The sequence below is a fragment of the Canis aureus genome, chromosome X (assembly GCF_053574225.1).
Source record: "Canis aureus isolate CA01 chromosome X, VMU_Caureus_v.1.0, whole genome shotgun sequence".
Taxonomy (NCBI): Eukaryota; Metazoa; Chordata; class Mammalia; order Carnivora; family Canidae; genus Canis; species Canis aureus.
Window position 1 is genome coordinate 4247286 of NC_135649.1, and position 115676 is coordinate 4362961.

General features: G+C 42.6%; 1 protein-coding gene, 1 non-coding gene and 1 pseudogene across 7 annotated transcripts; 1 reads left to right on the forward strand and 2 right to left on the reverse strand.

Annotated features, from left to right (window-relative positions):
- Window positions 1-18897: 18897 nt before the first annotated feature.
- PASD1 (PAS domain containing repressor 1) lies at window positions 18898-113459 on the reverse strand. 6 transcript variants are annotated; one of them, XM_077887572.1, is made up of 17 exons: window positions 113312-113459; window positions 78176-78231; window positions 77046-77200; window positions 73189-73277; window positions 70808-70897; window positions 62677-62776; window positions 62134-62247; window positions 59617-59747; window positions 56903-56988; window positions 33036-33111; window positions 28933-29059; window positions 26761-27047; window positions 24056-24238; window positions 23501-23698; window positions 22843-23123; window positions 21339-21588; window positions 18898-19606 (listed from the first exon to the last, which is right to left on the reverse strand). In XM_077887572.1, exons 2-17 carry the CDS (start codon window positions 78205-78207, stop codon window positions 19442-19444), a joined length of 2364 nt encoding a protein of 787 aa, XP_077743698.1. In that variant the 5' UTR covers window positions 78208-78231; window positions 113312-113459; the 3' UTR covers window positions 18898-19441. The 6 variants fall into 6 exon arrangements, with proteins under 6 accessions (XP_077743698.1, XP_077743693.1, XP_077743696.1 ...); XM_077887567.1 differs by having other exon boundaries at window positions 18898-19609; XM_077887570.1 differs by lacking the exon at window positions 113312-113459 and adding an exon at window positions 113114-113248 and having other exon boundaries at window positions 18898-19609.
- Window positions 38316-46644, reverse strand: LOC144308207 (mitogen-activated protein kinase kinase kinase kinase 4 pseudogene; annotated as a pseudogene).
- LOC144309288 (U6 spliceosomal RNA) lies at window positions 100126-100230 on the forward strand. The gene has a single exon (XR_013375340.1). It is a non-coding gene; the product is annotated as a U6 spliceosomal RNA (small nuclear RNA).
- Window positions 113460-115676: the final 2217 nt, after the last annotated feature.

Here is a 115676-nt window from a genome sequence, read left to right on the forward strand (position 1 = left end):
TACTTGTTACCAAGCGGTGCTGGTGACAACAACCACACCTTGGCACACATCAAAATCACATAGGTAGGGCACTAAGGATTGTGGGAGGAACTACCTCCAAAAAGTGTACAGTACAGTTGCTAATAATAATAAAAGATGGCAAAAGGCAGACCATGTTTCAATAAAAATCTCCAGCACATTGAAGAGAAAAGACTGTTTTTACCCAACCTTATCCTAACTTCTAACCTATCTCCATTCCTGATCCATATCCTATTGGGCAGGACCAGCTTTATGGCTGTGTACCCTACACTTGGTTTAAGACTCTGCTGTCTCCGTCTTGAAATTCTCAGTTCTTAATGCTTTTTGAACAAGAGACCTGTATTTGCATTTTGCACCAGGCCCCAGAAAGTATGCAGGCAATCTCACCCACTGGTGACATTCTCAACATCCTCAAACCTACTCCAGCTTCTCAACCACCCCACTGCTCCTCTGATTCCTCCCCTCATCCCCTCTGCAAGCCTTGGCCAGTCTCTCCTTTCCTCACCTCTCAACTGCACTGATTCCATTATCTTCTGTCACATGGCCTCTCCCTAACACCACCCTTGTGTCGCATCCTTTGGCTGAGACAAGTACCCTCTTCTGGCCTCATTCACTCTTGGCACCTCAATCCCTATCCGACTGTCATCCATCCCAGAATTGAATCCTTCTATGAACTCTACTGCCCCCCTTCCCTTTATAGCCTCACCAAGACTCATCCTGTCCCTGAGCCTAAACCCTGATCTTTACCCCATAAAAGCCTCAATTCATCTTTGCACATGGATTAACCAATTAATCAAGTATCATGGGCTGAACTGTGCCTCCCCACACAATCTACATGTTGAAGTTCTAATCCCTTTACTTCAGAATGTGACTGTATTTGGAAACAGGGTCTTTACAGTGGTCATTAAGTTAAAATGAGGTTATTAAGGTGGGACCCACTCCAATCTGTCTGCTGCTCATATGAGAAGAGGAGATCAGGGCACAGGCACACAGGAAAAAGCATGTGAAGACACAGGTAGAAGGAGAGAGATCTCTGAATAAACCAATTCTGATGACACTTTGATCCCACACTTCAGGCCTCCAGAATCGTGAGAAAATAGATTTCTGTTGCTTAAGCCGGGCTGTGGTACTTTGTCAGGGCAGGCTGAGCAAACTAAGACACCAAGTATTTACTCAGTGCTATTGTGTGCGGGGTAGTATTCTAGGACCTGGGATTACAGAAGCCAATAAAACAAACAAAATCTCCTACCCTCATGAAGTTCAGACAAAAAAGACAAAGAAGTCAAAGATACAGGATGTTGGGTGATGACTAGTGCTGTGGAGAAGAATGAAACAGAGAAGCGACTTTGAGTGTGGGGTCTTTAGATACAGTAGTCAGGGAAGACTGCACTGAGGAGATGGCATTTGAGCCAAGATCCAAAGGATTTAAGGGGCCATACTGTTCCACGCTGTGGGATCCACACATGCCAGAGCCCTGGAATCAGGTGCACGCCTAACACACCCTGGGGGCACCCAGCAGGCTGGTGTGTTGCAGTGGAGGGACTGAGAGAGGAGGACGGTGGGGATGAGGCCAGAGAGGCCACAAGAGAGGGTGGTGAGAGATCATGCGAGGCCTTGCAGCCCATCGCGAGGACTTTGGCTATGAAAGTGATGTGGAGAGACATTGAGGGGTACTGTGATCTGACATCTATTCTCATCCAAGCGATCAATTGGGCTGCCCCCGAGAACATATTAAACAGAGAAAAGACTGGAAGCAGGGATACTATTTTGGGGTTCTTGAAATAATCCAGGTGAGAGACACTGGTGGTTTACACCTGGTGATGTGGCAAAGGCAGTGAGAAGTAGGCAGATTCTGGGTAGTTTCTGATGACAGATTCGTATTGAGCTACAGCAGAAAGACACAAGTCCAGGACAGAATGAGCAGCGAGGTGCAAGGAAAGAGGATCAAGAAGGAGGGATTGGCCACTTCTTCAAATCCTACCAACTGGATGACTAAGAGGACAAAGAAGTGACCACTGTGTTTAGCTGTTTAGCAATGGAGGGCTCACTGGTAGCCTTCCTGAGCAGTTTCCACGGAGACGCGGGGGCCTACAGGTGGATCAGAGTGCTTCCCGTCAAGAGTCAGAAAAGAGAAATTGGAAAGTGGTGGTTAGTAGGAACACGAGGGAACAAGATAAAAGTATTGTTTTAATGTGGGAGAAATTACAGCACAGGAACAACATGTTTGTGCGCCAATAAGCCAGTTAGGAAGGAAAAAGTTGACGATGCAGGAGACAGATGCACAGGTGCAGGGAGATAGGAGAGGTCACGGCGGAGCTTGGAGCACTTGTCTTCTGGTGCTTTGTCTTTTCTCAGCGAAACAAGAAGCCAGGCCACTAGCTGGGAGTGAGGGTGGGAGAGAAGTATCAGTGCTTTCAGGAGAAAAGGAAGAGTTTCTGGGAGATGCGAAGGCTGGACGCTCTGTGGAAATGCAGCAGGACCGCTAGGCTGTATCAAGGGCCCACTTGAGGTTGAGTGGCCGTCAATTTAAAGTGAAAATACTTACATGCCTCCAAGGTTTTCGCCAGGCACATTCAATCTCAGGGGTGCAGACCCCAAGTCGGTGGAAGGTTGGGTTATATCACGGTTGAGTCTCCCTACATGAGTACAAAGAAATGGCAGAGGGACACAGGAGCTTTGCATGGTTCTAGGAAGCAGTGATGATGACTGGTCATGGATTAATGGGTAAGGAGGGAAGTAAGGATAGAGTCGGAATTTGGTGTAGGGCAGTGGAAAAAAAATGGTAGGATTGTTGGTTGAAGGGTCCCGGTGGCAGGCCACCCCACCACTGAGCCGGCACCCTAGCAAGCGCCACACCCTCTGTCCCCATCCCCCATATCTCCCCTGAGCCTTGCTCCTGAACATTTAATTGAGCACCTACTATATGTCGGGCGCTATGCCTGGTGCTCATGACATAAAGGTGAATCAAACAGACCAATGTCTACCCTGCTTCCCTTCTGGTTGGTGAAGAGAGACAATAAGCTAGAAAACACAGAGGATACCTAGGAAGGCAGTTGGTAGAGGTACAATGGAGGAAACCAAAGCTGCGAAGGGGGCTGGGGGGACCAGGTCATCCTTATTCTGACCCATGCCTGGAGCCTCCCAGTCTGTGGGCTGCTCAGCCTAGGCCAGCTCATGGTGACAATGTGTAGCTTCATCCATGCCCTTGCAGTCTCCCTACGCCAACCCTCCCCTCCCCTCCTCCTTGGGCATGGCCTCCGGATCAGCCCCCAGTGACGTTCCTGATCCTCAAGTGTTCCTCAGCCCTCAACTGAGCTGTATCATCAAACTTCATCTGCTCCCTAAGCTTCATGTTGCCCAGAGGCTTCCTTCCTCCATAAAGCTCCCCCAGCCCTGCCCGTCTCTCCTAACAGATTCTCTCCCCACTTCATCCCTACCCAGACCCCGACTCCATCTGTTCCTAGGTCTACCCTCGAGCCCCAATGCCTCCTCTCTTACTCCCCTCCCAGCTCCTGCTCTGGCTCTGACTATGTCTGAGCAGCTTCTGCCTTCCTGGCTGGTGTCGGACGGCCTTTCAGCATCCCCCTTCTTGCGGCTCAGCATGTTCCTTGGGGACACAGGGTCTGAGGTTTCAGGATCCCAGGAGTTTGAGGACAGCTGAGGAAACGCCCAAGATTGGAGGCTAATCTTTCCCTAAAGAGGAAGAAAAAGTTCCCTCAGTGGCTTAAAGGTCCCTGGCACCTCTGCCCTGGCAGTGGGATCCTCTCCTTTTCCCTGGGCAGTCATCGTCTCTTTGGCCATCTGCCTCTAGACCGGAATTTCTCAAAGATTTTGCTGTACAGAACTGTGAATCCAAAGACGGGTCTGAGCAGCCATGAGGTGGCCCATCACAGCCCCACATCCCTTCTGTCCCAATGTACACACACGCACACCCTACTCCCCTACTCTGGGAAAAGATGCTTAAGCAGACAAGCAACCTCAGCCCCGGTGCATTTCATTTTTCCTACTGCCACCTCCTGGACACAGTGGACACTGTAGCCACCACCCTGACCCCATGCCCCCCACCCACCAGGTGCATTCCTTTCCTGTGCCAGGCCTCTCCAGATCCCATTATTACACCATCAACCATGCTTGAGGGCTCCTCACTGAAGTCCAAATACATCCCTTCTCCTTGGCCCTAATGTTTGGGGGGTGGGGAGCCGGAACCATGCCAGTTTTCAGAAGAGAACTGAGCCTCCTGGAGCTACCCCCTGACAGGAATGTTCACCAAGCAGCAGAGAGGTACCAGCCACCAGCCTCTGGTCTCTGGGAGCACTTAAGGGAGAGAGGATACAGGTGAAAGCTGTGAGAGATCTGATGACAACTGTGCTGGGCAGAGGCACAGAGCTTCTTCTATCAGCCCGCTCCAGCCACAGTGCCCCCCCTTGCTACTCCGGGAGCACCACACACACGTTCCCCACCTCGGGATGTTTGCACTTGTTGTTCACTCTGCCTGGGATCCTGTCTGTTCAAAGTGCATCACAAATACTCATTGAGCACTCACTCTGCACGGGTATGTTCTAGAGGCCGGGGGTCCCAGCAGCAAACCGAGTCAACCGAAGGCCTGGTCGGCCTGGACGGTGCAGCGAGGGAAGACAGACGACACATTAATAACTAAGCCTGATGTAAATCACGTTTCATCAACTCTAAGATGGCATCAATTGCATGACCTCGCAATTAAGCCATGCTTCCAATTAAGCCATGATACAACACTTCCCTATCACATATAATTTTTATTTTGTCCTTATTGAAAGAGCTCTTTTAGACTTCCTCGGACATTGATTTTTTTTTTTCGGACATTGATTTTTATCCTAGATCTCACTGGTGCTTGCCTAAAAAGGAAACCACAAAGCAAAGTAAATTGGTGGAAGTAAATGAGGCCAGTCCTCCCGAATCATTTTTTGACCAAGCTTTGTAGATGGCAGCAGCATCCTCTGTGCCACCAGGAGTGTTGGGGAGGACGCCTTTCTTTAAAGAATTTTCTTTAAGCCTGCAGGTCCTAAATCAGGGTTTGGAATTCCCGGAGGCTTGCCCACTTCACACTCCCGCTTAGGGAATGTAGCTGATCACATTCGATTTACCACCTCGGCGCCACCCTCCACCCTGTGTCCGTGGCCGTTGGTTCCTAGAAGTTCAAGAAGAGATTCCCTATCGTCTCCGGGATTTCTTCTCGAATGCTGACACTCCCGCTGCAAGTTTTGATGTTGACACTTTGGATTGGTGCTGGCCTGGCCTGCACTGTAAATGAGAGTCATCTTGATTTTGGAGGCTGAAATGTGAACCAAATGGAAACCAAAAGGCTCCTCTTAGCGTGTCAGATGACAAGCCTAGGGAGAAAAATAAAGCAGAAGGTGGGGTGAGGGGAAGGGCTGGGGGATGGCGGATTGCAGTTTTCAATTGGCTGGTTAAGAGAGAACTCACTAAGAATTAAGATTTGAGCAGCACTTGAAGCAGGTAATAGAGATAGCTGACCAGGTAGGAGGGTATTCTGGAATCCAGGAACAGCACATGCAAAGGCCCTGAGGCAGGCGTGTGTTTGGCCCGTCTGAGGGACAGGGAGTGCCAGGGAAGGGCTCAGCCAAGGCATTCCAGTGACTGCACGTCTCCACATAGGCCAGGTAGGCAAGGCTCAACGGCAGCCTGACTCAAGTCTCGGTCGAATGCCCTGTGACCCCCCCAGGACCATTGAAAGATGGGCAGTCCCGTGAGGAGCCATCACTAGACCCTTCCTCATCTGCCTTTGTGTCTGGTGCCAACAAGGAGGCAGTTTCTCAGCCACTTCCCTCGTTCCAGGGACGGAGGGAACTTTCCACCATGCTCCCCACCCACCTTTTGGGGACAGTGTCAACTATACCAGGGCCTTGCTGAAGAGCACCATGGTCATGTGTTGCCTGGCCCCTGACCCTTGTGTAACTTGGCCCCTGAGGAGGGGACCCCGGGGTGGAGGAGCTGCAGAAGAGATCAGAAGAGACCAGTCCACCCTGCTCCCCACTTCCAGTCACTTCCCAGCCGTGGGGTGCTTTCCTTCAGAGCACCTTCTCCCCATCTTTCTGATTCATTCAGGTTCCCTTGCAGCCTGCCCGCCTCCTCCACCTGATTGCACTCTGGACTCCTTCCTCCTTTTCTAATCTCCTTTCCCACCACACAGCTCAGGAATTGTACTTTTTTTTTCCCTCCCGATTCTGTTCATAAAAGAGTAATATGCTCCCGTTGTGGTGGCAATTTTAGACATCCCACCAGCCAGGAAAGTCACGATTACAATCTGTATATATTGCCTTCCTGTTTCTCACTCCACAAATCCGATTTCACATCATTTACTTCAGACGATGTAAAGACTTTTTTATTCCCCTTTTCTCTGCGCATTATTAAAATGTCAAGACAAAACACACATACATAAAAAGGAAAGTTAAAATCACCCCCGATCCTACTACCTGGTGAGAATCACATTAGTATTTGGGGCCTAGCCCTCTGATATTTTGTCTCACACACACACAAAGGAATTTTGAGCTTTTCCCCCCTCCATGAGGTCTGTGATTTCTCCAGCTGGTGTCCCTGTCACAGCAACACACAGACGTGTGAACCAACACCTCCTCATTTCCGAATTCTCTCCTGCTTCCTGTTTCCCACTGTACACCATGCTGTCCCGGCCTTGCCGGTGCCCACCCTTGTGCCATTGCACCATTTTCTCCATCCCCAGCATTTAAAACATTTATGGTTTTCACTGTGTGTTTTGATGTTTTTGTTAGTTAACATAGAAGTGTTTTTAAGGATTTTATTGATTTATTTGAGAGAGAGTGCATGAGCATGGGGAGAGGGAGAAGCAGACTCCCCGAGGAGCCCAATGTGGGGATTTGATCCCTGGACCCTGAGGGTCATGATCTAAGCTGAAGGCAGACCCTTTAGCGCCTGAGGCCCTCAGGCGAGCCAGCAGGTACATGTATAATCTGTCCACAATGGAATTTGGCTTAAGATTTAAACTAAGGATTAGCTGTATTTTTTGGTTTAATATCTGCGGAACACTGTCATTTCTGTAGCAGCGTGGGAGAGAAGGCCAGACTCAGAAAGTAGGGTCTCTATGGGATCCATTAACTGTCCCCCATCCTGCACTTGTTTCATATGAACTATTTCCCGAGCCTTTGAGAGTCCTCCCCCCAGTGCTCCTCCCCCCACCTCACCGAACATTCATGTCTTAAAGCAAGTCCGGAGCCGAAGACAACACCAATCCAACCATGTCTGTCTTCTGTATCCTTGGCTCTGTTTCCAGTCTAGTCCATTCAACGTCTTAAGCCAGGGTAGCTCGAATGTTCTGGCAACATGTGGCGGGTCAGGCACCCTCTCCTCCCTTGCCTGCCCCCATCACTTCTATTTCTTTTCCCCCTCAATTCCATTCTTGCTTATTTACTCCGCTCTCTAAACTGTAGAATCATTGCATAAAGTTACAAATGAAAAATAATGCCATCACCATCTTGCTTGTAATTGCCTTACATTTATGGATTGAATTTGGGGGAAAACTGATTTCTTTACAGTACAAAGAATTTTTCAGTCAAGCTCTTGATTTGTCAGGGCCCCTGGCTGGCTCAGTCGGTAGAGCCTGTGACTCTTGGTCTCAGGGTCAGGAGCTCAAGCCTCTGGGTGGAGAGCTTACTGAAAAACAGACAGACAAATAAAAAACCCCAAGGTCTTGATATTTCTCTTTATTTACCTAAATCTTGCGTGATGTCCCTCAGAAAGGTCTACTTTTTTTTTTAGGTTCTGCATATTTTTAAACATTTTATGTACAATATATATATACATATATATATATAACATATATAATACATAATGTTATATATAATGTTATATAAGTATTCTATTATACTTGGCATATATTATATATTAACATATATTACATAACATACATATATTCCTTGTAGTTGTGAGTGGAATCGTTTTTTCTGTTGGGCTATTGTTGGCTTATGAGAAAGGTGCTGAGTTTTGTAAAATCATCTTGTATTCATCTGCCTTGCTAAAAATGTTTCTGAGTTTCTTAGTTTTAAAACGAGGCGATCATAGAATTTGCAAATAATGATAAATGTGTCTTCTCTTTTTCTAATATGCATGCCATTTGTTCCTTGTTCTGCTACTACTGCAATGTCCTGTCCTTGGCTTGCATGGCAATGCCTCCAGCCATTCAGGATGCATACCAATGCTTCGTCTACCATTGTCTCAGATACAGTTAATGTACTTGTTGAGGAAGAACTTCTTTGTTCCTAGTTCACTACTTTTTTTTAAAAAAAATATTTTATTTATTCATTCATGAGAGACAGAGAGAGAGGGGGGCAGAGACACAGGCAGAGGGAGAAGCAGGCTCCATGCAGGAAGCCTGATGTGGGGCTTGATCCCAGGACTCCAGGATCACACCCTGGGCCAAAGGCAGGCGCTAAACCGCTGAGCCACCCAGGGATCCCTCTTTTTGTTATTTTAATCAGGAATAGAGTTGAGTGTGATCAAACAATTTTTGTTTATTTGCAGTATTTTTTTTAACGCATATAGTTTCATTGCATGGAGGTTTCAAAATATACCCGACAATTGCTCAGGTAATGGGAGGCTTAGGTCATTGCTATTTTTCGCCTTTGTAAATGATGCTGTGAATGAAAAAATAATTAATAATTGTGCTTCTTCTACTTCCTCTTCTTCTCAACATAAACAGGAAGGCCAGCAAGTGACCAAGATTACCGAGCAGCAGTTATGTGTTTGGGATTGGGGCTGGGGTTTCTGGTTCACCTGTGCTTGAATTAGTTGGGGGAGGCATCTCTAGTAGCTACGTTTGGGTGAAGCTTTGAGTGAGTAGGAAGCAGCTAATATGGAGTAATCTTGTCCTTTTAGACGTCTATTCATTTTTCAGCTTAATTCAATTCAATAAATAACCACTTATTCTTCCTGTAAATCAAGGGCGATATGGATTACAGACAGATTCTACTCAGCCTCTGCTTTCACCATGTCCTCATGTGCATGAGAACTTCTTAAAAGCAGAATTGTGAAAAAAAATAAAAAATAAAATAAAAAATAAAAAAAGTAGAATTCTGGTTCCCTAGCAATAAAATTCCTTGTTAAAGAATATGAACCTTGAAAGGGGTTGACTCTGAAGACCTGAAGTGTACAAAATTGTCACAAATTGCAGTGCACAAAGGTGTTCATTTCAGCTCGCCCTTTGCAGCAAGAAGCATTACAAGCAAATTTTTTGTAGAAAAAAAAATTTTTTTTGGTAGAAATTATTCATATATTTGGTCCTTTTGGATTATATTTTATCATATTTATTTTTTCACACACTCAGTCACTATTTTCCTTCTCTGTGAATTGTCTATGCTCTTATTTCTCTGCTGCAATCTTAGGGGATTTCTTATTGATTCACATATGCTCTGTGCACACTAGGTACACTGATGTATGGCACATATTTAAGCTCTTGCTTGCCTTTTACTGTCTCTCATATTCTTGGCAAACAAACATCTATTATTTTAGTGTAGATAAATCTGTTATTTTGTTTCTCCTTTGCAATTCTTTCCACGTTTTTTAACATAGAAATCTCCATCCACTCATGGATCACAAAGATATCTCATACATTTCTTTATTTTTTTTAATGGCTTCGTAGTTAGAGCAAAACATAAATCTAGAAGCCTCAAAGGGGTGGAAGCTCATGGAATGAGGTGGGGTTATGCCGCTTTCACGTAATGTCCACCCTAGCCCTATCCGCAACCTTCTGCAACTGGTGACATCCATTGGGAGCTGAGAGCCAGTAGAAGCCTGGGCTGACATTCCTCAACAAACCACTGCTTGCTTCCCTTACAGCATCTCCATTTCTTTCTTCTTGCTCTCAACATGCATCTAACAATTGCCCACCCTCCGCCCTGGACTCCGGAGAGAGTGGGGAATCAATCTCTGCCCCCACTTTGCAATAGAGTTCAGAGGTGGGCAGAACCTATATTGTTGGCATTCCATATGGGTAAGTCTATTTACTTACTTATTTCTTCAACAAAATTGGATATGAGAAGTTGAGATGATTTGTATTGTTATGAGAGTTTATAACAAGGGAGGGGATTTTAGGTAAAACAACATACTAAGATTAGGACAAGAAACAAGGGGCATACATATTGGAAAACACACACTGAAAAATGTATCATTATTTGCAAATTCTGTAACTGGCTGCTTAGAAAGCAAAAGTGTTACATAGTGTGGGAGATGATGGTGGAAACTTCCGGGGCCAAGAGCAGTGGATGGATTCCAGATCAGTTTTGGACGTAGAGCCAACGAGATAGGCATGTTGGGTGGATGCAAACGGTTTAGGAGAAAGAAGTAGTCCAGAGTGAGCCCGAGTGCATTGGTTGGCCCCATTGTTGTCACAAACCTGGCGGCTGTATCAGTCCACTGGGGCTGCCCTAAGAAAATAGCGCAGAGTGGAGCCGGGCTTCAACAACAGACATCCATTTTCTTGCAGCCCTAGAAGCTACCAGTCCCAGCTCAAGTGCTTCAGATGTGCTTCTTGGCAAGGGCCTTCCTCCTGACTTGCAGATGGCTGCCTTTTCACTGTGTCCTCACGTGGCCGTTCCTCTGTGTGTGCACAGCAAGAGAGGAGTCTCTGGTGTTCCTCTTCTAATAAAGACACCAGTCCTATTGGACTAAGTCCCCACCCTTCTGGCTTCATTTAATCTTAACTGCTTCCTCAAAAGCAAATACAGTCACATTGGGGTTTAGGCCTCCAACACACAAATTTTGGGGCGATATAATTCAGTCCACAACAGTGGCTTATACAAGAGAAATGTATTGTCTCAATTCTGGAAGCTCGAAGTATGAGATCAAGATGTTGACATGATTGTTTTCTTCTGAGGCTGCGAGAGAGAATTTTCTCCCCCATCTTCTATAGTAGTTTGCTGAAAAATATTTGGCATGCCTTGAAGTATAGAAGCATCACCCCAACCTCTGCCTTTATGTTCACACGGGACTATCCTCGTGTGTAGACCTGTGTTCAAATTTCCATTTTTCCAAGGATACCAGTTTTCCTGGGTCAGGGGCTTTCCTTATTCCAGTATGGCCTCATCATGGCTAATAACATGTGCAATGACCCTATATCCAAATAAGTTTACATTCTGAAGTACTGGGGGTTAGGGTTTCACCATACAAATCTTTGGGGGATACAATTCAATCCATACTCCATATTTCTGGCTTGAAGAGTTAGAAGAATGAGGGTCCCATGTACTGAAAGAGGAAAGACTATGAGGCAGGCTTTGGGGTCTCAAAGGTTTTGTTTGGGGCATATTGAATTTCAAATGCCAATAAGGTATCTAAGTTTTGAGGTATAAAGTGGGCAGTTGCTTATGAGTCTGGTTCAGTAAAGGAAGGTGGTGTGTGTGTGTGTGTGACTTAAAGCTATGGGCTGGATGTGATCACCTAGGGCATGGAAGGAGATAGAGTAAAATCCAAGATCCAAATTCTGTGTCCTCCGGAGTTTAGAAGTCAGGAGGAAAAGCCAGCAAAGGAGAGTGAGAAGGAGCTACCAGTGGGGTAGGAGATGGAGGCCATGGAAGAGAGGTGCCATAGCATCGTAGAGAAGGGAGTGTTACCAGACAGAAGGGGTTGTCCAGGGATCAGTACTGCCAAAGGCAGAGAAGTACAGAGTGATCTTGACAACACGGAGCTCATAGGCAACCCTGGTAAGAGCTATTTCAGGGGCAGGAGCTGACGCTGGATCTGAGCATACTGATGACTACATGAGGGAGAGAGAGGAAGTGGAGACAGTACCTGCAGACAAGTGCTTGGAAAAGGAGGAAGGAAATGTGATACTTGCTGGGAAGGGGTGTGGGGAGTCCAGGGATGAGTTTTTTTCAAGACAGGAAATATTACAGCATGTCTGCAAGGTGATGAAACTGGTCAAGTAGAGAGGAGGAACCCGGTGATGCTAGGGAGAGGGGCCTGTGGGAAGGAATGGCATTCAGAATGCAGAGAAGGCATCGACCATAGAAAGGAGAAGAGATGCTTCCACCATTTCAGCTTGATGAAAGGAGGACAGTTGAGTATAGAGGCAGAGAGGCTAAGAGGCTTGGTGATGGGATGATGAGGGAATTTCCATTCCATGTCTTCCAATTTCTAAATCAAACACAGATGAGGCAAGTAGGAGCAAAGCGGGAAGACATGAGGACTTTGAGAGAGAGCAAGTCACCGTTCTGAGAATGGGACTGGCAAACACAAAACATGAAAGTCCTTCTGAGCCCTGAGGTGTGCCTGGATGAAGCCGGAGATCATAAATCTACAGTAGTGCACGATCTGCCAGCTTGGTGACTCTCCCTAGCAGCACAGAGACACTTAAGTGCAGGCACACAGAGGACAAATAGCTGGGTTCACACAAAGCTGGGGATTTGCCGACTATTGTGGCCAAAGGAAGAAGGGCCAAGAGTAACAACATGATGGATGGTGACTCTGAAGGCCTGTGGAGAGGATAGAAGTGAGAGATACCAGGGAGCTGACCAAGGACTGGACCAAGGTCTTGAGAATAGAATTTTGCCGGGCTTAGGGTCTGGCCTGGAGTAGGTGCTCAAGAAATGTTAGTTGATTAGGCCACAAGGGAGGCCACGGGACGGCTGCAATACTGCGACCGTACGCCAGGGGGCAAGAGACGACAAGAAATGAGTCCGACGGAGCCCCGCCTAAGGTTTGGGGGCCTGTGGTCAGAGCTCCAGGGACCCTTCAGCCGGCTCTAGGCTTCCCTAAGGCATGGGCGTGAGTGGTGCTGCCTATCAAGCTGAAGCCTACTGTTGGTACCACCAGATGGCTGGTGGGGGTGTGTAAGGCAGGAGCAGATGAAACCATGAGCCCCAAGACACAGATAAGGGAAACGTCCTTCATTTGTGCGAGTCCTGTGCTCCTGGCCCATGTCCGGGCTCTGTCCAATGCCTCAGCCTTGAGAAACCAGAAGAACACACTCTAAGTGTTCTTGGGCACCCTAAGCCTATGTCCTGGCCCTGAAGAGCCATCAAAACTCTTTCTTGAGGCTGGTACCATGACATAGACCTCACAGGCTGGCCCCAACCTAGAGGGCCCCCAGAGCTAAGTGTCCCAAGCCTGGAGGGGGGTGTGTGCCATGTAGACCATCTAGCCATCTGTTTATTCATTCACTCCCTCATTCATTCACAGTTCCTCTGCCCTTACTGTGTGTCAGTGGAGGGAACAATTATGCCCAAGAGGAGAGACTGGGGAAGGGCAGTAGTCAAGGCCAATGTCTGACCACTAGCTTGGGTGATCGAGGGGATGCAGGTAGGTGCCAGTCCCTGAGAGGGGTCAGTGAAGAGCCTGTTTTTTGCTGTGTAGACTTGAGGTGCCTGAAGGACACCCATGGGGAGATGTCCAGTGTGCGGTGGGGGCCAAGGGGCTGAGGAAGGGGAAAGTAAAGCCATTAAAGGAGGAAGTGGGGCTGAAGGGGGCCCAGAGGGGACACTGTCCTGGGCATGCTTGTGAGTGGAGCAGAAAGGACCAGGACCCGAGTGGACCAAGAGGAGCGGGGCTGTGAGTGTAGGAAGCATCCGCAGTATGTGGATCCTCTCAGGGACCAGGCACCCCTCTGTGTCTTCATTAGCACTGACGACCAGGCCGGGTGTGTTGGGGGAGCCAGACTGGCATTTGTTTGCTCCTTCATTCATTCGTTCCCTGGCTCTAGTCTCTGCTCTGGAGCAGGCCTGTCATCTTTGCCCCAGATGTTCCAGAGTCAGCACACGCGCAGGGGGTTCGAGTGATTTGCCCAAAGTTCCAGAACAGGTGGCAGACAGCAGGTAGAAATGTCAGCTGAGAGTTCCATGTCTTGCTGTCCTCAGCACCACATCCCACATGGAAACTGGTGGGCATGGCCCGCAGCCCCCTGAGGGGAAAGAACACAGGAGCAGCACTAAAGTGGGTGGCCCCCCACTCCTGCCTGGGTCCCCCTCCTCCCGGTGCTCAGCTGAAGTCACACGCCATCTCAGCCCAACTTTCAGCAGCCCCTCTCCCACCGACCTTCCCCACAAGCTGCTGGGCTAGAACCCTAAATAGATTACACAAACACTTGAATGCACGGTTCTAAATACTGCAATTTGTCTGTCCTGTCTGTTGACCTTTGCCTCCGTGCCTTTGACATGTTTTGATTCCGCAGGGTTGTGGGTTTTGTTTCATCCACAAGGTGACCGTGTGGTTAATTACCCTTTGACCTCCAGGGTCAAGGCCTCCATCTGGGCAGGAAACATCCATGGCTCTGGAAGTTTCGGGCCTCTTGGCATTTAGTCGTTCCTGCCAACTCCCCCGGCTCTCCTCCCACCCCCATCTCCCTGCAGGGCCCCTGCCTTTTGCGTGCCACAAAGCCACTGGCAGGAGGTTCATTGGGGCCACCACCGGGGACACTTGCCAAGTCAACCTACACTAAGCACCTTCCTTTCCCCTCACTTCGGTTCAATAGGAAAGTGGCAAGGCAGGGCACAGGACTGTACCTCCTCTGCAGGGCACTTGGCGGGTTCTGTGCAGCCTCATCTGAGCCCCGCCCTAAGAAGCCGGAGGAAGGGCTACAAGTTTACTGGTTCACACTGAGAAGCTTACAGGCATATTCACCTGAGCTAAATGTTAGGTGAACAGAGAAGGAAGGCTCTGCTAGGACCCCGGGTCCGGGGGAATGGGCCACTCTTGGCCCTGGGGACCGCCTGGCCCCTCCCAGCTCTGGGAAGGCGACCAAGGAGAGGTGACTTCCTGCCTGATGGCCTTCCGCAAGGAGCTGGGGTGTTTTAATGCAACTTTTCAGGTGACTGCTAAGGACTTCAGGTACAAAGATGTTCATTGGGACATTTGTAGAGGAAAGGCTCGGTGTGCAAGACATGGTATTCTGGGGGCATCCAGGACCTGCCCTGTAGCTCGGTCTCCAAGGGGCAATGCCACACGTGCAGCGGGAGCTGAACAGAGACACAGATGCTCTGAGTGAGGCACAGGCAGGGCCGGAGGGGGGCATGGAACACACCAGAGCTTCCCGGCTGAGCTCTGCATCATGGGCAAGGGTTGGAAACGCAGAGATGGGAGGGAAGGACGTGCCAGGTGTACGGAAGAGCGACAGAGACCGGGGCTTGTGACAAACCCAATGGCTTAGCACGGGAGGAGGGACACGCAGCTGTGGAGGAGGAGTGGGTCCATACCCTGCCAAGCTGAGAACTTGGATTTGATTTGATGGGCAATGGAGAACCACTCACCAGCGTCTGGCTTACCCAGGAAAGCTACACTATCCCCTGTGAAACATGAAATTGGGTCCCAGCTACAAAGCAGAGGGTTTTCACTGGAGCTGTGGTCGCCCAGTGGACAGCTGGGGCTGGGATTGTGGGCTCTGTCCTGAAGCTGGAGACAAGTTCGGGCCTCACCCTGGTGAGAGAAGCTGCAAGGCGAAGCTCCCATGCCCACCCTGCCCTCGTCCCCTCTGCACGGTCTTTCTCTCTCACCCTTCCCTTCCTAGTGATTTTGGCAGAGCCGAGCAATAGTCATACCCCAGAACGTTCTTTCACTCTCATCGTCTTCAAAATCCTCGGGACACTGGAGATGCTGCGGAGGACATCAGCTGGGGCCGTGCTGTCCGTGGGAATGCTCTTCCTCTTCATCGGGGGCGTTCAGGAGCAGGGACAGTTACAGATCTGTGATCCTGCAGGAGACACATGATAGTGAGCTGCTGAGTCTGTAAGTGGAGTATTGCGTTACTGTCCACACTGCGTGTTGCTCAGTGAGAGGCTGTGCTGCCCACCGGGAAAGGAGTTGGTGTGGCGGTCGTGGCAGCTGTGTCCGGAAGCTCGGCCATCTGTGGGCCCCTGAGGCCCCTCAGTCATGTTTTTCCAGCCCCCAGAACCCCCCCCCCCGCCGCCACCAACCCACAGAGAAACACAAGCAAACATGGCTTGATGTTAGAAAGGTCAACAAATCCACACTGAGCCCCCGTTGAGTCTTGCGGGGTCGTGGTAAGGTGACGATGGTCTCAGCCAGGGCCCGCCTTCCTGACAGCTTTGCTGGGGCGGCCCACTTTGGATCTTGGGACCGCTGGTGGCTGTGTGGTGGGAAGGACCACCAGGGCCTGGGGCCACTGGATCTCCTGTGCAGGCAGCCGGGCTGAGGGAGGAGGCCACAGCTGTCCCAGGACAGGTGCAGGCAAGGCCGGGAAATCTGGAAACAGGCAGCCCTTGTAGGCCAGCCAGTGAGGAAAGTGTGGCCAGGGGCCGAAGCACAGAGCCACTGCCTCTTGGGGGCCACCCAGGCAGCTGAGCCTGGGGTGTGGGGGTGTGGGGGGATATCCTGGGAGCAAGACCTGCTTTGCCTTTGGAGTCCACCTTCCACTGGATCTGCGGACCCTTGGGCTGCTGGGGAAACAGCTCAAACTCCCCAGAGCCTCCTGGACCAGTTTAGTTGAGCACAGAGCACGAGGACGGCCGTCGGTCTTTCCAGTTTGAGGCCTGGCCATAGAAGCTCCTTCTGGGACCTGTGTTCTTGACTCAAGTCTTGCCCGAACTTCTGTCTGCCTGAGGCCTCACCCCTCAGTTCATGCCTGCTTCTGATTCCATTGTTGCTGAAGGAACACCAGCCACCCCTCGCCCTCGGGCTGTCCTGCCCTCCTCCCCGCGGGCCAGCCCTGCCCCCTGCAAAGCCTGCGAGCACACAGCTTTCTCCCTGGCTGCGATCAGCAGGACACCCTCTGGAGCTAGGGCAATTAGCTCTCACGCCCGGGAAAACGAGCCAAAAGGTAAGTACCAGCCGGCCCCACTTAGAGCCCAAGCCCAAGGCCTCGGCCAGGGGAAGCAGGAACGCCTTGGAGCAGGGACAGCCCGCAACTGCCAGAGGGGCTGCACAGGAATCCCTCACCACGGTTTGCCTTCAGTAATACACAGAACACACTGACAGCCGACCGTTCTGCATGTGAGCGCTGGTTCTGGGATTTGGGGCCCCCGTTCCACCCTAAAATGGGATGTCCTTATAACTCTTCCTGTGGGGGTGTCTGGGCAAGAGCAGACCCAGGCAGCCTGCCCCTCTGACCCTCAGGCCACCTCATCCTGGGGCTGAGCCAAGAGCTAAGGAGTTGACTGAAGCACAGCCTAAGGTAACCGCAGACCTTCCCAGTTCAGGGTCCTTGTCTGAAATCCAGGGGGTGGTGAAGGCTGAGTAAGGTGGGCGGGCTCAGACCAGTCCTGGCCCCGCCAGGCACACTCGAGACCTGAATCCAACCAGTAAGCCCAACCAAGTGCCTCCAGCGTCATCAGCTTTTATGGTGTCTTTCCCGAAGTCTCTTCCAGCCCCTGTTTTTCAGATGGAGAAACTGAGGCTCAAAGAGCTTAAGTGACTTGTCCAGGGCAGAACAGGGCGTCAGCTGGGTCTCGCGGGAGTGTGCCATTCTTAGGGCCTGCCTGGACGTGTACAGGCAGAAACGAGGCAGGACAAAATCCTTTTCCTGTTGGAAACAGCAGGTGCAGCTCTGGGAGCTCCACAGTAAGCCCGAGCCTGCCCCGTGCTCAGCTGACTCGGTAGCCTGAGGGGGCCTGCAGCGCCAAGTGTCACCCGCTACCCATTCACGCTCCACCAGACAGCTCCCGGCCTCTGAGCCCGGGCCAATCTGCACGCCAGCGCAGCCTCTCGCTCCCTCGCAGCCTCTCCACCACAGCGTGGTGTGGACATGTGGGGTCCTTCCTGCACTATCTGGCAGGAGGGGGAAGGCGGCCTCCTGAACAAAAGAGGCAGCTGCCAGTGCAGGAGGCCACGGGGTTCCTGCCAACATCCCCAGGATGCCCGTCTCCACTTCCAATTCTGATTCTTGATTCTCCAGAGTCAAGGTGGGTGTCAAGACTGGCCCTGGCCTCTCTGTTTCCGTCTCTGTGGGGCAGCCCACGAAAGCTGGTTCTTGCAAACGTTGTGCCCCTGCTCAACACCGTGGGCCCAGGAGGGACTCTTGCAAGTGAGCCTTCAGCTGCTCCTTCCCAAGGCACATGCCAAGAAGCCAACAGCCCCTGTGTCTTGGTCAGCTCAGGCTGCCATCACAAAGTGCCACAGATGGGGGGCTCCAACCAAAGGCCTTTCTTTGTTTCTCACAGTTCTGGAGGATGGAAGTCCCACATGAAGATTCCAGCGATCTAAGTTTTATTCTGATATGTCTTCTCTTGGCTTGTAGGTAGCCACCATATTCCTTTGGGCTGATAGCACCTCTAGGTGCACACAAGGCGAGAGGGGGAGCAAGCTCTCTGTGGCTCCTCTTACGAGGGCACTGATTCTATTGTGAGAGTCCCACCCTCATGACCTCACCTACACCCAAGCACCTGCCAAGGGCCCCACCTTCGAATACCATCACATTGTGGGGTCGGGCTACAATATCGGAATGCGAGAGGGACACATTCAGTCCATACCACCCTGATAGAGATCAGGTTTCCCGAGGAGTGCCAAAATCTTCCCGTGGGCCTGGGGCCTCATGTGCCCCCTTTCACTTGTCATTGGAGACTCGGAGGGGGGGTTCCTTTGCCTGATTCCAGCAATGACTCACTCTTATGATGGACGTTAAAGGCTCAGGAAGACTTCTGATAGGGTTATCCAAGTGCCCCCTCCCCCCTCCTTGTCCCCTGTGAAGATAGCTGGGACAATGCTCTATTTGGCGTTTGGCCAGAGAACAAATCACTTCTCCTCCAGGAAGTCCACCCTGGAGGAAAAGCTATAGGCAGGAGAGAAGGAACAGGCAAGCAAAGCATCCAGGCTCACCTTGGAGGTGATACATGAGGCAGAGCACGGTCTGCATGGAGTGGGTAGCCTCTATCATTTCTGGGTCCCAGAAGTCAATCACAAGTTCACAGAGAGTTGCAATGAAAGACGATTTTTATTAAGCACTGGAGCTGTGATTATTTCAGTACAAAGCACCTATGTTCATCTGATTTTAGCTTCCCACCACTGGATTGCTGTTCCCTGTGGTTTCCCCAACACGACTGTGAAGGAGATGCAGGGCTTGGCCATCAAGACCAAGGCTTTGGACCTTCTGGGGCTTTAGTACAGGACAGCTTCCTATTAGATGGCAACCCATGCTGGAGAATGTTTCTTGGCAGAAAAAAAGGTATTTGAACTTAAGCAGATTTGGCAGCCTGCCGGCCCGTGGAGAAACACACATGTGCCAGGCCAGGAAGGGTGGGGGCTGTAGCGGGGCTGTTGTCACACATTAGCACACTGGGGCCACAGGCTGCCTCTGTGACACAACTTTCAAGAAACAGGCTGTGCTCAAACAATTGCAAACAGAACTTATAAGGAAAGAAAAGAAAATCCCCCCACCCCCCAATCCCTGCTCAGGGGACTCTGAACCTTGGAATCCCCTGGCCATGCAGGCCTCATTGGCCTGTCTGCCCCTCTTCTCTCAAGGTTCGGTACGATAGTACCGCTGGTGCTGGTGCTGGTGCTGGTGCTGGCGCTGGCGCTGGTCCAAGGAGGACTGTTCCATGGACATGAAATAGCTCATTTGGCCTGGTGTATATCTGGCAGGGTCCTGGAAAGCCTCTGAACCTGCCTCAAGAGCTGCCACCTGCTGAGAAAAAGGGGGACAGAGTGAGACACTCCCTCTAGTCATAGTCAGCAAGCTGCTGAGCCACAGCTCTTTGGAGCACAGCCTTACACGGTGCTGGGAGAAGGCATAGCTGGGGACCCTGGCGTTCCTCTCCTCTCCACTCTGTCTTCCAACAGCATCTTGCCTTAAAGAACAGCAAGAGTAGCCACGGGCTCCCCCACAGTTATCTTCATGCCTTTGGGTTCCATGTCTGGCCCTCCCCAGCCCAGATTCCCTGCCAGCCGGGGCTCACCGAGGGCTCGGAAGGTCTCTCCCTGCTCCTACCCTTGGACCTTGCTCTTACTCTGCTCAACCTAGTAACTTCCACACTGAGCCTACTCAGCAGCTGTCTGGCTTACTTGAAGAATGTGCTGGGAAAGGTAACAAACACTCACTCTGAGCTGTACAGTGGGGAGCAGGGGCAGACACAAAGGTGGTATTACGAAGAGTAAGCCCAGGGAGTCTTTTCCATTTGAATAGGAAGGACTCCTTTGGCTGGGTTCAACAAGTGGAACCCAGGGGGTGGAAAAGAAGACAGAGGAACAGAAGGAGCAGATGTGTCTGGGGCCCCAGGGAGTGGGAGGGCCCAGGGAACAGTGGAAACGAGTCAGGGCAGAGTGTGGGGAGCCACTGAAGTCTTGTGGACAAAGAAGCTCTCACACGGTCCCACCCGTGGCTGCTCCACTGCACTCTTGCAACCACCTTCCAGGGGTCCCCCCTTCTCCACTCCCTTGGGATATCTGCCCAGCTTAGTCTTGGCTCTGCTTCTAAGGGCTCATCCAGATGAAGGGCTTCACCAGAGTCTGCCTTGGGAACTGAACCATAGGTCCACTGAGCATCTGGTCTCTTCGTGTGGGCAGGCCCTGTGGTGGATCAACTTTCTGGAGGACTGGCAGTCCAGCTGGTCAAGGTGTGTATGTGAAAATAATCACACCTTTAGCCATTTAAAATATCCAAACTCCCTCAATCTGCCTTAGCCTCCTGGGGTTTTGTTTTTCTCATTGTTGTTAGTTTTAAAAATCAGAGGTTAGGCTCCATTAAGATCTCTAAAGCCAGAATCAAAACACCCTTTCTAAGTGTTATAGTCAGATGGAGAGTCTATGGTCCCAAGGGGGGCTTGCTGGGGGTGTATCTGGGAGCAAAAGCCAGTATGTGACTGCCATCTGGACCAGCTGCCAACCTGAAACATGACCATTGCAGATGGTCCCCGAGGTGGGGTCCGCCCTGTGATACATGGAGCACCCTGTGAATGAATACCAAGCACATTCCATACAAGAACCGTTGGTTTATTTTTCAGCACAAGGAAACACACCCACTCTAGGCCCTGGATTTTGTAGAACTAACGATCCACAAGTTCAGAAAGGGGCCTGGGCTCGGGCAATGAGCGCAGTATACGGCATGACCCACTCTGCCCAGGTAACACATGCTTGAGGAGTGTTTACAGCAGATTGCATTTAACATTCATGAGGACAGCTCGCTTTTTCATGGAAACTTAAAGGGAATCTTTTTACTCAACGGTGTGTGTGCCGCCATCATACGAGCAACCACCCTCAAATTTACTGAGCTTTGAAATCTGGATTTCACACACAGAGCGGACTCCTGTGGTGTGTGCCTTTCGGGGAAGGGGCCCATGCTGGTCAGGTGACAGGACATTCTCCGTGCAGAATGCCTTGACCTGGGCTGGGGGGCAGAGGAGAAAGGAATGGAATACCTGGGGCCAGGTGGCTTGGTCCTGCATGGTGGTCTGCTCCCTGGAAGGCCAAGTATTCACTTGCAGGTAGAGGTGATGCTGTGAATCTGGTGGCTGTTGCCAAAGTTGGATGTAATCCTGCGGGGTCTCCAAGGTGATTAAGGTGGACTCAGGATTTACGGGAGACCGACGAAAGCTGGTTATACAGCTTGGGTTGTACACCATTGGCTGCGGATCCCTGGACACACCCTGCTGCTCCATAGGAAGGAAACTAAAAGAAACACGTTACAGTGACATGGATCTGGGAACACTGACCCGGGATCCACAGCCTCGCCCGTCAATAGGTGCTGAGGGCACATTTGATTTCGGTGGCTAAATCAGGATTCGCTGGTTTGTACTCTCACTTTGCCCGAATTAAGATCCCACTTGCCAGAGTCAAGTGCTTGGCAAGATTGAGATAAATTAGTCTTTGTCTCAAGTGGTTTTATTGGTTTTACCTGGACGGTCCTGATTCTGCCACAAAGGTGAGCTCTGGGGCCTTGTGCAAGTCACTTCACCCACCCAAAGTCAGTGACTTGCCCTTTGTTGCTGAAGGCGCTAAGAGCTGAAAGGGGCTGCTGGGCCAGTTCCTGCCTGCAAACCCAGGGCTCTCTCTACAACCCTATGCCTGAGGCTCTTGGAATAAATCAGGACTTCTGAATCCGTACTTTCCACAGGCTCCTCCAGTGGATTCTGATGATCAGGCCAGCGGGAAACGTGGCACCGACCCACCCACCAGACGGATTAGGGTCACTGATCCTATAGGGAGGCCCCGAAGGACCTTTGGAAAGTTCTGGAAGGCCCACTCAGACAGCTGGCATTCATTCAAAAACATTTACTGGGCCCCAAGCATGTGGCATACAACCCCTTCATTGTTGAGCAGAGCCTTCTCTTTCGGGTATTTGGGACCACAGACTTTTATCATTGAGCAGAAAATGTGTTCGGGTCCTCAAACTTAGTCCTTCTGTGATCTTAGTGTTTTGGAATCCAACAGCCATCTAGCAACTGTTTCACACCCACTTCCCTCATAGATTGTCAACGCTATAGAGACCCCTTCGTCTGGTCTGTTGTGATCACTAGGCCACAGTGAAGCAGGAGATGAAAACTGGGAGCCCAGGAGTCGTTCAGCGACAGGCATTTGAGACTTTGCTATACGCACCCTGTGTCATGAGACAGGGCTTGGGAGGACGGAGCTAAGCCATTTTAACATCTGTGTGCCGATTCCCTAGCCTGGGAGCATCCTTATCTCAGCCTCCTATATTCACAGAGACTCCTGTGTTCCACCAGCGCGTGTTTGGCCATGCACTGTGCACGTGGAGATGGCGGCCGGTAGCCCCAGAGCAAGGCGGGTGGAAATGCCCAGCCTCTGATGGGGACGGGCATCTGACGCCCTGTGGGCAAGTCACTTATGGTCTCAGGCACAGCGTCCAGACATGAGAGGAAAGCAGGGACCAGAGCCCTTATCACCGTCCCACACCCTCCTTACCTATGACTGTTACCTTCGGTGCCCCTCAGGGTTTCATTTTGATAGTAGCCAGAGGGCTGCTGTCCAGCTACGAGCTGGACGGGAAGGACGGTGGGCTGGGTCTGCATGAATGTCATCGGCTCCTCGTAGAGGGGCATTGCCACGTTGGCCTGGCCCTGCAAGTGGACCTGCAGCGTGTGGTTTCCCAGCAGCGTATGATGCTGCTGGGGCTGCTGTGTATGCCGCTCGTGCACCTGCTGGAACTGTTGCTGCACGTATGGGTCCTGCGCCTGCAGTGATGCCTTCAGAAAGACAGATGGAAGGACCTCAGTGCCCGCAAGGGCCCTCCAGAAACCGACCGAACCCTCCCGCCTCTGTGTGCCCAGAGTGGAAGACGACAGCGACCCCGGACCTCCAAGTGAGGTCAGGGTGACATCTACGCATCCGTGTGGCCACGAGTTGCAGCCACACTCCCAGCTGCCGGACACTACTATCTGGAGCACAGGTACGCATACCTGGGCATGCATGTCAGGGTCTCGTTCACCAAGATTTTTATCTCAGGAAAGCAAATTACAGCCAACTGAGCAGCCACTACCCCCTCAGGAGAACCAGGTGAGCCCCAGTGTGTATGAAAATGAAATCTCCTTTCAGCCCCACACTTGAAACAGACTGTCCATACCTGGTTCAGGGTGTTGCAAGGCTCCTGAAGCTCCTGAGGGCATTTGAAAGAGCGGGAAGAACATGAACCAGACGAAAGTTTGAACTCCTTGAGATCTGAGAAAGGCCCCTTCATCCACTCAGTGCGTTGTTTCTTGGGCACTGGCCCCAGAGACTGGGACTCAGGAGTGGCAAGGTGGTGTGAGGTGGTTGGCTGCATCTGGAAGGACATACAGCACCATGAAGGTCTCATGTGGAGGCCACACCTGTTGTCAGGTCACAGGACATGCTGGGCACAGAGTGGGACTGCCCTGGGACAGGTCCCCGGGGAGCGGTGGCTACACAGGAGCCCCATCTGCCACCACCAGGGCCTAGCTGGGCCCACCTCAGTCCTTACAGCCAAGAGACAAAGAGCACAGCTGTATGTCCCTGCAGAAGATCTTGCAAACATCCTGTGCTGCCCCGGTGCAGCTGCTGTCAGTGCGAGCAGAGCCTGATAACTCACTGCTTGAAAACTGTCAAGGCCCCCTCTCTCCTCTACCTTTGGCCCCTCACTTATGTGGAACTGGCCTCTGACCTGAAAGCCAGAACTCTGCATCCTCTGAAGCTGCTCCTTCACCATTTCCAGTGCATCCTGCTGGCTCTTGATGTTGCCCTGCAGCATCTGTGTCTTCTCTTCTAGCTGTTCCCTAAACTTCTTCATCAGCTCCAGCTCCCGCTTTTTGATGTATGATGTGATTGCTGATGGTGGCTGTGACAGCTATGGGGAGGAATCGCCTGGGGTTCAGGGAGAGGAACACCAAGTTCTCCAAATCCTCCCATGCTGTTTCACTGCCACATTTGGAAGGACCAAGGATGAGAACGCCGGCACCCTACTCCCTGAGGCACTCATCACTAGAGAGTCTGAAGAGAAGGTTAGAGAACCCAGGAAGTCGAGATCAGAAATGGATCAGTGGGGATCACTTAGTCTGAGTTTTTCCGCAGGACATAAAGCTGTGGCATTGGCCCCAAAGCGTGAGGCCCAAAGTCCTCAGTGGAAGAGTCAGAGCGCAGTGGGTCATATCACAGACGAGACATATGGGAAACATCTACCAGATGCCCCCATCAGCAGGCGGGAAGAAGACGGTTCAAAGGGCACTTCTTTTGTTCCAGACACTCTTCTAAGCACTGCAAGGCAATTCACGGATCTGACCTGCCCAGTGTCCTCTAAAGTGAGTACTACCCACACACAGTTATGGTAGAGGGAACAGGGGCCTCAAACAGAAAAGGAAGGAGACAGAGAAAGAAAGGGACACATTTGAGAGAAATTAAGAGAGTGGACACAGCTTCTCAAACTGACCGGCTGAAAGCGGAGGAAAGAGGCAGGTTTCTTGGGAAAGAACAATCTGTAAAAGCTATTATTTGCCGTGATCTGGGCTAGGCACTGTGTGTATGAACAAGATGAGGGAGCCACCATCCCAATATTAGTGATGAGGAGAAGGTCATAGACACGTGACTGCTAGAGGACAAAAACAAGACTCTATTCTACCATACTGTGGCCTTCAACCCTGTATGACTAATGGAAGCACACAGCTGAGTTATTAAAAAGACACAGAGGAAAAAAACATGCAAGCAGTTTTTCGCACTTGAAATACAAATTATACATGTATGTTTAAGCCACTGAAAATTGTCCAATTGTCTTTCTTTGGCTATAAAGTATATAGATTTTCACATAAGAAAGTGGGCATTTGTCAAGCCAAAGAAACAAAACAAACAAAGAAAACCACTAAACTTAGGACAGGAAGCGACAAACCTTCCAGGTTATCACATCCACCTCCCCATCCTCCAAGCAGGAGTGTTTTCTCTGCTGTCCCTGGCAGATGAGCTCCCAAGCCTGTCTCAGACCGGCCCATTAAAGGAGAGAAAGCTCACCACCCGGGGGAAGTGACCTAATCCATCTGAGAAAGGCTTTCTTGAGGGGCATGGGAAGCTGCCTACCCTGAGGTGCTAGATCTCCACCCTGGTTGGATCCACTGGAGACTCGTCTTCCACTTCAGGAGCGTGACAGCCACGTAGCTACTTGGATCAGGCCATCCTGTCCCCTGCCAGTCTCCCTCCTCCAGAACCTTCCACTGTGACTACCATCCCATCACTGACAACATGACATTTCCTAGCCTCTTTCCATCCTGGTCTCCATCTTCTGGATACATGACAGTCCATCAATCCATGGCACCCCAAAATAAGCCCAATACGCTACCATGGGCAGAGTTGTACTACCCACACTCATTGCTGGTTATGCTATTTTAAACAAAGGTTATATTTAAAGTGTAGTTATGAATTCATTCAAAGCAGAAGAGAAACTTGCCAATGGTGAAAGGGGAACCACACCTTTTTTGGGATAATAAAGACGTAAATCAGGACACAATGGGTTTCTACAGAAAATTTTTTTAAATTGTTCAAAAAATTTTCATAGCAGTCCTAACATCCCTGCAAGGCAAGCTGACCATTTCAAGATGGAGAAACAGCCTTAGGGGATGTGCCAAGGTCACTGCTGGGGCCAAACTCAAACAACTTTCTTCTAGCCCTCAGTTCTTCTCATTTATAGAAGAGGGAGTGACTCATTTAGGCCTCTTAATTAATGCACACGATTCCACGTAACAGACCATAAACTCATTATCTTGCCTGCCAATCCTGATTTTAATAATCCTGCTATTATAAAAGATGATTGCCCAAATCTGTAATAATGTACACAAATTTGAGGATAGAAGAGCAACAGAGTAGTTAATCCAACTGCATTGATTTGGCCTCGGACCATACATTGGTGCTGACATTGGAAGGTCGGATACACCTAACATTCTGAAACATGCTTCTACCTTAATAACAATTCCATCAGAGAAACCTAGCACGTGGTGGGGAGGCATTGGTATGGCAGGCAGGAAAGTCATCTGCCCCTGAGATGATCAGCAGCCCCTCACAGGTGATAAGGAACACAGCTCTTAAAAATACTGCCTTTTCTTAGTGGGTAAGCTTCCTATTTGGCCTAAACTTCCTCTCAAACCCAAAGTGTCTTTGCATATTTCACATTAATAGGAGAACAGAGATTTTTGTCTTAAAGAACCTCCAACCTCCCTGTTTCCGAGGGTCCACTGGACTCTCAGCTGCGACTGAAAATCCAGTATGATAGAAATAGTGATAAAAATGGGATGCTCTCAGCAAAGTGGACCTGAGCACAAGACTGGAAATTCAGGGCTTTGCAGAGTTAGTGGTCCAGACAAACATATGGAGCAACATTTCCAGAAGTACCTGGTCAGTGGTGTTAGCAGCCACAGTGGAGGGTGAGAGGGCTTGCTGCTCCAGCTGCTCGTCCTGCTTCATCTCGTCCAGCTGCTCTTCCTTCTTCACCTGGTCCAGCTGGTCATCCTTCTCCATCCGGTCCACCTGGCTCTTCTGCTCCACTTTTTTCTCCACCATCCATTCCACCTCTTCCTCTTCATCTACTTGTTCCATCTTTTCCATCTGGTCCGCATCATCCATATCATGTATCTGTTCCAACGACGATTCCAATTCAAAGCTCTGCAAAGATGATGTAGCTGAAGAAGAAAGCACAGTAGAATGCATGACCAAGAGACCAGAAGTACCAACATTCTCCAAGAGATTTACAGATTTCTCTTTATTTTCTTTTCAAGTCATAAAAACAGGAGAGTTCAGGTTTATTGCATGTTAAGGATTATAGGTGCTGGGTACCAAGAATAATTCAGAACATTCCTTAAAAATCTGTTCACATTTGAAAAGAAAGGAAAAGGAGGCAGTGTCTGACTTTACCTCTACCCACCCAAGCACAAGTGGGCAGGTACCCAAACCATTCGTGCTGAGTGTCTTCTCATTATAAAATTCTTCTGGCCATGCTTCTGGAAATTTGGTAGCTTCCAACTGGTAACACCAAATCAAACCTAATCACAAATCACTTCCAAAAAGTAGGTTCCTCAGATGTGGTGATCTCAGTAGTGCTTGGAATGCTGATGGAGGTATTGAGAAATTACTCTCCCTCAACAACCCCCAAAGCAAGGTAAAGAACATTATTTGAAAAATGCACAAGGGCAAAGTCATTTTGGAAAAGATTCTGGCAGTTTCTTTCACACATGCTTCATATGACCCAGTTGTCCCACTCCCAGGAATTTAACCAAGTCAATTAAACATTTGTATTCACACAAAAAAAACCTCTCTGCAAATGGCTGTAGTAGCTCTATATATAATCATTGAAAAACATGAAAACGACCCAGATGTCCTTCTGCAGATGAATGGATTTTTAAAACTGCATAAGATGCAGTACTGAGTACTCCTAAGCAAGGAGAGAGGAATGAACCATTCATTCATCCATGAATTAAGACTCATGGATGAATCTTAAATGCATTCTGTTAACAAAGCCAAACCAAAAAGTAAGATACTGCATGATGCCATTTACACGACATTCTGGAAAAAGAAAACCAGAGATGGAATACAGACCAATGGCTGCCAGTGGATGAGAGACAGGGTTGAAGTTCAAAGAGACAACACAGGGGAATCTGGGCATGACAGCACTGTTCTGTTCGGTACTGTGGTGGCAGGTGCAGGACTCTCTACCTTTGTCAAACCCACAGAAGTGTACATCCCAAAGAGTGAAGTTTACTGTGTGCAAATTTATTTATTTTTTATTTTTTGTTTATTTTTTTTGTGTGTGTGCAAATTTAAAACTAAATTTGCTCTTACATGTTTGGGAAATCACAACCACGGGTTCACAGATATCCCCCTCCACAAATCAACTGTTTTGAAAGGAATTTTTTTAGGCAAAGTTTGAAATGGATAGCAATAACATAAGAGTTGTTAATTTGGATATTTAAAGCTAGAGGTATTAATTCTATATATGAAAATTCCACAATACAAAGACTCTATGCTAAGGTCAGGAATCCAAGGACATGATCTGCATTATGCATCCAGCACTGCTTCAAGTTTGGTATTATTTATACAATTATATTTATGAAATGTCTTTAATATTGAAACTTACATAATAAATATCACCGTTTCTGAGAGACCATCATTTTTGGCCTTTTGTAAAAATTCTTCTTATACTACAGTTTTTTAAGACAACAGGTTTCTTTGGACTGCAACCACTATGGCACAGCAGTGAAGACTGCATGAGTACAAAGAGATAAGATGCTACTCCCCCAAGGACTGAGCTCCAGCACCAATCTTTAGAAGATTAAATTTTAATGGGACAGAGTAATACCACTCCCAAGCACTCGAACCTTTGATGAGACATTCACTTTCATTGCTCTCAAATCATCATCTCAAAAAGCTTACAGAAGATGAAGAAAGCTCACTCTTGTGAATTCACACCATTATGAACAGAACATTCTCTTCCTCTGAAAAACCAGACCTACCCTGTGGGCCACAATTTTTCTTCTGATAATCCCTATCCGAGTGTCCAAATGTACCTACCTGGAGATATTGCTGTGCTTTCCAGGGAAGATATGCTGGAGTTGTAAGATGTATCAGACTGTATCTTGATTATCTGAACAGACTCCTGTAGTCCATACTGCTTGACCGTGACAATACTGGCCTGATCCTGAGAATTTCCCAAAGAGGAGAAGAGAACATGTCATTTTGGAGACAGATATATAAACAACAGGAAACTCGGGCAGAACACAAACTTGGACGCATTTCACATCACAATTTCCAACACTGCTCCTACCAAGTGAACACCTAAACAAAACCATCATGAAACATGTCCTTGAAAAATATTATTAGAAGGTAATAACAAGCAGGGATTATGGGTGCCACATGCTATACGCTGGCAAAACTGAGAAAATAAACAGAGTACAAATGTGCTGAAAGCACAAGCAGAAGAAAACGGTGTTCCATTTGAAGGCCGTGGCATGCGCACGTGGGCACACACACACACACACATATTCCTTTCACAGGTGTTGGTAGGATGCTGACCAGGCCGCGGGAGAAGGGCACGGCCACCAGTGGGGCTTTTTCTCCACCGCTTCTGCACGGGCAGCCCGCGCTGAGAGCAAGGAAAGGTCAGATGCAAGCTGCTTAACGACTAACTCCATGTCTTCAATCCAGGTCAAAGTTGGAAGTATTACTACCCAAGACATCTTTACCATAGGGATGCTGAGATGGAAATGGCCCTGGAGAGCAACCTCCCCCTTTGACGGTGTCAGAGAGGACAAGGTCACACAGTAAGGCAGGAGCAGAGTGAAAGGGTCCAATGACTTCAAACCCAGAACTCTCTTCCCTAGCCAGGCTTCCTCCATTTAAGCCGTCTGCTCCTTTCAATTGTACACATCCTATTCCTAGCCCACTGATCCACTTCTACTTCCTTCACACCTGGATCCTTTTGAGCAGTCTGCAGCTCACTGCTCACATAAGTACCTGGTTTAGCGATGGAATCTTTTACATCTCTGCTGAAAATTTTAGCGCTTGGGCTTTGATTTGTTTTGTTTCCAGACTGGATTAAGACATGGATCCATGCCGATTTTTCTACAGGGAACCTGTTTGTGGGAACACACTGGCCAAGATCAAATCCCAAGATTTCAACAGCAGGACATTGCGCAAGCTCCCTGTTCAAGTGCACTGTGTTTTATACTCCTTAAAATAAGCAACGTGTAGCTGGAGACGGGACAGTCTTTTCATTATTGAGAAAGATATGCTGGTGGGGCAGTATTCAATGAGATGGGATATTACCTTTCTTTCCCTGTCCTCCTCCTCCTGCTTTTTATCATAGTCACATATCAATTAACTCACTAGTCCTTGCTTCGTGGATGAGTTTCAGTAGAAATGTGCATACTCAGATGTTGACTAAGATGTCCATTTTTGTGTGTTCAGATGTTTTATTTAGCCTAACATAAATTCACTAAGCCATTATGGGTTTCTTTAAAAAAATACCTTTCCATGTTATAATTACTTAGGTTTTAAAAGTTTATAAAGTGAGGTATTTAAAGCCCAGCTTTCCTCAAGACATATTACACTGAAGGACTCTGAACTGCTCACACATTATACATTACAGACCCAAGGTGAATATTTGTTGTCTGACTGATGAATTAACGTTGTCAGCAGCATAGATGCTAGACGGATGGCCAGAGGTCTGTGGATGTGCTGGCCTCTTTTCCTGGCCTAACTGCAATTAGTTTGTATATAAACAGAACACTGCTCTGCTGAAAATAGCCTTTTTCTACCTCATTTCGTCGACTTCATACTTCTTTGAACAGTGTTAGGTTAAGCAGAGGTACTGTCTTCAGAAAGTTTCATCTACATACAAGTGGCTTGTTATCTACAAGGTTCTCCTGACTGCTCTAAGAATGAAACTTCCATCAGAGAGACTAACAGGAGAAAATCAAACATGGCATCCCTCCTGCATACATGGGAGAGACCCAGGCATACTGGGTGAGTGCTCAGGGTGGCTAAAGCCGTCAGCTTAGACACCATCTCCAGGTAAAAAGACAAAAGACGACGCTGGGAGGTAACTAGGAGAACCAAAGTAATAGGGTAAGATTGTCATGTAGATCTGAGTCATTTAATCTCCACTGATGAGTTCCTAGTGATTTAGAGGTCTTTCTACTCTTCCTGGTACAGAGAGGGAGTCACACTTAACAAAAGAAGGATTTCCCTTGTAAGGGAGATTTGTAAATGTAAAGGTCTCTTACAAAACGTTAACTTTTACTCAGTCTTCTGAGCTTCTCCTGTGTTTGCACTTTGTTAAAAATATTCAGCCTAAAAGAATCCCGATGCCAGAGACATATTTTGGGATGGTAAGTTCTGCTGTCCTACAATGAGCAATAGCTGGAAAATGCAGTTACAAAATCAGCACTTTGTATTTAAAATGTGTGCTCACGGGATCTCCTATGTTACAGAAGAGCTTAAATAGTAAAAACACCTGCTGTCTGCACAGTCCCAGAGACACAGAAATCCTTTGAGACAAAATCACATGCAGGCCTGAAAGCCAAAGTGAGAATCCACCCACCCACCTCTCTATACTGCTCTTGGAATACCTTTATCTTACATTTGAAGAGGGCTATAAAAATAACACAGTGCTGTAACATACAATATTCACTGTGCATCTAATATTTATGAGCACCTCTTATGTGTGGCAAACCTTGTTCAAGAGATCTGGGGCTAGGCTGATGAACGACACAGCCCCTGCTCTCACAGAAGCTTCACTCTATTGCAGGAATACAGAAAATACACTGATAAGGGAGGTTACGTTCAGGTGAGACAGCCTAGCAGATGATCACTTCCCTTTTACTGATAGGGAAACAGAGACTCTCCCCAGGCAAATAACTTTCCCCAGGTCACAAAAATGGTAAATGGCAGAATCAAGAACTGACCCTTATCTTCTGACGTCTAGGCCATCTTTCTCTCTGCAGCACCACCAGCGCAGCAACTGGGTCACAGGGACCCAGGGTGGAAGGTAAGGTGGAAGACTGTCCATAGGGAAGGCTTTCTGAGAGGCTTTTTCTGCTCTATGCCCTTTTTCTTGCACTTTAATCTTCTCTCCCAGACTAGAGTTTCAGATCACTGAGTGCAAATCCAGGTTCCATATTTCTATTAATGTCCATCCCTATAAGATTCTCTCTAGTGACATCTGGTGAATGGGTAAATGGATGATCCATTCTGTGGCTTAGGAAAAGAATGAGGACAATGTAGGCTAATGAGAGGCTGGGTTCTGCCCATGAAGGGATGATGCCGTGCCATGAGTCTACTCACATTAGCCTACTGCAGCAGGCACGTCAGGAAATGTATTTGCACGTCAAAAAGATCATGAATGATGGCACAGACCCGAGCTTAATTTTTAAAAATGTATGACGGGGACATTCCAAGTGTTGGGAGACCAGGGCAGGATGACCCAAGATGGGCCACTTTGCATGAAGATTATTTTGAATTAAAAAAGCAATCAAAACCCAGCATATTCAGGAAAAGCTCTTTCCCTGCCTGACAACTGCCTAAAAGAATTTAGGCAGAGGCCCTGCTCCAGGAAGAGAGCTCTCACCATGTACCATTATACCTACGAACTAGGGAGGGTGACGTAACAAGGCCTGTCTGATCAAAGGCCTCTCTGTGCCCCACTGTTTGTGTACCATTTACTCTTTTTCATTCTTCCTGAGGATCGCATTCCTTCCCTTTGAAGTCCCAGACCCCTATCTCCTTTTCCTTAGTTCAGAATGACATACAGATCTCCTTCTGCTTGACTTCTTTGAAATTTCCATTGTCTGTGTGGGTTTCCTCTATGTATGCTATTAAATTTAATTTTCTTCCATTAAACTGTCTCATGTCAATTTGATTCTTAGTCTGGCTAGAAGGGCCTTGAAGGGGACAAGGCGTTCTTGCTCCCTAACACAAGCATGACAGGTTACTGGCTCCCAGTTAAGAAATGGCTACAAAATGGCAGCCTAAGACCACCACTCAGGTGCTCTGCCCATATGGGCTACCTCTTTAAATTAAAACCCTTTTACATTGGCAACACACATTAACTAAAAAATTAACATTACAGGGAGAAGGATCCATCCATTCACCCTATGGCTCTCTTAAGTACATACGCCTGAAACACCAGTAGCAACAGACTCAGCAGCACGCAGCGATTCCATTCTAGAGCTTCTTCTTTGGCCTTGGATTCTATAAAGAGATGAAAAGAGAAATGCTAAGCACATCTTGCTTGCCATTTAAATCTAAATTTTCTATTATACAGTAAAAATAAGGTTCAAATAAGAACAAATATTTATTTTTCTTAATACATCACATCTTTGTCTTTGAGGTGCTGCTATTCCTACAGAGAAAGTTGTTCTGTGCCGTATCTATAAAATGAATCATCTGGACCCTCATGAGAATGAAGTTTGCCACAGGTCTCAATGCCTCTGGTTAACAGTGGTGAGCAAAGCAAGCTTAAAAAAAAAAAAAAAAGCCAAGGCGTATGAGTGAATCTTCTTAATTTTTAAACCAACTACAATTACAAAAAAATGCCTTCAGGCCAAATTTAATTTTGTTTCTGTTTCCTGTAATTAGAGAAACTCTCTACTCTTTGGCTCATTAACAATTCATTTCTATAAAAATTAGAATTTTGATGCCCAAGGTAAGAATGCAGCTTCCTGGCACTGGAGTCTAAGTACTAGCTTATTTTTCACCAAGTGAGTGGAAGGTGAGAGAGAAGTAGGGGGAGATTGAGGGATGGTGTGGGGAGGAGAGAGTAGAGTGAATGAGAATATTGGTTTTAATACTGAAATTACTTTTTAAGCCTTAAAAATGTCCTGGAGATCTGTTATGGAAATGTAATTTGTTTTCTAGAGTTTTTCTTTTGCAGGCCAAGGCCAAAGAGTAAAAAGCTCCATCACTCCACAAAATTGAGAAACTGGAGTCTGGTAACAGATATGATAAAAAACAAGTCCTTAAGGTGGCAACACAGTGACAAAACGGTATGTGAAACCGTCCCAATTCATTCACAAAACACGAGATTAATAAAATAACTGGATTATTCTGCAAGGTTTCAGAAAGTCAATCCTGATCCAAAGGTGAGAACTTTTCCATTCGATATTTCACGGGACACAGCCAAAAAAAGTCAATTTTATTTACATCATTTTTAAAGACATCTATTTATTTGAGAGAGAGATTGAGAGAGAGAGCTTGGGAGGGGCAGAGAGAGGAGGAAAGAATCTCAAGCAGACTCCCTGCTGACCACAGAGCCTGATGCAGGGCTCAATCTCAGGACCCTGAGATCATGTCCCGAGATAAAACCATGAGTCAGATGCTCAACAGACTGAGCCACCCAGGTGCCTCTTACATCATTTATTTTTTAATGGTAGAAAACTAAGAAGAGCTTGGGAAAAATATATTTTAAATATCAAAATATACAACATTTAGGAAGGAGTGATTTAAATGGTATAAAACAACTATTTAATGAGTGAATTCAGTCATTTGTGTATATGATGGGGCTATAAAATGTCTACTATGTATTTCTTAATGGTTTGACTTTCAGCATCAAGTAACATCAACAGAGTTACTTAGAAATTTATCCTGACATCATTTAAAAGTAAAGTTCCTAAAAGAATATCTATAACTTTATTTTTTTTCGGTCTTTGACTCAATTTATAAGCAGCTAAGTCTAATAGAATGTTTTCTTACTTTGGAAGTGTTGGTACTTCTTTCAGAATGTTCTTCACTTTCTGTTTTTTCTTTATATTATCTTCTTGCAGACTCCATTTTGTTTCTTGGCTTCAACTAAGGGCAACTCTAATAACTCTATCTCAAGACCTCTCCCTGAGGTATAGACCCAAATATCCAACTGCCTTCAGGATGTGCAGTCTGGATGTCTAACATTAGACACCTTAACTCCAGGTGGTCCAATGAGACCCCTTCTCCTCTTCCTCATCTTCCTCATCTTCTTCCTTCTCCTCCAGTGTCTCCTCTATTGGTGACAAATGCCACTCTTCACCCAGTCTCCCAAGACTAAATCGTCTAAGTCATCATTGACTCTTCACTCTTTCTTTACTCTGTTTTGTATGAAAGTTTACTTTTTGTCCACCTTTTCTACTTAATGAATTTCTTGAAGGTAATGCACATGCACTGAACCTCTTGTATCCCCAGCACCTAGCACAATGCAGAGCACTTACCAAGTGCTCGTGAATATTTGCTGAGTGAACAAAGGAATAAACAATTTGACCAGCCAACTCAATTGAAATATTTGCACATTTCTCACCCCAGGGCTTCTTGGCATGACACAATTATTTTCAGGAACAAACGGAGGCTTCTATCTGTTCCTTAAAAGTAATTAAATGTCACTATATTGGCCTCTAAACAGCGAATATCTTTATACCTCAGATAAACAGCCTGTGAATGAATATACTGCTGAACTGCCTAATATGGTAGCCATGCACCACATGTAGCTAAATTAAAAGCAGAATTAAAGAAAATTTAAAATTGATTTCTTTGGTGTGGCAGCCACATTTCAAGTGTGCAGTAGCTACATGTGGCTAGTGGCCATGGTATTAGAGAGCAGATTAAAGAGCATCTCTGTCATCACAAAAGGTTCTATTGGACAGTGCTGTATCAAAGGATGCAGTGAGTTTTACTGAACAAGACACCGAATTTGACAACGAAACACTGTGAGGTGATTACGATTTGCTTTAAATCCACTGCTTGGATATCAAGAATGTAACAGTTTTCCAAATTCTTCCATGAATTCATATTTCATGCTTCTCTGTCAATATAGATGGCAAATTTCTGAGTTGTAATCAGAATGTAAAAGTAACAAAATAAACACATACATTGCTTTAAAAAAAAGCATTAAAGAGTACTTCATACCTAACTAATCTATACATATAAATAATGAATTCAGACTCAGGACAGGAGGTGTAACAGAGAGTTTGCAACCATAAAACATTGCTGGCCTTTGGTCAGGAACAGATATAAACAGAACTTTCCTTTTCTAAATCACATCAGTTAATCTTCAAAAAGAAAGAAAATGATCAAAGAACACTTTGCTAGCTGTATTTACATGAGACGAACACTTTCTGATTTAATGAAGAAAAGTACTTCTCTCTCTCATTATGTAAAACCTCAAAATGTGACTCTTATATTGAGCCCTTAATGTTTCTTACTCTCTCTCTCTCTTTTAAATTTTTACCAAGGTTTGATATTCATTGGTAAAGCACTCAACACTGCTGAATTACTATGATGGAGGACGGTTCTTGGCTCAAATAAACTCATCTATTTCTACTTGCTATATAAATGAAATATGTAATATGTCGTAAATATGAAAAGATGTCCAATGAATACTGTCCTTTCATACATCAATGCAGAATAAACTAAAGTGTTCTGAACAGTTGTGGCAGAGTCAGGAAACTAGTGACAGTAAAATAGAATCTTAACTGTCGCTCCTTGTTTAACTTAACAGCTGAGATTATCTCATCTGAAGTGACGGCAGAAAGAGTCAGGTTTCCCTTCTGAGTCGCAGGTTGTAAGCAAAGTGTAAGAAGCTACTTTTCAAGAGTTCTCTAACCAGAGCTAGTCTGTAGGCTCATGGAAGCACCCCACCACCACTCCCTGTCAGAAATGGGACCTCTCAGGTCAAGGTGCAGGCAGCCGCTTTTCCTCCAGGCCCAGCTGTATCTCAGCCATCCTTGACAACTGCATTGGTACTAGCATCTCCAAAGCCCACCTTCCCCCCAAGTCATTATTCTCTTCAGTGCTCCCCTAGGGATGACGCCTGAAACAGCCTATTTCTCCCAATCCCCTATTCCCACCATTGTGTCCAGCATTCCAGAGCTGCCAAAGGAAGATGGACAGAATCTGAGGTTGCCCAGCCTAGGGCTCACACCTCAGCCCTGACACTTCCTAGCTGTGAACCTTAGAGCAAGTCTTTTAGCTTCCCTGAGCCCCAGCTTCTGAATGTTTAAAGTAAAACTCATAATATGTACCTTGCAGTGTTCTTGTAAAGATGAAATAATGCTGGGACAAAGTGCTTTGTAATCTGTACAGGCTAACGTGATCATCTCATCTCAAATGCCCTCATTAGTCATTCTCCCTTTGATTGCTCCATTCCTTTAAGTTCTTCTCCACTTAAATATATGATTTGGGATATATAAGACTGTAATTTGCTCTAAAATGGTTCTTTTGTGATTTTAATTCTCTCTCCTAGAAAATGTGTTCCACAAAGATGAGTTCTGCATATGCTATCATTGTTCTATTCCTTCAGAGCCAACAAGCAGACTCTCCAGTGTTTTAAGATAAGCAGACTGGGGAGCAAAAGGTGCTATTGCTAAAGGTCACCCAGATGGTTATTCCTTTGGGCAAGGGTTGGGGGGTGGGTGGAGACGGGTGTTGTATGGTGATGTGGATGTGCATATGATGCACACTTGTAAAGAGCTCCTGAATGAATGTACAAACTGATCCCTACTAATAGATAATAATTACCCTGCCTTTTAAATATTTCTTCTCTTTCACTATAATACCTTTTAATAAATAAATTATTGGAGAATGTTACCTTAATAGACTTACATTATTTGAAGATGTAATTAGTTTATTTGGGGAAACTTACCTAAAGGCAGAAGGTGAAGGGGATGATTCTGATCAGTTCAGGAAATCAGTAATTTGAAGTGAGTGCCCCATCTCCACCTTCAGTTCTAAGGCAACTGCTCACTAATCTTTCTCCTTACCCACCACCAATCTCACCTCTGACTGGCAGGGGAGACACTATTATTTACTGTGTTCCTACCACGTAGTGGGTATCTTACACATATTATCTCTGTATCCTAAAATAATTCAATGGCATGTGTTCTATTATCATCCCACCTTTACAGATGGGGGAGATAAGGCTCCACAAGGTGAATAATATATAAGGTCATAATAAATGACAAAGTCTGAATATAAACCCAGTCTGACAACTCCTTGTACCAGTGAGGGCAATAGTTACGTCACCCCCACCAGGGTGAAAAGGAATAATTTGCAATCCCAAAATATGCCTTTTGTCACAACGATTTATCTTGAGCTGGTTATTCTTTTTTTTTTTTTTTTAAAGAATGTGAACAGCACCAGCTGTATTGCAGCCTTGATTTATTTTTGAGTAGGGAAAAAAAGAGAAGGGGGATAAGCTGGTAAGAGGTGCATAAAGGAAGTGAGAAAAAAAACAAACTAAACACCCCATATATGGTGCCTGCACACCCGCACACACACACACACAAACACACACACACACACACACAGCACACAGCTGTCCTAGCAGCTCTGAGCCCCATGATGCAAGGAATTCCAAGTTCTCAGGATCTTGAAAACTCTGGGGGCCAGCAATCCTCATTACACCATTTCTACAAGCTCAGAAAAGCCCTGCCTCATATCATGAAATAAACCCTGTGGCTGCCTCCAGATGGAACGGAGGCAAAGAAGACCTTGTCCTTGCATTCACATAAGAATTTTAGTCTTTGAGCCCTTTTGTGCGTACACATACCATCCGAGTGACCAGTTTCCACAGAAAGGAGCTCTATGGCCTTTTCTCCCCAGCCTAATGTCTGACAGGATTGAATATATGCTACAGATGTTGGCATCTCTCCCCACTTCAGAACCACATCCTTGGGGATTTTTCCATGGGTATTCACATAAACCCTTTCATCTTATAGCATACCAGAAGCTCCATGCCATCTGTGTTGGGGAGTATGATGATTGCATAGGGTTTGAGGCTACACTGGATCAGAGTCTGGGTTCTTTCTTATGTGTGTTGGTTGATAAATATCATAGACCTCTCCTGAATCCACATCAGTGGCATGTCCAGCCAAGGATCCACAGATCACTTTCAACCGCTGGCCTTCCCCCAACAGTGAGATCCACCAGTAATGGTTTAGGTACCAATTCTCCAAATGACTCAAAGGCTATAAATCTGTGATATGGCTTGTGTGTCCATGCATAGACCTTCACAGAACTCTGCAAATTACCAGAAATTTGTTCTTTCGTATTTTACAACTTCATAGTATACACGTCCTTCCAAATCCCCCACAGTTGTCCATCCTTGCTTTTTCTCAATTTCTGGATCATTGTGGAGTAATTCACAGCATCAGGCCACTTTCTATGCCTACTAAAAAATTCACTCCCCATAAGACAGCACACAGAATCTCAGGATTAAAGCTCTTCTTATATTTATGAATCTCTGGAGTGCCACTCTGTGGTCTAGTGTTCATGGCATTCACACTGACCACTGAGCCCTTCCAGGTAGGATCTTGCTTATGGTTTCCGGTCTTAGTCCATCACAGGAAAATCCCACCACAGAAGTCACTGCTGTCCCACCAGATGGAGAAATCTGTAGCAATCCGGTGTCTACAAAAAGTGTAAAGAAGGAAGAAGACTTGTGTTTCTGGAATGTGTTACCAGTGGACTGAGTCTAGTGGATGATAGGAGTGCCCTCCTTGGATGGGGCCATGACTCGTTCACTTTCTACAGCATCATATAGACAATCACAGTTTTCATGGATTCTGTTTCACCATTGCTCAAATTCAAAGATGCTGCTCTGGTGTCCTCAGTCCAGAGGTGGGTTCCTCAGCCCCTTCTTATTCTACATCATCGTCTTCCTCATCTATTGTCCCTGACCCCTCACTGGATGAGTAGTCATGTGTCACTTGGTGTGAAGGTCACACATCTTCCACTGCTTGAAGTTCTTTGGCCAATGCAGTCTAATCAGCAGGCTTGAGAGGTCTAAAAACTTCTAATCTTCACATTTTTTCACTGCATTTTCAAGGCACTGAGATGAAGAGCCTTCAGATTTGGATGATGAACTCACTCTGAAGTGCTCCCCTGAGACACTCTGGAGACCCCGGATGGGACACAGGCTGGGATCCTGAGTTGCTGGACCCCAAGGAACTGCCACTACCAGACCTGGGCACCAGCTTCTCCACTCTCTCCCATAGCAGCCTGGGCTCAATACTGCTGGTGGAGTTTCTCTGACATGCTTGGCTATTTTGCTATCCACTGCCTTGCAGTGAAGAATCTCAAAGGAACAGAAGAGGAGAATAAGACATTGTCCTCACAAGAACCTGTGGCTCAGCTGGGTCTCTAAGGGGCAGGATGCATAGACTCAGAGCTGCTACTGGAAAAAGATTGATCTGGAAGGCACTAGTACTCTGCCTGTCTGCTTAGACTAGGGTTCAGGGGAGCTGTGGTTAATTTTCCTAAATCAATCTTCCACCTCTCAAGCTCTATTAGTGGTGAACTGGTTGGTTATTCTTAAGAGACACAGGTCAAGCTCTGAGAACTGAGTAGAAGTTACCTTTTTGTTAGACACATTTACATTTATATGGGAAATCTCTATTTATAAGTGTTATCTCCCTCTCTAGAAACTCTTAACAATGGAGAAGGCAAGGACTTAAATCCACACAGCCACCATACCCTTGTTTACTGTGCTTTTCCTGATAGCCTCCATAACTGTCCTCTTCGCACCCAACATCTTTTGTCTTTAGCTATGGATGACTTTTAAGGTAGTGGCTTGGGCTATTTCAGGGAGTTACTCAGTTTTCCTGGGTCTCTCCCATGTGCATATACAGGAGCTATATATGCTATTAAATTTCTATTTCTCGGGGATCCCTGGGTGGCGCAGCGATTTAGCGCCTGCCTTTGGCCCAGGGCGCGATCCTGGAGACCCGGGATCGAATCCCACATTGGGCTCCCGGTGCATGGAGCCTGTTTCTCCCTCTGCCTGTGTCTCTGCCTCTCTCGCTCTCTCTGTGTGACTATCATAAATAAATAAAAATTTTAAAAAAAGAAAAAAAAGAAAAAAAAATTCTATTTCTCTCCTGTCAATCTGTCTTTTATAACAAGGCATCTCAACCAAGAACCTGGAAAGAGAGGAAAGCTTACTCTTCCTCCTCTACAAGGAAGTAGTAGAAATTAGATAATCTTTAGTTTTGCTCAACTCAAGCTGGAAATGTCTTGATTTTGCCATGCCACATGTACAGTATGACTTTGTTTTTATTAATTATAACATGTTTGTCTCATAAATTAAGAGACCACATGTTAAAATCAGTTCCATTCCTTAATAAGTCACACCACAAACTAACCTATGAACATCCTCCACAGAATGAACCACAAATGAGTATGTGCTCTTACCAACTCTGCCAAATAGTCTGTACACGCTACTATGCTCTCCATTCTTTCCAGAAAGGATAGAAACTTGCCCCACTTCTGGCTTCACTTTCAGAAAGCCTCTGCTTTCTAGGATGGAAGCGGAATGATTCACAAAGTCGATTTATTAACATCAAATTTGCCAAAAGCCAACTTGCCAATGGACCATTTGGCTAAATGGCCAAAGGATCTATTTGCCAAACTGGCTAAATATAATGATTTACCAAAAACATGTTTCTTAAAACTATTCATAATATTTATAGTGCAATGGATTGGCAGAGCTCAAGACTGTAGTAGTACGGATTTCAGAGTTCTGGGACCTTCAGGCAGCAACTTGGCTCCTGATCTCCTTCTCTCATGGACACAACAAGTTCCCTCTCAACCCAACATGAGGCTGTGCTGGATTCTTGGCTCTTCTTCATTTCTTTTTCCCAATACAAATTTTTCCTCTCTTGTTGCCTGCTCTATCCAGTTGCAGCAGTAGGAAACTGGGGTACAGAAATATGGAACTGTCCTTAAAATGCTGATTAAAAAAACTGGGGATCCCTGGGTGGCGCAGCGGTTTGGCGCCTGCCTTTGGCCCAGGGCGCGATCCTGGAGACCTGGGATCGAATCCCACGTCGGGCTCCCGGTGCATGGAGCCTGCTTCTCCCTCTGCTATGTCTCTGCCCCTCTCTCTCTCTCTCTCTCTCTCTCTCTCTCTCTCTGTGACTATCATAAATAAATAAAAATTTTTTAAAAAATGACCATGGAAAATATTCCAGGTATCTTCAAAAACTGTTGAAACCTTTCAATCTACTCTAAATCACTGAACTTTGACATTTAAAAGGTATACATTTTGGGAAAATTGGTAAACTTGGCAAATGAGTCAGTGGTGATAAAATCTGAAAACATGCTAGATCATTAAAAAAATAGAAAATGAATTTTTGACAGGATTAATACTACACTAAAATAACCTAAAACTTTTTCGTATGAAATCCTAGAATAATTACTGCTGCTTATTCATAAGAATGGTACTCTTTCTGTGATTTTTAACTTCTAACAAATGGAATACTCCTTAAAATGCTGATTACAAGAATATATCCATTGACTATATTTAAGAATGTAGCCACTGGGGATCCCTGGGTGGCGTAGCGGTTTGGCGCCTGCCTTTGGCCCAGGGCGCGATCCTGGAGACCCGGGATCGAATCCCACATCAGGCTCCCGGTGCATGGAGCCTGCTTCTCCCTCTGCCTGTGTCTCTGCCTCTCTCTCTCTTTGTGTGACTATCATAAATAAATAAAAATTAAAAAAAAAAAAGGAAAAAAAAAAAAAGAATGTAGCCACTGCATATACTCAAGAATAATATATTCATATGAAAAGATAATTAATTAAATATATAAGTGGTCCATGGGGCATTTGGCTGGCTCTGTTGGTAGAACTCACAACTCTTGATTTTGGGGGTTGTGAGTTTGAGCCCGACAGTGAGTGTGGATATTACTGTCAAACGACAGCCCATGAGGTAAAATTGGAAGCTGCCCATTTTTGTATGAGGTAGGGATGATTTTTGCTTTTTTGAAAAAGTTGTAAAACAAGCAAAGAATATTCTATAGAGACCTTATATAGCCTGTAAAGTTTAAAATATTTGCTATGTGGTCTTTTTCAGAAAACTGTTTATCAACCCTTAGAATATATTCAAAAAGCTTAAGCTTTTTGATGAATCAATACATTCGCATAAATTTTGTCAACTGGACATTTGATGGATTGGTTTTGAATAAATTGATTTTTGGCAATTTGGCCACTGGACAAATTGATCATTTGGCAGAAAGTTTTCCAAGAATTGTTTTTGGTGAATACACCTGGAGCTTCTCAGGAATTCTCTCAAATGAAAGACTATGGAATTTTAATATATCAAACTTTTGAAAAAATAAGTGAAGGATTTCTTTTCTCTCAATGACTTTGGAAGCCAATGGAAAACCTGAGTCCCACCAGAGAAGCCCAATCTATTCTCACTTGGGAAGGACTTTGATGGATTCAACCCCCTTTTAAAAAATATTTTACCATTTGAGTATGAAACACTTTTTAGTAACTGCTTCCAAAATTGTTTTTTGGGTTAAATGATCATTTTTATTCTCAAAAGTTTTTACTTTTGGGGATCCCTGGGTGGCTCAGCGGTTTAGTACCTGCCTTTGGCCTAGGGTGTGATCCTGGAGTTCCGGGATCAAGTCCTGCAACGGGTTCCCTGCATGGAGCCTGCTTCTCCCTCTGCCTGTGTCTCTGCCTCTCTCTCTCTTTCTCTCTCTCTCTCTCTCTCTCTCCCTTCCTCCCTCCCTCCCTCCCTTCCTCTGCCTGTGTCTCTGCCCACCCCCCCCGCCCGTGTCTCTCATGAATAAATAAATAAAATATTTTTTTAAAGTTTTTACTTTCTTTTTTTATGGGAGGAGCAAAGTATAATATTACAGATACTCTGAATGAAGCAGTGTGCTATTTGAATATCCAGTCTTCTCCAGTAGAGTAACTTATATTACTGACTATCCTATACTGAAGATCCTGGCAGTTTTTAAGTGCAAATTCTGGAAAAAAAAAAAAAGAGTATATATTTCCTGGCCAAAAAGGATAGAGCAGGGAAATGTTTGTGTGTGTGTGTGTTTGTAGGTGAGTGTATGTGAAGGTTGGGAGACAGGCAGAAAGTGAACTACGATGGCTTGGGAAATACTTGGTTCTTCTCCTCTCAGATTCCCTACTGCACTGCACTCGTCACTGCTCCTTGGCCAAAATGTCAAGAGAACTGGTACTCATGAGAGGGTAACTAAGCAAATGTACCAATGGCATCTTCCTTTTTTCCTGCTGAAGCCATGGACATAAATTCTTGTGGCTTTTAAAATCATATTCTTTGTGCGGGCTGATATGTATTTGATGTATAACTGATATATCTGAAGCTAATATAACTAAAATGCTATGTTACCAAACCTATATTATACAGGAAGTTCAGGTGATTTTACACATTACAATATGAAGACCTAAAAAAAACTGTGGAGTTTCAAATGTTGAAAATATGGAGTCCCTTTTAAAATGATTTGGGAGGTTATTACTCTTATCACATAGCTAAGAAAACTCAATTCTTGTTTTAGTGATATGTTAACAGACTTGTTTTTTTTAACATTTTATTTATTTATTTATTTATTTATTTATTTATTTATTTTAGAGATTTTATTTATTTATTCGTGAGAAACACAGAGAGGCAGAGACACAGGCAGAGGGAGAAGCAGGCTCCATGCAGGGAGCCCGACGTGGGACTCGATCCCAGGACCCCAGGATTGCGACCTGAGCCAAAGGCAGATGCTCAACCACTGAGCCACCCAGGTGCCCCAACAGACTTATTTCCAATCACTGCTGATACACAACTGAAAAGCAACAAAGTTTAAATGCTCTGACCCTCATATATTTCAGTGTTTTACAAAGGGTGGCATCCAAGTGGGAAAATTTCCACCAAAGGCTTACTCCATCCATTTCATAGAAAACACCACTCTCTAAAGGGCCAGTGTGAACTTCTCTAATGTGCTTTCTTGGTTACACCAGCTTTCCACAAACATTTCCAAAGAGGAAAGACATCTAACAGCACTCAGTGGTATTTCCTCACCAGAAGAGAAAAACAAGAAATGCACACTTCAAAAGTACATACCATCAACATGGTAAAAGCCATAGCCTGATGTCCTCCATACCTTGAAGGGCAGGTAACTCATAATAAGCAATGCCCTGCTGTCCAAGAATGGAAAGCAAGCAAACACCAAGTCAACAAAAACTTTATGGCTATGAAAATATGGTCAGTCATCAATAATCAAAAGAAAAGTTTTCCAGTAGTGACAGAGATTATAAGAGAAAGGAGGGGAACTGAGTGGGAAAAAATAGAGAGAGAGACAAACCATGAGAGACCCCTTCCTAACTCTGGGAAACAAACAAAGGGTTTCAGAAAGGGAGGTGGGTGAAGGGCTGGGGTGACTGGGTGACGGGCACTGAGGAGGACACCTGATGGGACAAGCACTGGGTGTTATACTATATGTTGGCAAATTGAATTTAAATTTTTAAAATGTTAAAAAAATAAAGAAAAAAATTCCAAGGTTTTATCATCTTGAACAGAATATTGCTGTTATTGGCCTCTTCTGACCAGCATGGAAATATTAAGTAAACAAGAAGGGACCTTTTAGCATCTGATTAGTGTTCCGCGGTCTGCCCCTTTTTCAAACAGAAAAGGCGACATATCGTGTTGGTTGGTGAGTCACTGGAACACGCCTGGGCCTTAGCCTCGGTGCCAGAGGCTAACACTGCTAACATTCACAGGCAGACTGAATGTCAAAGCTACACAGTTCTCCATCATATATTTGTGGAAAATTCATTCCAGGAGAAATTCATAAATCAGACAAGAGACCAGCACTGTGTGGGAAGACAGTTTGCTCTGTTCCCACTAACTAATAAGCCTTTTATACCAAGTCTTGAAGCACAGCACAGGGTTCTATAAGGACGTATCTCCTACTCCAAGAGAAGAGAGTCTTTGAAGGACTGGAACTGACAGCTGAGATCTGTGTTTATAATTTATCTGCTAGTGTATTTACTTGCAAACTTCACTATTTTTGTATTTAGATCTATTATCGAATATTTCTTCCAGTTTGCAATGGTTTGAAAACTGTTGTATGAGTTAAAGCTCAACATTGTTTAGTTAAAATCATTCCCCTGACACAGCACTTCAAAAAAAAGGAAATGCGCACAATATTTTTACATGGAAAAAAAAGCTGGACCAACTTCTTTTTTAATACAGCCAGTGGATTCAGAGGTCCTGGTCTGGGTACATACGTTCATGGTAGGTTTTACCGAACAGCCCACATTTTATTTGGCACCTCAGACTTCCTACCTTACAATCCACTCTCTCAATCATTTCTCAAAGGTGACATTCTATGTGTTTCTTCTGTCACTTTCATGGGACTATTACTGAGCCAGTTGGGGAAATAAAGGAGATCAAATTCCAGCATACGTTAAAAGAAAGACTTTCTTTTTTGGACATGTCTTCACTCTGTATTAAAGCACAGATAACCTAAGTGTTGGCTGTGTAGATAGGAGATAGAACTTTAAATTTGGCCTTCTTTTTTCGTGTTCATTCTACATGTCAGCTCTATTAATTTTTACTGGCAAAGTGACACATGGCTACTCAGAGGCTCGTATCCTAGAAATCAGAAAGCAAGTTAATTTAAGAAGACAAAGTATTCTCTGAAAAGGGGGAGGCACAAGGTGAATGCAGTTTGGATACTTCCCTCTCGGAGCTTTTGATTCTCTAGAAGAAGAGTTAAGACAGTCTGTGTAATCTCAATGCCAAGTGGAGAGTGTCAATGGGAAAGCAGAGAGGGGAGAGCCCTGCCAGCCCAGGCAGCAGGAAGGACTTCAGAGAGCAAGTTCTAGAGTGGTGAGGATGATCTGGATATCCAAAATATGCAGGACAAGAAAACAGGGCCAAAGGTACAGTGAAAGAACTTAGACACATTTCCATGGTATGGTGACATTATTATAGTTTCTTGCTTACTTGTCCATCTCCACATTAGGCAGTAAGTTTTATGAAAGCAAGGACAGTGCAGGGCACTGAGAACACAGTCTCACAGAGTTTACAATTTCATGTGGCATTAAATGAACTAAACAGTCCCAAGATAACTATACATTTATGAACTGTTAAAAGCATGACCTAGGAAAAAGAGCAAGGTGCCACGGGAGAGAACCAAAGTGGATCTAGAGGACCAGTAGGAGCCAACCATGGGACAATACAGTGGAAGAATAGTTCAGATTGAGGACATAAGCATGTGCAAAGTTCTGTGTTGGAAAAGAGCTGTGAGAGTTCACAGTGCGGATGGAGTAGGATAGGGAGTGTGCCACAAAATGAGGTTTGGGGAACAGGTAAGCATGAGAGTGGTGTGCCTTACAGATCATATAAAAGGCTATCTGATTTCGTTCTTTTTTTTTCTTTTAATATTTTATTCATAAGAGACACACACACAGAGAGAGAGAGAGAGAGAGAGAGAGAGAGAGAGAGGGGCAGAGGGAGAAGCAGGCTCCATTCAGGGAGCCCAATGCGGAACTCGATCCCAGGACTCTGGGGTCACACCCGGAGCCAAAGGCAGACACTTAACCACTGAGCCACCCAGGCATCCCTGAATTCATTCTAAGAACAAAGGTAAACCACTAAGAGCTTTTGTGCAGGAGAGGGACAAGATCGTATTTTAACAAATGGTTTTAGAGCAACTGGACATGCATATGCCAAAAAATATGGACCTCAATGTAAGCCTCACACTTTATAAAAGTATTAACTCAAAATGGATCATAGATACAAACCTTAAATCCAGAACTATAAAACTTTCAGAGAAAAAAAAACAGAAAACCTGTGAGTGGTTTGGTGATAAATTCTTAGATAAGGCAAGAAAGCACAATCCATTAATTAAAAAAATGGTAACACTATCCTTTCAAATTAAAAACTTTTGTTCTGCAAAAGACACTGTTAAGAGAATGAAAAAAGAAGCTATAAAAGCTAGAGAAAGTACTTACATATCAAATATCTGACAAAGGACTTGTAGGTAGAATATACAAATATTTTCAAAACTCAATAGTAAAAAGTAAGCAACATTGTTTTAAAAATAGGCAAAACATCTGAATATTCAAATGATAAAAAAATGCTTGACACCTTCAGTCATTAGGGGAATGTGAATTAATGCCATAAATTCAAGACCCTAGGGAAATGAAATGAAAGCTTATGTCCACCAAAAATTTGTATACAAATGTTTCTAGCACCTTTACTAATAATTAACCCCCAAGAGGGCAACAACCCAGTCGTCCTGTTTCAACAGGTGAATGAATAAGCCATGGTACATCCATACAGTGAAATGCAACTCAGCAATAAAAAGTTATTGATGAAAAAAAGGTTATTGATGCTTGCAACAACAAAGGAATTATGCTGAGGGGGAAAAACAATCTCTAAAGATTGTATACTATATGACTATTTCCAGAACACTCTCAAAATGACAAAACTCTCAGGATGCAGAATAAATCAGTAGGTTGACAGAGGTTGAGAGTGAGGTGAAGTAGGGGTGATTATAAATGGACAGCGCAAGGAAGTTTTTTGGGTGGTGATGGAAGTGTTCTTTATCTTGACTGTGGTCATGATTACATGAATCTATGCCTGTTAAACCCCCCCCCCCAAATATTCATCTTACTATATAATTTAATGAATTTTTAACACTTTAAAATGAAAATATATGTCCACAAAAAGACTTCTAAAAGAATGTTCACTGCAGGTCTATTTGTAGTAACTAAAAATTAGAAATAAATGGTCATCAAAGGAAACTGCCTTACAAATTGTGCTATATCCATAGACTAGGATACTCCTCGACAACAAAAAGGAATGAACCACTGATACATATGACAAGATGAATACGTGTGTGTGTGTGTGTGTGTGTGTGTGTGTGTGTCTATTCTCTTAAGAGAGCAGACTCAACAGAGTATGTATTATATGGCTTCATTTTTATGAAGTTCTAGTAAACCAAGAAAAATCTATAGTGAAAACCATCAGAATAGTGGTTGCCTCTAGGTAGGAGCAGAAGAGGGAAAGTGCACAAAAAAAGCTTTCCAGTGTGTTGAAAATATCATATGTCCTGATAGGAATATGGGGCACATGTGTTTATGCATTTGTTACATCTCAAAGAATAACAGAATTAAGATCTGTACATTTTATTATATGTAAATCTTACCTTAAAAATGTAAACAATACGAACTCAAAGAGGAAGTTTGCTTTTTGCAATGACGTGAGTTGGCAACCCCCAAACTACTATTTGTGTATTGCAGACTTGAGCTAATAAGTCAGTATACTGAGGATGATGGGGCCAAGCCTCGATGACTATTGGGTAAGACTATTGCAAAAATGGAAACAGGAAGACCAAAATGAACCCCCTGTGGTGCTGGGGTAGAATTGGAGGCACCCATATGAATTCATGGGTGGTATTATTTTCTAAACACATGTATACCACAGTACACATACATAGAGATGGGCAGACAAGGAGATAAATATAGATATAGGTCTTTATGCCTCTGTGTGTGTGTGTGCGTGTGGATGTGTTACCTAGCTCTGAAAGCACTAGAAGTAGTCACAAGCTAGTAACAAGGAGCACAGCGAGTGCCTAGAATTTGGCTTCTAAACAACTACACTTAAAAAGCCAGGGTCCCTTTGACTAAGGCTTAAAGAACCAACTGATTTCATGGCTGAGGCAGAGAAAGAACAAAATGAACCTAGAACATCATTAGTGCCAGAAAGTGAGGAATGCTCCAAGAATGGTGAGAAGTGTGCAAAAGACACAAAATCCAGGTTAAAGGGGCCACGATTGGTCGAGTGTGGGACAGTCTGAGTATTGAAATAAATGATAATAGCAAAATATTATAACCTGGTGAATAAACAAAAAAACAAATACAAAAGAGTGCAGTAAAGGAGAGGGAGATAAAGAATAATGATAAACCTTACTCAGCTATTAGAAATAACAAATACCCACCATTTGCTTCAACGTGGATGGAACTGGAGGGTATTATGCTGAGTGAAGTAAGTCAGTCGGAGAAGGACAAACATTATATGTTCTCATTCATTTGGGGAATATAAATAATAGTGAAAGGGAATATAAGGGAAGGGAGAAGAAATGTGTGGGAAATATCAGAAAGGGAGACAGAACGTAAAGACTGCTAACTCTGGGAAATGAACTAGGGGTGGTAGAAGGGGAGGAGGGCGGGGGGTGGGAGTGAATGGGTGATGGGCACTGGGTGTTATTCTGTATGTTAGTAAATTGAACACCAATAAAAAATATATTAAAAAAAAAAGAATAATGATAAACCAAACATGGTCAAATGCCCACAGTTGTGAGTACAAGTAGAGGAGGATACACACAGTAGATCCTGCCAATATTCAAATTAAAGTTTAAAAGTTAACAAAAAAGTTTGACAGAGCAAAAGCAAAAGAGTATCCTAGGATACAAAAAGGTAGAGAAAAAAGCAAGTTTAAAGAGAGCCAGATCCTGTCTCACTTCCTTAGATCCTAATACCCAGCCTGACATCTTCATGACAGGATGATGAATGAACACCATGAGGAGAAAAAATATATATATTACATTATCTGAGTGGAACAAGCAGCTGCCAGTTTATTTACCCAAAACTACTTTTCATAAAATAGGCTAATACTCAGATCATTTGTTCCCAGTTTTTCTAAACTTTGATATTTATTAGACTTCTTTTCATTAGTATCTAAGCCCTCAGTGATTTCAGAGTTGCTTCAATGAATTTCAAGTACAAACCCTTACTTTGAGCTTTTCAAAAAAAATATTAACAATGAAACTGTTCTTATCAATTGCAAATCTAATAAGACAGTTAATGACTTTATGCTTTGAGGTGATCGGAATAATTTGTCATGCAGCTAAATATGGCATATGGATGGGCTACGGGTCACATAAACACAATGAAACATTAAAAACCACAATGAGATACCACCTCACACCAGTGAGAATGGGGAAAATTAACAAGGCAGGAAACCACAAATGTTGGAGAGGATGCGGAGAAAAGGGAACCCTCTTACACTGTTGGTGGGAATGTGAACTGGTGCAGCCACTCTGGAAAACTGTGTGGAGGTTCCTCAAACAGTTAAAAATAGACCTGCCCTACGACCCAGCAATTGCACTGTTGGGGATTTACCCCAAAGATTCAGATGCAATGAAACGCCGGGACACCTGCACCCCGATGTTTCTAGCAGCAATGTCCACAATAGCCAAACTGTGGAAGGAGCCTCGGTGTCCATCGAAAGATGAATGGATAAAGAAGATGTGGTTTATGCATACAATGGAATATTCCTCAGCCATTAGAAATGACAAATACCCACCATTTGCTTCAAAGTGGATGGAACTGGAGGGTATTATGCTGAGTGAAGTAAGTCAATCGGAGAAGGACAAACATTGTATGTTCTCATTCATTTGGGGAATATAAATAATAGTGAAAGGGAATATAGGGGAAGGGAGAAGAAATGTGTGGGAAATATCAGAAAGGGAGACAGAACATAAAGACTCCTAACTCTGGGAAACGAACTGGTGGTGGTGGAAGGGGAGGAGGGTGGGGGGTGGGGGTGAGTGGGTGACGGGCACTGAGGGGGACACTTGACGGTATGAGCACTGGGTGTTATTCTGTATGTTGGTAAATTGAACACCAATAAAAATTATATTATTAAAAACAAAAACAAAAACAAAAACAAAAAAACAGAATCCTGGGCAGCCCCGGTGGCTCAGCGGTTTAGCGCCACCTTCAGCCCAGGGCCTGATCCTGGAGTCCTGGGATCAAGTCCCACTTCAGGCGCCCTGCATGGAGCCTGCTTCTCCCTCTGCCTGTGTCTCTGCCTCTCTCTCTCTGTCTGTCATGAATAAGTAAATAAAATCTTAAAAAAAAAAAAAACACAGAATCCTATGCCTGCTCTCCCTTCTCCTCTCTTCTTCTTCATTTAAAAAAATTTTTTTTATGGCTTCCCTGCTCAAGAACCAGGTCCTATACATATGTATCAACAGGAGAAGTTAAATGGAACCCAAGAGGCTGGCTCCCATGCAACAACTACAGCTGCATGGGAATGGGTCCCAACTTTCTTTATCTGTTAGCACCAGATATTATCATGCAAGTGTCCCTCAGGTGGGTGTGAGAGCATGGAGTTATGGACTAGATGTGGCCTCCAAGCTAGGAATTCTATCATGTTCAGACTTGGCCATAAACACTCCCCCCCACACACACACATACACACAACAAGCAAGATGGACACTTTGCAGAGAATAATTTGTGTTAATGGATATAGAACCATGTCTTAAGAATAGAGGCTTAAAACGTGCTGGCTTTATTTTATTTAACTTTTTAAACCGTATTTATTTATTTATTCATTGTTAGCACGTGATGTAAGGAGCACTGGGTATTATATACGATGGATAAATCACTGACCTCTACCTCTGAAACCAATAATGCATTATATGTTAATTGGATTTAAATAAAAATTAAAAATAAATAAAAAATACATGTGCTGACTTTAAACAGAAAAAGAGAACCTTAAATTATTAGAAAAATAAGAGTATTGAAGAAATCACGATACAGACTTTAGACCATGACCATAAGCCAAGTTTACATGTAACCCTTTGCACTTAATAACACCATTATAGCTTAGTTAAGGATTTAGTATAGATTTAAATTATAATTAGTCTATCTTTGGAAATACTTAATTGATAATAACTTGACTTTGTATAGTATTTCACAAAGCATATAAATCTCATGTACTTATCAAAGCAGATAGATCTAGTTCCTTATCTTCTAAGATTGTGATGAACATTCTGCAGTTATTATCCTCACCGTTTATAGATAAAGAACCTGAGACTCAAGGAGTCTTTTCCAAGATCACACAACTTGTAAATGGTCAAGGTGAAGAATAAAACCCAAATACTGTAGTTGTTTAAAAATCCTGATTCTATGTTTCTTTTTTTTTTAGTAGTACTATACCACAAGACCTCCACCCTATTTGCCAAAGGTGACAGATGGTAGTGTGGAGTAGAATTAGCCAAGTAACTTGCTCAGAGAGAGAAAGGAGATTTGATTGAGTCTTCAATAGGCTGTGAAAAGGTCTCTTGTGGAGAGCGGAGCTGGCCACCCTAATATGTGACACCACTAGGAACTGCCAACATTGCACCATCTTTTAACTGATAAGAATGTCAACTACATATGGCAAAACCTAAATCAAATTTAACCTCCCCCGAGAACCTTCCCTAATCATCCTCATTGCTTACTGTTTTTCCTTTGGCCCTCCTCACCATGTAACCTACTCTGTTCTATTGCTGTATGTATGATCTTTCTCTTCCACTAGAATGTAAGCTCTAGGAAGTTAAGGATTTTGTTCACTGCCGTGTCCTCAGAGCCTAGGACAGAACTTCCCTCAGAGTAGGTGCTAAGTATTTACTGTATGCATAAGTTTCACTGGGATTAGAACCATAAGACTGGCAAACTAGCTCCTGAGTGGCAGAGAAACCCAACACAACAGCCTGCGATCCAATGATGCGCAGGGCCCTTCTCCTGCCCAAGATAGGGTGGACATGAGGAATGAAGTCAGTATAGAATAGTACCAAGGCTCCATACAACAAAACTGTGCTAACTAGAATCATCATACATCTTTATAAAATGCCCTTCCCCACTTTGAACAACATAACTCTTCACTGACACAAGCTGAAAGGGGAATTAAGCAGGAACATTCTTCTCGGTGCAGCTGCTGACAGGTTGGAGTCTCCCCAGGGACCAATTCCAGCACTCTAGCAGTTTCTGAAGATCGCAAACAAATATAAGAGCTACTTGGAAATGCTTGCCATTTGATTTTCCAGTGTTCTTTACCCGAGGGTGAGAAGATGCTGTCCTCATCAGCAGTGTTAGGGTTAATCGTTGTGGTCTCCTCCCTATGAATTGTTCTCTCCTCTACATTTAAGGTGAAATTAAAGGGAATAAAGATTTTTCTCTCAGTAACATCCTCCATCAAGGACTTCCTAAAGACTTCTTGAGTTTTCTCCTTGGAATCTCATACTAGCCACAGCTCCTGAAACTGATGTCCTGATGGGAAGGAGCCCAGGAAAATCTGGGTCCCAGTTCCACCTCTACTGCGGCACCAACTCTGAGTTTGGGCAAATCGCATATCCTCTATGACTATATTCCAACAGGTCTAAAACCTACCTTATAGATTTGTTTATAACTCAGTTAATAAACATGCATTCCTACCGTGAAGGATAAAGTACAGATTGCATTTGTACTGAGATGATGCTATGAGGGGAATCCAGGCCTTACCTCTACATACCACTGGCCAAACTGAAAGAGTAGTTGGGTACTTCCCTCTGACTTTAGCAGGACACAGATAGGAGAGGGTCACACAGTATTCCAGTTTTTGTCTGCCCTTCACTGACTTCTGAGTACCCCTTACTTCTTTCTATCTTCAGTGGTCCAAGCAAACAAGACCTTCCACTCCAGTGCATTTATAGCTTTAATGGAAAATAACCTAACCACTGAGTTCCTCTTCTGAAACGAAAGGTTCTTTAGCCTCAAATCTGAAACAGCAGGGACAACATATCCTCCATGGAAATAGATCCTTTCTTCCAAACATCTCAAATTTCCCTCTTTGTGTTTCTTTCATGAGCATAGATAAAGCTTTCAAGCCTCTTAGTGAAAATGCTTCTTACCTTTCAAAGAACATGTAAAATTACCAAGAGAAATTCCAGAAGTACTTTGGGAGCTGCAGGTCCCTATGACTTCTGTGCCTGATTACTTTTCTAGTCATCCCTCTCAGTCTATAAAATGGGAGCCAGATTAACAATGACTGATCTGGGTGCCTGCAGACCATGACCCTGACAATCTCTTCTCCTTATTATTTAAAAATAACCTGAGGACAAGGAATGAGTCTATGACAAAAATAAGGCAATACTAGTCTGCACTGATTTATAAATACTGCATTATGTTTGAGAGGCCTCACGGCATGGAATGGATTACCATTTTGATGGAATTGATCAATCAGTGGGTCCCTGAGTAGATGTTTGTTTTATGCTTACTCAATGTGAGGCTCTGTGCCAGACAGGGTCCTCCTTTACAGGCCTCAAGATAGTAGATGAGCCAGGTCCACCAACAATCCATCATTGAGACATTGTTGAGAGCTGAGGTGGCTGAGAGCAGAGCAGTGACCATGGTGTTGGAGGAGAGGGGAGGGATATGAAAGGGACAGGAGGGCTGGAATTAAATAGAATTTCTTCATTGGATCCATCAGCTCTGTCCTAAGTGTCCTTATTCCATCTTACTGTCTACATGATAATCCACTGCGTAATTTTTGAAGGAACTTTAATAGTATTTTATGGAAGTACAGAACACATGAAACTATAGTGCATTCATCCACACTGGAGTAATAATTTCTTACAATGAGAAGCAGCTCTAAGCCTTACGAAAACACTTATTTTACATTCTATGTAGATCAGTGGCATAAATGTAGTAGCTGGCTCATTTTTGCATCAGAATATTTTTCATCCAATTAAACTCCACTTAAAAGTAAAACACGGGTTTCCTTACTCTCTGAACTCTCATATGTGAATATCTGCTACAATGATCTGCTGATAGATACAAAATTCATTACCCACGGGGCTTGCCGCTTTTGTATCTCAGATATTCTCCTGATAGGAGAGTGTCTTGAGTTCACATTGTTTAAACATGTTATGTTTTATAGCTATCCTATTGCCCACATTAATCAGTAAAAGGTCTTCTGATAATTTAGAGAAACTAACGAAGGAAATTGTCAAGCCTAAAAAGCATAAATAGCCATACGCAATACAAGAATAACCGGTAGTGATAACGCACATTGAAAGTTGAAGGACTATGAGCCTTTAAGCCTGGCCATGCACTCGTCCTATCCCCAACACCTACAAACCACAAATACAATGCTGAATATTTACAAAATATTTGAGATTCCACAAAAGAGATTTTTCTTTTTTTTTTTTTTTTGCTGGTGCAAGTGAGTGTGATCCTGGCATGAGCAGACTTGTCACTTTCACACAATTACAAATGCAGTCTCACGTTAGCGAGAGCTGTAGGACACCAAGCACATGGAATGCAAACAGACTGCCACCGGGAGCTCTGCTTTCCATCCCATTGCTCTGTGTGTAGCTTTAGACAATGGTTCACAGCCAAACACCTCTGAACTCTCCTGCCAGGAAGGGAAGATTCTCGCCCCCCCTCCCCATTGCTTAGATCCAGACACAGATGAACGTCAGACATTTCCTGTTTAACTCACTTCTTCACCAGCTCTTTCTTCCTTACCACCCCCACCACCAAATAGCAACAGTGACCACAGTCTCCAGCTCCCTCTCCTTACCACCAGACCTCACACAAGCATGTCTTTAATCATAAGAAACCTCTTGAAAAATTATCTTGTTTATTTTATTTTTAAGTATTATTGGCATGTGGTGCACATCTTTAATAGATTATTTTGCTATTTATTTACATGTACATATATACTATCATGCAGAAGGAAAGATGCAATCCACTCTCGATACTCTACCCAGCACAGTGTCTAGTATTATGGCTTTCTACATACAGACATACCTACTAATGAGTTTATCAAGTATTAAATAACTAGATAGTATCACAAACAATTTCGATTTTGTAAAAATCTTTGGTGGATTGTTAAAAAGGTAAAAGAATGGATTTACTAGTGATACCTGTTCAACTGGCATTTTCCCATGAATTAGGAATGTAGTTTTATTTTTCTCACTCAAAATCATGGAATACTGCCTCTGTTCTTTGAAACTTGATTAATAAATGTTAAAAAAACACATAATATTCACAAAAAGAGGGACACCTGTCTAATAGCAGTGACCACAATGTGTACTCGCTGTACACATTTAAAAGTATTTCAAGAAGAAGTAATAATCAAGTATCATTCTTAAAGGCATTGTCTTAATTTGAAAGTCATTAAATGTCTGTGTCAGTTAAGTGTGCTCTATTGCTTTCTTAAAAAAATAAAAAGCCAATGGCTTGTATTTATATTCAGCTGGAGAGGTTAGAATCATATTATCTGGGCAAAGGAATTCAGACTAGTAGGTTGCTCTACTGGATTCGATTGTTTGTTTTTTCATTTTAATGGGAAAATATTTGTAGATATTATTTCTCTCATTTCAGTGTTGTTTAAAGTGTGTCCTTTCATTAAAGTATGTCTCCATCACTTACATCAGCATCAGCCTCTCACCTGTACTCTGGATATACATGTTCTTCATTTGAGTCTTCTTGTATCAGCATAACCTCATCCTCAGCTTTATTGACAGCACAAAGTTCCTGCAGAAAAACTGGCATTTCAGATACTTAAAATGTACTTGTATAGTAAAGCTACCCAACACTTTTGTATATAGCATGTAGCCAATTTGGAAGCAATCTCATATCCAGTATCACAGCTAATCTGCATATCAATGTGAGAAAGACGCTTGATTTTGCAGATGTGAACACTAAGGATTGTAGAGATGTAATGATCTGGCCCGAGAGGCACAGCTAGTAGACCCAAGATCAGAGCCGATCCATTAAACAGATGTACTGAGTTCACTGCTCTGTCCACTGTGCTACATAGTCACACCGTGAAAAAAAAAAAAAACCTTCAAAAGCCCTCCATTCTCACAAGATTTGTCCTCCAAAGTGATCACTAATATGGAACAAATATTCTAGAAACCCAGAGAAAAACTTCAATAGATCACAAATAGGGATCCCGGTGCCATGATGGTAGTGTGCCAAATGAGATCTTTTTTTGCTCGGAGGGAGGAGACTTGGAAGTGACCCCAAAATGGGATGTCTGCCTTCTCGACGCAAATATGAGAGCTCAAATCCCAGAGAGCTGCCAGAGAGGCGTAATGATTGGGGCAATCAGATCAAGCAATTTCCTTCAACTGCTTTTCTGTCACTTTTGTCACGATTTTAAATCTGAAAAAATGATGACATACATTACTGCTCTACAACTGAATATAAAGGGATCCTTCACAGTTTCTGAAATGCGGTCAAAGTCCACATTCTAAACCAGAGAGGAAAAGTAAAGCATGTCTTTTGCTCTCTCTGGATTCTAATGATCACAATACTAATGATAATGATGATTATGATGACTGTAATAGCTTGCACTTCCCAAGTGCTTACCACACATAAGGTGCCATCTTATTCACCCTTCACAACAACCCTAAAAGGAGGTTCCATTCTCGCCATTTACAGAAAAAGAAACTGAAGCTACAAGACGTAAGTGACTCGGATGAAGTTCCACAGCCGGTCTGGACCCAGAGGCTTCTCCCGCAAGGCACCTGGATGTATTGTATGTCACAATGTCATCATAATGTTAACGTGGCTCTTGATTTGCCCCCCACTCCCACACTGCCCAATCCACAACATCCCTGTCTTGCTCAAGTCAGCTGGTGGCACTTCCATTCACTGAGCAGCTGGGGCCTAGAAGCTAGGAGTCGTTTCTCTCTCTTCTCCCACCCACTCTCGCCACATCAGCAAAGACTCTGCATCCCGTCTGCCAGTGACAACCCCAACCCGCGTACTTCTATCTCCATTACTCCAATCCCAGCCCATTCCATCACCCCTCACACCACTCCTCTCGCCTCTGCTCTTGGTTCCCCCAGAGTCCATTTCCCACCCAGGAGCCAGCCTCATCTTTTAAAAACAAAAGCAATGATATCAGATCACATCATCCTGCTTTCCACTCCACTTGAGTAAAATTCAAACTCATGCTTCCAGTCCTCCAAGTTCTCCATAACCCGGCCTCTGTCTACCTCTTGTATCTAATTTTCTACTACTCCTTCCCTCTTTCGTCTTCTTCTAGTCCCATAATGGTATTTGTTCCTTGGTATCCTACAAGCTAGTTACTACCTTGGCACTTTTATAGCTGCTGAACCCTCGACCTGGGTTGCCTTCCTTTCTTTGCTGGGTCGCCATCATCATTGCAGGTCTCAGTTCAAAAAACAGGTCATCAAAGAAAGACCTTCCGTGACCACTCTGCCCGAACTCCCTATTGCCAGCAGCCATCAGCATATGATTGTTTTTTAAAGATTTTTTATTTATTCATGATAGACATAGAGAGAGAGAGAGAGGCATAGACACAGGCAGAGGGAGAAGCAGGCTCGATGCAGGGAGCCTGATGCGGAACTCGATCCCGGGTCTCCAGGATCACACTCTGGGCCAAAGGCAGGTGCTAAACCTCTGAGCCACCCAAGGATCCCCGAGCATATGATTGTTTTATCATCCCTGTGGCACCTTTCAATAATACTTGTGTATTGTCTCTTTCCTCTTCTATTTCCCCAGAACCTAGCATAGTGCCATGGACATCATAGATGCTTACTAAATATTTAGTGGATAAATTCACTGAACCTGAATCTATCCAATGAATTCTAAAGGCTGATTTTTCTTTTTTGAGGCAGAATCTGTGAGTGCTATGTTAGTAGAACACTAAGCAAGCCATAGTGGTGGACGTGGGGGAGAATGGCCTCAAAACTCAGCTGGTGACAGAAATCTTCCTTTATCCTCCTGCCAAAATGGTCACTTATCTTAATATGTCCCAGCCCCCAGTCCCCATATACCTCTTTCATATCACATCAAAATCACTTGTGAATGATTGTGCATCCCTTTTGGATGTGCTGACGGACACGTTCACCTTCTGAAATGCAGGAGCTGATCTTTCCTCATTCACATATCCTACTTAGCGCAACTCCCTGGACACGTTGGGTTCCTTACCAATGCTGTCTGGTAGTGGAAGGACCAAAGAGGCCATGGCCTTTCAAAGGAAGCCCACACACTGAGGTGGGCACTTGACGGGATGAGCACTGGGTGTTATTCTCTATGTTGGCACCAATAAAAAATAAATTTATAAAAATAATAAAAGGAAGCCCACGATGCCACAGTAGGAAAGGCACACACACACAACATACTCACCTGTAGGGTCTGAGGCTTGAAGAGACAAATGGACCCCACCATATAAAACCGATCCTCCAAAGGAAGATATGTAGGAAACGATTCAGCATAGGTGTGGCTGGGGAAGAAGCTACTGAAGAGCACCAAAGGCTCTAAGGGAGACAGAGACACACATGTGACAACCAAATAGGAAGGCAGCCTGGCTACACAAGATGAACACCTGCCACCTCAGTGGGATGTTTGACCCTTAGTCTCCAAGACACATGACAAACATAGGAGACAACCATTCTGTAAGCTAATTGTCATTGTTTATTTACTCATTCATTCATTCATTTGTTATATTTTCAGACCTCAGTGACGAAGAACTGAGTTACTTACACTCTTAGTTCATGGCATGTAATGAACACAGTCTCCACTCTTGTTTTTCTTTCTGCCCCTTATCCACCCACAGGCACCCATTGCCATCTACCACCTTTGATATATACACTTTAAACTATGTAGTCTGGTTTTATGTGTATGTGTTTACCATTTAGAAAGGTGGCATTGTGCTGTGGACCTCATTCTGTTTCTTACTTTTTTTTTCAATGAACAATATGGTTTTAAGATTTAACCATGTTGTAACATGTATATCTAGAGATCATTGCTTTCAAAGTTTTCCACATGGTATGTCTACCACATTTTACTTATCCATTTCCCTAAAGATGCTCACGTAAGTCTGACTCTAACTCCCTCCTACCACAAACAACACTGACATACGTAGTACGTGTCCCTTTATATACAGATCTCTCTGCAAGTTCGCCTCTGGTATATTTCCACGCAGTGATGGGATTGCTGAGTCACAGGATAATTAACATAACTTAAGTTCACCCTGTTTTTCAGGAATGCTTCATGAGTTTACATTCCTCTCAACACTGTATTAATGCTTTAATTCTCACCTCTTCACCAATATTTGCTTATTATTCACACTTTCTGAATGCTGTCATTCTTATGGGTGTACAGTGCTATCTCACTGGTTTTTAAATTTTTCATTCTTTGCACACCAGTTAGTTTAAGCATCTTTTCACATATTTGTTGTGCCATTTACCTCTGCTTCAAGCCCTAGATGTTTTAATGGCCCCAAATCAGTGTTTATGTTAATTTCTCAGCCTACAGTTCCTGAAACCTTAAAAACTATAAATCTGGACCCCGTATCCACACAACACAGATTTGAGTTTTGATTTCTTGTAAAGAACACATTTTTTTTCCCATTCAAATTCTGAGGGAGATGGCATACTTATTCTTCCTCTAGGCCAGTGGACAGAATTTTACCAATCATTTGAAGTCTCTAGGCTTTATGTGTTGGTCCTTGAATGAATATTAGAACTCCAGACACCAGCCAAAGGAGCCCATGTATGATTTATAGCCCACTTAGGCCACCACCTAGGCCTCCTGTTACCATGACAATCTTGTACTTTTTCCTTTAATTTCTGGCATCCATGGACTTTCCTTTCCTTTAAGCTTGGCTATGCATCAAACTTCTTTTATGTTTTAAGAATTGTTTCCCTGTTTTTATAGAAGGAAAGAGTCATTCTTATTAGCTCAGTCCATCATGTTACCATGTGGCCCTACCTTGTAAATTTCACTATACTTTTAAAGTGAGTATTTAATATACTTTTTAAGAATAGAAGGATTGCAACAAGGACGAGAGTTTTATAATATATGTGAGATATTTCTGTAAAAGGAATTCCATTTTTCAAAGAAGTTTCCCTTATTTCCCTGTCTTTTCTACTTTCCACAGAGCAATAAACAGTAATTACAACTCTCATAAGTAAGCTGCTCCATCGTACTGGACAGTAATCATATCTTTATGTTTCAAGTCCTCATCATCTCCAAAAGCTCCTTTCCTTTCACTGCGCAGTTTCACTGCACTCTTTCACAATAACATTGCACTCTGCTCAAATTCAAAGAGCCTGAACAAAAAAGCTAGAGGCCCAAGGATTTTTGGGTACTGATTTAGTAGCAGTGTCTACTGGCACAAACCTTCTATTTATTCATAACTGCCGTAATAGAAATGAAAGCTACTTTAATGAACAAGGAACTGAAGAATGAGATCATTAAATATAATGAAACATTTTAAATATAATATCATGTGTTTTCCGATTAGTGTCAGGTAAGTATCTAAGCTATCTATCCTGAATTCTGGTCACAGAGAAAAAGGTCAGAGACAATTACAAGCAAGGTGCTTCGTATTAGCAGGTCCATTTTTAAAACAATGAGATCCTCTGGAACAATTACTTTACTCTTTCTTTGTATCAGAGGTTTCCTTTGGTCCTTTTGTTTTAATCCATTTATGTCTGTGCCTTTATTGTCTACTTTGCCTTTTTTAAATCATAGGATTCTTTTTTAAAAGTCTGAATAATGTCTATAGCCAAAACCTGTGGTCATAGGGATATCACAGGATGTGAGAGTACCACCAGCAGAACGGCATTTATGTCAGCAATGAAGGGCTAGGTAACACATTAACTTCATCTAGATCAGATTAAAAACTGAATTGCTTACCACTTGAAATATCTTTGACTGTGATGATGAACTTCACGTATTCATAAGTAGGGCTGCTACTATGTTCAACATCTCCTCTCTTAAAATGACAGCAAAAATCAATATGTTTTCCCACTAAGAAAAAAGAACAGATACAAGTTTACAATTGTACATTACCATATTCTGCAAGATTATTTCATAGGACTATCATCTTACTTAGAACAGATTTTACAAAAACATTATTTTCTTTCCAGGAACATTAGCACTGCATAAATATCTATGCTGTATCTGTAGAGTGGAGTACCAGCTAGAACATTATTTATAGAACACTAATGCAATTATATGAAAACTGAAATAATCACAGTTCATGATAAAGAACAAGGTTTAATGGAGGAGAAATTTTTTAATACTAGAAATATAATTTGTGAAATTACATTAAGTTAATACATAATCAGCATCTATATTGTCCCTAATGTTTTTATTTTTATTACTTCTCTGAGTGACTGCTACTTGTCTCTAAAAGAAAAATCTAAGAACTTACAATTGAGAAAAAATGATCTGTACCTGAGCTTGACAAAGGAAGTTTGAGAGCAATCTTTCGATAGACTTCGTTTTTCTCATTATCAGGCAGAAGACTTAATAACTTTTTGCCTATGAGATCATTCTTGAGAAAGAGAGGATACATTTTGTTATATCTGCTACTACTGTGTACTTTCTTCACCTCCTTACCTCCAGTAAGCTTATCATCATCTGCTCCCCCTCAGCCACCTCATGGTCATATGTATGTATTATGCCTCTCTACAAGTCCCAGTTCACATTATCCCACTCTACGCCCAGTACCCCCTACCTTTCGCAGTGCACTCACGCAAGTACTCTACCTCTCCCACAATAATTCCACACATTGAGACCTCCAGTCCATTCCCATCACATTTCCACTGGGCGTTATCTCCTGCAAATTGTCACATCCCTCCTTACTCAGCTCAGATCCCTTGGTGGATCACTATAATCATTATAATCACTCCCATGTTCTCTTTCTGTCTATCTGCCTGGGAAAATTTCAAATCTTGATCTACCTTCTACCTTCACCCAAGCAACTGCTTGTCTATGGCAAAAAAAAACCACAACCATGTTATATATCATTTTATATGGGCACTCAGATCTCTTTAAAATCATTCTACATTTCCCTAGACAAAGCACTCTGCTACTCTTCGGTGTGACTATTTTTGCCTTTTTCTCCTTCTTTAAATCTCCAACCCTCCCTCATTCCCCCTCATATTCAGCTGGGGATCTCATTTCTTATTGTGATTACAAACAAAGAGTAAAAGAAATGTCAATATCTTCCTGCCATCAAATATACCATACCAACCTATCTGTTCCTGTGGCTAGAGACCTACTTTTTCTCCTATTCCAATGAATAAGTTTCCTCAACTAGTCAAAGATATCATTCCAGAAATTTCCCCGTCCCCCACATCATCAAGCTTTCCCTCTCTACCAGGACTTTCCCATAGCATGCAAATCCTTTATAAGAGACGCTACTGTATCAGTCATCTTAAAAACAAAAACAAAAACAAAAACAAAAACAAACAGAAAATTCCAAAAATCCAAAACCTTCCTTGACCCTACACTCTCTCCTCCAGTTCTTCTCTGCTCTACTTTAGAACAAAAATATTTGAAAGAACTATATTTGCTGCCTCTCTTTTCTTCAGCTCTCACTATCCCTTGAAACTACACTAATTAGATTTTTACCCTAACCACTCCACTTCTGTCAAGGCCACCAATGTCCTCCACACTGCCAAATCCAATAGTCCATTCTCAACCCTCATCTTACCTGACATTGTAGAATTTGATACAACAAATCCTTCCTTCTTCTTGAAACACTTTGTTCACTTGGCTTTCAGGATACCATACAAATATGGATTACCTTCTGCTTCAAAGGCCATTCCTTCACAGTTTTCTTTGCTGGAGTTTTCTTGGCATTGGAGTGCCTAGTCATTGGACTGCTTTCACTGTACTGTCTCCCTGGGTGTTCTCTTCCAGTTCTATCTCATTAAATACCATCTATCTTCCTACCTCTGGTCCAGACTTCTTTCTGGAATCTTCTAGACAACTCAACTTAGATGTCTAACAGGATTTCAATTTTAAGATATTCAAAACACTGTACCTGGATCTTTTCCCTCACAAAACATGCTCCTCCCACATTTCAGTAAAAGGCACCACTGTTTACCCACATGCTTGTCCTTGACTTGTCTTTTTCCTCTTACACACCAAACCCAGCCCATCAGCAAACTCTTGGTAAAACAGTCAAAAGACAGGCAGAATTGGTCCACTTTTCACCACATGGGCTAAGCCACTATCTCTAGATTGGATTACCACAAACAGCTTTAACTGATCTCCCTGCATCTATTTTTGCCACACCCCGGTTCTCAGTCCATTCTTCACAGAGCAGTTACAGTGCTCCATTTAAGACATAAGTCAAGGGATGCCTGGCTGGCTCAGTGGTTAAAATGTCTGCCTTTGGCTCAGGGTGTGATCCTTGAGTCCTGAGATCAAGTCCCACATTGGGCTTCCTGCATTAAGCCTGCTTCTTCCTCTGCCTGTGTCTCTGTGTCTTTCATGAATAAATATATAACATCTTTTTAAAAAAAATAAAACATAAGTCAGGTCAAGTTATTCCTCTACCTAACATTTTGCACCAGCTACCCGAATTATTCAAAGGAAAAGCCAAAGTACTGTCAATGGCTTATACAGCTTTCTGTTCTGGTTCCTTGCTATCCATTGACCTTAGTCCCTCCCACTTTCATTCTTTCTCACTGCATTCCAGGTACACTAAACTCTTTATTTCCAAATACACCAAGCAAACAAGACACCTTGGCGCCCTTAAACTTGCTCTTCATTCAGTGTGAAACATTTTCTCCCAGATATTTATGATACTCTCCCTTATTTCATCCAACTCTTTACTCAAAAGTATTTGAAAAAGCACCAATTTCCTGACTTTCTCTTCCTGCTTTTTTTTCACAGCACACTCATCACTATCCAATATTATAGTCCCATGTACATTTTTACCTTCATCACTATCCAATATTATAGTTCCATGTATATTTTTACCTGTTTATTATCCATCTCCCTCAGTAAAATGTAAATTGCATTAGAACAGAGACCTTGGTTGTCTTATTCACTGTTACATCCTCAACACTTAGAGCACAGCTTGGCACAAGTGAGCATTCAATAAATGTTGGTTAAATGAATGAATAATGCTGTACCATGTAGCTGAAATATGGTGACATATGGATAAATTGAATATCAGACATTAAGTAATGAGTTTTTAATGTGATAGGAACAAAGTAATAAACTATTCTTTGTAGCTAAATAATGGTTTTGGGTGATGAACCACAAAATCAAATAATTTTTAACTGATTAATATTAATAATATACAGTCAAAATTCAGAAATATATTTTTATGGCCTATTTGTAGAAGCCAGCATAGCCTATGAGTTAGCCCATGCTCAAATTAGCAGATGGATCCTGTCTCAATCAAGAAAAAGCATGGTTCAATTCAGGGCAGAAATATTACCTTAATTTAGCAAATAAAACATTATGAAATTAAGGCGACATATTTTGACAATGAAAGTCACTCAATAAGAAATTTACTTCCCAAAAGAAATCTAGATATTTTTCATTAAACTTAACTTTTCCAATAAAAATTCTTTTATTGGTTTAGTTATAAAATAAACTTTAGGTACCAAACCAAGTTACCTCTGGTCAGTGGAGCCCACTCGTCCATTCATTTGTCTAACCCATGATTAACAACTGCTCTATGCCAGACACTGTGCTAGGTGTATTCATATAAACTAGCTTACATAATACCCTAAGAGAGGAAGAATTATCCCATGTTTTGTTCATGAGGAAATTAAGGCTTGTCCAATTATTGAGAGGTCAGAAGTTCAGAGATAAGATTCACACCCAAGTCCATCCAACTAACTCTATGTCCAGTATTCCCTCCAATACACCATGGCTGCCTCAAAGCCCAATTTGTATCAGGAGCAGATGACTTGCTATTGGGTCAGTTTCTGCACTGTGGACATTCTACATGAAGCAATTTATCAAGTTATTTTTCTGAGTACTTATAAGGGTTAAAAATGATCCTCTCATGAATTCTAATTTTAATGAATACATAGTTCAGTAAAGCAGATGAGACAGGCACAAAATTATGATGCAAAGTATACAATAAGACCATAATAAGAGGTACAAAGTGCCATGCCTCACCAGTTCTTTCTTTAGTAGAAGAATAAAGGATAGCATTGTTACATAAAAGAATTAAAAGTGAGCAGTCTTAAAAAAAAATAAAAATAAAAATAAAATAAAATAAAAGTGAGCAGTCTTTTGATAGTGTACATTCCCTTGGATGGAAATACTGGCAATTAGTTTCTTATTAATTAACTACATTCTTTAAGGAACATAATAGTGACAATGAATGCCCTGGAATTGACCACCAACTAAAAAAAGTGAATGTAACGATCATTCCAGTGATCCTGCTCCATAGTTCGATAAGGGCAGAGATCTGAAAACATTATCAACATCATATTATTTTTGTAAATCTTTGGCATTTGCTCTTCTTATTACACAAGGCAGAAAGATCAAGGCACTCAAAGCTTAATGAAGCAAGGATTAAATACCAGTGAAAAGTTAAGGAGGTTTTTCAAGAGCCAAGTTTGCAAATACCTATCAGTTGTCCCACGAATATTAGTATGGTGAGCCTCAGTCATAACAAAAAAAAGTAAAAGAATTTACTACACTCCATAACATTTACTGAGAATCCAGGCAAGAAGTATCTTTTTGTTGGCAGAGACATTCACATTAAACATGCATTAGAAAACTGTTCAACTGTATAGGGCAGAGGGAAAGATAAGAGCCTCTGCATGAAATTCAGACTGCATTTTGATTCAAACAAGACTCATCACTAGTAATTCTCTACTTTGCTGTAAGCTTTGCAGGGAGAACAGAACAAAACTAGTCACAATTATCGTGAACTAACCATATATCTATGTTCGAAACCTGCTAAAGTTTCTGAAAAACTCAATGCTGGGAAACTGCTTCCATGAGGAAATGTGTTTGAAAAGTTTCATTTGTTTTAAAATTGTAAGAGAACAACTATATGTAAATTCACAGTTTTAACTTTTTTTTGGGGGGGGAGAGTGATGAAGTGGAGTGAGTAGGAGGGCAGGCTGCTAGAAACTACAAGTTGCTACTACAAGTGACTGCAAGTTTTTCCAAAGGAAAACACTCTCAAGGAAAATAAATGATTGGGAAAATACAACGGCAGATTTCAGATATAAACTTAATACCATGATGATGATAATATGCTATCATTTTAGTCATAATTGCATGTGTTACAACACCATACCTTGGACTCCTCACATCTTTTTGTCACACCCCTGTCTAATCCATCAACAAAACTTATTTTACCTATAAAATATTGATGACTTCCATGTCCACCTTAAAGCAACCCATCACCATCTAAGCCTGGACTATTGCAACAGCTTTCCAAGTGGACTCCCTATGTCTCATGCCTGCCCCCACAGCCTACTCTTTTTTTTTTTTTTAGTTTCAGCAGAGTTAACATACAGTGTTGTGTTAGTTTCAGGTGTACGATATAGTGATTCACCACTTCTATACAACAGCCGGTGCTCATCACAACAAATGCACTCTTTCATCCCCATCACCTGTTTCACCCTTACCCATCTTCCCACTGGTGAACATCAGTTTGTTCTCTATAGTCTGTTTCTTGGGGCACCTACGTGGCTCAGTCACTTAGGCATCTGCCATCAGCTCAGGTCATGATCCCAGGGTCCTGGGAGCCTCATATCGGGCTCCCTGCTCAGGGGGAAGCCGGTTTCTCCCTCTCCTTCTGCCTGCCATCTGCCCCAATCCCCATGCCACGCTTGTGCTTGAGCTCTCAATCTCTCTGGCAAGTGAATAGATAGGATCTTGGTAAAAACAAGAGTCTTGCTTTGTCTCTCTCTCTCTTTCCCTTTGCTCTTATGTGGGATTTAAAAAATAAAACAAACAACCCATAGCCTATTCTTAACATAAGAGCCAGAGTGATCCCGAAAAAACAAGTTCAGATAATTCCCTTCATCTGCTCTAACCACCACAATGGCTTTCTCCCATATTAGAGGAAAAGGCACATTCATTATAACGGCCCTAGATGGGATCCCTGGGTGGCGCAGCGGTTTGGCGCCTGCCTTTGGCCCAGGACGCGATCCTGGAGACCTGGGATCGAATCCCACGTCAGGCTCCCGATGCATGGAGCCTGCTTCTCCCTCTGCCTATGTCTCTGCCTCTCTCTCTCTCTGTATGACTATCATAAATAAAAATTAAAAAAAAAATAATGGCCCTAGACAAGGCAGGCTTGTGTTACTGCTCTGACCTCATCACCTCCTAGTACTTTTACTTTTGCTCAAAGTGCTCCAGTCACAACAGCCCCTCTACCATACATTTTCCACACCAAGCACACTTGTGCTTTAGTGCCTTCTCATTTGCTTTTACTTCTGCCTGGAACATACTTGCTCCAATTATCTGCAGGACTCACATACTCACTCCATTCAGGCCTCTGTTCAAATGTCACCTGAAAAAGGTCTTCACCAGCCCCACATTTGTAATAGCCCACCTCCAGTCACTCTCTAAGTAGTGTTTTTTCCCACATTTACAGATGAGAAACTAAAACTCATGTAGCTGGTGAGTGACAGAGCTAGATTTTAATCTCCAGATTATTTGACTTCAAAGACAAAGTTCCTCCCACCCACAATGTTATCACTTTAGAGTTGTCCAAGAGACAGAGGTATCTTGATATTTAGTGAAATTGTAGATTCCTGGAGCCAGGAAGATACTCTAGAAATGTTTTAGCCTCTATATTAATATGAGTTATAAAATTAAATTTTAAATCAAAGCCTGGAAAAAAATTATGTGTTGTTACAAATTAAGAAGACTTGGGACTTAATGAGGAAAAGTGTGAAATAATGCCTCAGATATAGGCTTTTTTTTTTTTTTAGCAACACTATATCCATCTCAGGTAATCAAATCCATGATTTAAGATTGAACCCCACATCCCAGGCTCTTTTACTTTAGGATGAGTCCATGCGTGTGTGTTACTGAAAATGCTGAAAGATGAAAGATCCTCTTGAGAGTGAAAACTTTAAGCCAAATTACATAAAGAAACAAGGATAATACAACTAAGACCATCCCTGTGTAAAATCCTCATGTAATAGGAAGAATTCACCAGTCTCACTCAATGACCAATTTGTTTTTTGGTTTTTGTTTTTTTTTTTTTCAATGACCAATTTGGTTTAAGTAACATCTAATACAAGAATTTGGGAAGTTTTCTGGTCTTTACTGTAACAAAACTTAACCTGTCATGGATTATACTCATACACTCTTTCTGTAATATATATTTAATAAAACCATTCTTCCATGATACAAGTACTCTAAAGTCCAATTCAATGAAAATCTCTAATAATTGTATTTTATTCGGCTGTTTTGGTATCCTACAAATATTAAGCTGAATTTGAAAATGTAAACCTGTTTTCTAAAAGAAAGAAAGAAAATGAGAAAGAAAGATATAGATCATACTATCTGTAAGTAAAGAGAAAAGAGCAGAAAAGCTCTCTGTGCTTCCAACTGGGACATGCAACATATTGGCTGGAATGGCATAACTGGTGGAATAAGCTTCTAATCTATTTCTAACTTAACTAAAGAATAATGTAATAAGACTCCTATTAATTTACATATTCTAAACTTGAGTGCTATAGATCTCTGGGTCAGAGTTCGTCAGGTTCTTTAGACAGCTCTGTGGAATGAGGAATATACGGTAAAAGCAATGATCCAAATATGATTCACACAATTAGACAAATGACAAAGATTTCAGGAGTGGAGGTGGATGTATTCTACATATCTTCTCTTCACACATATGCATTAATGGGATAGGAAGATATGTAGTACTTTCATTGTGCAGCCTGAAGATCCAGAAAGGTTTTTAGGAAATCATATATTCTAAGTCAATGGTCCTATGAAGAGAGAGAAAGCTTTCCTAAAGAGGGGCAGAGTGACACCAAAGAGCTCAGGACTGAGTGACCTTTCTGGACACCACAGACCCTGACTACAACTCATAGGTAGATGTCTCTAGCTAAACTATGTCATCCCTTCTATATTTTTTCTAAATGAGATCATAATTTGTTCTGTAATCTAAAGAAACAAAAAGCAAATCAGATCTGGGAATGGATGCCATGAGCCAGCATAAACAAATCATGACATTCATTGTTTAATCAGTACATAGCAGAATATGTCCAAAACCCAACACATCTATCCCAGTGAGGGCTGCCTCGCAAAGCAATCACTTTGGAGGCTAGCCACTGGATTCTGAGGAGACTGACATTTCAAAAAGCACATTCTTCTTTGGATTTTGCCTCGGGGGCAGTTTACAACCCCCCCCCCCCACACACACAGAGTATTGCATTACCTATCAGAATTCGTTATTATAGATTTAAAACTGAAACCAATGAAGATGACGATAAAACAGGTACACATTTCAACAACACTGAAAGAACATCTTCTCTGTTGAGTTAAATGCTCCTGAAAACAAATAATGAACCCCTGAAAAATAAACCAGAATGATCCTTTCCCCAAAACTGTAAATACTTACTGGTAAATGGCCAAGGAGACAAGTGACGTTTCCAGCGACAAAAATTATCACTCCATCTGTGCTCAATATTATCATAAAGCCATCTAATGACTAATGAAGAGAGAATAATAATGTGATCAAATAGTAGAATAATAAAATGATGGCTTTATTTCAAAATGTATAAATAATTATAATAGCACACTGAAAATGATTGTGGTCCTTAAATATCAATAAAGCAGGCACAGACTTAATTAAAATTCCATTCTTCTGCCTCCCACACAGAATCTACTTAACCTTAAGCATGAGATGTTTATCAAACGATGTGTCACTTAGAGAAACAAATTTTAACTTACACCCAATTAACACAAAACTCTCCAATATAAGCTAGGAAGATTATTTCTGTATGTAGGTTGTTTCATATTCAATTCAAAATTAATTTCAAAAATGCTAAGAATATTCACAGGGCAGTTTTATTTGTCATTATTTTAGTCATCTACTTATAAATATGGATTTGCCATTACTTTCCTGCTATATAATGGATCTGATATCAAGACAAATGCCTACTGGTAGAGAGAACCCCTAAAATGATGAATAAAATATATAAGAACTTATATTTCAAAAGAAACCAAGCTTAATGTAAAGTAAAGCAAACAGTCTGATATCAGAAATGACTAGAACATGGGAATTAAAGGGTAAGGGGATATTGGAGCCTGTATTTGCCTTGGAAATATCTGCACAGCATTGATGGCATAGAGACTGGGGGAGAGAAAGCAAAGTCAGGCCTACACAAGGTGGGAAGTGAAATCAGAGACTTCTGTATAAGACCAAGCTTCCCAAAGGGTAATACTGTCAGCAGGCAAAATAGATCTTATCCAGAAAAGGGACAGAGTCAATTCACATGCCTTCCTCAGCCTCAGCTCTGGCTAGAGAAGGAAAACTAAAGCTAGCCTCATCTGAGAATTGCTAATCAGAAGTCCAGACTTGGGGCACCTGGGTGGCTCAGTGGTTGAGCGTCTACCTTCGGCCCAGGGCGCAATCCTGGAGTCCCAAGATCGAGTCCCACATCGGGCTTCCTGCATGGAGTCTGCTTCTCCCTCTGCCTGTGTCTCGGCCCCTCTCTCTGTGTGTCTTTCATGAATAAATAAATAAAATCTTAAAAAAAAGAAGCCCACACTCACACAGATTTGGAGCTGGAATTCACTAACTACCGGTGTAGACTTCCACACCCCAAGCCAATTATTTAGTGTAAAGTGTTCCTGACCCCAGATCTTCTCCAGAGAATCATTCTAAAACCAGGGTTCAAAGAATTCATGTGGATAAAGTTCCAAATAACAGGAGCTTATAATAAGATACTACTAGCACAGGAAGAAATGAAACATCATGAACGAGGGACAGTAATAAAATGAAGAATCATACTCAAAACCAGCAGATATCATAATTATTGAAGATAGAATATAAAATTCAAGTTTGCTTAAATGGCTTAAATAAATAACGAAGGGTATTGGAAATATGATGAAGGAACAAGATACTCAAAACTGGCCAAGTAGATGTGAAAACTAAACAAAATGTCTAAAAATGAAATTATCATTAAAAAATAAAAACTCACTGTACAGTTAAATAGCATGCTAGAACAGAGCTGGAAAGAAAACAGAGGTGAAGAAATGACTCAGACTGCAATACAGAGAGACATGGGAATAGAAAATACTGGACACTGAACAGCATGAAGAAGGGAGTGAGGAAGTGCACTAAGACATTTTACACATGTCTGCTTTATTCTCAGAACAAATCAGTGACAGAGATTTTTTAATACCCATTTTACAGAGAAAGAAATCAAGGCTCAGAGATAACTCTCTCAAGGACACAGAGCAGGTAAATGACAAAGGCACAATTCTATAGCCCCATCTGTCTGACTCAAAACACCATGATCATTCAGGCTTTGGTTTGTGGCCTTTGAACTAAGTGAAACTAAACAGTGTCCTTGGAGATAGAAACCGTAAACACCTCATGTCCTTGAGAGGAAAAAAGAAGACTTGAAGGCTTGTTATTTAGAGGCTAACTTTCTACGTTGAATGGTCTACCAGATATTATTTAACTTGCCACTAACCTATGCGAAGACTTGTTCATATTTGCTGTCACTCAAGATGAGTGGTTTTTGAAACTCAGTTGGCATAAGAAATGTCTGGAGAGCCTGTTAAAAATGCAGCCTCCTGGCCCTCTCAGAATTGAGACTCTGATTCAGACAGTTTAAGTGGGTCGCAGAAATCTGTATTTTTACTAGGGTCCCTAGGTAAATCTGATATGCATGGTCTCCTAACCACACTGCAAAAAACACTATTCTTTATCTTCTATTGGATGTATTCTACCGGTGAAGTGAAGTAATCCAAGAACAAACCCCCTCTTACTTGTAGTGTCTTACACTTGAAGTCTTCATAGCTCTGGAATGATGGAATCCAATTAGATCGCTCTCTAGAGGTTTCTGGATTGACTGTGCCTTTTTAGAAAAACAAAGAAAGGATAGAAAACTGTCACATTAAAATGATTAGCTATGGGTATTAGATTTTTCAAAGTTATAATTAATTTTATAGAAAAGACTCTCATGAGAAAATGCTGAGCGCTAATGAAGGAGTCGATGTAGACTAACTAATTGCTTGTAAATTATCATAAACAGAGAAGTGTTTGGAATTGAAAAAGACCTTGAAGATCATCCAACTCAATTTCCACTGTACACACCTCTCCAAAATCTTTATGATTTTCAACCTCTAGTTCTTTCCTTTCCTTGACTTCTGTCTTCTGCATTCCACCAAAACCCAGTAAGAACATGCCAGAGAAGGTATAGGCTGTGTCAAGGGCTCTAGGCAGATGCGGATACCTAACTAGAATGTCCCTAAGCCCCATCTCATATCTCTTCAAAGCTGTTAACAATGCTGTATCTCCCATCTATCCTTCTTCATTCTTCAACATTTTCTGGTTTTACCAATGAGCACTGTTTTGCTGCTGTGCTCACTCAGAGCCTTTGCTATCCATATCTGCCCCCTCCACTTCCCCCAATCCCACCTACTCCGCTAACATCACTAACACAGGTATTTCTCTAACACAGTCGTCCAATCTCCAGTTATTTTAATGCATGTCAATAACTATCAGTTTCCTCTCCTCACAGAACAATTAGAGACCCAGAGCATACAACTTTGATCCCTTTTAAAAATGTTAAACCCCCTGACAAAGATAATTCTGATAGCAATTCTTGATTTCCTAGTGGGTATGAGTCTCAGATCCTTTCCTATCAGTATATTTGGATAAGAAGGAGGCCAAGCATGAGCAGAAAAGCTCTGAAACTGTCACTAAGGAGGGAATGAAGAGAGTGTGTGTAACTGCATGGGAAATGAAAAAATATAAAAATAAGCCACACCAATTGCACAAATGCCACAAGATAAAGGTTTCTGACCACTCTCCCAGCCTGGAAACTCAATTCTGGTCACAGCTCCTCGAGATCAGGAAACAACCTATGACACTTTCCCATATCTGATCGCTGAAGTCATTTCCCCATTGATTTTCAGCTCTACTTAGTGATTTTCATCTCCTAGACTCCCTCCAAAGAAATAAATAAGACTGAAAAGAATCTACATATTTCCAAGAAAATAAAACCAATGTATCTTATCAATCAACCATAAAGGGATTTTCCACATTACCATTATCCATAGACTTATTCTTGTTTTGCTTGCAGGATGGGCATCATATCCAATTCTTCACTAAACCCCCTGTATCCAGCATAGTACTTAACTCATAATAGGGGCTTGGTAATTCTTATTGAACTAAAACCTTACTCATTCAGTTATCTAACTAATATTTTTTAAAAGATTGACTATTTATTTTAGAGAGAGAGAGAGCACGAGTGAAGGGGCAGAAGGAGAGAGAAACTCAAACAGACCCTGCACTGAGCATGGAGCCCGACACAGGGCTCAATCTCATGACCTTGAGATCATGATCTGAGCCAAAACCAAGAGTCAGATGCTTAACCGAATGCACCACTCAGGTGCCCCATTATTTAACTAATACTGAGCTGTGACCATGTGTCTTATTCTGTTTAGAGGCTCAGAATATAGTATGAACAATACAAGTGATGTGACAATCCTTTTATATCTTACAGACTGGTGGGGGTGGTAGACAGATAATGAACACATGGACAGGAATGACAGGAAGACAGCCACAGGAAAACCTGGGAACAAAGAATCTTGAGCAGAGGAAGCAGTAGTAAAAAGTGAAGCAGGAAAGAATTTTGCCTATTTAAATTACAGACAAGAGGCCAAAGTGGCTACAGCAGGGTGACCAAGGGACAGAGTACTAGGAAATGAAGCCTGAAAGATAGGCAGGGCCACATCATGTAGGGCATATGTTAAGGAGATGGCATTATTCTAAGTGGAATATTAAATACTTTTAAGCAGCAGAGTTATATGTGTTTTTTTAAAGGATTTTATTTATTTATTCATGAGAGACACACAGAGAGAGGCAGAAACACAGGCAGAGGCAGAAGCAGACTCTGTGCAGGGAGTCTGTTGTGGGACTCGATCCCAGGACTCCAGGATCATGCACTGGGCTGAAGGCAGATGCTCAACCGCTGAGCCACCCAGGCGTCCCATGTGATATGTGTTTTAAGTGGGGGTCATAGGGAGAGAGAGAACCTTAAAGCAGGCTCCCCACCCAGTGTGGAGCTCAATCTCATGACCCTGAGATCATGACCTGAGCTGAAATCAAGAGTCAGATGCTTAACTAAGACACCCAGATCCCCTTGGAGTGATATGTTTTTAAAAGACCACTATGACTGATTGTGCAAAATAGATAAAATTGAGGAGCAAGAGTGGAGGCAAAGTGTCCTAGGAGACTTCTACAAAAGTAGAAGGCTGGCGGCCTGGATTAGGTTGGTATATCAAGGCTATGGAAATGGGGAGAAGTGAATGGATTTGAGATATATTTTAGAGGCAAAACCAAAAGGACTTGCTGATGAATTGGGTGAGAAGGTGGAAGAAATGGAGGACACAAGAATGATTTATAGAGTTTTAGCTCTGGCTGCTGGAAGAATGGGTGGTGGTGCCAGTTACTGGAATAATGAAAACTGGGTGGGGGGTGGAGGGGTATGAGAGGCAATGGAGTGGAGAGGGACCAAGACTTCCTTTACAGCCATGTTAACTTTTCTATTAGGTATTCAAGAGAAGAAGTCACATAGGAAACTTGCTGATTTAATAATGAGTACAATTTTCAAGTACAGAGCTTAAATAATAGGTCAGTGCTAGAGACAGATTTAACAAGCAGGGGTCACTGACATCCAGGTAGCACTTCTAGTTAAGAGACTGGATGAGATTACCTAGGAGATAAGTGTAGACAGAGAAGAAAAAAAGTCCAAGGACTGAGCTCTGAGGCACATAAGTGTTCAGAACCTGAAAGGGAAAAACAGAAAGTAGGAAAAAAAATAAGGAGCAGCCAATGAGCTAAGAGAGAAACCAGGTGAGTGTATTATTCTGGAAGCCAAGAGAAAAATACTTCAAGAAAGGAGTGGTCACTTGTACAATGCTTTTAAAAGGCCAAGAAAGATGTGGAGAGTTAAAAACCAAATAATTCAGCAATGTGGAAGTCACTCATTCCTGATAAAAGTAGTTGTACTGGAGCAGTGAGAGCTGCAGCCTCAATAAAGTGGATTGAGGAAAGAATGAGGGATGAGGATGGGGGGACAGGGTCTATACAATCATTTCAAGAAGTTGTGCTGTGAAGAGTGTACAGAAACCGTAATAGAAGTATCACAAAGTCAAGAAAATATTTTTTTAAGTAACAGATTTTTACAGCATGATTATATGCATATGGGTATAAAACCTGTTCAGATGTTTTGAGTTAAGCCTACTTAAGTATTATAGGTACTATTTTCCACCCTCAGGGCCAAGTTTCCCTTAGCAACATTTACCATATGCTTCAAGTGCCTAAGACACAGAAATTTGCATTATTATTGCCCAGTATACTCTATCAATTCTCATTTCCTTGTTCCCCTTTTGCATGAACCTTAACAATATCTTCAGCATTGGCTATAAACAAACTTATAAATAGAGAGAAACTAAGAGTCTGTGTATTAGAAGATGCTTCAGGAGATCCTCTATTCATTAATTTCTCCCAAAGATGCTTGAAGTAAAGGGAGAGACCCTGCTGTCCCACCCACAACCAATTTTCAATATAGGTAATCAAAAAGCTGTTAGGATGGGTTGGGGTGCCCAGACCGAACCTTTCTTCTTCTGTGAAAGTGCAGTAGTGCCCTGTGATGTTTTAGATCTGTCTCCTTTTACGGGATAACCATGAGTTTGAAGCATGGCACGCAGTTCTGTGAAGAAGGTATTGTATTGGTCCTTCTTTTTATTTTCAGATACATTAGATACATCCCTAAGCAACAAAAAAAAAAAAAAAATCAGTGTTGTTAATGGTAAGGGTAGGTCTAGGAATTCAGATGATGGAACAATTGATGGAGAACAAATAGGAAGGGAGAAAAGGGAGTTGTTAATGTTAACATTCGAGCAAAAATCCAGTCCCTTGATCATTCATAGGACAATAATAACTGTCAATATTAAAATGAGGAAATTAAAAAAAAATAAAATGAGAAATCAAAAGCCAATCTCATCTCCTTTAGACTGTGAGGCCCTCGAGGATAGGGACCACATCTGTCTCAGAGTCTTCCAGAGCAAAGCCCAACAGAGTAACCTAAGAATTATATGAAATAAATTAAATCCAAATTAATGTGAATTTAATGGTGGATCTTTGTTCCACCATATATTCTTACCTGTTTTTACAAGAGCACTCCTGATTAAAGACAATTCTTTCTGAATGATATATAATTACTCAAGAGGCTCTTGCAAAGCTATTGCTCCTGCTCAGAGAGAAGGCAGAGCAATAAAATGTTAATTGAGATCTTTTTTTCAACCTTTTAAAAACAGATCACACTGAAAAATTTGGACAAAAACTTTTCCATTGGTGCAATGGAATTTACTTTAGATGCTTGAACTGGAAAAATAAGGTAATTTATCTTTTCAACAAATATGAATTCAAGCTCTAGGCAAGCCATGGACCCAAAACAGGCTTCTAAACCTATCAGGGAGTGTAAAGCACTGATTTAGTGTCAACGCTGGGCAGCCACTGTGTAAGTCATAGGAGACACAGTTTGATGTGGGAGGCTGTCAGATACATGGGTAATGCAGTAAGTATTATTACAGAGTTGGAGCTAGAGGTTATGGAAAACCCACTGGAGAGACCAAGTTTCCCTGAGTCAGGCTTCCCTGAAGAAGCAGGATTTTGTTAGATGTGAAACAAGAACAAAAGACAGGGGGGAGGGCTTTGACAGAAATATCAGTTATGAATTCATACCTCTTCTCTTTTTCTCTTTCAGTCTCATCCATTATTCAGTGATATAATGAAGAATTCTGAAATCAAAGTGGAACAACATTTTACTAAGGTATCAGTCTATGATGAATCACAATAAAGCAATAAGACTAATCAAAATTCTCAATTGCATAACACCTTTCCCTTAAGGAATGCCTACTTCTGTTAAAGATAGAATTTCATTAAGTACCAATAACCCTCTCAGACGTTATGTAGATGCGGAAGGCTTGCTTTGTTGTCTGATCCCCAATGAATGTTTGTCACAATAGCATTACAAATGAATGAATAGATTTGAAAAAGTTACAAAAACATTCTGTGAAGTATGCACAACTTAATCCAAAAGTATCTGTAGATTTAATTCCATACCATTAAAATTCGTTTAACTTCCACTAACTTGAAGAACAGTTAATGAAACAGATGTGGGTTAAAAGCTTCATATCTACCTCCAACAACATGCCACCACAGACAAAATGTGCATTTATTGCTGCTATCACAGAAATCCTGGACGTATTAAAAAAAAAATGGCCCTGAAATCACCAAGATCCTCTGCTTTGAACTGTATGATTAGACTCACACATCACCTCAAGGTCAAATCCTCAAGGCAGAAGTTAATGACATTCAAATACATGTCTGTTAAATAAGAAGCAGCAGCTAACACACAGCAAACATCCTTTAAAAGCTCTCCAGAGGGCAGCCTGGGGTGGCTCAGCAGTTTAGCGCCACCTTCAGCCCAGGGTGTGAATCTGGAGAACGGGGATTGAGTCCCACGTCGGGCTCCCTGCATGGAGCCTGCTTCTCCCTCTGCCTGTGTCTCTGCCTCTCTCTGTCTCTCATGAATAAATAAATAAAATATTAAAAAAAAAAAAAGCTCTCCAAAAAGTAAGGGAAAGTTTAGGGGTAAAACACTGACAAGATACTGAAAACCAACGCTGGTTAGTACACGGACCTGTGCTGTTGTGAGGACAGGGAAGCAAAGCTATGCAACAAAGGACCTGGGGTATTAAAGCCCTCTTGGGTGCAGGAGAATCCAAGCAAAGCATTGAAACTAACACCCACATATAGGCAGGACTCCAAGAGGCTATGGTTTCATTTAAAAAAAACCCTCCTGACAAACAAACAAACCAACAAACAAACAAAAAACCCTCCTGACAACAAAAGAAGAAAACAAGGAAGTTTGGCTATCTCAGCATATTCTCTGGGTAGAAAAAAAAAGGGTGCTATTATACCAAATAAGGTTCCAGGAGATGCAAAGAAAAACCCATTCTGGAGAGATACTCTCTTAAAACAAGTCCCACAGAATTTCCACAGATAAGGCACTGCTGAAGATGAGCTCACCATCCAGAATTAGAAAATATGTAAGGAAACAACCCAGCATATACCAGAATTAGGACACACACACACCAGCATCCCCAGCAGTATGAAACCTCCAAGAACTTAAAATGATTAAAAGATCTGAAACCTATTATATAACAATTCTGCTTAGAAATATGAAAAATAAAATAGATGAAACTAAAAATATGAGAAAAGTCAGGTAGACATGAAAAAGAAAAGTGAAATTCTAAAAACAAAAGCATATTCAAATGAATTAATTTCAAAAGGATGGATTAAGCATGTATTAAGGAAAACCAGGTGAGAGGCGCCTGAATGGCTAAGTTGGTTGCATGTTGGACTCTTGGTTTCAGCTCAGGTCCTGGCCTCAGGAGTCATGGGGTCTGGCTCCAGGCTCCTCAGGGAGTCTGCTTCCCTCCCTCTCTCTCTGCCCCTCCCCTACTCATGTGCATGCACACTCTATCTCTCAAAAATAAATAAATAAATCTTTTTAAAAAGAAAGAAAAAAACAGGTGAGAAAATTAGTAAATGGAATACAGATATGAAGAAATTTATCATATTGCCTTTACAGAGAGACAGTAAAGTAGGAAATATGAAATAAGAGATTATAAAACATGTATGACAAAATGGGAAAGCCATATAATACAGTTCTAACAGAAGGTCCAGATGAAGAGAATAGCAAGAATTTGAGAAAGGCAGTAAAGAAATAATGGCTAAAATTTTCCCAGAATGGAAAATGTGACCCAATCTGGCTGGATAAATTAAAATAAAACCACATCTAGAATCATATAGTACATTTCAGAGCATTAAAGATAGCTAGGACATTCTAGGCCATAGAAAGATCAACAAATTCCAAAGAACCATATGCTCTGGCCCTGATGCCATTTAATTAGGGATCAAGAACAAAAAGATAACATAAAAACCTGTATATCTGTATATTTAAAACAACAGCAACAAAAACAAAATTTCCTAAATAGCTCAGGAAATCAGAAATATTTAGAACTGAAGGATTATAAAATACTACGTATTAAAACCTATAAAATGCAGCTAAAGCAACCTGAGGGAATTTAGACTCATAAAGCTCATGAGAAAAAAATGAAAATAAATGAGTTAAGCAATCAACAAAACAAATTGTAAAAGTAAGAGTAAAGACAAATAACGGTGATGCAAGGAAATAAAAGAAGATGAGAAGACAACATGATAAAAAGGAAATAATAGAACAGGTCAAAAAAATCTGTTTCTTAAAAAAACAATAAAATATTATTATAGCAGACTGATCAAGAAATAAAAGAGTTGACACATTCTGGAATGGAAAGTGCATACATAAGAATCTGAGATGCTAAAAAGCAGTATAATCAACTCCACGACCATAAATTTGAAAAGAGATGAAACAGAGTATTCCTAGGAAAAAATGTGTTTTCATCTGTGAAATCTATTAAATAATACAAAGAAAATTGGAAGAAATCATAGAAATGTAAAGAAATTAATGCAGTAATTAGAAATCTATCCACAGAAAAGCAACCTAACCTAAACAAAACAGTCCCAAGGGATTCACAGATTGATACTTCCAAACATTTAAATAATAGGTATCTCATACCTCATGCAAATTATTCAAGAAAACAGAGAACTCACCCAACTTATTTTATAATCCTAATATATTCTTTATACCAAAACAGATAAAGGAAGCCTCAAAAGGGAAAATTTTATAAGCCAATTTTATTTATGATCCACATGCAAAATCCTAAATAAAATTATCAAACCCAAGCCAAGAGAGTATTTAAAAATTTGAGCTAATTCTAAAAGTACTAAGATGATTTCACATTAGAAAAAAACACAATTCAATATATCAGACAAAAAGAATGTGATCATCTCAGTAGATGCATAAAATGCATTTGATATCATTCAAAACATGTTTAATTTTTTAAAACATATTCTTAATGGAATAAGTAGAGACTAGACCTTCCTTAACCTGATAAAGAGAAACAACCAAAACATACAAAGATCATATTTAAAGGTAGAGCATTAAAGGAATGTTTTAGATTCAAGAAAAAAATAAGACTGGATGCTAAAACATTTAATATATAGTGCTAAATGTACTAAACAATGCATTAAGATGAGAAAAAGAAATAAAATGAATAACTCTTGGAAAGGAAAAGTAAAAGTCCTCTTTCTTGAACACTGATTATCTATACATAAAATCCAAGAGATCCTGCAATTTGTTAAAATAACAAAATAGTTCAGCAAATTTGTATACCAGATTAATATGTAAAAGTTCATTTTGTTCCTATATACCAGCAACCACAATTAGAAAGTATTTCTTTGAAGATACAGTCAAAACAGAAATTTATAGGGACTACTGAGTATGGCCATGGAATAGCCCTCCTGCCATGAACAACTAAGAGACTGGACAAATTAGAGGAAATATCTATTTGGAAACATTGGACAGCAGGCGGCACATGCCTGTAATCCTTGTGATAAAAGCAAAAATGATATGAGCCCTAAAATAATCCCAGCTTTCTACCTAAAGGCACTTTCAGACCATGGTTCAGGAAGCAGAATCCCAAGGAGAGTACAGTGGTCTCACTGGGATTAGGAAACAGAAATAAGAGTTCAGGAAAGCCAAGGTGGCTGGAATTTGTGAAGTAGAATACCAGAAAGAAAAAGCTATGGCAAAACAAACCAGCAAACTCCAGAAATGTGAATATAGATTCTCTTGAACGTTTTGCTGAATACTTAACCTGTGTCTGTGCAAGGTGACACTCTACAAGACCAATTAAGGGACAACTACCAGGGAAAGAACAAATCCAGTGAATTCAAAACAATCACAGCTTATGCATAGCTGGAAGGTAGATCTGAGTTTCATCCAGCAGAATGGAGAAAAAAGACTGAGCAAATGCACAGAGCCACACTGTGAGATAAAATCAGGCAATCTAAAATAAATGTACTGGATTCCCAGAAAGGGGAGGCAAAATAATTTGAATAATGGCCATGTTTTCCATACTGGATGAAAAAATATAAACTCATATATTCAAGAAGCTCAATGAGTCCAAAAAAATAAACACAACAGAAAAACTCACCAAGGCATATAATAAAGAAACAGATGAAAAACAATTATAAAAAGAAAATCTTAAAAGCAAACAAAAATAAAAAACACATTTAATACAGGAGAAAAAAGGATGACCTCTGTCTGACTTCTTATCAAACAACCCAAGCCAAAAGAAAATGAAAGATCTTTAAAGTGCTGGGGGGAGGGCATTGAAATCAAACTAGAATTCTGTATCCAACAAAAATATACACTTCCAAGAAATTGAGGGTAAAATAAAGACATCTTCAGATGAATAAAATCTGAAAGAAGTCAAGGCCAGCATACTAGCACTACCAGAAATGTTAAAGGAAGTACTTCAGGTAAAAGGAAAAGGATACCAGATGGAAACTTAGATTTACATAAAGACATGAAAAGTACTGGCAATAATATATATGTAGATAAATACAAAAGAATTTTTTTCAACTTTATGTCCAAGAGAGTTGAGATAAAACAAAGGACTGTAGGCTTTATAATATGTGTAGAAGTCAAACCTATGACGATAACAACACAAAGGATAGGAGGGCAGAGAATAACAATGTACTGTTGTCAGGTTCTTACATAATATATGAAGCAACAAAATAAGGGTTCACAACACACAGTAATAAGTTAAAGATGTATATACTATAAACTTCCTAGAGCAACAAATAAAACACACATGTGATACAAATTGTAAATTAAAAGAGATAAAATGGTATACTAATTAATTTCTCATTTAATCCAAAAGAAAGAAGAAAAACAAGATAAAGATAACAAAGATTAAATGGGAGAAGCAGAAAACATATACCAAGACAGTAAACTTAAATTCACCAATAAATATTAACTGCCAATGGACACAAATGTAAAGTCTGGGACTGCTAAAACTGGATAGAAAAGTAAGGCCAAACTACTTTTGAACCATGTGGGGAGGTTAGGGCACTGACCCCCCTATCACAGGTTGAAAATGCACATTTAACTTTTGACTCCCCTAAAACTTATTTTTAAAGATTTTATGTATTTGTTCATGAGAGACACAGAGAGAGAAGTAGAGACATAAAGAGGGAGAAGCAGGCTCCTCACAGGGAGCCTGATGTGGGACTCGATCCCTAGACAGAGATCACACCCTGAGCCAAAGGCAGACACTCAACCGTTGAGTCACCCAGGTGTCCTGACTCCCCTAAAACTTAACTACTAACAACTTACTGTTGAGTGGCAGCCTTATTGATAACACAGTCAATTAACACATATTGTGGATGTTATATGTATTATGTACTACATTCTTACAATGAAATAAGCTGGAGAGAAGAAAATGTTAAGATAATCATAAGAGAATATACATTTACAGTATTGTCCTGTATTTATCAAAAAAAAAATCCACATATAAATGGACCTGTGCAGTTCAAACTTATGTTGTTCAAGGGTCAACTCTTCAAGAGTCTAGAAGATACCTTAATTATAAAGACACAGCTAGGTTACAAATAAAAGAACAGAAACATATATACTATACAATCCTAATGCCAAAAAGCCTAAATGGCTAATTAATATCAGACAAGACTTCAGGTAAGGCACAGTACTAAGGGAAAAAAGGGATGTTTCACAATGATAAAGGAGCCAATCAAGAGAACCTAACAATCCTAAATAGGTATGTACCTAATTAGAAAGCTTCAAAATGTAGTAAGAACTGAAAGAAGAATTAAATGAACTCAAAATTACATTTGGTGAGTTCAACACTTCTCTAACAGTAATGAATAAAGCATGTAAAGAGAAAATAAGGGAGGATATTGAAGACTTGCTGCACTGCCAAGAAACTTGGCCCCATGTGTTTACAGAACACGATGCCTAGCAACTATAGAATACTTGTTTATTATGTATAACTGCTATGAAGATTCAAAATATGCTGCATCATAAAACCAGTTTCAGCAAATTTAAAGCATTAAAATCATACAGATTATGTTACTTCAGTAATAAAAATACTTTTTAAAACTATTAGCCTACTTAAGAAAAAGAATGTATACAGTGCTCAGTAGTTAATTTAACAAAAATGTGCTAAAACATTACACAAAAAATCATGTCTTTATTGAAGCAGACAAAAGATCTAAATAAATGGAAAGATATGCCATATCCCTGGACAGGAAGTCCCAATGCCATAGATTTATCAGATCTCCCCCAACTAATTTACAAATTAATGTAATTCTCATCAAAACCCAGTAGAGGGACACCTGGGTGGTTAGCGGTTGAGCATCTGCCTTTGGCTAAGGGCGTGATCCCAGAGTCCCAGGATTGAGTTCCACATCAGGCTCCCTGCATGGAGCCTCTTCTCCCTCTGCCTGTGTCTCTCCCTCTTTCTGTGTGTCTCTCGTGAATAAATAATTAAAATCTTTAAAAAAAAAAAACATAGATTTGTTTAGGTTTACTTTTCTTTTCTTTTTCTCTTTTTTTTAGGTTTATTTTTCTATATAACTTCAGAAGTTAATGACAAAATTCCTATGGAGAGCAATGAGAAAGATCTATGATAATCTTGAAGAGCAACAACAGTGTCAAAGGATGTGTCCTACTAGACACTGAGGCTTATTATAAAGCTACAGTTATGTCAGTAAATGGATAATGGTGCAAAACATAGGTATAGAATAATGAGACAATAGAGATCCATCAAGGAACAGATATACAATAAACTGAAAATTTGATTTATGACAAAAGAAGCATTATAATTTTGAGATTTCTACCATGGAGTGTGTGTGTGTGTGTGTGTGTGTGTGTGCGCGCGCGCGCACGTGCATTTCTTTTTTGGTTCACAAGAAAATACACTGAATAGATGGATTATGGGACTATACCATGAACTGAATTCTGTAATTAACCATTCGCTCTCTGTAGTTGAGAATCACTTATGAAGATAGCTTCTAGTGTGCCAATTATGATGACACAAGTTATCAGTGTTCAGTTGGGAGAAGATCCACAGTTCAAGGAATTTTCACTCTTCATCTCTCAGTCTCAAAACTGCCATAGCCAAATAAGTTATCAGATTCTCAGTTCATGTTCCATGGCAGTATCAGTACTCTCTGGAGACAAGCGACTTGCTGATCAAATCTGGGCTCCTGTTGCTAATGTTCTTGAAACATTCTGCAGGGGCCACATCTGAGGCCTGTGTGACACACACAAAACATGTGCCACCATCTTCCAGTTGAAAGAGACTAAATGACACTAAAGGTTTAATCCTGAATTAGAATCAAAGTGAATACATCCTGAGAACTATTTCAGGACTCAGCTAGGCTCATAGTTATTACACTCTGCAGCTGTGGAGGGGAGAAAAAAGGCTGGGGAGCAGCAGAGTAGCAGGATCATGACCTCCTTTGGTTGCAAACATAGAGGAGTAGAAACTTCAGATTGAAGACAGCATTGTAATTCAAGGAATTTACTTATATATCTCAGGGCTGATGATGACCCTTTCAACAAATTCTCTGAAATTTCAGACTCACCAACCTTTGCTTATTCTGCTTGAGGATTTATAGACTTGAATTTTAATGAAGCTCCATGTGAAATATCTACATTTGTTGCATTCTTCAATTTGAAATAGAGCAACATTGGCCCATCACTAGGAGTTGAGCTCTCTTTATCATTCCTCTTGAGGTTACATGTCTTATTTCACGGCAAGTCTCAGCATTTGCAACAGCACCCAGTGGATTTTTTAATCAGTGAAGAGGCCACTGAAAAGCATGTTTGTGAAGAATCTGTATTATGAAAAAATACTTGTTATAATACAGGTGAAAAAGGAGGTCACATGGGACACCTGCACCCCAATGTTCATAGTAGCAATGTCCACAATAGCCAAACTGTGGAAGGAGCCATGATGTCCTTCGACAGATGAATGGATAAAGAAGATGTGGTGTCTCTATACACACATACACACACACACACACACACACACACACATATATACATATACATATACACACATACATATATATATATTCCCTCAGGGAGAGAATCGAGGGCAAACAACTGGCGATGCACAGGCTTCTTGATGCCACTTGTGACAAGAATGAGAGAACCCTGAGGAGATCAATCACCATGCAGTGGACCAGATGGATAAATCTAATATGTCACGAGTAAGTAGTGTCTCAGGCCAGAGACAGAGGCGGGCTGTTATGCCACCTGATGTATGTCCTCATCACGAATGTGTGGTGAAGAGCAGGACACTAGAGTGGTACTCAGCTGCACAGAAGCGAGATTCTCCCCAGAAAAATCAACAGCTTGCATGTAGGAACAGACGAGGGAGATGATCAGATTGATCTTTGCTTGGGGGTTTTACCTCACACCAAGGAAGACAAGAGACACTTGGGATCCTGGCCAGATAAAGTACTTGAAATTGGACCTCAATGGAAAGATAGACTGAGAAGTTGCAGGCGAGGGTAGGGGAGATTCACCAGACAAAGTACAGCGGCCAAGGGGCTGGAATAATTCTGCAGAGGGCAAAGAGCAGGGCTACTAAAAGTGCCATGGAAAGAGCAACAGATGAATCGGGGCTTCCAGCATAACTGGGAAGAATTCCATTGAAAACGTCACCAATAGTTTCTGGTAATAACCAAATGCAATCATGAAAAATATTTGTTTCATAAAGAGAAAGACCGGGGCACCTGGGTGGCTCAGTAGTTGAGCGTCTGCCTTTGGTTCAGGGCGTGATCCCGGGATCCCGGGATAGAGTCCTGCATTGGGCCCCCCGCAGGGAGCCTGCTTCTCCCCCTGCCTGTGTCTCTGCCTCTCTGTGTCTCTCATAAGTAAATAAAGAAATTCTTTTAAAAGAAAATAAAGAGAAAGATATAGCAGGAAAGAGCACACCTTCACCCTGCCACGTGTGAGGAGACTGAAGGTAACCAGTTACTGCTCTGTAACCAAGGAGCAACTGCCCTCTCTGCAGGGCTGCCTAGCCCCAGGCAGTCACTGGGGGGCCTAGTGAGCCAGTCAGTACATTTAGTCCCTGACCAGGCTCTGCTGATCAGTTTGCCCGCCCCCACTGCACCACCACCACCACCCCACCCCCGCCATCCCAACCAATCTGTCAGTCAGCCTGGCACGCCTGACAGAGAGAAGGAAATGCTTGCAGCCTTCACAGACCAATAATGGCCAGAAAGTGTTTGGCTCATGTAAACATCATTTAAAATGTTTATGTGGAATTCTAAAGAAAACCAGATAGGGTCTGAAGAAAAGCAGAATGTAACAGTGAATCCATCTTTGGCTATTACTCTGGTTACAATATTTGTTTATTTTAAAATAAAAACCTCAAAGTATTTAAAATGCCATTGTGGAAGATAATCATGTCATATATTTGTAATTTAAAAATTTGCTGTGCATTATCAAAGACCAACTCTTTCTTTATACAGAGAGAGAGAGAGAGAGATGTACACACGCACTTTTTTTTAATAAACAATTGCTCACATAAAGGAAAGTGGTCTTTCAAATCTCAATATGACTCTGGGGATTTTTTTAAGTTTATAGGGTAAAATGCATGATGGCATGCTTCATCAATTTGAATGAAGTCATCATCTCTTACTCATATAAGGTTTATTAAAGATATTCAAAGAGCAAGAAAGAATGAAATATTTATAAATCTCATGTAGGCAGTAATGATGTTAAATGTGTATGGCATAAATATATCAACCGAGTCATGGAATTTTCCAATTTATTTTCAATCAAAACTTACTTCAAAAATTACATCTTGTAATACTATATTTCATCAGTTACTCACCCATCTTAAAGGAACATGATTTTTCCAAAGGATAAAATTAAGAATGAAAATTAACCTAGACTGGATTATGTAACGTGTACCAAGTACCATGCTGAATAAACCAGGAAAGGGCAAGTGGCAAAGTCATGCCCAAAAGAGATACAGAAACAGAATCAGGCTTTCTTATGCCTTTGCATGATCCCCAGAAGATGTCTTTTCTCTAACCTGGGTTCTTTCAGTGAGCTCTCTGTGCAGGCACGGGCCTTGGTCTGGGTGAGGTGGTGGGGAAGCTAGTCACTGAAAAAAATGAGCCCATCTACATAAGAGCACACATACCTCCACAAGTAAAATGTCCGCTTTTTCCTAGACCAAAGATGATGTCCATTTTGTGCACCTCCTGTACAAAATGACCCTTCTTAGAACTGGGTCAGGTGATTTGTCTCCACTGTTGTATTCCCAGCACCCTTAATTCTTCCTGGCAGAAAACCTATGCTGAATGAATGTTTGGTGGATGAAATTAGTTAAAGAAAAACACTGAGTCCTACCTGGAAAAATGCTGATGAACAGCCAAAAGTTGCTGAACATCTCTCATCCTGCTAATTCTGTTCTGTTCCTAAAAGACAAACAGGGAGAGAGAGAGAGAGAGAGAGAGAGAAGAAAGAAAGAAGGAATGAAAGAGAGGGAGAGAGGGAGAGAGGGAGGGAGGGAGGAAAAAAAGGCAAACCCAGATCGATAGAGAAACAAAGTCGGATCTACAAGTATATTTCTTCCTGGTTTTGCACTTTGGGGACTTCTGTATGCCATATTCTCTTAGTCTGAGGCAATACTAAAAAAAATCAAAAGGTCTCATATCCTTCAACATTCTGGCAAGATATTTCCAGTTTCTATATGGTGCAGTAAAAACTGAACATGTCCCTGCAAGAAATCAGCAATTTATTAAATTCTTAATCTTACTCATATTCCAATGAAGCCTCTGGATCGTCTATAAAACCTTTCCATGGTCCTGCCAGTTCTGAAATTTCAGCAGTTCATTCAATCCCCGAGCCCATCAGAACCTTGGCAGCACACAGGCTTATGGGAAAGGCTGACATCAACATGAATCCACATATTCGAAGCAAGGGGATTATCACTACTGGACTAGAAGCTTCACAGAGGCATCTGAGATCATAGTGCAACGGATCCAAAAGACCTGAGCCAGCAGATAGAGAGAAGAGGACCCCACAGGCAGCAAACAGAGGGCGAGTAAAGCAGCAGGGTGGAACATTACGGTAGGGTGACATCAGACTGTCTTTACTGCTGCCTAGTGTGTGAACCTGGGCAAGTCATCTGACCTGTTTGGGCCCCAGCATCCTCAACCTATAAAATGGGAAGAATATTAGCACCACTTCACCGGGCTGTTGTGAAGAGTCACTGACATCATGGACAGCAAAGTGTGCTAAGAAACAGAAAGTAAGACGGCGGTGACCAGGGACTGGGGAGGGGAGAAACAAGGAGAGCTACTGTTTAACAGGTATAGGCTTTCAGTTCGGGATGACAAGAAAGTTCTGGAGATGGAAAGCAGTGATGGCTGCAAAGCAGTGGGAATGCACTTAATGCCACTGAGTCGCACGCTTAAAACACAGTTAAAAAAAAAATTAAAAAAATTAAAAAAAATTAAAAAATTTAAAAAAAAAATTAAAAAAAAATAATAAAAAAAAACACAGTTAAAATGGTAAATTTTATGTTATGTGTATTTTACTACCACAATAAAAAAATGCAAAACAAAACCAAAACTAAAGTGCCAGGCCTGCTCAGCAAACAACACAGTGTGAATGAAATCAAGAATGCTTAGGAAGGTAGGTTAGAGCCAGAAGCAAGAGCATTGAATATGAGGCTGAGAAGGAGTATGAGTTTGATCCACCCCAGTGTCGCATGCGAACACCTGGAGGTGCCACAACTTGGACTGATATTTTGCAAAGATATATTGGATATGGATATTCATAAAGATCACCCTGGGGGTGGGTTAGAGGATTACAAAGAAGTTGAGGCTGAAAGAAGGGAGGCCAAGTAGACTTCTGCTATCTAAAGTGTGGCCCCCCCGGCCCAGCAAGGTTGGTCTTGCCTGAAAGTAAATTCTCAGGCTGCTCCAGATCTGCTGAAGCAGGATCCTCGTGCTACAAAGCCTCTGGCGAGCCTATGCACATGAAACCTCTGGGAAGCCTGGGGTCAGAAGGCCCAAGGAAATCAGCTGGGAGAGGCTTAGGACTGACAGCAGGGCAGTGGCAGCCATCATCACTAACATTTATGGAACTTACCACATACACACTAGGTTCTGTGTATTTCCAATCCTGCCATTTAATCCTCGCAGCAGGCCCATGTGACAGGGCCTATTAATCCCATTCCTCACATGGAATACACTACCCAGTCACAAAAGGAGGGAAATCCTGCCATTGGCCACAACATAGATGGAACTTGAGGGCATTGTGCTAAACAAAGTAAGATGGAGAAAGACAAACACCATAGGATCTCACTTATACGTGGAAGCTTACAAAAAAAAAAAAACATGTCACAGAAACAGCAGACTGGTGGTTGCTCTGGGTGAGGGGTGGGGTGAAGGACACGGGTGAAGACGGTCAAAAGGTATAAACTCCCCGTTGCAAAATAAATAAGCTCTGGAAGTGGAATGTACAGCGTGGTGACTACAGTTAACAGTACTTTATTGTATATTTAAAAGCTGTCATGAGAGTGGATATTAAAAGTTGCCATTACAGAGGGAAAACGTGTGTGACTATGTAATGCAATGGATGTTAACTTACTGCGGTAATTGCTTTGCGATATATCCATAAATCATTATGTCATACACCTTAATCTTCTACAATGTTATGTGTCAATTATATCTCAGTAAAACTTTTTTTTTTTACCTAATGACCAACTTCTTTCCATTGTTTTTTTATTGGAGTACAGTTAACATACAGTAGTATATTAGCATCAGGTGTTCGGTATAGTGATTCAACAAGTCTATACATTTCTCAGTGCTCATCAAGGTGAGTGTACCCTTGATCCCCTTTATCTATTTCACCCATCCCCCTCCCACTCCCCTCTGGCAACCACCAGTTTATTCTCTGTATTTAAGAGTTCGGTTTTTTGGTTTGTTTTTTTTTCTTTGTTTTGTTTCTTAAAGTCCGTATGAGCCAATAAAGCTGAAAATTTTTTTTTTCAATTAAAGTTGAAGTAACTTGTCTGAGGTTACATACCTAGTACCTGACAGAACTGGGATTCGAATCAGTCTGTAAACATTGACTTTATCATCTCTTCTGAGCTGCTTTTCGAACCTCAGGGAAAATGAGCTTGCCCTGTCTTGCTCCACTACCCACCATCTCTGTTATTAAATCCTGAGATGATTACTCTGACAGCTCTCTAAACTATTTTGGAAGCCCACCTGATATGGATGACAGCATATGAATAAATTGGAAACTTTTGAGCTCTCTAGCCACCCACTTGGATGCAGTCTTCTACATCCTATCTCCCACCTTTGCGTGGGTATAGTATACATGCAGCCCCTGAGTAATATGCTTCCTGGTCAGTGGTCAAACTGAGTGTCCCTTCCACAAGCCTGTCCCATCCAGAATCCCAAGGCTATGCTGGAATTCAGCTGATCAGCAACAGGGTGGCATTTAATGTTTGCTCCTTTCCTTTATTATCAAGGTAACTCAGCATTTACTTCCTTTGGCTACAACAACAAAAGCTCTCCAGAATTAAATTTCCACTGTAGTATACAATAATCCTCTAAAAGGAGTAGAAAGTCCAATTCTTCATCTTTACCCAGCTATATGTCAAAACTCCTCAAGGGTGAGCATCAAAACTCTATACAAATGGAATTTGCCATGTTACTTTCCATACCTCTCTTCCTTCTCTGCCCTCACATGGCCCCCATCTGATCAGCGTCCCTGGCCTAAGAAGCCCACCTCTGCACTGTGGCTCATGCTTGCCTACTCCTGCCTGTCTTCCACGCCAGACTTCAGGCTCAGGCCCTTCATCTCAATCCCTACAACCACCCTGTCCTCACTGGTCTCCACTCTTAGCCTGCTTCAGTCTATCCTCATGCAGTAGCCAACACAATCCAATACACCAACCTGATCTTGTGTTCCTCCAGAAATCCTCTCTTGGGTCTCCCACTATCCCAGACTTACAAAGAGGCCCTGATCTCTCCAATAAGCAACTTACTCAATTCTCACAACACGTCTGTGAGGTAGGCTCTGATGTTGCCATCTCAGTTTCCAGGGAAACTGAGGCACAGAAGGGTGGCCCAAAATCACCCAGCTAGTAGTAGTATGTGGTCCATCTGAGATTTGAATCCAGGGAGTCTGGTGTTGGGAGTTAAAAACTATACTACACTGCCTTCCATCACTGCTTCCAGGAAGTCTTCCCAGGTTTCCCCCCAAGTCTTTCCTTCAAAGACCCCTATATAAACTGTGTCTTGTATGCATGAGAATGTAAGCTCCTTTGGAGCATAGGAGTCTTATTCTGATTTCTATACCCTAGAGTATTTAGAATTGTTCTCCAGATGTACCAATTACTGGGTATTTGTTTAATCCAATTAACTGTGCACAAGCACAAAAGATGATAGAATTCATGATACCTCTTGTGAAAGAGCTGGTGCCAACTACCTCACTTTCAGAGTTCTCCTTTTCTCTTTGCCAAGTTCACAGTGACAGAATATGGTCCTATACACCCAGATGATAGAAAAAAAGGAAATGGGAACTCAGAATGTCAAAAACCAAAGGGATGTGGTCCTCAAGAGTCCTAGGATTTTAGAATAGAAACCCTTTCAGAGAAATCCAGCCTATTCAATGTCAAAAGTGAATTTTGCGTGAGGTTCACCAATCTTACTGTGTTTTCAGAGATTTCAAAGGGTTGGAGGATGAGTAATGGCCTACAGAAGCATTTAAACAAGATAAACAGATTCCAGGTTTCTCATACCTAATGGCTCAAGTACTGTTTCGCACTCTCTTTAACTGCCCAGGGCTATCTCTGCTCACGACAGGCAAAGGGAAATTCAACATCAGTTTGATTTCCACTAAAAGAACAAGTTCTTTCTGAAATACTTCACTTCCTAGAAATGCAGAATTGATCCAAAGTCTCTGCTGCTCTGATGTGCACATTATCTCTGCTAGCCACAACAGCTAGACTATAAAGTCTCACAAATGAACTCTATAGATGTCCAGGTAACAAACAAGACTTGTAGGATTTTTTTTAAGACTTGTAGGCTTTTAAATAGAATTCAGCCAGCCTGTAGAACCTAATGGTTTCCATTATTCCCGAAGCATGTCCTCGCACAAAGCACAGAAATCAATCCTTATAGAAGCCTTCACCCCTGAGATGCAGAAAAGGAGCTTAAACAATGGAAGATTCACTGGACAATACTGGTTTTCTTCCAGATGTCCTGTCTGGTGCCATCTTTCCCTGCCTGATTCCTTCAATCGCTATTCCTAGGGCTAGTCTTTCTTTAGCAATGAGAGTGACTGTGGGGTTTGGAGGAGACTTCTATTTTTTTCCAGCTTTATTGAGATATAATTGACACATAACACTATATATATTTAAAGTGTATAACGTGATGCTTTGATATACACATACACTGTGAAATGATTACCAAGGTCATGTTAATTAACACATCCATCACCTCACATAATTATCTTTTTTGTGGTGAGAACACTTAAGATCTACTCTCAGCGAATTTCAAGTATACAATGCAGTACTCTTAACTACAGTCACATCACTATACATTAGATCTCCAAACTTCGCCTTATAACCAAAAATTTGTACTTTTAAAACTTGTTCAAAATCCCTACATTTCTAGCTATGCCACTCTATATCAACCTCAATTTTCTATTAATCCATGAAATGTATAATATTCTCCTAATTGACATTTTTTTAAAAACCTAGTGAGAACTAATAGGGAAGCATCAGTAGATTTTTCTATCTTTTTTAGATCCTCTTTTGATTTCCCCTAGACTGAGGAAATTGAAGCAGTCATCAAAAACCTCCCAAGACACAAGAGTCCAGGGCCAGATGGCTTCCCAGGAGAATTTTATCAAACGTTTAAAGAAGAAATCATACCTATTCTCCTAAAGCTGTTTGGAAAGATAGAAAGAGATGGAGTACTTCCAAATTCGTTCTATGAAGCCAGCATCACCTTAATTCCAAAGCCAGACAAAGACCCCGCCAAAAAGGAGAATTACAGACCAATATCCCTGATGAACATGGATGCAAAAATTCTCAACAAGATATTGGCCAATAGGATCCAACAGTACATTAAGAAAATTATTCACCATGACCAAGTAGGATTTATCCCTGGGACACAAGGCTGGTTCAACACCCGTAAAACAATCAATGTGATTCATCATATCAGCAAGAGAAAAACCAAGAACCATATGATCCTCTCATTGGATGCAGAGAAAGCATTTGACAAAATACAGCATCCATTCCTGATTAAAACTCTTCAGAGTGTAGGGATAGAGGGAACATTCCTCGACATCTTAAAAGCCATCTATGAAAAGCCCACAGCAAATATCATTCTCAATGGGGAAGCACTGGGAGCCTTTCCCCTAAGATCAGGAACAAGACAGGGATGTCCACTCTCACCACTGCTATTCAACATAGTACTGGAAGTCCTAGCCTCAGCAATCAGACAACAAAAAGACATTAAAGGCATTCAAATTGATTTCCCCTAGACTTAGTGTGAATTCTTTTAGAACTAGGAGAGATGAAAGCACCCTAACTTAAAAAGTTAAAGCACTGCTCATATTTGCAGTCACAGAGTGCCTACCCTGTGCCATGCTCTGCAATGCTGAGCATGGGAATCAGGGATGAGGATGATACAGTCTCTGCCCTCGGGAAGGTGAAAGTCAATAAAGGAAGAGGCATTTAAACCAGCAGTTTATAATCCCTCAATTAAAAAGGATTTCCTTGGGGCACCTGGGTGGCTCAGTCAGTTAAGTACCTGCCTTCAGCTCAGGTCCTGGGATCAAGCCCCAAGTCAGGCTCCCTGATCAATGGGGAGCCTGCTTCTCCCTCTGCCTCTCTCTCTCAAATAAGTAAATAAAATCCTTTAAAAAATTAAAAAATAAAAAGGATTTCATTAAGTTAAAGCAATCTGTAAATTCCAAAAAACAAACAAACAAACACACGCAGAACTGAAAAAATACTGCAAACTTTTCAATTTAATAACCAAGGGTAAGTCTCTATCTCTTCTCTTTGAAATCACAAAGAAACTGGGGTGGAGTTTGCTCAGAATCTGTCTTCAGGCCCCTTGCTATAAGGGCTCTGTAAAGATGAAAGCAACCTCATTACAATGTTATTTTTACATTTAAGCCATCAAGCAAGCCCCCTTGGGATAGGGCCCAGACTCAACCACATTCACTGAATTTAGCTTTAAAGTAGTAGAGTAGTAGGAAGAGAGAAGACTTTTCAAAAAAGTTACCCCAGTAATAACATTAAGTCATCTTTATTAAACACTTATTACATCCAAGGTTCTATTATTACCGTCCCCATTTTACACATGAGGAAAATGGAGTCCAGAGAGGTTAGTTAACTTTCCCACGGCCACCCTGAGAGTCAGCGCAGTGCCTGAACATTTGTTCGCTAGTGTACCGCCTCTCCATGACTTGGCATTGGCCCTCTTTCAATACTCACACCCATCTGGAAACGTCACGTGTCATCTCCCACTTGCCCTCTTCCCACCCTCTTCCACCTCCATTCTCTGCCTGTGACCTTCCTAGCTGACTAGAAATAAGCACAAACATCTCATGTTCCTCCCAACTTTGGTTCCTCAGCCTATTGACAAATTACTTTGAAGTGCTGTAGCAATCACATTTATGTCCAATAACCTTTCTGCAATTGATCATGTCCTTGAAACTCATCAAAAATCATAAATATGCTGACAAACTGTCTAAACACATCAGTGTCCTTTGCTGAAAAACATAGGGGAGTTTGGTTTCTATCCTGGTGAGGGCCCAGTCCCTTGACAGTGATTTGTGAGACACAAGATTTGAGTATTTGAGAATTTCTGGTCTATAGCAAAGAGTGACAGTCTGGTGTACTTCAAGACTCTAGACAGCATCAAGGCTGAAACACAGCAGTACTCGGGCTTTGTAAAAGGCATGAATCTTCAAGTGCATTCCATTGACTCCTTCCCACCTTGGCTCCCTCCAGTGGTTGGAGATGATGGGTTCCAAGCCCCGTCACAAGTCTCTCCCACCCAAGAGCTCTACCAAAGCCCCCTTGCGTGTTCGCTGCTGTGACTATCCAAAGGGACGATGGAATCAAACCAAGGCTAACACTCTTAGACTCACTCAAGACCCAAGAATGCATTGTTGAGAATATTGGCCCTGAAGTCTTCCCGTCAATTATTTACACAAAAAATTTCCTTGTCTATCCTTCACACATCATAACTCTCTCCTACCTATTTCAGCTACACACTGGTACTGTGCAAAACTGAGTGACTGGGGCTGGCTGTGCAATGCCTCTCTTTCCAGGCTTAGTCAATGGACACTTTCTTCCTCTATTCTACTCTTTCCCTGTCCCCTTTTTTCATCACTTAGTCCCCATATTCCAATATGGTTTTATCAACCCGAGAATTTACCGAAAATGAAGAATGAGCAACTCAGAAACTGTAACTGATGGCTCCTGTGTAAGGAAAGGAGTACAGGGAAGACATGAGAGGGGAAGAGAGGAGAAGCTCCTATATCCCAATACCCTGGTTCTCCTCCCCAGACAGTTCTTAGGAAAAAGAAGACATTTGACTGTGGAAGTAAATGAGTGCTTCCCTTCATCAGACAACACATCTGTCCTGAAGGATTGTGTGTAAGTTCAATTCCATTCATTTATTTATTAGACTTTTGATAGACCTCTTCCAGGTGAGGACTCTACAGCAGACTCCGGGAGATAAAAAGATGAAGTAGACTTAGACTGCCCTTTGAGAGATCAGACTTGTAAACAGATAACTAACTAGAATACAGGGTTGAAACTGGCAAAATCACAATTCACATAAAGTGTTCTGGAACTAAAAAGAAGAAACAGAGAGGAGAGGCACGGGAGGAACACAGGAACAGAGGCACAGAAGCTGTAATCTGATGTTACAGGTGGCAGAGGAGCATCTGGGTTAAAGTAATCATGCTGTTTCTTAAATATAACACCCTGAACTCTGCTACCGTGATGCTCAGGATTCCCTAGCCAGCAGAAAGCTTGAGCTATCATCCTTAGAACCACAGAGAAAGTAGATGTGAAACTGTTATGGAGGATAAAACAAACCATTATCAATGAAAAACTATTTTTGATCCAATATATCTCAAGAGAACTTTGATTTCAATCCATTCAGGGAAATCAATGCGTTTTAATCTTGCCTAACAATAAAAATAAACCATTAAAGTGTAGCCTCCAGGATTCTAGAAGATAAGCTCACCCTTCCTTCCTTCCTTCCTTCCTTCCTTCTTTCTTTTCCTTCCTTTCTTTTTTTTTTTCTTTTCCTTTCTTTATTCCTCCCTCCCTCCCTCCCTCCCTCCCTTCCTTCCTTCCCTTCTTTTTCTGTGCAAGAAACCACTGGCCTCAGGAAAATGGCCACACATGTTTAGAGGTCCTGGATGCCTGAAGGCTGGTGCATGGGAGCAAACAGTGCATGCTGCATGACTTGACCCCCAGGCTCTCCAGGCTTGTCTCTGGGTCCAGTGAGTACAGGGATAGGCAGGGCCACAAGCAGGGGGACATGCCTGGCTGCCAGGGTCAATCTTGCTTTTAAACTGAGCTGCTAATCCTGAAGCTCTTTCTTGTCTACACATCTTCCCTAGACCTCCCATCCTCACTTTTGTCCCCAAATTGTTACTGGGTGACTAAATAAATTAATAAATTAAGTAACCATACTTTAATATTGATTACAACACTAGAATTTGCAAATTATCTTATCAAAAATTAGAGCTGAATCAAGATTATACTCATGTTACTCTCATGTTTATCTCAGTATGTCTCCTTCCCTAAAACATCTGAGGTTTGTAGGCTTCCTAGGGAGTTATGCCTTTGCTCTTCACAAAAGCTGAATAGTAACTCAAACTTTGACTTGGGTTCCATAAATCTATGTAACACTTTTCTATTATTACTCATGTAGGGGGAAAGCTTCATTGCACATATTAGAACTTACAGAAACTAAAGTGTAATCTAGTCACTCCTTAATTCAGAAATTTTATAAAAATGACAAGATACACCACACCTAAGAGACTCATATTTAACTTTCAAGATTTTTAATTATGAGTCTTTACTGATTCATAAAATAAACATTTGCTATGAAACTGTCCACATTAGATCTACTTTATATACTATATAAACAGAAACTGACTTTTTTAAATTATATGTTAAATAGAATTCCAATCATATTCATTGAAAAAAAACCACTAAAACTTGATGCCAAGGACTTCAAAACTCTGCAGAATGGGTAAATTACTTTTTACTGTTTTTTTAAAGAAAAGTTAATTTGTCAAGCCATATGCAAACTCAATTTTCTACAGTGGAAAAATATGGTTTCTCAGAAACATGAATTGGATTTGGTCTGTGACCCTGGTGGCTCAACAGAGGATTCCTCAAAAAAGAAAAAAAAATCCAATAATATATTCTAAAACTCTTTCTTTAAACCTTACTCTCAGCTCAGAGGAAGCAACACATCCTCTGAGCTTTCCTGGAAGGAGAGGAGACTTTGTCATCAGAGGTGTGATGCTGGTCCCCACACTTCCCCTCCAAGGCCATGGATGTGGTTACCAAATTCTACTTTCTCAAAGCCACTCAATCCAGAGGGAGAAGGGGAGAGATCTTTGGCGAACGTCATCCCTGTGCAATAGCATCTCAGAGCAGAGGGGACTGTGCCAACAAATCTCATTCTTCATTTTGGGAGCTGGCCATTGTTTTCCATCGTCTCTGCAACAGAGAAAGTGCTAAGCCTGGGAGGCCAGTTTCTGAACTACTGGAGATCCACAGGAGTTTTTGCTACATTCAAACCTGCTGGGCCCTAAAAATGCAAACATTCATAGACAGTTATTCTAGGAAGTTGGAAGTTGTGATTAACCACTGCTAATCTTTTTTGCTCAGAGATGGCTGGTCAATCTTATTCCTGAGGAGTTTGAGAATACCAGGCTCAGATGCCATTACTTACATGTATTAAATGGCATAACACAAGGAACCCAGACCTTCCTAAAGGTCACTGCTGCCACAGAACACAACACCAAAATATGTTAACAGGTTTGAAGAAAATATAAAAATGAAGTGTTCCTTGGTTGGGTACATTTGGAAAATGCTGATTTAAATATAGTTAAGCAAATTTTTTGACTACAGGAAATCTCAGGGCTTTTCATAGATTTTAGGAGCACTGAGAATCTCCAAGATGACTTCATTGAGTCTTTGGTTTGCTTTATCTTCCATCCTCAAGCACCTTCAATGACAAGAAGCATTTTAGCTTACAAATGACAGAAACTAAGTTTTGAAAACCTAACAATAAATATTTCATGAGCTTTGGGACGTAAACACCAGTCTGGGATACACACACACACACACACACACACACACACACCTCAATCCAAAATCTACAATTTATCAAAACCAAAAACATCTTTTCTTCACTTCACTTTATAATTCTCTCAGGAAATGGGTAGAATGCTACATTTAGAGTGATCGAGTACAATCTCTTAAGATAAAATAGTTGAATTTAAATCTGTAGTTGGTGAAGATCAGGGACATCTATAAACAGATATTTTTATTTGTGTTACACAACTTGACACGCATTCATTTCACTAGTGTTAAGAATTGATTGTGGTGCTTGCTTCAGCAACACATATGCTAAAACTGGAACCATTACAGAGATTAGCAAGGCCTCTGCAAAAGGATAACACGCAAATCTGTAAAGCATTCCATATAAAAACAAAAAAAGAATCAACTATGATTACTTGATGTTACATCTTGACCTGTGCTTTAAGCCTGACTGAGCATGTCTTGATTATATGAATTATTGATTAATTCAGGTCCTATTATTATTTAAAATGCAACTCACTAATTGGATTTTCCTCAATCACTTATGACTTGCTGATCAGTTTCAAAGCACAGAGGACTCTTTTTTTAATTTATTTTTTATTAGTGTTCAACTTGCCAACATATAGTATAACACCCAGTGCTCATCCCATCAAGTGCCCACTCAGTGCCAGTCACCCAGTCACCCCCATCCCCTGCCCCCTCCCTTTCTACCACCCCTTGTTTGTTTCCCAGAGTTAGGAGTCTCTCATGTTCTGTCTCCCTTTCTGATATTTCCCACTCATTTTTTCTCCTTTCCCCTTTATTCCCTTTCACTATTTTTATATTCCCCAAAAGAATGAGACCATATAATGTTTGTCCTTCTCCGATTGACTTATTTCACTCAGCATAGTACCCTCCAGTTCCATCCACATCAAAGCAAATGGGTATTTGTCGTTTCTAATGGCTGAGGAATATTCCATTGTATACACAGACCACAGCTTCTTTATCCATTCATCTTTCGATGGACACCGAGGCTCCTTCCACAGTTTGGCTATTGTGGACATTGCTGTTATAAACATCGGGGTGCAGGTGTCCCTGCATTTCACTGCATCTGTGTCTTTGGGGTAAATACCCAGCAGTGCAATTGCTGGGTCACAGGGCAGATCTATTTTTAACTCTTTGAGGAACCTCCACACAGTTTTCCAGAGTGGCTGCACCAGTTCACATTCCCACCAACAGTGTAAGAGGGTTCCCTTTTCTCCGCATCCTCTCCAACATTTGTGGTTTCCTGCCTTGTTAATTTCCCCCATTCTCACTGGTGTGAGGTGGGATCTCATTGTGGTTTTGATTTGTATTTCCCTGATGGCAAGTGATGCAGAGCATTTTCTCATGTGCTTGTTGGCCATGTCTATGTCTTCCTCTGAAGCACAGAGGACTCTTACTTCCATTGGATTATAAGTGCACAGTAAAATATAAAAGATAAGTATAAAAGAAAAGTCTAAAACATAAAAACTGTTTTCTTACCCAAGAGCAAGAGATAAGGAAACTAATCAATGTTGTCTGTGGACAGTGGATATTCTACTCACATGATCTTCAAAGAAAGAAATGTTTCTAGATCAAAAATAGCCCTTCTGGGATCCCTGGGTGGCGCAGCGGTTTGGCGCCTGCCTTTGGCCCAGGGCGCGATCCTGGAGACCCGGGATCGAATCCCACATCGGGCTCCCAGTGCATGGAGCCTGCTTCTCCCTCTGCCTATGTCTCTGCCTCTCTCTCTCTCTCTGTGTGACTATCATAAATAAATAAAAATTTTAAAAAATTAAAAAAAATAGCCCTTCTAGCGGCACCAGGGAAGTGGATTACCATGTAACTGCACATTTAAAATAAAGATAAGGACCCTTTTCAACTACCAAGACTTTCCAAGTTAGAACTGACTTGTCCATACAATGCTATGAATGATTCTCATAGCAATGCTTTGGGATGGAGAAAGTAGGATTGCCCCTCACCCAAGAGGGTTCTTAAACTGCTTCTAGTTTCTGCATGAAGACAAATTTCCTTAGTCTCCTCATAATTCCAGCCCCCTTTCATCCTGCTTGACCAAAGGGACTGAGCTTTCTGATGCTATCTTGTCCAGTGGCCTTGATATAGCCCCTAAAGATGACATTAAGATTTGCCTCTAAATAAACTCTCCTTTATGTACAATTAAGAAAAACTTCTGCGTGTAATCCTCAACTTGGTTCCTAGATACAGGGGTGTTGATGTTCATGAATTTCTTCTAACAGTTGCTATAGACTTGCTTCATATTAGGTAGACAGTATTCCCACTTTCTCTGAGGGACACATGATCCTTGCACCACCTGAGCTGTATCAATTCTACACAGCCAAAGAGCACAGTCCCAAAACAGAAATCTGTTTCTGATGTTTGATAAACCTATCCTACAGCTTTTAAGAGGCCTGAAGGTATCTGGGGATCTGAATATATGAGTTTGGATCCAAAAAGATATCCTTTTTTTCTCAAGTTTTTCCAGAATTATGTAGAATGCTCTTCTGTTCATGCTCTCCTCATATTCCTCCTCCACGAGCTCCAAGGAGTTCACGGTCTACTACTGTTTCACAGCACTTACCACTTTCTAGGGTGCTTGCTCATTATTCCAGCCCTCATTGGTCCCCCCCCAACTCAAGTATGAGCACAAGGCCAGGCCTAGCACAGAGTAGAAGCACCAGAAGCGTGCACTGAAAGGATCATGAGCCACAACACTGCTCACATCTCCTGAATGCTGGGAAGTACTTGCAATGGCCCAAACACACACTCTTCACTGCCTCCCACTGCCCTTGCTTGATGACTGTCTCCCTGCCCGGAATGTCCTGCCCCATGTCTTTACCGATTGAAGACACATCTATCCTCCAAAGGCACATTCCTCAAAGCACTGTCTCCAAGAGTGCTTTTCTGATTCTCTTTCCGGGGCCCCTGATGGCACCTTCCCTCATTGGCACCTGTATGAAGGTCATGTGTTGCCAGTCTCTTCCTTCTGTTGGGAAACAGGGTTGGTTCCTCTCAATTACTCATGGTTATCTGAACCTAGCTTATAAAACTGCGAGGAATAAATCACATTCAGTTGGGTAAGGACTATGACAAGAGCTTGCTGTCTTCTCCAGAGACCCTACGGTTCAGGGAAAGAATGACCGAAGATATAGAAAAATATGTTGGAAACAATGTAGGAGAGATGACTTCTTATGCAGGGCCCTCTCTTTACATAAAAGTGTATTTGAAGTGAACCATTGAAAAAGGTCTTAGTAAATCATTAAATTAAGAACCTGATAGGTAAGTTTTCTCACCCCTCAGTTCAGCTGAAAATATTACAAGCCACCTGGTGAAACAGACCAAAGAAAATGACACTCAAACTCCTCATAATAGAACTTCCTAAACAGGGTGATTAACATACATAAAGTAGGAAATCCTGAATTTGAGTCAAGAACCTGCAAGTATTACAGATCATATTGGAATATTGTAGGCCATTCCTTGTCCTTGTCCATATTTAGTGTGGTTCATTCTACTTGACTACTAGAGGAAGCTACCAAGGAAGCAAGAATGCAGTTTTCAGGGATCTGATTCCTACACTTCTGGTTTCTGGGCAAACCAGGGTGTCTTCCATTTATTTGCTCAGCCGTTCAGGTCCTAAACAGTTACATACTAGGGGCAAGGCACTGTGTTGGCTAATTTTACTATTGCTGTCATCAGCCCTGAAAACTCAAAGAACTACAGAGAAACAACAATTATTATATCAAAGGAGAACTGTCAAAAAAATTCTCTAAAAATCAAGTAGTCAGAACGTTGAAGAGTCTAAGAATCAAACGGAAAAATCAATGTGGTCAGACAGGTTGGTTTCTCTACCCAAAGACATTAACATTTTTATTTATTTTGTAAGATAGCAGGGCACCACTGCAAATTTCTGAGAAAGAGACTTCCAAGATCAAACCAACTCTAAGAGAGATGATGCAGGGAACTCAAGCAGACAGGGTGAGGAAAGAAAGGTTTGAGTTTAGAAGGTAGTTGTTATAGAAGGAAGAGAAGAAAGTTGCAAGAGAGGGTGGATTTCAGACATGCTCTACAGGAGGCGGAGTAATAGGAAAAGGGAATAAGGGTAAGTAAGGTAAGAGGCCAATGTGATACTACCTATCATGATGGGCCTGGGGACAGTGTTAGCTGGAGTGGTTGAAAGTCACAAGGCCAGAGAGGTTTCTTACTAAAGGGAAAGTGGGTTATGGAAGAGTCTAGAGAGAAAATTCACCAGCTTTGGGTTCTCTTACATGTTTAAGCATCAATAAAAATGCTAGAAAACCCATCTTTACTTAACAAGAATGATCAATCTGACCACACAGATATGAGAGATGTTTGGGCAGGTGACTTGGAGATCTCTTTCAGTTTGGGAGAGTTCACAATCCTACTAGACACGTGCACAGAGATAATCTGAAATTTGACTAATCACTGGAGTGCTCTAAGGGAGTGATTTAAGGAGAAGACAAAACCTCGGAAATACTCAATTAGAAAGATGGAGGGAGTAACCAGGAGCTTCTCCACTCCAGACAAAATGAGGGTCAGGGAAGGATATGAAGAGAATTGGAAACAAGAGATACAGACGTAATAGATTTTGCATAATGTCAAAGATCAACAATTTCAGCACTCCCGAACTCTATGCCACTTTATTCTATTTGAGGAATAATTTGTTCTTTGTCAATAATTTCTTAATTGCATGAAGTTTTTTTTTTTATCACCAGTGTTCAATTTATTAGCAATGGTATTTATAAAAACCATTTCAATCGGCCTTTCTTCCCAGGAACACCTAACCTGGGCGATCTCCTTCCCAGCCCTGCACAAAGCCTATCTGCCCAGAATGGCTTAGCCGGTGTCTGTCTCAGGGGGGGGCTTGGGACAAAGAAAAGAGATTTACATAAAGGTGGTCAGCTGAACACAGCCCCTACATGAGGCTGTATAGAACTGAAAGGGCCATTCTCCAACCTGGCAGTGTAATCCTCATGGAGAGCTTTTGTCCCAGAGGCCACGGTAGGCTGCTTTATTCAGCTGACAATAGGCAGAGAAAGAATGAATGAACCGCCTCCTTTTGGTAAAGCTAAGGCAGCTGGTAGCCCACAAGCCTGACAGCTTATGGAATAAGAGGCAGGACAATTGTTAGTCCCAGACCCAAAAGGTGTTCTGTAAGGGAGTGCCCACTGCTAGTGCTCCTGGCTGCACACTGGGTGTTCACCGCTCAAGACAAAGGTCCTGGAACCACCTTCACATCAGAAAGGAGCAGTGGGATCTGGAAGCTCCGGCAAAGCCCTGCCCTACAATCCTCCCGAAAGAAAAAGAAAAAAAAATTCTGTCACTCCATAACCCCTTCCATAGCTTTGTAGAACACTATAATCATTTCCATTCGAATGCTGACAAAGAGCCAGCCTTCTTGTTTCCTTTGACACTTCCTTTTTAAAAAGAAATTTAGTTTTCTTCTTTTTTGGAGTGTTAAATTTACAAAATGGAACGGAGAAACAATACAAACATAATTTGACCACTTAATATCGCCATTCGGATGATTTCTTTCCAATCGTTTTAAGGAGCTGTGAGAGCTCTATAAATAAAGTTTGTTCCCATGGCAAGTCTAACTGATCCCTATTTATCACCTAAGGAGCAAGCCCTGCAGAAGTTAGGTGGCTTCTCCTGATTTATTTTAACCCCCTGACTTTAAGGTAATTTCCCAGCCTGACCTCCAGTTCTCCTCAACCCTAGTCCACTCTTCCATATACCCTAGGCTGCCTTATTCAAAAAAACAGGGAAGCTGTCACACAGAATCCATTGAATAATGTGCTTATTTTTTTTAAAATAATATTTTATTTATTTATTCATGAGAGATACAGAGAGAGGCAGAGAGAGAAGCAGGCTCCATGCAGGAAGCCTGACATGGGTCTCGATCCCGGGTCTCCAGGATCATGCCCTAGGCCTAAAGCAGGCACCAAACCGCTGAGCCACCCAGGAGTCCCCTGAATAATGTGTTTAAAAGGGGCCATGTCCATAAACAAAAACCCATATGCAACAAAAATAACTTAAAATTAATTTATGAATTATGTGCCAATATAGCATGAATGATTAAAAATGTATATATACCCCCTCGGTAAAAAGTTTCTCAATCTATTAGATACACGGTTCTCAAATTAGAAGAGGGGCCAAAGAAACCTCCCATTTCCTGAATGAAAGACTGAGGACCTCGTCACTTAAATGATCTCCCTAATCAGTGCCAACTCTTGGCCTTGCCCAAGCCACGTGCTTTCTGGCCCACACCACTCCCGGCCCCCACTCCCACCCAGTCCCTTTTCTTAATGCTGATGGTTAAGACACAGCCACGCGGCAGAGCAGCTCTGCAAAGTGCCCTCGCTGAAGGCTCCAACAGCATCTCTGCTCCATAAGCTTCAAGTGTGCTCTGTGATTACATTTGCTGGAACTTCACACCAAAGGTTCCAACTTGTTTCTTGTGGAATGTAAAAAGAAAACAGCTCTCACTGAGAGTTTCCAGATTTTTCATGTTGATTGACTTTGTTTGTGAATTTCACCTCAAAGGACAATTGTTTAGTGCAGACCTCACAATTTCCCAAAGTCCTGCCTGTTACTTTAAAGCTTTCCCATTTCCAAGCACTGTGTGGTCCACACCATACAGCACGGCTCACACCTAGGTTCCTCGAAAACATCAGCAAATGGAGCTCGTGCTAGAAAAGGCTAAGAGTAAGTGGCCTTTATGAAGTCCTGTCTGCAGAGCACTCGCAAATGTTCCAAAGTGGATTTGACATACTCCGAGGAGGAGAATGAAGCTTCCACAACTTCTCACCTATACCAAGGAGATACTTACTGCTTCCTATGAGGAAACAGCTGACTTAGAAGTTCACCCTCTAAAAATGATTAATCCGATGGCTTAACTAGGGAGATGGCAAAACTAATGGAGATCAACAATATTCTTGAAGTCAGCCTGCTTGGGACCTAGTTGCAGTTCTGCACTAGCCACGTGACCTTAGGCAAGCCATCTGGCCTCTCTGAGTGCCCACAAAAAGGTGCTAAGCCTGGACGTGGCCACCCCATAAGGTCCTCTCAAGAAGATCAGATAGCATAAAGGAGGGCAAGTTCCCTGAAAAGTCTAAGATGCACTGCACACCCACGAATTTGGTGAGTGCCCCAAAGGCTAAGGTTCACTTTCACCTCCAATGTTAAAGTCCACTCAAACAAGGGGACAAGTAGCACGAAAACATACTGGGAGTGCAACACCTTCTCCTGAGAAATGGTAGCGTTCCTGAATTCAACAGACACTGCAGCAAGTACAACATACATCGTCAGAAAATAAAAGGAAAAATCTCGGAACATTGTGTGCATACATATATTATGGTTAAATATCGATGCAGAGAGAAGAACGCTAATCAAATTCATGAATTTATGCTTTAATTTCCAAAGCTAAATATTAGCTTGATTGAGTAATATCTAGTGTGCCTTGATCTCAGGTATTAGCATCTGAAAGGCTGACTGCCCTTAGCTCCCTGCCCTCCCAGAGGTGCAACTTGTATATTTAAATATGGGGTACATTTATTAGTGATCATGAACGCTCTATAATCAAAGAACAACCTGTTACTTAAACAGTGTGCTTAATTGTTAGAAGCAGAATCAGAAGAAAAACTCATCAACCTCCAAAGCACCCTTCCCTAGTGGGCCATTAGCTCAACTCAAGTCAGGACACATACTCCATAAATACATATCGAATAACAAGAACAATAGTCTATTCCTCATAAACAGCATTTGTAAGTCAATTTAATGTTTGTGTAGTGTGTGGGAAAAGCCTTACAGAGGTCTAAAGCTCTTGATAAAGGACAAAGGGAAAAGGCAAGGTTTCTTCGCAGACTGTGAACCGGGAAACCTACTTCAAAGGCAGTTTGTATGCTCTATTCAAACACCTGACTCTTGTCCTTCAAGAGACCAATATTCTGGGATCATCGCCTTGAAAACCCGGTGGGAACCTGTGTCACACAGAGCTTGCCCCTATCAACATTCAGACACGGCATGAGTTACACGGGCATGACAGGGGACACAGTAGCTTTTTATGGCTGGAGTGGGTAGGCATGACTCAGTTTCCCCACGCCAGAGCTATAAAGAAGTGCTAGGAGTCCACAGAAGCCTCTGCCAAAGGGAAACCTCCAAGACTCTGGGCCTTTATTTCCAGCCCAGACCGTTCCCTTGAGCTCTGGCCCTGGATGCTTCCTGGATGTCCCACCGGTACCTCACACTCAGGTGGTAAACTTGCCCCTAACCGTTCCTGCTTTGGTGCTCCCCATCTCAGTAAATGGAACTAGTTATACAACCCAGAAAGCTGCAGTCATTCTTAACAGCTCCCTCTGCAGAATTCTTTCCCCAAATCCAATCCAGCACAGCAAGTTCCAAAGGTCTATCTCCCAATCAGATGTGGCATCTGTAAAGGCTGCTTTGAGGCAACAGGCTTGAGTGATGGAGACCTGAATAAGTCCAAGGGCCCACAGTGACCACCCGGCTAAATGCAAACAGGCCAACTTAGTGACCCATCTCAAAATAGCCAGAGGCCCTGGCTGACCAATGGGCTGCTTACAGGTACCAAGAAAGGAAAATCATCACACATTCCCATACCCCCCACTGTTTACTACAGCTCCCCACCACTGCCTCCTGGCAGACAGGCTCTCCTTTGCTGTCCTGTCCACTGCTCCCTTGCAGTGTGCTCAGTAAAGTTCTAGCTCCTTTGTTCTGCCTTGCATGAATTCCTTTACCGCCCCGGGCTGCCGGCCTCCAGTCTGTGGAATCAGGCTCTTTGTTAAAACCCTGCCACGGCTCCCTATTGTCCAAGAAATGAAACACAACTCCTCAAACTGACCCAGCCCACCTGACTGTGGTTCCCCAATCCTCCCCCGGTAGCCTCAGGACTAGTGACCCTCACTTGGTCACCTCCTGCTTTGGAAAACCGCAGGCTTCTTCAGTCCCCCTTGATTTTGTTCGCCCTTCCGTCTGCTTCTCTTTCTAAGGATATGGAACTCATCCTTCAAAGCCCAATCTAAATCTTCCTCTTTGGGGCACCTGGGTGGCTCACATCTGCCTTGGGCTCAGGGCATGATCCCGGGGTCCGGGATCGAGTCCTGCATCAGTCTCCCTGCAGGTCTCCTTCTCCCTCTGCCTGTGTCTCTGCGGCTCTCTGTGTCTCTCATAAATAAATAAAATCTTTAAAATAAATAAATAAACAAACAAACAAATAAATCTTCCTCTTGAGGAAGATGTGCCAAGGCCCAGCTGCCCTCACCCCGCCCCAGGGGAAGTCAGTCACTCCCTCCTCTGCTGTACCAAGGATGCTGTCACATATTCAAATACAATGCAAGTACTTCATGGTATAATCGCCCCCTAGCCTGGGGGTCCCTGAAAGCAGTATCTGTGTCATATTCCACAGGCTTTTCGCCAGTCCCCAGCTTCAAGAGTGCCTGTAACAATGTGAATGTGTTGAATGACATCTGAACTGGGGCTAAATCCAGAAGAATTTGGCTACACTTTGATCACAATTCTTTGTTTAACCACCATTAACCAACTGCTTCCCCTACAACCATAATTACTACATTAACCTAAACAGTTTTCAGTTAATTTAAGAGGAGTAGGAGGATTTTTTTTGTCCAATTCATTATAATCACTAAAGAATCTGGGTACCTGTAAATTGATTTGCAAACAAAGCTGCACACAATGGTCCTGGCTTAGTGTGGGAGGGGAACACAGCCGATATACCTGCTCCCCGCAGATAGAACAAGGGCCCGGTTCCTTCCACTCCCCAAAACTGTCAAGCCATGCTGGGCCACGTTCAGAGGCAGAGATTTCTCTATGCAGTGACTGACTCATGGGAACGGGTATCCAGGCCTTCTCCAACTTGGCCATCTTGGCCCACATACTTTCAAATCCATGAGGTAATGCTTTCCAGAAATTTCCTGGAGTTTAATGGACAAAAATCCTCTTGCGATGCCTTGGTGTAGTCACACCTCAATGCTCCCTTTTCTTTTATAACACAGAGAGAAATAAGCAAAACAAAGCTACGTACTTCAGACACAACTGGACTATTTTATTTTTTTAGAGCAAGCACTTGAGTTGGCAGTATTTGTTTCCAAGTGTGATCGCTGCAAACGCCCCCTGGAGTGATTAAAATAAACTGATTTCTCTCTCTCTGTCTCGCATGAATAAATAAAATCTTTAAAAAAAAAAAAAAAAGGGCAGCCCGGGTGGCTCAGCGGTTTAGTGCCACCTTCGGCCCAGAGTATGGTTCTGGAGACCCAGGATCGAGTCCCGCATCGGCCTTCCTGCATGGAGCCTGCTTGTCCCTCTGCCTGTGTCTCTGTCTCTCTCTGTCTCTCGTGAATAAATAAATAACATATTAAAAAAATAAAATAAAATAAACTGGCTACCTATTTGACTATAGAATTGCTTAATTTTATAAAACAAGAGGAATCTATGATTCCTCCAGAAGTGACATTTTCTCCCTTGTACAGCTGCAGCTCTGAGTAAGAAAAGGACCATGTTAAGAGGTCATCATCATCTGAGATGGACTTTTGGCCTGAGATTCTCCATCTGCCCTGACATTCAGAGTCAAGTGACTAAACCTCAGAATAAAGGAGAATTGTAGGATCAGAGTGGGAGTTAATTCCATTAAGAAGAAACAGAAGAAATTTATTACTGTGCTATTTTATTTATCTATGGAGATATACCATACATGAAACCCTTTCTCAGAACTGTTTAAAATGTATATATACAATGAAATATTCCTCAGCCATTAGAAACAACAAATACCCACCATTTGCTTCAACGTGGATGGACTGGAGGGTATTATGCTGAGTGAAGTGAGTCAATCGGAGAAGGACAAACATTATATGGTCTCATTCATTTGGGGAATATAAAAAATAGTGAAAGGGAATAAAGGGGAAAGGATAAAAAAATGAGTGGGAAATATCAGAAAGGGAGACAGAACATGAGAGAATCCTTACTCTGGGAAACGAACAAGAGGTGGTGGAAAGGGAGGTGGGTGGGGGGGTGAACTGGGTGACGGGCACTGAGGGGTGCACTTGATGGGATGAGCACTGGGTGTTATGCTATATGTTGGCAAATTGAACTCCAAAAAAATAAATATATTAAATAAATAAATAAATAAATAAATAAATAAATATATTTTCCTGACAGAAATATCAACATTCACAAGGCAAAGATCCAAAAGAGAATCATTTTGTAGTCAAATAAGCAGCCAACATGAGAAAATCTAAGTGTTCCTCCCTGGGTCATCACACAATTAACCCTCAGTGGCGTCACCACCACCCAAGGGTCCCCTGTCACAGAGGACCTCAAGCTGCTGAGCTACATACACAAATAAAGGGCCACGTTCATTTTAATCCAATTACATATGTAATAACCCCAGCTGATCAAGCCAGAGCCCTGGATGAGTCACTGGCCTGCTGGCTCACACTGTTTTCCCAGTATCAAGCAATTAGAACTCTGGAGCTCCTCATCTGCCATTTTAAATTAGAACAGGAAAAAACACAGTTTTTCCAGGGGTTAGTCATTATATGAAAAGTTGATCCTCTTATTTCTTTTGTTTAAAGGAATAAGGCAAAAAATAACAATGCAAAATTCTCTCAATCAGTATAATGAAAATTATGCTTGCTTTTAAATTCCTTCTTTATGTGCAGGGTCAGAGAAATTGGTAGTCTACTGATGCATATACCTCAGAAGAACAGTAGGGAAACTATACATACCTTGTCCTGTCCTTTCCCTCTCTCTCTTTTTTTTTTTTTTTTCTCCTGGCCTTGGTAGATATATGACTATCTATACTCTTTATCTTTCAGGTTTTGCTTCCACCTGGGAAAAAGCAAAATTCCCAGAAATCTTAAACATACTAGCTTCAACTTTGCTCACAACCTCCGAATCACTTGGTGCTTTACCTGCGTTTCCCTAGCGTGCTAGGCACTGACCTTGTTGCTTCCACCACCACTGCCACCTGTGGGGCAACGGCATGTAGACCTTCATGTCTTAAAAGATTTAAGAACTGATCACATGTCATGGCCATGGCTTTTTGTTTTTATATATATATTTCCATTTTCAAACTCCTAGCACATGGCTTCACGGTAGCCTTACTTTGAGAATCATAAACTACATAACTATTTACATGCAAGATTTGGCTTTACAGAATAAAGGTATATGTGTTTGTCAGTAACATAGTAAAATTTGGGACCACTGCTAAAATACCTCATTAAATTTCTCTAGCTATACATTGAGTTTACCTGGTTGATTATTAAGTAAAAACTCCATTTCTGTCACTCAGAGGAGAGTTAAAAGCTGCAGCTGCCTCCACAGGCAATCCAGCACAGAACATGCTATTCTTCCTTTTATCGATAGAAAAATCACTCAAAACTACCAGAGTTCCTTCTCCCTCACAGTCAATTTGGCTATATTTTTCAAAGAAAGAACAGCCTCAGAAAATCAATTTAAGCACAATAAAACTATTTTTAACACAAGTTGTTCTACCAACCGTAAAAGCCTCTCAAACGGAGTTGTCTACTTAATTTGGTCTTGTTTACTTTGCTTACTTCGGGAGGTCCTATTGACTTATTGCCATAGGGGCATTTGTTTATATTTATGTAGGCGTCACTTATGTATACTACAGGCTTGTAGATTCATACAGGGGGTTCAGCTTTTGTGTTATTATCTTTTTTAAATAATTCTAAAAGAAAGCATTTTTCTGCAGTAGCTTAGAGTTCTACGCTCTCAGTCCGGATGGGCTCAGAAGGGAGTCCTTAATGCAGACGCCCGTAGGTTTTGAAAAACGAAACTTCGGGAACCCCACGGGGGGCGGGGGGAGGGCTCAGCTGTTTAGCGCCGCCTTCTGCGCAAGATGTGATCCTGGAGCCCCGGGATCGAGTCCTGCGTCGGGCTCCCTGTGTGGAGCCTGCTTTTCCCTCCTCCTGTGTCTCTGCCTGCCTCTCTCTCTCTCTCTCTCTCTCTCATCAATTAATAAATAAAATCTTTTAAAAAAAACAACAACAACGAAACCCCAAGGGGACCGTTTGAAAATTCGCGCTTGCCCCACGGCCGTCAAACCTGGACGGCGGACGGCCTGTCGCAGCACAGCGGCCCGGCCCGCTCGAGCCGGGACAACCTCCCGCTTTCCAGGCCGCGTCGACTGGCCCAACGCGCCGGGGAGCGCCTCTCTGGCTCTGCTGCTCGCTCCGCTCACCTGCCTCGCAAGGGTGCTCGCCACGTCTAGGCGGCTGCTGGGAAGCTTCTAGAAGTTTCCGAAGAGGGGCCAAAGGGGGCGTCCCGCAGTGGCAGCCGCGATGGCGCCCCTCCGGAGGCCTCGAAGCGCCGGCCTTGCCAGCCACGCACCCCGGGCCTTCGGGCCGAACCTCCCTCCCGGGACGCCCCGAAGATGTACCTGGGCGCCCGCGGCGGTGGCAGCCGGCAACGCGCCCCCCGAAGCCTGTTCGCTGCCGGGAGCCGTCGCCTGCCTGTGCCCGCTCTCTGCCTTCTGTGGGGGGAATGAAGGAGGTCTGAGGGGGGCCGGGGGCGGCGGCGGGGGCCCTGACGGTCGGCGACGGCGGCGCTGCGTCCGCCAGCCACGAGCCCACGGGACCCAGCGGGGGGCACAGCGCATGTCCGTGGGAGCCAGAGACCGCCCCCGGAACTGGGGTGCAGGACGCCCTTTCCGCACGGCCCCCCGCTGCCGGGCCCCAAGGTTCCGCTCCCTGAAGGCGCTCGGGCTCCCCAGCGGACCTCGCGCTGTCCCTTCTCAGTCGTTGCACAAAATAGGTGCATGTGGGTGACGTAAAAATACCTCAAGGCCGCACATCGTACACCTCGAATATGTATTTTTTTGATTTGCCGACCACGTCTCAGTAGAGCTGGGGGGGTGCACCACTATGAGAGGAAGTCTTTGGATGTATTCTTTTCCCCATCCTAAAACTGAAGTGAAAACCCTACTACCCCCGAAACTACCGTAACATTGTCAACTATGCTCCCATTAAAAACAAGTTAAAATCCTGCATCCTTATGGAGTCTAGAAGGGAGTTCTTAAATGCAGTTTCACGAAGGACTCGTTTGAAGACATGACTCTTCCCAAAGTGCGTTTTATTTTGTTTTTTTAAAGATTTTATTTATTTATTTATGATAGTCACACAGAGAGAGAGAGGCAGAGACACAGGCAGAGGGAGAAGCAGGCTCCATGCACCGGGAGCCTGATGTGGGATTCGATCCCGGGTCTCCCAGGGTCGCGCCCTGGGCCAAAGGCAGGCGCCAAACCGCTGCGCCACCCAGGGATCCCCTCCAACGTGCGTTTTATTTTTATTTTTTTTTAAGATTTTCTTTTTTTTTTAAATTTTTATTTATTCATGATAGTCACAGAGAGAGAGAGAGAGAGGCAGAGAGACACAGGCAGAGAGAGAAGCAGGCTCCATGCACCGGGAGCCCGACGTGGGATTCGATCCCGGGTCTCCAGGATCAGGCCCTGGGCCAAAGGCAGGCGCCAAACCGCTGCGCCACCCAGGGATCCCCAACGTGCGTTTTAAATAGACTGTTCAGATTTGTGGCTGTAGCACCGTCTTCAGGTACCTCAGACCCTATGAAGTGTAACAGCTTCAGCCTGGCCTAACATCTGTTGAAATAACCAGGAAATGATAGAGCAACAAGCTTAGTGAGGCAGGCATGTACACAACACTTTCTTAAATCCTAAAGCCCAATGTTCCAGGACGGGAGAAGAGCCAGGTCCCACTCTCCCCGACTGTCATGTTCTTGTCATCCTAAAACAAATCAGTTCTTTCCGTGCCAGATTCTATGTGAGGAAGTAAGGGTCACATGTAGGTACGCAATGTCAGTCATTTGTAGAGCATATCATCAGCATTAATTAACTTTAATTATATAATTAGTACCGCGTTGTCAAAGACAACATTCAAAAGAGAGAGATGATTAAAAGCATTCATCCTGATAATGACCAATCAACCTTCCACAGAAACAAAACCATGACTCGCCCCAAAAGCAGAGCAGGAGAGTCTGTGCTTAGGTATAAATCTTGGCCAATCTTAGAGACTGCAATTAACTTCTCTGAAGCCACAGTGTCCTCTCACCAATGGACCCAGTGATAAATAGCACCTGCCTCATAGAGTACACAGGGTTCGATGGGAGGATGCACGCAAAGTGCCTGGCACAGGGCCCAGCAAGGAGGAGGCCCTGGTCAGTGAGGCTGTAATTCCCATCGGGAAGCCCAATAAAATACTCCCCAAAGGCAGGCAAAGGCTTCCAGATGTCCATCCCCTTGGAACACAGCAAGTAGGATTTGGGGGACTTCCACTGAGATTCTTCTGGTCTTGCCTGGAGGTACCACTTTACCCCTGGTCTCTCTCACGGGGGACCTGCCAATATCACAGAGTAGGCCCCCTCCTCAGAGAAAGGACAGCGATGGGTAGCCTCGACGGCAAGCCCCACAGTTCCATGGAAATCTCCAAAGTCTCCCCACAACACAAAAACAAAACAAGCAAATCAACAAGTGACGGACCATTTTATCACCGTGTGGGCATCAAACTGCCGGTTGTTTGCTTCATCCCCAGAGGAAATAAGTATCCCATTTTTACATCTCTTGAGGCAAAAGACAACACACTTGCACAAAATCGACTTCAAGTCACTCCTGGCTCATAAGAGCACTCACACTCTGTTTATCTCCAGTTGAGTACGATGTCATTTGGTGAAAAGGTAGTAATATTTCCACTACATCTGGAATACATGGATCGATGTGTGATTTGAGTTTCCAT

What these genes read in the sequence shown, in the direction of transcription:
- PASD1 (XM_077887567.1), bottom strand. Translation starts at nt 78,207, where the DNA reads ATGGATGAGACTGAAAGAGAAAAAGAGAAGAG. An exon ending in GTCTCCTTGGCCATTTACCA is followed by an intron (nt 62,777 to 70,807) that starts GTAAGTATTTAC and finishes CTCTTTCTCAAG; the next exon opens with AATGATCTCATAGGCAAAAA. An exon ending in CTGCTAACACCACTGACCAG is followed by an intron (nt 24,239 to 26,760) that starts GTACTTCTGGAA and finishes TCCTCCCCATAG; the next exon opens with CTGTCACAGCCACCATCAGC.